Raw genomic sequence first — 122,540 nt, 5'->3', positions numbered from 1 at the left:
ATGATGCTTCCTGCTGAGTTTCGCCCACAACACCCCCCCACCAGATGATGATGACACTATGACTTTGTTGTGTGTTTTTAGCTTCTTTTTTCCCGTACAATTTACATATTTATCACTTTATACATGCATGATTTCATTTCAGTTTTCTGTGTTTTATAGATAATTTATAAATATTGTATATATCACATTTATATCGACAAGAAAAAAATGGAAAATACAGCGGAAAATGGCAAAATTCTTCCAGGTCTTCTTGATTTTAGCGACGGAAAGTATTGTTTAGCGACGGATGTGTCCGTTGCTAAGCGTTCCATCTGTGAGATATAATGCACGTTTAGCGACGGATATATCTGTCGCTAAACAATCCAATTAGCGACGGATATATCTGTCGCTAAACAATCCAATTAACGACAGATATATCTGTCACTACTAGCGACAAATATATCCATCTCAATCTCAAAAGACAAAAATCTGTCGTTATAAAGTCTCCAACTCCGTCTCAGGAGTTGGAGATTTGCGACATATATATGTGTTTGCGGCGGAAGTTCCATCGCTAACTCGGCGACGGACACGACTTGCGTCGCAATGTCTGTTTGCGACCATTTTTATTGCGACAGACTGTGTTCGTCGCTAACACGGATTAGCGACAAAAAATAGGTGATTAGCGTCGCTAAACACCTGTATTCTGGTGGTGATGGTGGTTTCATCGTCGTCGTCTTTCTTTCGATGGTTTTATCTCCATCGTATTTATTCCGATGGTAGGATTTGTACCAAAGCAAACTCATAGGACTCGCCAAAGGCTAACAGGACAAAGACAAGATCAACTCACAGGTGGACCCTAATAATTCGTACCACTGAGGCCGAGTCCTATAAGAACTGCCTATTTAGAACCATGCATATATGGTTCCGCCAAATAAGAGAAGACTGAATCCCACAGTTATTCTTTCATCACCACTATACAAAGAGTTTGAGATATGCTTAAAACACACATTATTACAATTATTCTAAACTCTCTTAATCTCAATATTGACTTAAGAATTAGAGTGCTCATCGGACAACCACCGTCCAATTAGAAATCTAACTTATGTTTTGCCAGTTAATCCCTCGAGAAGTCAGACTCCGTCTACGGAAAAGCTTACAAAAAACTTCCTTTTGAATGAGCTTTCTATGAACTAAAAAATTATTATTGAAGGATAAATTTCGACGGAACTGACTCATAAAACAAACAACCGGTAAGAACGTCAAATAACACAGAGATGATTCCACCACCAGCATCAAGAATAATCAACATGATATCAAGTAATTACCACCACGAGAAAAAATAAAGTAAGGAAGATCCGAATATTAAATACACCACAAAAGCACCAAATATACACTATAAAAGAAACTGAGATTTAAAACATAAATAAAAATATAAACACTACAAATACACAATAAAAAAATTAAAAATAATCAAGCGTGTATTTTTGTTGACTAAATTCTTCACTAAACCATCAGTTAAAGACCCAAATTATGAATCTACATCAAATCTGATACTCTTTCAGTTAGAGTATGTCTCTAGTTCTCTTATGAAACTTTCGTTATTGGGTTAGCCATATACTTTACATGTTTCTAGCGATTCACATGACATCATCAAATGATACAAGTCTTGGATAAGAATTTACAACGCACTAGAACGGCCTTGTTGATGATCTTCTACTCTGACATCATCTAGAGTCCCTCGAACAAATAGAAAAAATACACTGAATTTTTCTTTGGTGATAAATTTAAAAATAAATGAAAAATTATAATTTTATATGCCAATTTTTAAAAAGCGTAAAGATCATAATTTTTTTTTAAAGTAATCCTTTTATAAATCCTTTTAGAAAATCTAAAAAAAATGTAAATTTAGTCCATCATATTATTTGTGGACTGCGTCCATAATATGGATTAAATTTAAGATCTTCTCAAATTAATTGAACATGATCTATATACACCATTCATTATAAATATTAAAAAAATATAAAATTTATCATATTATTTTACACCATTTATCTTATAATATTATAATACATGATCAAAATGATGTAATGTTATGATCAATGGTTAAGCCGAGCAGTTTCAAAAATATTATAATCTTGTTGCATGGGATTTTTAAAATTGGATAGTGTGAGGATAACGTATGATGCGATGATGAATATTTAAATATTTAAATGAATCTGAGACATTATCATTTCATTAAAAAGAGAGTCTTCCAGAAATCAAGAAAGATAAATGGCAAGCGGCGATGATGAAGTTGAGGAGGCGGAGCTAAGTCCAGGTGGTCGGATATTTCACGCGCCGCGTTTCAACTGTTATATTCTCTCTATTATTGGATTAAACACCGCCGTCGATCCGGCGCTTCTCAAGTTTGGACTGCAACAAACGTTGATTAAACACCCTCGCTTCTCTAGTAAACTGGTAATCTTCATTTTTACTTCATTAATTGAATGTTACTAACTTATAGTAACTTATATTAGTCTCATTTTATTTGTTACTTCTTGTGATTTTTGATGTTCTAAATAGAATGTAACTTTTGTATTACTATCATAATTTCTAAATTTTGTTAAACATTAGTGAGTTTGGTTGATATATTAATGTATTAATGAATGATGAATTTGACTGTATATGTTATATTTCTAAGGGAAAAAAATCATCTACGCCCCCTTAGGTTTGCCTCCAAAATCAGTTAAGCTCTCAACGTCTAAAAAGATTCAAATACGTCTCCAACATCTTAAAAAAATGAACAATCAAGCTCTTGATTTTAACACAAAAGACGTTGAGGGCTGTGTTGTCAAAAATTGGAGGTTTTATTGTTAATTTTTTAAAACGTTTAGGGCATATTTGAATTATTATGAACGTTAAACGTTTACTTGATCTTCGTGCCAAATTTTAGAAGTATAAATAATCATTTTCCCTAAATAAAAAATATAATATATAAAAGAATAAGTGACAAATGAAATAAAATAGAATATATTTTTACTATTAATACATTTAATTTTTAATATTAATTTTAATCTACTTAATTTATATAAACATAATATAAATGAATTTACTTTATCCAAAAATAATTAAAGTTTTAGTTAAAGTTTGGTTTTTGATTAATTTTTTTACTAAATTTTTATCAATTTTTGTTTGGAATTATCGAAGTCATTTTTATTTAATTAATTAATATTATACTCCGTTCCATTTTATTTGTCATTTTTTATGATTTTTTAAAAGAGTTTCACTTTTGTATTGTTAATATATATTATATAACATTTCTTCAAAAAGAACATATATTAATGAGTTTGATTGATAGATTAATATGTAAAATTAATGATATATTTGACTACATTATATTTCTAAAATAAAAGTAAAGGGTATAGAAAATGTGTCTATAAAATTTAATATAGTTTTGATGTGTGAAAATAACAAAAATGCTAAATAAAATAAAACGGAAAGAGTATGTTATTACTATTAATTATAATAATACATTCAAATTTCAATATTAATAATTAATGTTAATGAAATTTGATTAATTGAATAACCTATCGAATTAAATGTAATTTTATTTATTTGCTTATTATTTGGTTGAATGTATTTCAATTATAGTTCGATTATATGTTGAATGACCTAACTGATGAACACACCTTTTTTTAATACAAAGAGCATCAATGGGAGGAAAATGAAATGGACACCAACAATAGTGAAGTTACAAGATCATATAATAATTCCAGGACTGGATCCAAATATGGATTCTCCGGATCAATTTGTTGAAGATTATATCTCTCATCTCACTACAATACCTACTATGGATCTTTCAAAACCGTTATGGGAAATTCACATTCTTAATATCAAAACATCAAATGCGCAATCTATTTGTGTTCTCAGAATTCACCACTCAATTGGCGATGCAACATCTCTAATATCACTACTTCTAGCTTCTACTCGAAAAACATCCGATTCGGAATCACTCCCAACAATACCCGTGCTAAAACGGGCAGGCTCTAACGCATCTATAGGGTTCTTTTTAGCTATATTGATGATGTTGAGGACGATTTGGAATACTTTGGTTGATTTGATTTTATTTAGTGCAACAATTTTATTCTTGAAAGATTCAAAGACTCCACTTAAAGGCTCTTCTGGGGTTGATCTTAAGCCTAAAAGGTTGGTGTATCGCATAATTAACTTTGATGACATCAAGGTAGTGAAGACTAAAATGAACATTGTAAGTTGAAATATTTTTGAGTAATTGGTCTTTTTTTTTCTTTTACTTCTAATTTAAATTGCATTTTCAAATAAGAAAACTAATTATTATTCTTGGTATTCATAAAAGAACAATTTTTTTTGAATGTTTATCATAATTGTGTGTTTCTTGATTGTGAATAAATATTAGACGATCAATGATGTAATGCTGGGAGTTATACAAGCTGGTCTCTCTCGATATCTCAATCACGAGTGCGGTGAGTTTTCATGACATCTTTTTGCCTAATGATGAAAACATTCTGATACATTTGACTCTTTTACCAATTATATAATAAAAAAATTAATTTCATCAATTATAACCTGATTTAAAAAATATATAATAATTTTAAATTTATTTTAATTGAATAAATTAAATATGAATTTTTTTTAGTAATATATTTGCTCTTTGGGCGTGATTGATATTTTGTTTTTTGAATATTAGTTGAATATCCGACTCTCAAATGAATTAAATTTTAATTTTAAGTGTTGTAAGATGGAGCATAAAATATTTTGTATCTTTTTAAAATCATTTAGCATATTTATTTATTTATTTTGGATAAAAAAAAAGCAGGTGATAATGACCAAAATGGAGGAAAAGAAAAGCAAAAGAAGATGAATCTCCAAAAAAAGACTAGACTTAGAGCAACTCTTCTAGTGAACCTAAGACCAACTCCGGGAATTCAGGTCAACAAAATGTAGTTTGTCCTAAGATTGTTTATCCCACACAACGGATGTGCCACGTCATTTTTACAACAACAATAATTATTTGCGATAGGAAATTTTTATTTATTGCTTATTTTTTTATCATTAAATATTTGCACATGACTAACGCCTCATTGGTTTGTTGCACGAATGACGTGGCGCAACCGTTGCGTTGTATAATTATTCTTGTCTTAATTAATAACAATGTTTTTCGAACCAAATTGACAAATTTGGTTTAATTCATTTTAGTATTACAAAAAAATACATCCATTTTTTCAATTTGATTCAATTTTGAAAATAAAAAAGTTTTCAGTTAAGTTTTATAACAAACCAAATGAAAAAACTGAACCGACTAGAAAAAATCAAGTGAACCGTCTTATTCCGTTCGATTTGAAAAAGTTTATATACTTCTGTTTTGATTCGGTTTGATTTTTGAAAAAGAAAATAAAATTTTGGTTTCTTCAGTTCGAATCCAATGCATAAATAACATCAATGAATAAAGGGTCAACTTGACTCTTAAATTTATTTTTCAAAATCAAATAAGTACATGTTAGCTTTTTTTTGTATCAACTAGATATTCACATTTGTGTTTCGGATCAAATAAATCACTTTAGTCAATTAGATTTTCAAATGCATCTCGGACATTAAATAATTATACGTTTGCGGTATACAAATTTGAGATTGCTTAACATAAGTTAAGAGAATTTAGGGACCTAATTGGCTGATAAAATTAAAAATGACTTACTTGACCTCAAAACGTAAATTTTATGATCTAATTTATCAAAATAAAGTCAAAATGTACTTATTTGACTTCGAGATATAAGTTTGAGGATCATTGATCGTTTTTTTTCTAACATCAATAGACACATATTTGTAATAATGATGGTGTGTTGATTTATAGAGTTTGGAAAAGTTGATGTCAAAGGAATTAAAGCAGAAAAAATGGGGATGGGGTAATAAGATCGGCTACATTGTCCTACCCTTCAAAATAGCCTTACAAAATGAGCCACTAGACTATGTTCGGCAGGCTAAAGCTACGGTTGATCGAAAGAAAGCTTCACTTGAAGCTCTATGCTCTTTCCGAATCGCCGCACTCGTGTTGAACATATTTGGAGTCAAGGTATGTAAACAGGAAAATGGGACATGGACACGGTAAAAACGGTGTTATTTTCAGATTTTGTATTTTAAAAATAAGGTTTCTATCTGAAATGTCAAGTTTTCGACGTGGAAAACATTGATCGAATAGATTGTCCGTCTACTTAGTTTCTTATAGTAACTTGTCTAAATATGTCGATAAAAAAATTATGTATTTTATGAATTATTTTTCTTAAATTTAAATAATAATGCAGGTAGCTTCAGCTATGGCACACCGATTTATATCAAATACTACAATGGCATTATCAAATGTGGTTGGTCCTATTGAAGAAATAAGCTTTTATGGTCATCCAATTCAATTTCTTGCTACAAGTGTTTATGGCCATCCTCATGTATATACCCTTTTCCACTTTTTTTTTATTAATTTATTTAATATTCTTGCATTTGTTTTTCAATTTAATCAATTGAGCCTATCACAAAAACTTTTTTAAGAATCGTATTAGACCGATTTCTTTGATGATTCAATCAAAAGAAGGTTAAAATCGTAGACTTTTCAGTCGATTTTATTTGGTTTTCGACTGATTTTGATTCGATATGGTCCCGATCGACTTATATTGATTAAACCATAATAATCAATGGGATCGGTCCAATCGGTTGGATAGTAAACCGATGGTCCTAGGGTTCAGGTATCGATTGGGTTTTTAAAAGAAGGGTCACCAGTTAGTATTGTTAAGTTAGCTTGACAATGAATCGGTCCAATCTCCGGCTTGGCCGCGGATTGAATTTTTAAAAGAATAAACATTTATGTTATTGTTTTAATTTTTTTCATTAAAATTGACAGGCATTGACAATTCATTACCAGAGTTATTTCAACAAGATGACAATTGTAGTAACAGTTGATCCAGATGTTATCCCTAACCCTCACAAGCTTTGTGACCATCTTGAGGAGTCTCTAAACATCATTAAGAATGCTGTTCTTGATGAAGGATTTGATGCTGCCTAAGTTCACTTTGTAAGATAAATTATTTAAGAGTTCTTATTCGACCCGCAAGGCTTTTTTTTTTTGTATTGTGGTATAATTAAAAATCTTACCTTTTTAAAGGATATGTGATATACATATATGATTTGGTTATTTAATACTCACTCCGTCCACAAATTTTAGGCTTGTTTCTACTTTAAACATCCTAGATTATAAAATAGTTGAAATATAATAAAATCCAAAATGAAGCTAAAATAACTGTTGTCATCTAGTTGATTTCATCAGACAACTCCAGCAGTTCAATAACAACAACTGAATCAAATAATCACAATAACATCCGTGTTTATTTTAAATAAAAAAAGAGAAATATTAATTTACTTGGCAAAATCTAATTATTCAGTGTGATTCAAGTTATTGTATTTACATGCAGAGAAAGAATTCACATGATCAACGGAAAGAAAACTAGCCTGGCGGACATTTGGTTGAAGGACGAACCCTCCCCACTCAGAATTCCGAATCGTCAGGCTGAAATTCGATATCAATTTAGATCGTCAGAACTCAGAAGCAGTAAGTGACAGAATATTTAGAATCAAGAATAGCTACATGACGATCACAACGAAAACGATAAAATCCTGAGAACTGGATCAAATCTGTGTGACATAAATACTTACGGCTACAATCAGTAAATTACATGGCAAAGCTTAAGTTACAGCAGTTGCATCTGCATGATCATGCAGATCTTAGAGAGAAGGCTAACAAACTGATCTGTCACACCATAACTTAGCCCGTAGAGACAACTTGCGAACTACTTGAAATATTTGACTCTATCTTAGTCGATTCAATCTATTCAAGTCAATTGCCAAATCAAGTTTGAACATCAAGATGCTCGGTTCGACATGTTAGCGATTCTAACCGAGTTTGTATCCTCTACGATAATGCATATTTACAATCCTCTAAAATAATACATATTTACAATAAGACCATGTTTCTTTACTAAAATTTCATGTTTAATTTTTTATACAGATAATTGCGTTGAACCGAGTTACTCTTGATTATCAATTACTTTATTGAGTTTGAACTCCAACTCCTGAAGTAAACCCTGATCGAATTTTACTCAAATTTCGGGCTTAGAATTGAGTTGAGTTTGAACTTGACAGTTTTTCGATTGGATTTGATTAATACCGCTAACTCTAAGACCAAGGGAATATATGATATTTTTAAAAAAAAGTTGTTAGTGTGTTTTAAGATAACAAAGAAGCAAAATAATAATGATGACATTGTGTCATGATTTTTTCCGAATACATTTTCATCAGTTCTGCTATCAGAAAACATTTTAAAGGCAGAGTCGAGCAGAAATGCTCACCTTTATCATTCTGTTCTCTGAGCTGAGCAAGGGCTACCGCAATCTTTGCACCAAGAACAGCATTATTTTTCACCAGTGCAATATCTGAATTCTCATTAAGAAAATTAAATTTCTTAAACAGTTATAGAACCCACCACCCATATAAGCTCACAAAGTATAACTTTAACCACATAAATAAATAAAAGATCTCAATCGTTTCTGCAACATTTAAAAACGCACATTCACTGCCTATTAGATGCCACACAGCCAAATAGAAAACTGATCAAAAATTTGAACTTCCAAATATATGAACAAGTTACGGAATAGGTTAAAGGATACTTGACGCCAGTGAGGCACCTCCCGTTATTTCATTTACTCTGGCAAGCAGGAATGGGGTTTCTGCATTGCCTGTTATATTCCTCTCCCTGAAGATCCAATTGGATATGCAAATTAATTGCGGAAAATGTTGGAAAGAACTCTAATGTTATAAAAAAGACTAGAAAGCAACATAGCACTTAAAATCTATTAAATAAACAAAGTTCTCAACCTGGCTTCCCTAAGTGCATTTTGTATGGCTGACTCAATTAAGTTTCCAGAAGCTGAGTGTTCTTTTGGTATTGGAGCAGTAATCAGAATCCCATTCCCAAGTTTAAGTTTCAAACTGGCATCTGATTTAAACGAAAGAAAACAAACACAACAAAATTAATTTTGAATGCGGAGTGAAAATCAAGCTGAGTTAAACAGAGAATGTCACCTGCCTATCAGCCGAGCACAGTCTTCAGGAGTCTCTACACGACAAGGTGCCTAAATTGTAGTCAAAAAACAAATAGCACAGTTCACTCGCATTGGTCAATGAAGAGCTTTTTTTATCACAAGAAATTGTGTTCTCAACTAAAAAAGGTTTAGACATATGTTCATGCTAGTTTGTATGCTAGAATTTAAATTATGTTTGTTTAATAATTTTGATTTTTTTTCTAGCTATAAGCTTTTGGCACGCAGCATTGTTTTGAGACTTATGATCCGGATTCTGATCCCTCTTCCAAATGCCTTAAGTCATAGAGCTGAAATCTCACATTTTTATAGTTCCTTTGCCTTTGATTATGCTATTTAAACACTTCCGAATAGATGAAACATTAGTCCGAATAACTCAAGCCTATACACCATTAGTACCTTACAGCCACTGGTTTCTGTGAAAAAAGCAGGCAATTCATTTGTCTTGTACGCGGCAACACAAACTCCTTGTGTTTCCTGTACTGACAATATAGGTTTGAGAATTATAAATCAAAATCTGAATAGCTTTGAAGAACAACAGGAGAAGAAAGATATTTCAGTTACCAAGTATTCAAGTGTCCTAGGAATATCTAATATAGATTTCACTCCAGCAGAAACAACAGCCACTGGAGTCCGGCCGAGCTCGGTGAGATCAGAAGATATATCCATTGCTGCAAAAAAAGATGATTAAAATCAACAATCAGCATACATTTGGACTTAAGATTATAGTTATTCTTCTGCGCAGAAAATAAATAAAATAAAGCAATAATCATTAACAGATTTACAACATCATGTATGATAAGAAAATCTAAAATGCTGTTCTCTCATGGCAATTGGCACTGATAACAAATAACAGTTAATACTGTTATTTGTCTTGTATAATTAACGGGTTAGATCGATTTGAAGGATGAAATTAACCTCAATTGAAAAAACAGATTGTTTGTATTCTCCCAAACCCGAGCAAGCTAGGCCAAACTTTAGGATTGAATTCAGCCTTAGCTCACCCCATAACAGATTGTCTGACATATAACAGTTAATGAAACTCCACATGCTATTTGCAAGCTACATTCTCCACTTTCCACCAATTATCTCATGAATAATGCCCCTTAATCTGAAGAGACCGGTAAGAGAGAATATAGAGTGAAACTAAGTAATGATCAACTGACATTTCAATTGCACCATTCTCCCTTGTAAATTATAATTATAATGGTGTACATTGGTGATGTACAGAGGCGTTTGCTTCAGTTAATAGATCATAATGCAGGAGATAAAAGTGGAAAGTGGAAAGCATGGCTTTCAAATAGCAGGTAGCATTTCATCAACTGTTTAAAGTCTGGCAATCTGTTCTGGGGGAGCTAAAGTCACATTCAGTCATAGAGTTTGGCCTAGCTTACTTGGGGGGTCCGGATAATACGGGTTGGTGAGATACCTCCTCCCAACAAATAGCCAAGCTAAAGGCTCAATTCAAATTTAAGAGTTTGGCTTGTCTTATCAAGCTAAGAGTCCCACTGCTTTCTGAATTTCAAAGCAGACACAATATTGTTGACAACTAGGAGAACTTATTCTATAAATTTCTTCTTTTTCGACATATCAAATTCTTTTCTCTGCCTTTTTCTTAGTCTTTTCATTTTCTTTTATCCGCCTTTTTCTTTTCTTGTCTTATTCTACAACGCCTTCACTGCTGGTTGCATGAAAGCAATTCTAAAAGAAGCAAAGTGCACCAGAGAATCTTTTAGAAATAAATACAGATGAAAGAAATACGTACTATGTTCGCCATGTCTATGAACTCCTCCAATTCCTCCAGTTACAAACACAGAGATACCAACCTACACGAGTTTAAGTTTAAAATCTTAGTAAAATTTACATAGTGAACACAAGAATTAAGAAAAGAATTGTTTTACTATAGTTTTAGGATGTTGGATCACTACCATAGAAGCAAAACACATGGTTGCAGAAACTGTAGTTGCCCCATTCCCTCCGGTCGCCACCTAGAATAGCATAAGCATGAACCCAAGAGTCAGATGCAGAAAGATTAACATGAAATTCTAAATTAAAGCACCGACTAAAAGAATTTCACTGGTCAAGAACTGAAGACAAATAATATAAGCGTTGAATTATCATCTAATCATGCATGCCCAATTATACAGTAAACATATCTAAGTTAATTTGCTTACACAGCCATCTCAGCATACAACCTCTGCAATCTTCTCCCAAAAACTATAAAAGCTGAAGGTGAAAGAAGCAAATATGAAATGGTGAAACTATAGAGAGCAGAAGGGTGCAAGCATAGGCCATTTCTAAAAAAACATTGTGTCCATATGTCATGTCAAAACTATTTAACTCCCAAAAATCTGTTTCTGAAAGAGAAAAAAATCCGTGTCCGTTGTAATTCAAATTGATATTCAAATTTGGAATGACGCGAGCTAAGCAATTGTCAGTAGTTTTTATATCTGGAGGCACTTATATTAAAGAAACATCTTGATTTAATTTATCAATCTTTTTTCTTAATGTGTTCAGGATTGAGAAATATATGATATCAATACGTATATAATGTTTTAATGAGTTCATATTATTATATATTAATAACTATTAGGAATACAAACTGAACCTTACATTTTAGTTCAGTTCTCTATTCACTTACTAAAAGTTTTGATTCTCGTTTCCAATCTTGGTTCAACAACTATGACATATATATATATATATATATATATATATATATATATACTATATATAAAAGCACGGATGTGGGGGGGACAGGCAAATTTACTGAATAATCCTTTTCAGTTTACTACTAAATAAAGGTTTTATAGTCATTAACTAATTAGTTATTTAATTAATCACTATTGTAATTAAAGTCCTAATTAGAATAGGTATATAGCTAAATTATCTCCAATTTAATTTTTAGTATGTAAAAAATAATTAAATTGTCTCCAAATTAGTAGGAAATCTTTTACTTTGATTAAACTACAAAATTAAAATATTATATTTGGTCAATATATTATTATTTAAATTTCTATCTTATTATTTTTAAAGATATTATTAATAAAATTAAATTAATTATTTAATCATGGTTATTATAAAACCAACAGAAAAATAAATTTAGCATGTAAAAAAATTTAATAACCGAGTATATTATATTTACTTTTACAAATTTTTTTAACTAATTTAATATTAATATAAATTAAAAATTGATATAATTATAATAAATTTACTAATATGTTCATTGAGTAGTTAAGTTACGAGCCACGTGCATAGCACGTAATGCGAAACTAGTATATATAAATGTGTATATATATGTGTATATATATATATATATATATATATATAGAGAGAGAGAGAGAGAGAGAGAGAGAGAAATAGCAAAGTAAAGTAAAGAGCAGCAATGTAATTCTCAAATACACTCACAACATAAGCAATATCCCTCCGAGCAGTCTTCTGTGCTTTAGTTCCCAGAGTAGCAAGCCTCTCTAGCTCTTCAACACTTAAGCCTAAACATGTAGCAAAATGAGCATTCATATACCAGAATTGGAGATGCATGATAGGAAAATAGATAAAACAACTTGTGATATTCCATAATCATAGGAAAGACAAGGACGAGGGGAATAATTAATGCAAAGCGTCCAAAACAAAACCATGGGTAGTTGACTTTTTTTTCCTTGTTTCTTCTTACAGTACATCGATAGTTCACATTTCTTTATTCATTATTTTTTGTTTTGGATAATATGAATCAGGCACGTAAATTATTAATGACGACATAGAAAAATGCGCTGGCCCAATGACCACAACTCTTGATCAATAAGCATCCTGCTGAAATTTGAGGATGAAGATTTGAAGCTAAGCAATAGCCAGGTCATATATGAATTAACCGATTTTCTCTAGGCCAAACATCAAAAAGTATTCAAATGTTTTAGCATGTTTGCAATTTTAATGAAACCTTTTAATTTTTACTAATTTGTTCCAATTTCAGTCTTTCATTGCAATTATGTTGCAACTACTTGGATTGATTAGAGTAGTGTACAATTGATGATCTGGCTACTATTAGTGATGCATGAGCCATGCACAATTGCAAATTAATTCTCCAACATGGCATCGTTAGTGTTAATCAAATCATCAATTTTGCATATCATTAAATCATTAGAACAATTAAGACAAATTGCAATAAAAGATTTTAATTATAATAAATTAGTCAAAAAAAAAATTTAAAAAAAAAAGTTAAAATTGCAAACACTCTAATTCCTAAATGATGCTAACTTAGACAATCATCTAATTTTTGCACGTTGAACCAGCAAGCAAGCCTTTTCTGTGGATTGTAATTCCTAATGAGCTCAAAGACGTACATACAAAGATGCATCAAGATCAATCTAATTGCAAAGTATAAGCTTAACAATCAAACCTACCTACGCATGGTATGCCATCTAAAATTGCAATAGTAGCAGGAACTGCTCCATTTTTCCGCACAATCGCCTCCACCTCTTTTGCAGTTTCCAAATTTTGGGGATACGGCATCCCTAAACATAAGACCAAAAACATTAACCACAGTACGCAATACCCACACATAAATTGCACAACAAATATCTCCCACTTCTATGACATTGCCCCTATTGACATCACAATAACAGCAAAACTTTCAACAACTATGAGAGTAAAGCATATAAAAGCATGGTGAGCTACTGAAGAAAATGAGTGATTAGCTAAACATGTATAAAATCGCATTAATACTATTGAGAATAATTACTTTTATGCAGATAAATATAAGAAATAATTATTTCGGACGAGTCGTTAAAGGCCCAGTTTAAAACGAGAGGCCTTGGTGGCGGGTACTGCGCAAGCCTCCCCGAGTGGTCGGGCTCAGACGGTTCCCTCTAGAGCAAATTACTCACTTTCAAACGATTTAGTACCTCATGTTCAATTCCGTTAACGATTTGGTAGGCAGATAAAGCAAATGAATTGAAATTGAAATGAAAATTGGTACCATGAGAAATAATAGTGGATTCTAAGGCAACAACAGCATGCCCACATGATAAAGCTTGAGAAACCTCTGCAGATAGCTTCAATAACCCACCAATCTGTAAACAAAACATAAAAGAAAAGAAAACTCATCAATAAAGTTACCATCTTCATTCAAAATTTACAAAAAAATTACAGTGTGAGGATAAGTAAAAAGAAATTGCCTTGGTGATTGAATTGGAAGGATTAATATGGCCATGGAGATTTGACAATCTTGACACAGCTGAGGACGTCATTTTAAGAGACCTGGTTTGAGACTAGTGTAGAATAGTGAGGGTTTAAGCGGGTGTAGCATAGCATAGTAAATAGTTGTTGGCTAAATATGTATTTGTGCACCTGAATTTTAGTATTTCGTCATTTTTACCCTTCAACTCTTATAATTAATATTTACATAACTATATTTATCATTATCTAACAATTACTCTTCCCGTTTTATTTTAAAAGTCTCATTTACCTTTACATACAAATTAAAAAAATATTAATTTATTTTTTATTATTTTGTGCTCGGGATACTGGAATTTTTCTTACGAGTTTTTTCAAGGTGATTTAAAAAAAAGGTAAAAAAAGTTTTTTATAAAAATAAAAAATTTAAAATGAAACGGAGAAAATATTTTTTTTATCAAAAGCTAAATTAATTTTCAACTCCACCTATAACACTGATTGGACCTTCATATTTAAAAATTAGAGAAGATTAGGATAATACTCTATTTTTTAAAGTAATTTGATTTTCTACCTCAATAAGGAAAAGATAGAGAAAATACCTTATCATTCTAATACTTTTATTTTTTTACTTTAAAGCATGTTTATATTATGATTATACCTACTTTTTATTGATTTTTTACTCTAAGTATATATTTTTACTCTAACCATATGACAACTGTCATATTTTTATATTTCTTTCTTTTTTCTTTCTCTCTCCTCTCTCCTCTCTCCTCTCTCCTCTCTCTTCTTCTTCTTCTTCTTCTTCTGTTCTTCGTCAATTTTTTCTTCTTTTTTATTTCTTCTTTTCTTCTCCATTTTTTTCTTTCTTCTCTATCGTTCCTTCATCGCTCCGCCGCCCTTTCTTCATCGCTCCACCGTCGCTCCACCGTCGCTCCACTGTTCTTTCATTTTTTTTATTTTAGCGAACTTTTCTTTAATTCATGGCGATTATTGCGATTTTTTAACATTCAGATATAAATAAATTACTCTTGATTTTTTTTTTTCAATTTTACATCTAAAAATCTGCATGAAAAAACAATATTATGATGAAAAAAACGATTTTCTGCAAAAAAAAAACAGCATCTGATTATCATATGATTATCATAACACTGCATAAAAAATGATATTTTATAAAAAAAAATCTCAGATTATCATATGAGTATCACTGTATTATCATAATGTTATCATAACACTGCATAAAGAAAGATTTTCTACAAAAAAAATTGATTATCATGTTGTTATCACTGTATTATCATCTCGTAATCATAATATAATCATATGATACCGGGATGATAATGTATTATTGTACCTAAATGATAATGTTATGACAACGACATAATAATAAAATTATGATAACAGTATGATAATATGATACCTATAAGAAAAAAATTACATAAAAAATATGATAACGAGATGATAATGTGAAGAAAATAGTATTACAATGAAGTATAATAAGGTCATGTTATCATACTATTATCGTCACCTTATCATCTTATAATCATAATTTTTTTGTAATTGTTTTTTTCATACATGTATAATATTATCATACTGTTATCATACTGTTATCTTCACATTATCATCTCGTTATCATAATTTTTTTGTAATTATTTTTTTCATACAGATATCATATTATCATAATATTATCTTTACATTATCATCTCATTATCATAATTTTTATGTGATTTGTTTACATATAGGTATCATATTATCATACTATTATCATAACTTTATTATTTTATTATCATCTGGTTATCATACTGGTGTCATGAATCTTTTTGTAATTCTATTTTCACGTACGTTATCATCCAGTTATCATAAGCTTACCATAATTCATTATCATCTAATTATCATACTCCAGTGTTATGATAACGACATGATAATCAGAAACTATTTTATCATACATTATCATAGATATTATCATATATGTACCATAAATATTATCATCTCGTTATCATATGATAAAACATTATCATATGACACTATTTCTGTAAAAAAAATTTCATGTAAGTATCATATTATCATACTATATAAGCTTATCATTATATTATCATAAAAATATTATTGTACTATTATCATTATCGTACATTTCTATTATCATAACCTTATCATAATCATATAATGTTATGATAACGATATATTAATACAGTGTTATTCATATGATAATCAGACACTGTTTTTTTAGTAAAAAATCAATTTTCTCTGCAGTGTTATGATACTTACATGATAATGCAGTAATGATACTCATATGATAATTAGAAGCTGTTTTTTTTGCAAAAATCGTTTTTTGTGCAGAAAATCGTTTTTAATACAGATTTTTAGATTTAGAATTGGAAAAATTCAAGAGTAATTTATGTAGATCTGAAAGTTAAAAGAAATCGTATTAATCACCACGAGTTGAGAAAAATCGCTAAAATCAAATATGAAAAACAGCAGAGCGACGGCGGATGATGGCGGAACAACGACGGAGCGATGAATTAACGATGAAGAAGAAGAGAATAAAAATGAAGAAGAAATAAAGATAAAGAAGAAGAAGAAGAAGAAGAAGAAGAAGAAAATGAAGAAAAAAATGGCGGAAAAAAAGAACAGAGAAGAAGAAAGCCAATGGAGAGGAAAGAGAGAAAGAGAAAAAGAGAGAGAAAAAAGGAAAAAAAATGACAGTTGTCACTTACAAATCCCTAATAATATAGTTAGAGTAAAATAATAATAATGAATAGGTATAATTATAATATAAATAGGTGTTAGAGTAAAAAAGTAAATATATTAAAATAGTGAGGTATTTTTTCTATCTTTTTCTTATTGAGGTAGAAAATCATATTATTTTTAAAAAGAGAGTATTTTTCCTAATTTTCTCTAAAAATTATACAAAAATATCCTTTTGTTTTCTAATAAAAAATACAAATTCTGGTAATGGGGAGGGAAATATAAGAGCCACAAAATCAAACCGTTTTTCTCTTTCTTACCGGAGCTTTAATTTCCCCTCCTCCGCTCATGCATTAATGGCTTGCCGGCTCATCTTCTTCACTCCGACACCTCACTGTACCTTTTCAAATGCAAAGTTTACAAAATTCCGACAAAAAAATCCACTTCATTCTCTCTCACTGTCCGAAGTCTCTTCTGGGTATCACTCTTCTTCAACAACAGTATCATCATCATCATGTTCATCTTCTTCATTTGTAGTTCGTGCTGTCAAAAACGAAGTGATTCAGTCACCAAACTCAGACTCTAAAACTGCTTCTCCTTCTTCCTCCAAGCTTGTTCTTGTCATTGGCGGCTCCGGTGGTGTTGGTATTAGCTCTACTAATATAATTGAAAATATTTTATTAAATGAAATTGTTACATTATACATTTGTGTGTCATTTTTAATTTAGTATATTGATGGTCAGGTAGCGCGGACACTTTATTCAATCTAACGTGTTACGTTTTAGAGACGTTTCGGACATGAAACTTTATTTGATGTTAAAATAACATTGTTTCGGTGTCTAAGTGTCCCGTTTTCCCGTGATGGATATGATTGATTATGTATTTCTTTGGAGGGAAAATCTCATGAATTTAATACTGGTTGATCTGTTATTTGTGCATATTGTGGCTTTGTAAGCTAATTTGCTTCCCTCATTGATTCTATGATAGGCTTGATTATTAGTTTTTCTAAGACTGCAGTGTAATAGATGTTGATGTAATTGTTGTAGCCAACTTTCATGTAAGAGTGAGACTGATAGGTTTTCGTTTTTATGATCATTGGGGACGAGGGAGCGCTTGTGGGACAAATTGAACCCGCAACCTTAGCAAAATGTTGCCCGGCGCTTATATCATTTGAGCTATAACTCGTTTGTTATTCGGTTTCTTATATATTAGAATACTAAGTTTCTATATATATGTTCATAGGCTTTACCTTCTTGTTCTTGTAATTCTCTCTCTTTTTTTTGTGCTTAATGGAATATCAGTTTGTGTTTTCCTTTTCAGGGCAGTTGGTAGTGGCATCACTGATTGACCGGAATATCAAGTCGCGCTTGTTACTACGAGATCCTGCCAAAGCAACTGCACTATTTGGTGAACAAGATGAGGAGATGCTGCAGGTTCCCTTTTCTCTGCTCATGCACAATTCACATTATCCTTTCATTCTCTTTTGCAAAAAGAAATGTCATAAACAATTTCTACTTTTTTGAATCGTTTGATTTTCTCGCGATACAAAATGCAATAATTAAGCGCTGTTTAACTTGCTAGGTATTTAAAGGGGATACTCGGAACCCAGAGGATCTTGATCCATCTATTTTTGAGGTTTACGTCTCTTCTTCATTTAGATGTTCCATTTTTTTGACTAAGGATGCATCACATTTTTGTTTATTTTTCCCGTTTATTTACTATGTTCTCTAAAATTCTCCTGCAGGGAGTCACACACGTGATATGTTGCACAGGAACGACAGCCTTTCCTTCAAGACGATGGGATGGAGATAATACACCAGAAAGAACAGGTTAGAATCCTTTTGTTACCTTGTCATTAATGAAACTTAAAATATGGATGTTTGCATTACCTCTATTTATCTGCTGGTAGCTTGGAATAAATTTACCTCCTTACGTGTTAGTGACTCGAGAGTAACAGATTTTATAGGAACCTTCATTCGGTTTAATCTTGAGAAACTGTATAGAAGCAACCAAAATGAAGATCCGAAGTCAAAGAAAGGGACATAGAATTTCATTTAGAATAAGCCCTAAGCTTTGATGGTTACTATGGAGTATGGACCTATGAGCAAATTGGATGGTTATTGTTTGAAAGTTTGATTCATTTAACAGAATACAAAAATTATTCACCTCACATATACTCACACATCCAGCAAAAAGTGTTGCGCACCATGGCATATGCCTTGTTGTTTCTAACATCCTTCTATTGGAAATGAAGAGAATAATAACTGAACTGATCTTAGACAACTTTTATCTGAGCTATTCGGTAATTTAATTACTTCTGCTAGTTTATTGAGGACCTAATTTCGGTTGATATAAGCCTATGTTTTTGATAAAAGAGTGCATTTGCATCTATGCTTGTTTTCTGAATGATGTAGTTGACTACTAATTGATAAACTATGAACTGAGACTTTGTTTTTTGAGTCAAACTTAAACTTTTTGTGGAGAACTTTCTTTATTGTCACTCCAGCTTACTATACCTGACCTTTCACATTATCTTTACCATTAACACTGTCAAACTTCTTTTTAACATGCTGAATATTTAACAGTTGGGGTGCTTTCTTCTCGTGAATTATATAAGGCAGACACGCAGAACAATCAGTACATATATCAACATTGAATTAACTATTTTTCTTTCTCAATAGATTGGGAGGGTGTTAGAAATCTGTTTTCTGCTATGCCTTCGACATTGAAGAGAGCCGTTCTTGTTTCATCAGTTGGTGTAACCAAGTGTAATGAACTGCCTTGGAGGTACTTATTTATCTGCTTGGAATTTTAATCTAGCACTTAATGGAATATACATTTTTTAAAACTCATGCTTATGATGAGTCTATCTGCATTTAAATTCAGAAAAGAAAAAAAGAGAAGAGTTGACAAATTTTGAGTCTTGGTTTATGTTTATGATCTCTCTTCCTAGCTTTTTGACATGCGTTGATACTTGATACCATTGTCTACCAAAGAACATGAGATCTGACAATTTATATAGACTTTTATGAAAGTTCAAGAGATTTGATAGTTGTTATGCCCTTGATTTAGAGACATGAATTGATGCCTTTGTTTGATAGGAAAATTAGTCCTTTGGTGAAATGTTGCAGTTGATGTAAATGAGATGTGCACAGGTTGCAGCAAAATGGTTTTAGAGTCGTTCCTAACAGATTCCAAGTTCCTTTATTAAAAGAAGGCTTCAATGGAGGTTATTTTAATTCTAGGAGAATATATATATTTGGAACTAGGCATATTGACGTTGCGGAACTTTTAATTTACTTAACCTTAAGACTCTTTTCATGCTTTTGGATCTTAAATCTCGTAATCCAAAGTTTATTTTTACGCATTATGGTTCATACCTTTTTCTTGTTTGTTGTTGACATCCAAGTGTTTTCATTGTTTACCTTATCATGAATTTGCTTGAAGTGTTTGAACATACCGTATAAATTGATTATCATCCTGTTGATGTACCTTCCAATTTTTCTTTTGCAGCATCATGAATCTCTTTGGTGTTCTCAAGTATAAAAAGATGGGGGAGGATTTTGTTCGCCAGTCCGGTGTTCCATTTACCATAATTAGGTGTGAATTAGCTTACCTTTCGCTTGATTTTGGGACAAGACAAAGTCAATGTAGTAACTAGTGGAGATATTTCAGTTTTTTAGTATGCATTCTTACCTTGATTAATCTGAATACATCTAGAACATATTTATTTATGTCTCAGACCAGGTAGATTAACCGATGGACCTTACACATCATACGATCTAAATACATTGCTCAAAGCTACCGCTGGACAACGGCGTGCTGTTGTTATTGATCAAGGTATGTCTATTGCAAGGTGAAACTAGTCATCTAATGCATCTTCCGCGATCAATCCGATGTGAAGTACAATATTCTATTTTAATGAGAATCAATAAATAGATTGCAAAAATCTAGAACTAAGAATTTGTGCATTGAGAATTTGCGATGCATGCAGTTACCGTCAAAGAAGCACGGAAACTTCGATAAAGTTGCGTTTCCCGTTTCGGAAACGTTTCGGAAACCGGAAACTCTTGGACAACCGTACGAAACGTTTCGGGCCGTTTCTGTAAATAATAAAAATTAAAATTTGTAAAAAATTTAAAATTATTACCCACAAATAAAAAAATCTAACTAGTTACCCATAAATTTTACATTCGCATTGCCTACAATACAACAAATATACTTATTTGTGTTGAATTGTATTATATTTTTTATATATTTATAAAATTTTAAATATTTAGTACATTAAATTGAATTATTTTGTTAATTATCATAAATATTTTTATAAATATATCCCTAAATTTTTGTTATTTACACGTTTCCCCCACGTTTCGTGTCCTTCATTTTGAAAAACTTCCGTTTCCCCGTGTCCGTTTCGTATCGTTTCCGTTTCCCGTTTCCGTTTCCATGCTACTTAGGTTACCGTGTCTTCTCTGTTAATTGGGTTTGTTTGTGTTTGTCAGGTGATAAACTTGTTGGAGAAGTAAGCAGACTCGTAGTTGCTGAAGCTTGCATACAGGCACTGGACATAGAATTTACTGAAGGTCAAACCTATGAAATCAACTCAGTTGAGGTAACACAATTAAGTTGATAAAAATATTATTTTTTTGTTTAATATAGAAATTGAATTAATTTACCATGTCTTCCATTTCCGCTTTTAGCACTTTAATGCTGAAAACCACTGTTTGAAATTGATGGCCAGTTTTCAGTTTCCAGTCTACGTGTCCCGACATCTACTGTCGAGGAGCTAAAAAGAGCCCAAATCGGGCCTATATATTTAGTAAGACATACATAGTAAAAGCATTCGTGGAAGCTCGAGGACAAACTTAAATTAGAAAACACATAAATACATAATTTAAGCATAAACATTAAACTGTTTTCATTATTCTTTCTGAGCACGTATATGTTCAGCTTTGGAATCAATTCTCGAAGTTTATGATTTGTGGCATTCTTTCATTTTGCTGAACCGATATTCGGAATTTTGCAGGGTGAAGGCCCTGGAAGTGATCCACAGAAGTGGAGAGATCTATTCCAAGGTGCACAAACACAATGATAGTTTCTTTTTACCTTGAACAGACAAATCTTAGCATTTTACTTGTTAAATTTCTGTATAAATTGTGTACAGATATACTTATAAGCTTTGAAACAATGCATACTGTATTCTCTTGTCATAACTTGTTTCAGGATCCTTGTATTATTATTTTTGTAGATAATCAGTCCCTACACTTTTATTTTCGTTAAAATCATGTCCTTTTGTTCAAATGTTAGCGCACGTATTACATGTCGTTGGTAAAAGAACAAAAAACATGTACTTTGTCTATGTACTAGTCCACGTACTTTTATTTCTACCGTAAATTGGGTCCGTGTACTTTAATTTTTATCAACATTATCATCTGAAGCATTATCCACTACAATTCTCTTCCAGAACCAATATTTTTCAAAGACAATATATACACTTCTATTGATACTTGTTTTATTTCAAGCAACTGGAAGAAGATAAAAATAACTCATGAAAAGCTAGCATCATGCCGGCGAACAGCAAGGATATCCCATATCAAAGACGGTGGAGAGATACGAGGAAGCAATGCAGGTTCAAAGCGGTGAAGATCGTGTTGACTCGGACCATCATAGTCTGTCCACCCATTACATTTATCAAACACATAGAAAGATTACTATCATAATTCATAGAAAGATTACTATCATAATTCTAGAACATATAACTGGTCAACCCATTACAAAAATGGACTAGATTTTATGAAATTTATGAAGTAAAGGAGTAAATCAGATTAAACAGGCTGATATTGTATTTTTACATCAATAAGATTAAGTAGACTATGCATCTTACTCGGATCAATTTCAATTGAAGCTTAGCCAATGACTTTTAGCGGTAAAATGCCATTATCTTTTCAAAATATCAATATTACACTTAAAATAACATCTCATCCAAAATTTATAACACGCATAAACCAACAATCATGTACTTGATCAAATTTCATCAGTAATAGTTCAAGGAGAAAAACTATTGAATTCAAAATAGTAATAGACTTTCAGTCTATAGTAAGATAAATTGCATATACGTTATACTATAGTAATTAGCCAAAATAACAAATGGAATAAAGTAATATTCACTATAATTTATATCAGTAAAGTGCATAATCCTGTTACGAATATTAACATCGATAAAAATGAATAACAGGAGCAAGGAATTGTTTAATTACCTATGCAGCAGTTACTAACATATTTCCAGCAATGGAGAGTTCTTAAGAAAGAAATTGAAGATAGAGCTGGGTATCTTGACTTTCCAAGATGACTTGCCCTTCAACAACTGCAGATACTTGAGATTTAAAGACTCTAAAGGGTGCTCGTTCAGTGGAGGTGAAATGTAGGATAGAACCTTGAAACATATATACCATGAACCATCAGCTGATAATTGGTAAAATGTGAATTGAGAAAAATAACAAAAACATTTATAGTTAAAAAACAAATAATCAGAACTCCATAAGTACATAGTAATTCCTTTGGATTTGTTATCTATATGATTACTTATATTAAAATTGGGGACTTAAATTTGTTCGAAAATGTAAATTGAGAATTCAGCATTTACGAAATGAACAACTGCAAGCATTCTTTTAAAACATATAAACAAAAACACTTATTGTTGTCTAAAAGAAGTAATCAGAAAGTGAAAATCTACTTGATGAAGTCTTAATGACGGACCAGAACATGGGAGCTAAAAACGGACGGCCTTAATTGAATAATTTAATAAATAGAGCTACTAGTGGAATTCACTAACATCTCTGATCAATTGATTTAAAAATCGAATGGCAAATAGAGAAGCAACTTCCACAGAGATTATGAAGTACAAAGAAGTATGCAGACTAAGACGACGAACGTATCTTTCTTTTAAAACAATATGCAAAGCACGGTCTTGATTTGAATCAAGAAGAGATAAAACAAGTTATTTTAAAAAATAGACCTTAACAATCATTAGACACAACTACAAATTATATATATATAATTCAATCTATTGTTAAATCGCATAGTAGAAGGCTAGAATTAAGCATTCACCTGAAGGACATTCACGAATAATGTGATGGATTCCGCAGTATGAAATGCCTTAAGCATTTGGAGCACTTCGAGAGCAAGTCTCTGCTTTAGCTCATCCGTGCTATAGAGCAGTTCTAGGTCGCTCGGCAGATGAATTTCAATTTGGTCAGGAGAGCAAAGATTTTTGGTAGAGCAGAAAAAAGGAGGATAACCATCAAACTTGAATTTTCTTAGCTTTGGAGCGACGATAACAAATTCATAATTCCAATCAAAATCAGACTCGAGAGATTCAAATTCAAAGGTTCTCAGATTGAGAGCACAAACACTGAAACTTCCAATGACTTCAAACCATACGTCTTCAAGTTTCAGAGTTTCGAGATTGGGACAACTTGAAAAGAAACTCGCATCAAAATCGTCCAATCTAAACCTAACAAGGTGTAAATTCTTCAAAGAGGGAAACTCCAAGGTTTTAGGCAATGTCAAGCTGAAATAATAGCCATCTAGTTTGAGAGTTATTAATGATGTGCAGCCACAAAAACAATTAGACAACTGAATGGGGAATTTAGGACAATGTACTTCAATTGTAAGGTGTTGAACCTGATGATTAATCGCATAACATATCCAACGTTCAACCTCGCTAGCGTTAACTTGAAAAGATGAAGCGTAGTAAAAACTATGAATGGGCACAGAATTTCGACGGATCAGAAGTTGATTGATAAAATTAACGTTAACCCTAGAATCTCTGTAATTGAAAGTAAGAGAGGGAAGGGAAGTCCAGAGGTACCTCCATCTTTTGGATAAAATACAGGTTTTAACGGCATCAGTTGCGTCGGTAAAAGAGAGGATGTGATGGAGAAGGCAGTCCGGTAACTCACTGATTCTATCTTCTTTCATTTCGCCGGTATCTACTATTTCCGAACACACAAAAACACGACTCCTGTTAACCCTAAACCGTGCCTTAATTTCAACTTTGTTTCTCAAATTTGAGGGGGATTGCATTGAAGTTTTAATTTTTTTTTATTTTAATTATTGAATTTTTTTTTATTATTGAACTTCTATTATTTTTCATTTTGATATTTTTCGGCTAAAAATGCTTAGGTGACAGCAAAATATTTTTCTTCATCTAAACATTTGCCATTTATACGTAATTTAACATAAAAACTCATTTTTAAAATAAAATTATATATGTGTGATAAATTTTTAAATAAAACTATTAAAATTCGGTTGTTACATATCAACTTCCGGCTGCCACCTAAACATTTTTAGATGGAAATATCAAAATGAAAAAAATAAAAATTCAATGATCAAAATGAAAAAAAAAAAATAGTTCTGACTGAAATAAAAAAACATAAAACTTTAGTGATAATCGGGATCAATTACCCCATATTTGAGCCTTTTCTCATTAATGTCTCCAAATTTTATTTTTGACCCGTAAACCTAATGAGTTTTGATTTGCCTACTAAACAAAACTCATTCCGTTTTGTTTTTTATACACTGATAATTTTGATAACGTGAAGTATTACATGACAATTCATCAAAACACCTTAAAAATTTTAAATACTTAAAATGCTGTTAAATCCCCGAAACTAATAACTCCAATCACCCCTACCCCTGTATCATCGCCACCGCACTCCAAGCCGCCTCCATCGCCATCTATCTCCTTGGACGAACATGGTTTAGGTGTGGCTACTGGCTAGAGTTAGGGGTAGTGACAGTTAGATAAATAGTTTGAATTTTATCTTTTAGAGTTTTTTTATAGATATTTTAAGTAGTTTGTATGTTTTAAATATTTTAACGACATGTCAAACGGTGTGGAGTGGGTTTTTACTTTAATTTTAGTTTTAGTTTTTCTAAGCGCCGAGTTAGCATTTGTTAATGACGTTAGTCGAAATTTGGACGGAAGAAGTTTTATTTGACAAAACTTCAGGAGTTAACATACCAAAAATAAATTCCAGGATGTCAGAGATATATAGATCAAATGTTAGGGACGACATGTGAAAGAGTTGATCAACATTTACTCTAATTTTGGAGGGTAATTGATTCTGATCATCACTGAATTTTTCAGTTTTTTCATTTCAGTCACTAAATTATTTTATTTTTTTCGATCATTAAACTTTTATTTTTTTTATTTTAGTATTTTCGGCCAAAAATGATTAGGTGGCAGTCGGAAATTGACATATGGCAACCGGATTTTGCTAGTTTTACTTTGAAAATTTATCACATATATATAATTTCACTTTAAAAATGAGTTTTTAGGTCAAATTATGCATATATGGCAAGTTTTCAGGTAAAAAATTTAATTTCGGCTGCCATTTAAGTATTTTCGGTCGGAAAATATTAAAATAAAAAAAATTGAAAGTTCATTCATCGAAAAGAAAAAATATAGTTTAATAACTGAAATGAAAAAATTAAAAAATTTAATGACCGATCGAGTAAAGACACAAGAATTTGACAAAATTAAAAATCAATCTTGATCAAGAGTGAAGAATGAGTTACACGTAGAAATTTTAATTAATAAATTTGAATAGGCAAATTTAAACGGTATAATGGCATACCAGCAAAGTTGAAATGAAATATTTTTTTTCTCATTAACTAGAGATTCAAATTCCTATGAAACAACTTGTAATTTCTAAAAGAGTTTTATCGTCTTAAGAGATTCTATCCGACTAGTCTAAACATCGGACAATATTTGTGCCTGAAAAGATACAGATCAAATTGTAAAAATAATGAAATAGAGTAGTTTTGCCGATAGTATTATAGAATACTATATGACAATTGTTTTATTTCACTTTCTACGATTAAAAAAAAGATAAGGATTTGAATGTATTTTAGTCAAAAGATCAGGTACTTATTTGTAGTTTAAGCCTCTCAGTCGTTGCTTATTTTAGGACCGCAAGCCGATTAAAAGTAATGTCGGAACTAGGAAGATACGTAAGATGAGCTCATCATATGCTTACACCAAACTCTTATCTTTTACACTTTCTACTGTACTAAATCATTAAACTAACAAAATTTTAGAAAGACACTTAAATCTCTGATGTCAAGACTTTTTTTCAGTTAATGGAGTCATCGTGTTCTTGTTCTTTAAGCTCTTCTTTATCTCTTAAACCTCGCTTACTTACCACCTTAAGCACTACCATTAACGTTAGTTGGAAGATTAAACCTCGTTCATTACAAGTTTCTGCTCATTCTTACCACAAGTTCATCGATTTTGCTGTCCATGAAACCAAACGGTACTCCGTTTTGGTCCCTTCTCCTCTCCAGGTCACTTCATTTTCTTTAATTTCTTACATTTTTTGTGTAATGGGTTTTGTTTTTAATTAGTTTTAGTGACAACAGTAGAATAAATTTGAAATCTTTTTCACTGTTGCAAATTAATCCAGCTAAATTTAGTATATTTATCTTGATGTTTTAATGGTAAACTTTGTTATAGAGAAGTAGATTGAAGCTGGTACTTATTTTTCTTTGTAATTTTTTGTTTAACTTCAGGAATATAAATTAAATGTTTTGGTAATTTGTTGCATAATACATCAGTTGATGCTCAGAGATCTACTGGGTTGGCATAGATGTTGCATTATGATCTGTTTCATTGGATTTAACTTTTAATCACCCATTTGAGACATTTTTATTGTATAATCATTGTTACTTTTTTAAATTTGATGGATTTTTTTGAGAGGAAAATGATTTAAAAGATTAAAATCATGACTAAAATACCGGTTTTCTTTCTTTCGGAAAAAATGTCGAGAAATAATTGCAGTGAATTGCAATCTAAAGAACTTGTGGGGCTTAACTCTTTTTGTAGCAGGAAAAGTATAGTTCCATGACTGCAATGGATGGAGTAACAGAGCTGAAAATGCAGTCATTTCAAGCTCCCAAGATTAGATTCCTACGGAGTTTAAGCATCGAAAATGAAGCAATGCAGGTATGATATTGCAGATTTTAGTTTTTTTTTGTTTGAAAGCATAATAAGTAAAGAAAAAAAACAATAATAATTTCATATATTTGTTTCAGTACTTATAGATTGCAAAAGTATATATCGAATGTGCTGGTTGGACATTTAAAGAGGATGATGTTGATTTAATGCTATTGATATGTATCTGTTATTGAGATTGTCAAACTATAGCTTTTTTAATGTATTTGAAACACCTCCATACGCGAATGTCTTTGAGTTTGAAGCGTCAACAAGTACAAGTACAAGTTCACGTTATCGATTCCTGAAGCTTCTTTTTGCTTTTGCTAAGAATTGTTATTCTTCTAAATTTTATGTAGGTTTTGGATTTTACTGTCTTTGCCAGACCAGAATTTGATGTACCCATTTTCTGTGCAAACTTTTTTACTGCTGGCAGCATGAACATCATTGTGCTGTAAGTTTTCCTCACATTTTATCTGATTTGGAATTTGTTTTACTTTATTATTTTGGAGGGTTTTTGTTGAATTTTTATTTGCGCTTTCATCGCTACCTAGTTTTAAAAGTCTACATCAAACAATCTTCATACCTAAAAGCTGAGATAGGGGTGTAATCGAGTCGAATTGAAACACGGTCAAGTTCGTGTTTTCTCGACTCTAAAATTTGAAGCACCAAATTTGACAAAAACTCTGATCAAGCTTTTCAAGTCAATTCTGAATTGCTCGCGAGTTGACCCGACTCCATTACACTTCCAAGCGGTATTCAGCTGCGAATTCCCCAGGATTCCGAACTAAACTTGATAATATGTAGGGACCTCAACCCCTTGTACAATTGCATTGCAAGGAGTGATTACAAGGAAAAGTATTATAAAAGCTTATTGCCAATTGGTCTCAAGCAAGCAGAAGTAAGTAAAATAGCCTTGCTCAATTCATCAAATAGATATTGTATTTTGTTCCGTTTCGAATCCATCTAAATATTAATGATATGGTGACTGAACACAGATTTCGTGCAGCTTTTTCCTTGGGGAGGGAAGCTCACTAGCGAGTCCTTACAATTTTTCTCCCCGATAGTATTATGGACCAAGTTCACTTCAAGCCAGAGTAGACATGATGATTTATATTCTGCATTCATCGACTATTACAAGGTGCAAAATGAACAGATTTTGCTGATGCTTTATATTTTATTTGACATCACATGATTATTAGCTCAATATCTGTTCTAAACGGGAACCGAGAGTCGCATGCTTTTGCATTTGGCTGTTCATATTCAAATAAACAGCTGTAGTTACTCTATATTCAAACGCAAAATCAATTAGTTGTTTTTCTCTTTTAGGCATGGCTTGAGCTTATTGAACAAGCTGCAGAAGAGACGGATGCATCTCAAATTATATGCAACCGTGAAGCACAACATAAATATCTTGCATGGAGAGCAGAGAAGGTGATTGCCTAATTTCTTCCCCCGAATTTATTACGCAAACCAAATTCTTCTGACACTCTACGTTCACATGCATATGGCAACATTATTGACTTAGTTTAAAATATGCAATAGATAGGATGGAAGAGTGAATGTCATATTTTTATCATTTTATGTTTGTAATTAGCACTCTTATTTACTGACTTATATGCTTGCAAAAGAACGTAATTGTGTCTCTGGTATCCATTATTTTCGGTGTTCATTCTCATAGTTTTGTTGCTAGTTTCATGATCACTTGCATATGACACGAGACCAACAGAGATAGTCGAATGATATGATAGGCTGACGACAGCATTAAAATTTGAAATATTTTATTAATGCAATTTTTTTAAATAATTACTTATAATTTTGATTAGATTTCTACATGTAAATATGGCTTGGAAACTTCAGAAGTTAGGAAATAGCATTGGTTTAGATAGAACTTGGTAAGTTATTACTATTAAGCTTAACAGAGTCACTGCCAAAAAAAACGATCCAGTTTATCTTATCATAATCGATTAAGTAACATAATTGATTCACATAACAGTCTCTTCTATTTTGAAATTAAAATGTATCCGAGTTTTCCTAACTAAATTGACTCGTCATCATAATATGGAAAGCAGGATCCAGGCCATGGAGTTTTGAAAAGGTTGATCGGTGAAAGTCTAGCAAAGGTATCCTTCTTAATCCCGTCTAGCCAATTATGAGAGCAGTTGATATGTGTTGCATGGAAATTTTTCGAATCGTACATTTTGGTGTTTCATTTCCATTTCTTAAAATCCTTGAGACTCTAAAACTCTATAGGGTTATTTACATTTAAAATTTCACGAACTATACGTATTTTGCAATTTAATCACATTTTGTAAAAGTTAGTAAATATATACACCAACTACCGTTTTTTGGCAAATTGATACACCAGTTGAATATTTGGTGAAAATTAATGATGTGGAAACCCGGAGTTGACCACATAATTCACACATCAAAACAGTGCGTTTTGAAAATCAGGCTTCCACATAATTCAAGAAACTAACGTCTCCGTACTTCATTTCTATTTTGTAAACGCTTTTGAAACTCTAAAACTCTATATTTATAATATTCTTGGAGAAAAGTATCATTTTGCCGTTTTCTGTTTCATTATCTTTCTTGTTTCAACATTTTCATTTCTATGTTGCATAGTAGTTGATTACTTTTTTCATTAAAAGATTATAATCTATATAAACCATATAGGATGTGGTGAAGAACTTCCTCTTCAATGGATTGAATGAACTAGGGAGCAAAGGATTCTTGGATTACTTTCCAGAATACCGCTGCGAGAATGGAAATGTAAATGAGAACCGCAGTATCATTGGGAAGTCGTATGAGAATCGTCCGTGGAATGCAAACGGAGAATTCGTCGGTAACAGTATCGAAATTTAGTTCAATTTTCTAACTTTAAGTTGTCAACTTTTCTTTTTCTTCATTCCACTTTCACTAGTTCCATTCCGAAGCTAGAAAAGTTTGCATTATATCTGTAGCCTTGGAATTATTGTGTATCAAGTATGTTGTGTGTTCAATAATAACCTCATCTATCTAGTTAGATCTACTTCTAGATCTTTTTTTTTTTTGAGTTTTATGTAATAGATCGTTTTGGATGGCACCTTAGCTAGCCGAAATGCCCTATTTTACTGTAATTATCTAATCTTATGTCGTGACTAGATTTGACTGTTGTAGTCGAATTGATCAATAATAATATGCCTAATCACTGTAGCCCGAGTTAGTTGTAGCTACAATTCCAACTATCAACTATCAGAGACTGGTAGCTACACAACATTGAATAGCTACAAAACAATGAACATATTTATCTTTTGAACATATATATCAATATCAACTCGTAACCTTTCAATCCGTAATAACTTGGTAAAATCAAAAACATAAAAATGAGTTCAAGAGAGTACGAAGAGTTATTACCAAGACTTGATTCACAAGTAAGCATACATAAATTATCATCAAATACGATCGAAGAGTTATTAGAAGATCATCGACGAGTTCTGCCGATTCGATGGTGGACTCGTTTGGTTGCTTGGGAATCAAGGCTTCTTTGGTTGCTATCTGGTGCTTCCATTGTTGTGTCTGTTTTGAATTTCATGCTTAGTTTTGTGACTCAAATGTTTGTTGGTCATTTGAGTCCTATTGAGCTTGCTGGTGCTTCTATAGCTAATGTTGGCATTCAAGGTCTTGCTTATGGTATTATGGTATGTTCTTTTATCTTTTTTTTTTTTTTGCTTTTTTTAATAATTTGATATTTTATTAATTTTATTTTATTGATACATTTCTTGGTTCCACATGTATAAACAAACAGCTAGGCATGGCTAGTGCTGTCCAAACAGTTTGTGGTCAAGCCTATGGAGCCAAACAATACTCAGCAATGGGAGTAATCTGCCAAAGAGCCATTGTACTACACTTAGCTGCAGCCATACTCCTCACATTCCTCTACTGGTTCTCCGGTCCGGTACTTCTCGTAATCGGACAGTCGGAGACCATTTCCGCTCAGGGCCAAGTTTTCGCCCGTGGTTTGATCCCTCAAATTTATGCATTTGCCATAAGTTGCCCTATGCAGAGGTTCCTCCAAGCACAGAATATTGTTAATCCATTGGCATATATGTCTGTTGGAGTAATGTTGCTTCACATTCTTTTATCATGGGTGGTTGTTTATGTTTTGGATTATGGGCTTTTTGGTGCGGCCCTGACTTTGAGCTTCTCTTGGTGGATGCTTGTGGTGGCTAATGGGCTTTACATTGTTTTGAGCCCATCTTGTAAGGAGACTTGGACTGGGTTGTCGTTGGGTGCTTTTAGAGGAATTTGGCCTTACTTTAGGCTCACCGTTGCTTCGGCTGTCATGCTCTGGTATGAATATGAACACTTTTTTTTTTTTGGAAATCCAATATGAACACTTTTCTTTTGTCAATTAGGTCTAATTGATAATTTGGTTCAATTTGTCAGTATAAAAGTTTTGATATTTGATATTTGATTTGGTTCGGTTATAGTCATACAAAACTTAGTTAATTTTTTGTGTAAATTAAATTGCCCGGTTCAATTTGGAAAAAAATAACTATATAAATTTGTTTCGGTTCCATTTTGAAAAGAGATAAAAAAAAAATGGTTCAATTTGATTTTAAACCGAATGTACATTTCCCGACCCCCTACATCCAAACGGTGTAGTATTTTAAAATGTATTATGTAAGCTATACAATTTTATTAGTTCATTATCTGCAATTATCATAACGGTTATTTATCATCTGAACAAATGAATATGACGGTGTTGAGACACGTATTCGAAATTTTTATAGTTTTATCTATATCTATATCTATATCTATACTATATATAAAAGCACGGATGGGGGGGGACAGGCAAATTTACCGAATAATCTTTTCTAATTTATTATAAAATAAAGGTTTTATGGTAATTGAATAATTATTTATTTAATTTATTACTAAAGGTATATTATAATTAGAGTCCTAATTTGATAGTATTATTAGAGTCCTCATCAAAATTGAATTAATTTTCCATATAATAGCTAACTATTTATGATTTACATTGTATTAATATTCTCGAGCATTGCGATTGTTGTAGATATGTTGAGGAACTAGGACTCTAACTATTAGAGAAATTTGATCAATCGTTGAATAAATAATTCTCCATCTCTTCAATCAATTTGAAATATTTGTAAGCCGATCAAGATCATTATAATTGTGATTATTTTTTTATTTATTTCACTAGCAAGCAAACTAATTCAAAAATAAGATTTTAAAATAAAAGAAGTGGGGTTAAAATAAAATAATATATAATACTAATATAAGAAAATACAAATAGAGTAATTTTTATCCATACAAAACAAAAATATCATATATAGCGACTTTTTAATTTTTATAAATATACATCAACGAGTCAAATATTAGAGTAGATAAAATATTTTTAATTAACTACCATTTTAATTATTATTTAATAAAAATATTTATAAAATATTTATTAATTAAATATAGTTATAATTCCTTTAATTTATAACAATATAATTATCATTATTTGACGAGTCACACTACGAGCCACGTGTGAAACACGTAAAGCAAAACTAGTAGAATAAAAATACCAATAATGCCACTTCTTGATTGGTAGTAATATTTCATAGTTTATGAATAATTTTGAAGCTACTAAATTTGATTTCTAATGTAGCTTGGAGATATGGTACAGCCAAGGAATGGTACTCATCTCAGGCCTACTCCCTAACCCAACAATCTCATTAGATTCCATTTCCATTTGGTATGTCATTTTAGACTCTATTTGCTTGAATTAATTTCAAAAATACTAATGTCACTTCAATTCCTCCAGCATGAATTACTTCAACATGGACATGAATTTTATGTTGGGCATAGCTGCAGCTACTAGGTTGGTGAGATAGCCGCTAAATATGATAAATTTCATTGACGATCCCTTAACTTTCGTCTCTCCGACCATAATTTTATAAACTTTAATTCATAACTATTTCTAAAGATTTTGATTTTGTGTATTGTCCATGACGTCACTTTAATTTCATTTTTTTCCTCAAAATCTAATGACATGACGGTCAGTTGGAGTTAATTGAATCAGGAAAATAACATCACATGGAAAAAAGATTATAAATCCAAGTAGGTGTTTTAAAAACCAGACGGGACCGGCCGGTCGAACCGGGCTACAGGTTCAAAATACGCAAAAACCAAAAATCTGATTGAACCGGTTTGGATCGGACAAATCGGTTATTGAACCGGTTGGACCACTGAAAATCGGATGAAGAGAACTAGCGGCGGAATAAAAACCTAAAATTCATCGCTAATTTTAATTTTTTTAACTTTTCCCAACATTTATTGAACCGATGACTTCACCAGTTCGGTTTTTAAAACAATAATCCAAATATCATTCCAATTGGCAGTCGACAGAAACGGAACTAGAGTGACGTTATGGACAATACAAAATAAAAGTTGGAGAATAATATGGTTACGAATTAAAATTTTGGAACTATAGTTGGAAATAGACAAAAGTTAAGGGATTACCAATGGAAATTAACCCAATCAAATGTAATAAACTTTGATTAGAGTGATTTAATAATAAAATTATTTGATGTAATTGCAGTGTTAGAGTAAGTAATGAGTTAGGGGCAGGTCATCCAAAGGTGGCTAAATTTTCAGTATTTGTAGTGAATGGAACCACCATTCTTATCAGCATTACCTTCAGTGCCATTGTGCTCATCTTCCGAGTCGGGTTGACTCGGCTCTTTACGACTGACTCAGTGGTTATAGAAGCAGTTTCTAATTTGACTCCTCTGCTTGCCATCTCCATTTTCCTCAATGGTGTCCAACCTATTCTCTCAGGTAAGAAATTAAACTACCAAAAGTTCACTTTACCCCCTTAAACTTGGCGCGTAAAAGGTAAAATAAGGTTAAAATTGTAGTTTTTGATAATAAAAAAACACCCTCAAAATGGGTGCGTCGGCTTGTTTTATCCCTCAGCTCTAATTTGTACATCATGCTTCCATTGTAAATCGCTTTCCATAGTTTTCTGTCATTTTAGCTAAGGCATAATACCGATTTTGATAGTATTTTTGTTTAGAGCCGCGAATTTAACCTTATTCGATATTTAATATCAAGTTTGAAGGCAATATTAACTTCTGTCATATGATCTACGGTTATGGATCAAATTGTATTAGATTTTATCAAACTAACAAAATTTTACTCATTCAAAAGTTAATGTACTTTATTTTTTTTATTTTTTTGGTCTTTATCATATTTTTTCATGAACTGTAATTTTATAATAAAAAAAATACCTTTCATTACTAAATCTCTATTTATATCAAATTATATAGATATAGCAATCCATCTATTTAATACGAACTTTTATTTAATTCTATTGAGCAGTTTTTGTCTACTATTTAGAAGTAGATGGGTCGACATGTGACATTCATATCCAATGACGGATGAAAGGGGTGGCATGGGATAGTCATTAGCCCCCTCCAACTTTTTAAAAATGTTAAAAATTGGTATTTAAAGTTTTTAACTTTTATGATTTGGCTCTTTCTAGTTTTAAAATTATCATTTCATATAATTCATGTTGTAATTTGTATTTGTGTATAAACGATGATATATATTGTGTTTTTGAAGGGCAGGTGTGGCTATTGGCAGTGGATGGCAAGCAATTGTAGCATATGTTAATGTGATTACATATTATATTATTGGTCTTCCCATCGGATGTGTTCTTGCCTTCAAAACCAATTTAGGAGTTGCAGTAAGTGGCCATGGTCGGTTCAGTTTGAAATCGACCAAAACCGACAAATCGGTATTTGTAATTTTTTTAAATCGAACTGAGAAGTTCAGTTTGACTTGTCTCGGTTCGGTCGAAAGCCAAAAAAATTATATTTTTATCTTAAAATTAATACACATATTAAATAATTGTTGTCTAATAAATTTTCATATGTGTATACTATCACTTTTTTAAAAAAATTGTTTACTTTTGCAATCGATTTTTAAAATATCCAAACCGAACCGAAAGCCAAACAACAAACTTTTACATAATTACAACTTTATTCAATAAATAACTGAACTATAATTATAATTTCAGTATGTTTTGGTCCGGTTTTTTAACACCCCTAGCAATAAGCTTATTTTAGTTTTTTGTTGGTTCGATTTGATTTTTGGACATGGAAATTATCAGTTAAATTTAGTGTAAAACAAACAGAGTTCAATTCAATTAGAAAAAATTCGTACTCTATTCGATTTTATAGAAAAATAAAATTTCAATTTGATTCGGTTTGAACCGCATACAAATGAAAGCATTCAATTTAACATTTTGGTTGTAATCTCAGGGCATATGGTGGGGAATTATCATTGGAGTAGTTTTCCAGACTGGAGCTTTAATTATTATTACCGCAAGAACCAATTGGGATGCTGAGGTAAAAAAAAATTACTCCTCAATCATAATTTTCAAACATATATTTAATCGATACATTTGATGGTTCGTTCTTTAAAATGTTGATATTGAATTAAAAAAATAAATGTTATTTATGATTTTTTACATAAAAACTTAGCGTGTTTGGTTTCAATACGAATTTTCAGTTTTAAATATTTAAAACATGGATTATTACTCTTACCATTTGATATACCGCTTATTTTATTCGATAAAACTAAGTTGTGATATATATTACATATTCCGACGGCCATATCAATTTGATTTATTGAGAAAATTGCTTGATATTCTGAAATAATAAAAAATTAATTTTAAAATTATAAAATTTAAAAGTACAAAAAAAAAAATCATTCAAGTTATTCATAATGAACAAATGAACCTTTTTTGTTTTTTTTTTGCCAGTTAAATCGTCAACATTTTTAAACATTGAAAAAAAAATCCTTTTAATTTTTAAAAAGAGCAATGAAATCCTTTTGGTTTATTTTGTTGACACTTAATCTCTCATACTTTTAGTTTTTTTCCCATCTTTTTAAATGTGACAAATTATTTTTTATAAATTCATCCATGTAGCCATTGTTTATGGTTGATTCTAAAATAATTTTTTTCAGAAACCAAATTAATATAATATCATAAAAAATTAATTTCATATATATAATAAACTTGTTAATTTCTTCATTGTCCATAACTCTCCATATGCCTCCTCCTATGAACACGAATGATTTTGCAGGTAGAAAAAACTGCTCAACGTTTGAAGGAGTCTGCAAGAGAGACATTGAACTTGGTAGGGAACAATGCCTAGAGTGTATTTTGTAATAACATTCTTTAAGAGATTTGTTGTAATTTTGTAATATTTATATTTGATTTACTTTAAACTAATTTTCACCTTTTATTTTATAAATAGTTATTGATAGTATTTTAAAATAAATTTAAGAATAGGATTTAGACACTTTACATATAAAATATTAAAAAAAGACTTATTGACCAAAAAATCACTCAACTTTTAGCCCCTTTTTAATGTTACTCTGACGTTGCAATTTTGTCAATTGCATTCAAATCCACATCTTTAAGTTTCAATTGCACTCTCATTACTTAAATTAATCTTTTTTTATTCGGCAAAAAGTCAAATAGATATTTCATATTTTAATATTTATTCTAAATAGCACCTTTTGTTTTATATAAAACAAAAATATATTATTTTCCAAAAATTCAAAAAATAAATATAATAAATAATAATATAAATTAGTACTATTCATCTTTTCATTTTAATTTCAAATTAACCGTTCATTTCGGGACGAACCCGAATTATCTCCCCATAAAAGACGAACCATATTTGGTTTCAACCCAAATTTGGATCGTCGTCCTGAAGAAGATGAAACAAGTATTCCCTCGCGGGGAGGACGAAGTAGTTTGTCTTAACAAATTAAAATAGATTTTTTTTATTTCCTCTCTAGTTAGATATGAAATGTTCAAGAAAACAACAACAACTAAAAATAGAAAAACCAGCTCTATCAATAAATGAAGTATAGTACTTCTTTGAATAGCATAACTAGAAAGCTTCTCTGCCACTTGATTTCCTTCCATGTTCGCATAGTCATATTTACAAAAATTTATTGCATAATTTTATTTACAAATAGTTTAGTTAGTGCCAAAGGTAAAAATAAGATAGACTATTCGTGAGTTTTTTTAGAATCGACTCAAAAAAAAATTAAAACTCATTAAAAATTGAGCCAAGTTCAAATTTGAGCTTTCCAAGTTTAATTTTGAATATTAATTGAAGAAGTTCACAAGTATCATTGGCCTAAACGAATATTTTATACATATGAAATAACAATTTATTTCGTTAAAATATTAAATCTTGATATGAACAGAAAATTTCCTGTTTAGCAGCTAGAAATCCCTACAACTATAATTGTTATGCTATAACATTAATTCCATACAATTTTTCATGAATCTGAATAAATTAATAAGTTAATACTGATTAAATAACCAGTTCAATTTTTATATTTAATATTTATTAATAAATAGTCCAATTTATATATTTTCATGTTATATCACTTGCGTAGAGCTTAATGAAAAAACTACGGAAGATGTTCTATTAATCAACATACGTAAATCTATACGAAGAGTGATCTCGCCGAGTTAGGATGGGTACCCGACCCCTTTCGCCCCTACCTCCACACTTAGATATAAGTGGGGAATTTGTAGATTATTGTTAGTAAATATTTCGATCATTAGCATTTTTTCCGGTTTGAACACAATCAAAAAAAGCTCACACCTCACACTCCAACCTTTTTAGATTTTTCATTTTATATCCCAATTGCCGTTTTACGCGCTACTTTCCATAAAATTGATGTTGTTTTGACTGTTTAAATGACCAAAACAATATTGTATAAGACAATCATACTATATATTGTACATAATGAAATGTTGAGATATCTGGTGTCACGTTTTTTAGACTGTTCGTAAAATTGCAAAAAATAAAAATATTTTATGACAATAATCCAATTAGCATTTTTAATAACGTGTTACAATGTAATTGACTCGGTTCACAGATGACACGATATATTAAATCTATTTTTTTCTTACCAACTATTATAATCAGGACTGTTCATCGGGTCATTATGTTGATTTGGTTTAAAATAGAATGAAAATGACAAACTAAAATATGTTAAATTTTCAAATTAAACTGAACCAAATTATAAACTGAGATTATATCAAACCAAACCAAAACATTATTTTTAAATATATAACTTTTATTTTTTTAATTGAAAAATAAATTTGAGCTGGAAATACTGTCCAATAACTTTTCATATATATATTTATTAACATTTATATCTAATGTACTCAATTTTTAACTTACATGTTAACTACAATTTAAAATAGGATTACACATATATAAATGTACATATTTATGTTAACTTTTTTTAAAAGTAAACTTTATTATTTTACTCTATTTTTTAACTATTTCAATTATTAAAAATGTCCAAACCGAACTACAAAATAAAATCAAACCAAACCAAACCACAGTAATTAAATAACCGAAACCACAATTTTTACACACCTCTGTTACAGCAAACAGGGTTAACTGAACCCCTCAATGCCGAAGCCCAAAAAACTCGTCACACGCTCGCCGTCCGATTAACTCAGCCCCGTAAAGACCTCGCCACGTGCGCTCAAACTATTGGGTAACCTGTATATATTTTATTAACTTTTCGATAAATAGTTTTTAAATATAGAAAAATAAAAAAGAAGAAAAATATAAATTAAACACTTAAATCTCTAATCTTAAAAAATATTTTGGTTAGATAAAAATTAAACTCTGTTTTTATTTCTTTTTTCCTCTCTCTCTCTCTCTAAATCTTTTTATCGAACGATTAATTCTAAAATCGCCTCGTCATCTTCCCTCTAAATCGTGACGGCGGTAACATCAAAATCACCGTTCGGCGTATCTCACTCACCACCGATTCATTACCTCGATTCTGAATTTTTGTTGAATATACAACGCAGAACATCTTAAAACGGCATCGTTTGTGTTTTTTGTTGTTGTTTTATAAGATACACAAATTTATCAGCCGGCGATTAACTTAATCGGCGATTTGAGAGGTGCGCACGATTATTAACCTGCGCACTTTTGGTTTTGATAAGACTTTTGACCTAAATTAGCCGATACTGTCACTTTTTATTCTCACCGTTAATTTAAGGTTAGCTATCAGTCATCTGATTTCAATTTAAGCATGGATTTTATTGCTTTATTGTGTTCTGTATCGAATTTGAATGTTAGGTTCTTGTATTTGTGCTTTAGGGTTTTTGAATTGGAGTTTTGTAGAGCTAACGTGTTCGTCAGCAAGTAGCGGTAATGGATCTATTTTTTTGCTTTATTTTGCTCTGTTGCTGTTGTTTTGATTATTTTTGATGATATTTAGAGCATTGGAATTGAATTTGCGCGCGAATTCAGTGGACAGTGTGCGAATTATGGTGTACTGTTATGCTTATTTCATTTCTAGCTTCTTTTGAAGTTTTGTAGTTACTTGTGTATGCTTTTGTTCACTCTTTTGATTGACGGGGTTTGAATTGAAATGCTTTGTATGTCAGTGTGATGCTCTCTGGGCATCGAATTTGATATTTAGTTTCTTCCGTTTCAAGTTATGATCGCATTTGTTTTTGACGTTAATTTTATTCCTCAATTCTTGAAGTTTAGTTAATGTGTTATAGGATGCTGCTGTTCTGATGTTAAATGCTTTGCTTATTGATAAATTTCATTACTTGTGAGTTTTAAAATTTCCTGTTGCAGTCTGGCTACTGTCTGAGCTGTTTACGGACTTTCTTTTTACTGTGTATATTTGCATTTTTTTTGTCTGAAAATGTGGTTCATCTGATGCCTGTGTTTGTTTTATAGGGCTATTAGAGAGAATTGTTGGGAGACTGAAAGAACGCATATTTAGTATTAGGAGGAGCAGAAGTTTTATTTTTTGCAGAACTCCATGTGAGAGGATGGCCTTTTTTAGGAATTATTCAATCCAAACTGTTTCTCAGAGTGTTTTAGAAGAAAAAGATCAGGGGCCGGAAGTTGGTAGAATGGTTGAGAATGAAGATATAGAACTGACAGCAAGTGAAAGAGTGTTTGACATGAATGTTGATGCACGATATGAAAGTGAAGGAGAGGATGTTGGTAGAATGCAAGATGGTGCAGCTCCTGATAATGCAGTTAGCGTAAGCACTTCAAACTTGCAGCCTTCTGGAAGGAAAAATGCTGCAGGAAAATGGGGTGCCAGTTTCTGGAAGGACTGCCAACCTCTGGGTGCTCAAGGGGCATCTGATTCTGCGCATGATTCGAGATCAGACTACAAAAATGCAGAGGGATTAGAAGATGATGAATCGGATGGAAGGGATAATATATTAGAATCAGAAGATGAAGAAGGACAAAAAGATCATGGTCAGGGTCAAAAAGGCCAGTCAGATGTCCCTGCTGATGAAATGTTGTCCGATGAATACTATGAGCAGGATGGGGAAGACCAAAGCGACTCAATGCATCATAGAGGATTCGAACATTCTGCTGGATTGAATTCTAGGGGCCACTCGAAACCTGCACGTGATAGCAACAATATCTCTAGGAGTTCAAGAGCTTCACACAACCTTGAAGATTATGACGACGGCAATAATGGCAATGGAGATGTTAATTATGAGGAAGAGGATGAGGAAGATGGTAACTTCTTTACTGCTGCTGTGCTCATCTATGAGCTCATCATTATTCTCTTCTACACCAGATATGAGATTTGCACATATTATGTAGTTACTATAGTTTCTATTTACTCTTTAAGGATGGGCCTTAGTTCTTCATCTTATTTCTTGCAGAAGATGATCCTGATGATGCAGATTTTGATCCTGATTATGGTGTTGGAAGTGCCCAAGCAGTGCATAAGGTTATTATGATTGCATTTTCTCATATTTCACTGTTCTCATTTATCAGTTTTTTTCTTTTGCATTTTTAACCCTGCTAACTAATTAACCAGACATTATGATTTGCGTCATGATTTATTCTGCTTCGAACTCCCTTTGTGCTTTTGTCAGTTTGATATAGCGCCCTTTGCCGCCTTAGTGTAATTTTTAGCTGTATGTGTTATGTTGCATGAGAAGTGATGCAAACATGATATGCAACAGTTTATGGGGTTGTAATGCAGGATTTCCAATTCTTTTACTTGTAAGGCTCTGCAATTATTCGGTATGAAGAATCTTTGGAGATTGTTTTCTGAAGTTTGTTACAACAAGAGTTGGATAGTGCAATATTGAAATAGCTTACCATTCTCTGATACAACTTCATGAGTACATCATAAATTTTTTAATCTATTTTTAGTGCGCTCGATTTTGTCCAATTTTTTCAAGTTGGATATTGAGAATATGCAATGCTCAGTAATGTTATAAAACATAATGGAACATTTAGTTTTACTATTATTGTAGTTGTGGTGGAAGATGTTCCTTGACGTCTTGAATCCGGAGAGTTTTTGGTGCAGCACTTGGAATTTGGTGTGAGAACTATCTAATGCAGTCTGTGATCGGAAGAAATGGGTTGATTGTCAATAGTGGGCTGAGATAGCTACACAATACAATGCAGGCTTTTTCTATATATTTTCCAAGCCTGTCCAAGTGCATTAGCAAGGGTGACGAGTGAGAGGGTCATTACATATTTGGTCAGCCACTTCTGTTTTGCTGTTGAATTTTTTTATGGCCATTTGCTCTTGGACCCAACTTGTTTTCTAATTCTGGGCTGTGGAGTTTCCTGGAATTATGATATCCATCGATGTTTTGTATAAGTAGTTATGTTTCATGGGTGTAGAACCTGAACCAGATTTACTCGGTAGTGTTATGTTGGGTGAAAAAAAATCCAGTAAGGAGACACTAGAGAAGGTTTGAAAATTGATGCAAGTGCCAGAAAAAATTCTGGAGTAGTAAATGAGGCCAAACTATCCAAGTTCTGGCATGACACTGAGGCAAAATTATACTGTTCTGTTGATCCGAAATATTGTTCAGTGCTTCATCAAAATGATGGCAGTGTTGGAAAGTTGTTGCAGGGAACTTGAAAGCCTTAGCCGGAAATATTTTGAAAACTAGAGGGGCACTATATCTGTGTCGATGATGGTTTGGATGGAGAGTGCACCTAAATGTGTTATATTTTGAGATTGGTAGTCAAAACTGTTGTGCTCTTTTTTCTTGCCAGTTAACCCTAATATAATTTTACGGAGATTTTCTTGCCTTAAATATTACACTTAACTCTGTCTTAGTTTTTAGTTGTATGGATTTGAAGATGTGTCAGGAAAAAAAACAGTTTCATTATCTACTTGAACTTGGGATAAATATATGTATTGTGTTGCCAATGCTATTGGCATCCTGATGGAGTTGATGTTTGCTTATATTAGGATAAAGACTGGGATGGTGAAGATTCAAAAGAAGAAGATGATGTTGATGAGGATATAGATACATCAGATGAAGATGACTCTTTCTACACGAATAAGCCCAAGAGTAGGCTACAAGGTAAAGGTGGACGGATTGCAAAATCTAATAAAGAAAGAAAGGCATTACCCGCTGCTTATCGACAAAAAAGAGGAAAACCAGTATTTGAGGAGGATGAATACTCAGCAGATGACACTGGCGGTGACAGTGATGAGGATTTTAAAAGCATGACAAGGCGGGGAGCACATATCCGCAAATCTATTGCTCGATCAACTATGTCAACAAATATCAATGGAAGAGATAACGAGGTTCGCACTTCTAGTAGGTCAGTTCGAAAGGTATCATATGTTGAAAGTGAAGAAAGTGAAGACAATGATGAAGAAAAAAAGAGAACGTCTCATAAGGTGCAGTCTATGTTCTATAGCATGATTATGTTTTGTTTTTTTAATGATTAATTTTTTGACATGATGTGAGTCAGACATTTGCTCGACTAATGAGATATTCTTATTGTAAGGTTTCATCTAGTAGGCCATACCAGAGTTTTTTTTTTTTTTATTATGGTTTGCAACCACATTTCTTCTGCTTTTAAGTCTTAGCTTTACATTCGCTCCTTTCTACGCACTTTTGTAAAAAAAAATTAATTTCTGTTTTTAGAAATCTCTAGGAAATTGAATTATGACTATAATTTGATTGAGGACTTCTAGAATGAATGTATATTGTTGAATGAGTGGAATTAATAAACCAAGGTCATTGATGATTTTTTGAGTAAATAGATTCACCCCCTCATATTTGGCATACGTCTTCATGGGGCTTAAATTTGCAGACTACAAAGAGTTTTATCCTTAATTTTTCTCTTGCATTATTTCTCAAGGGTGTCTTATGAAATATGAACTACATTATTAGGGAGAAGTTGAAGAGGAAGATGGTGATTCTATTGAAAGAGTGCTGTGGCATCAGCCAAAAGGCATGGCAGAAGAGGCACTTACGAACAACCGATCAACTGAGCCTGTTCTGTTAAGCCACCTGTATGATTCTGAACCAGATTGGCATGAAATGGAGTTCTTAATCAAATGGAAAGGCCAGTCACATTTGCACTGTCTGTGGAAGCCTCTTATAGAACTACAAAATGTATGTATGGAATTCTCTTTCTTATAGTTCTACAAGGTGTTTGCCTACTTTTCCATGTTGCGTTTTGCTCATAAATTGCATATTATTGTTTCTTGCACCTACGGTTTTGAATTTCTAGTTGTGTGTGTTTTCAGCTGAGCGGTTTTAAGAAGGTATTGAACTATATGAAAAAAGTAAATGAAGATGTGAAGTATCGAAGAATGCTTACACGTGAAGAGGTAATGCTTTGTGCTGTTATCAGTTGAGAATTTCTGAGGTTTTTGTTTCTTTATTGATGATGAGATGTATTTCTAACATGAATTGATGGAAACATTGAGAAAGCCAGAAAGGTCTGACAATTATAATGGGGATAGAAATGAACAAACTTGCACATGCACATGCAAAGAATAGACGAGAAACCAAAATGATGAAAGGAAAACAATTTGGCAATATACTTAAATCCTTGGACCCATATGTGTATTTATTACTGCAAATTTAGCCAAAAAGATAAAACTTATGTTTTTTTTCCTTATGCTTTGTTATATACCTCAACATGAAGCTGCAACTAAAGTATAAAATTTAATTGCTGAGCATGATGTGCATGTGAATTTGATTAATCATCATATGTCTGTTGGTTTTGGGATTTGTTTATCCTAAATGGTCTCACACTGAGTGAGTGATGCGTATTTTCCAAAGATAGCTACTTCTGGCATGTCAGCTACCATGTGGGCTTCCATTGTGATATTGGATATCAGTTTTGCAAATTAAAGCTCAAATATGTAATATATAGAATCATCAGTTTTGTGTTCTGAGACATTTTTTCCTTTCTCTGTTAGATTGAGGTCAATGATGTCAGTAAGGAAATGGATTTGGATCTAATCAAGCAAAATAGCCAGGTTTGTTCATGCATATTTCCTTACTCTGGATTCTGAGCGGGATTCTTTGATTTCTTAAACTTTCTTGTCGTTATATTACTGTTTATTGTGGTTTGTAGGTGGAGAGAATCATTACTGATCGAATAACTAACGATAACTCTGGCAACGTTGTTCCAGAGTATTTAGTCAAGTGGCAAGGATTATCTTATGCTGAAGCAACTTGGTATTCCTCTACTATACTTATTTCTAAGATTTAAGCTGTAACTATTGAAAATAATTTTTTTTCTTTTTGGTATTTTCCAGAATAAGTAACTCTTTTTCTTTGTTGTCAAGGCTAGATTATGTTACCGACTGTTAAGATTCTTATGGAAATATGCACTACTTCTAGAGTTTCCTTGTGGTTATAATTACTGTTTCTGGTGCAGGGAAAAGGATTTAGATATAGACTTTGCACAAGATGTAATTGACGAATTTAAGGTATTTTATTAAATTTGATGCGGTCTTCTATTGGCAATTTAGCTGTCATGTATGAGACCATGCTTTATGTAATTGTCATCATGCGGCAGGCACGTGAGGCTGCAATTGCTGTACAAGGGAAGATGGTTGATGTCCAGCGTAAGAAAAGCAAAGGTTTGTACCACTGTATTTGATATTTTTTGCTGTGTTTCTTCATGTTTAGAACTTTGTTATGAACAAAGCATAAGGTGAGAGTAGCATTATAAAATATGCAGATAATTTTTTTTTTATATAGAAGTATGATCTATTATACTTCGTTGTACGTAGGATGATCTATTATACTTCATTGTACTATTACTCCTGTATAAATGAATGCTAGTACGTTTTCATGGCGTAACATATTTTTTGGATATATTCATTAGCAGTACTTGAAAGGGATCTATTAAAAACAATCAAAAATTACGGGGGTGGCATTTTGACTTCCACTTTCCTTTTTGTTTTTTCTTCACTTAAGTCTCTTTTACTTTTTGGAAATAGCATGAAACTGTAAAACAGACACTCTAGTCAATCATCTAGTCAATCATCGTCACCACCATGATAAAGATATTGGTGGAGAGACATGTAGCATAAAGCCCAGTCCCCAAGTTTTTTGGGAAGTTAACCTCTTCTTGAGGACACAAACTCAAGAATTTTAGAAACTATCAATTCAAAAAGCTACTTATAAAATCAATCATATATGTAAGCTTCTAATACGTCCTTAACAAAGTCGCTTTCTCTTATGAATTTTCATATGGCTTTCAGAAATATTCCTTGAATACAATTTTAACTTCTCTAAAGTGTAAAAGAAGGTTTCATGGATGCTATATAAGGTATAGAAAGGATTAAAAGGAGGTTTATCTTTAGAGACAGTTCAATTTACAGAAATCTGTGTAGAAGAAAAGAAGCTAACTGATTCAGTTGTAGAATATATTTCGTTTGCTTTAAATTAAGTCTAAAAATCATTAGCATCAAACCGAGGTTTCATGGATGCTGTCTATAATTAAGGTATTGAAGGCTGTTAAGTTTTATACAGGATAGAGAAAAGAGAAGTGACCCTAAACAACTTGAGCAAACACTAAGGAACGATTTAACTAAAATTGTAACTATTTCATATTAAAAAGCAACGCGTTGTGTTCCTCTACTTTTGTTTAATTGTATTTCAAATGTTACGTAACTTGTTGTCTTTACATTTATTATGTTCAGCGAGTTTGAGGAAGCTTGACGAACAGCCTGAGTGGCTGAGAGGAGGAAAGCTTCGTGATTATCAGCTCGAGGGTTTAAATTTTCTTGTTAACAGGTATGTGTATTGTTTTACTGAGAGAAAAGCAGAGGTTTTTCCACATGCTTGTTTTATTACAATAGATACACTTTTTTTAATTGACAGTTGGAGAAATGATACAAATGTCATTTTAGCTGATGAGATGGGTCTTGGAAAAACAGTTCAGTCAGTTTCTATGCTCGGATTCTTACAGGTTAGCCTTTTCTGGTACTTTTCCTTTAACAGTCTTTAAAAAAATTGTTCATTGAAGATATGTTTTTGTTGTTGTTTATCCTGCAGAATGCACAGCAAATCCCAGGGCCTTATCTTGTTGTCGTACCATTATCCACTTTGTCTAACTGGGCTAAAGAATTTAGAAAGTGGCTTCCTGATATGAATATTATTGTATATGTTGGCACCCGTGCTAGCCGAGAGGTAAATGCTACTTATTTACATATGTTAAACATGACTCACACCCATTTATTTCCAGTCTCATCTGTTCTTAATTAATGGTTGCTAAATTGATATTCTATCCTGAATTGACATTTTGTTTCAAAATTAAGTTACAAAAATCAGATATGATGCGTGAAACTCTTAACAATAGTCCTTAAAACCTAAAGTTATTTTGGCTTATATCATTAGACAACGGGTGACATTTACACAATATAGTTAATTAGCTTTGGTTAAGTGTCTCTTTCTTCTGCTCGATCCTTTCTTCCTTCTCAAAGGTTTTTGTTGGCTTCATTCAGTGTTAAAAATTATTATTGGGGAAAGAGTTCTCAAGTCATCCTCAATCACCTTAGTGAAGCAAGTGTGGCTTTAATGAGTTTTCATTAAAATAGATTAATATATGGCTTTGCTTTGCCTGCTTGATCTAATTTCTTGCCCTGGTGTCTGCAATATGGATTTAAATCGCGGTAAAGGCTGAAGCGACTGCCGCCATTTCTAACGGAAACGTATCAGTTACGACTGTAGCCGTTACCAAGGCACAGATTTTCAATTCTTTCTGTAAAGATGTAGAATTAATAGATTTGAAAGAGTTAAATGAAATTTACTATACAAATCTAATATATATCTACTAAAATAAATATATAATAAATATATGCTTAATTCATCATTTTATAGTGTATAGAATATGTATTATCGTGTTCGTAATAAAATAAAATATACTTATAATAGATATACAAGACACTAATATAATTGGAATATCATATTATATTCATACTACAAACAAATGAAAAGTAAAACATGAATAATAGAATTTTTTTTTGGTGCAACAACACTGTTATTTAAAGTTAACGGCTTCAATAACGGTCGTAACGGCTTTTATTTATACAAAACTAATTATAACCCTTAGATAACGGGAAAAACGGTAACAGCAAGTTGAAAATCCTTTAATAATGGCTTTTACATAATGAACGGCCTTAATTTAAAACCATTGTCTGCAAATCCATCCATAAGTACGATTATTGAAGACACTCGAGTTTGAAGGCAAAAATAAAAGATGAGCCCACAATGTTGTCTGCACTCTCCTCTTTGTCAATTTACAATAAGATCTTCTATCACATAGGGAAAGAAGTGTAGCTTTGAGAAGGTATTATGGATGGTAGAAGAGCGATTGATGGCAGCGCTGTGTTTCCTTGGTCTGGCTCCTGTCCTTGAAGTTTGCCTAGCTCCATATGTATGGCTGGTGCTTGCTCTGAAATTGTCCCCTTCACCTAGTATGATATTTAGAATAGGGATCCCTTTTGTCCTCTTTCCTGAGATAAATTTGGTCCGCCCCACTATTTAACTCTACTGCGGAGAACCTCATTTAAGCAATTTGATTAAATATCAACACGGAGAAAGGTTAAAAAGAACAAAATTTGCAGATAGAAAGGGATTTTGGGGTTCACTCTTATGCTATTTTAGGTGTCACGATTTGAAACCCAATTTCTACTAGACTTTTGTATCTATTGTTCTCTGTCTCTCCTCAAATGCATGTAACCATAACCTTGTAAACTAAAGTCTTTTTTTAACAAGGTTTTTAAATTATTAGGTTTTACCTGGTGCAGTTTGAGATAGCAACTTCTTTGAACTATGTTTTTCGCCAGTTGCAGTTTTTCAGATATATTGACCTGTTATGCTCAAATTATTTGTGGAATCTCAGGTTTGCCAGCAATATGAATTTTATAATGACAAGAAAGTTGGTCGGCCTATAAAATTCAATGCACTATTGACTACATATGAGGTTGTTCTGAAGGATAAAGCAGTTCTGTCCAAGATCAAGTGGAATTATCTAATGGTTGATGAGGCTCATAGGTTGAAAAATAGTGAGGCACAGTTGTATACGGCTCTCTTGGTAATGCTAGCTATTCAAATACTTCAGTTTATTTTTCTTACATATTTTTCGTATTCTTATCATTTAATTTGGGAATTCTTTTTCCTATAGGAATTTAGCACCAAGAACAAGTTGTTAATTACTGGAACTCCATTGCAGAACAGTGTGGAAGAATTATGGTATTGATTTATTTTCTTAGTCATGTGTGGTTATAGTTGCTTTTGCAAACTTTAGGGTCTATTGTTGGTGTCCAAGTGTATTTTGAGTTTCAGAGTGTTCCCCAGTTTTTCCATGAATTTTGAGATTCTGCATTTTCTAAAAGTTACCAGTTTTAGCATCAACGTTTGAGCATTACCATGCAGCAGTATTTTAAAACATATAGAGTAAATGTTGGTTTATTGCAGGAGAATGCATATTTAGATATTAGTATTGCTAATTAGATATATCATATAGTGATATACCATTAGAGTGAATTGTTATACAGTCCGTCTCTCATGTAAATGGAAGAGTCTTTGCATGTGCTACTTTTATTTTCTTGCAACAGTTGCTCAATTTGTAAAATAATCATGTTATTTCACCTAGTTTTATGTATTTTCTTTGTTGACCTTTCAAATCATTTTTGTTGATAATCTATTTGAGAAAATATAAAACAATTGCTGCTTCATTGCAACAAATCGCAAATTTGATAGTAACTACATTGCTTAGATAGTCAATAACAAAAGGTAAGATTTTTTGCAGTCTATCTCTCTTGTAAATTCAAGACCACGGTCTTTGCATCAGTTCTTTTCTTTGCTTGTAATAGTTGGTCAGTCAAAATCATAAGGGTAGTATGGTATTGCTATCTTTAGATTGTTGACCAATATGCATGTGCCACACACTTACATACCCAGTTTAGTATAATTTTTTTTGACTTCTAAAACCTTTTCGATCCAGCTGCTCTTTTGTTGCAACATGTGTGCATCTTTTTTGAGCTTATATGGTTTTCTCCTTTAACAACGTTTGTCAGGGCTCTGCTTCACTTCCTAGATTCTGATAAGTTCAAGAGCAAAGATGATTTTGTGCAGAACTACAAGAACCTTAGCTCATTCAATGAAATGGAGGTCAGATTTGGAGATGCTTTCATTGCAGAATTTTTTTCTTTTTCCAAATATTCAACGTTTTCAACATATTTGCAAAGGATGATTTCTTTTTCTTTTTTTGTTTGTTTCTAGCTTGCTAATCTGCACATGGAATTAAGGCCTCACATTCTCAGAAGAGTTATTAAGGATGTAGAGAAATCCTTGCCTCCGAAGATTGAACGTATTTTGAGGGTTGAGATGTCCCCACTTCAAAAACAGTCTGTATTATTTTCAATTTCCTGATGAGCGTTGTGTGCTTGTTGCCTTTCTTGTACATTGATGTTTTACACAATTCGCTCCTGGTTGCTTTGGTATAGGTACTATAAATGGATTTTGGAACGCAACTTTCACGACCTTAACAAAGGTGTTCGTGGGAACCAGGTTAGTAGTTGTTTTGACTGTTATTCAGATAATATGTAGGTCCGGAATTATGATGCAGCTTTCTCTTTACATTTTTTTTAATATATATTTACGATTATTAAATTTTGAATTAATACTGATCATAGGTTTTTCAAGTTTCTGTATTCTATTTTGCTATCTCTTTTTTTTTGGGTAATTAGTCATGTGGTTATTAAATCTGATTTTTTCTGCTTCGTCACCATTTGGCTACAGCTATGGAATTTTTTATGGAGTGGAAAAACCAAAGCAGCACTTCCCTTAATTCTTAGGCTAGGCAGCAAAAGTATGATGTCATAAACCAGGGGAATGTACATAAAGTCAATAAGTGCATGCATTTATTCTTGGGCACTTAAATCCTTGGGAGTTTTTGTATGCTTTGCCTTATTATTGCTGGCATGTTGGAATTTTAAACATATATGTAATTGTGCCTTTTCATTTGCAGGTTTCACTTTTGAATATAGTGGTAGAATTGAAGAAGTGTTGCAATCATCCATTTCTATTTGAAAGTGCTGATCATGGTTATGGAGGGGATTCTGGTATCAATGATAGCAGCAAGTTGGAAAGAATTATCTTGAGCAGTGGAAAGCTGGTTATACTTGACAAGTTACTTGTTAGGTTGCATGAGACAAAGCACCGCGTTCTGATCTTTTCCCAGGTTTGTTTCGTAAGCACTTGTGTATGTGTAATCAATATATATATCCCTGCTATAATTTATTCTGGGCATTTTTTTTTGTGTGCCAGACTTTTTTTTTTGCATAAGAGTAATGTTAATCATAATAAAGAGAGTAGCCATGTGTGGGTTTTTATTCTAAAACCCAACTGAATTAGACCGTACTGTGAAGGAAATCACAGCGGTTTGGTTAGATTCCCTTATCCGTTTGTATCTTGATGGTAAAACCCATTCCCGAGACCCTGAATTTTTCTAGTGTCTGTCAAAAAGCTTCCTACACTTTTAATGGTTCTACACTTTTTGACATGCATGGCCAATTTATAATTCGGCCAAATCGGTGAAGTTGATGTGGAAGCAAACAAAATAGTTAGGTGCTTGATAACCGAACATGCTCATTATCTTTTATAAGGCATCCCTGTTTACATTCTTTGGAGAATCTGGCTGTGTTTAACTATCCCAGTGCATCTTTTATATTTATGCATCTCAACACGTATGTGGTTTTGAGTTTCCAAACCTATCATAGGGGGTTAGTAAATGAAGTAGCCGGGTCTGTCGGCTTTATATTTGTAACTTTTTAGTGTAAATCATTACTATTGTTTTTATATTATTTTTGTGTTAACATAAATGATATTTTAATTACTTTATTTATAAATGAATGTATTAAATTATGTAATAATAAGTCTCTAAACATATTCAAAATTAGTTTACTAATAACAGTAAAACTTTTCTGCAATGTACTGTTATTAATGGCTGCAGATGGTTAGAATGTTGGATATACTATCAAAATACATGTCCTTTAGGGGTTTCCAATTTCAAAGGCTGGATGGTAGTACAAAGGCTGAGTTGCGTCAGCAGGCAATGGAACATTTTAATGCACCTGGTAGTGATGATTTCTGCTTTCTTCTTTCAACGCGAGCTGGGGGCCTCGGTATCAATCTTGCCACAGCTGATACGGTTATTATATTTGATTCAGACTGGAATCCCCAAAATGACTTACAGGTTTTTAAGATGAAAAGCTTGCCTCCTTCTTACTTAACTCTTATATTCATGTGGTCTTTACATGCTCTTATTTGTATTGCTTATAATAAAATTCTTTATTTTCTGAGACAATTTCTTAACTAATGTATCAGGCTATGAGTAGAGCTCATAGGATTGGGCAACAAGATGTCGTTAACATATATAGGTTTGTCACTAGCAAAAGCGTTGAGGAAGATATCCTGGAGCGAGCTAAGAAAAAGATGGTAGCTTGTTTAACCTTATCTTTAACTTTCAAATGATGTTCCCCAGTTTTTTCATCCTAAAATACATTTCATCTGTAATTTATATTCTATACCCATAATTTGTGCGGTCTGTATGTACATATATCTTGTATATGCTTTGATGCTATTGGTATCTTTAGACATCTTTGATGCTAGTTTTTATAAAAGTTATTTAAGCATTTTCTCTGTTTTGCATGTTCCCTACAGGTTCTTGACCATTTGGTGATCCAAAAGCTAAATGCGGAGGGTAGACTTGAGAAGAAAGAAACAAAAAAAGGAAGTTACTTTGACAAAGTAAGGCTTTTAGCTATTTTGTTTTAAACTTGGTATCAGGCAACTAATATATTGTTTTGGCTTTCAGCTGTTTTGTTGCCTTGTTTTCTTGTTTTGGCATAATGTTCTATCAATCATTCTATAAACTTTGTGCTGCTGCATTACTTTCTTTGAGACCGATTACTAATACAACTTTTTACATTTTATAATTTCAGAATGAACTTTCTGCAATTCTAAGGTTTGGTGCGGAGGAGCTATTTAAAGAGGACAAAAATGAAGAAGAAAGCAAGAAGCGACTATTAAGCATGGATATTGATGAAATTCTTGAAAGAGCAGAGAAAGTAGAAGAGAAGGAAGCCGTAGGAGAGGAAGGGCATGAATTGTTGAGCGCTTTTAAGGTAATCATTATTTGTGGAGTGCATGGTTTAATCATGTTGCTCATTTTCTTTGTATTCTTTTGGTTATGTTCTTATTCTCTGTTAATGGTTCATAATACTTAGTTATTTGGTAAAACATAGGTTGCCAATTTTGGTAGTGCAGAAGATGACGGGAGTTTTTGGAGTCGTTGGATAAAACCAGAAGCTATTGGCCAAGCTGAAGTATGAACTTGTTCTGTTATGTTGTTCTTTTGAATTCATTATTTCATTTTGGTTTATTTCTTTAAAATATAAATTAGTATTTAAATATTTGTTGTTTGTGGGTTAGGAAGCATTGGTTCCTCGTTCTGCTAGAAACAACAAGAGTTATGCTGAGGCTGACCAATTTGATAGAAGTAACAAAAGGAAAAAGAAAAGTTCGGAGCCTATGGAGCCACAGGAGCGAGTTCTGAAACGTCGCAAAGCAGATTATTCAACTCCTTCAGTCCCAATGATTGAAGGCGCATCTGCCCAAGTGAGAGATTGGTCTCAAGGGAATCTCTCTAAAAGAGATGCTACACGTTTTTCTCGGGCGGTATTGTTCTTTTGTGAAGCTTTTACATTTCAAAAGTAGAGTAAAGAATTTTCTTCTCCTTTTCTGTTCTTTCATCGACTTTTACACTAATTTCACCGTCGTCAACTTCATTTTTCTGCAATAAGATCACTGAATTCATATAATAAATTGATGAATGTTCACTTGATTCCTTGAAATATCTGCCAGAAAGCTCATATAGGATTTAACTTTAGATTGATCTTTACCAAGTAAAAAAGTAGGTTTCTTTAATTTACCCTTGGGCTGCACATTGTTAGTGTTAAAATTAGATTTACTTGCATGTTTTGTCGCATTCCTGTTTTATTGTCATGTTTACATTTTTCTATTGCTCAACTTTTAAACGTGAACACGATTGAACTATTAATTTTAGCCATCTGTGTTTGGAAATAGTATCTAAAGCAGTTCTATCAGTAGTTTTGGAGTATTTCATTTCTTCTCTAGTTATAGATGGTGGCAATAACTTTTTTGTTCCACGTAAGACTGAAAATGGGAAATGCTTGAAGCCATTTTGTGATTTTTGGAATCTTAAACTAAAAAATTTTATGTAAATGTTTTAGTTTTTTCTCTGTTCTGTGAAGCCACTGTATCACTTGATCTTCACTTTGTTGCCGTTTTGAATAGTCTTTGATGAGCTGTCAAATATTGGAGTAGCTTACTTCTGTTTAGAGGCGTTTTAGAATTTAATTACTCTCTTATATCTTGAATTTACTTGATTCTTTTTGTACTATTTTATTGGAACAGGTAATGAAATTTGGAAATGCAATCCAAATAGATCTAATTGTTGCAGAGGTTGGTGGATCAGTGGAAGCGGCTCCACCTGATGCACAGATTGAGCTTTTTGATGCTTTAGTAGACGGCTGCAAAGAAGCAGTGGATATAGAAACTTTGGATCCAAAGGTATTATGGCCATACATTGTTTTGGCTGGTATTTTTGCTTTTACTTTAGACCACTTACAGCTCTTAGTAATTTGAAAGATTTACCAAGCTTTTCTTAACAATTGTGAATGGTGATTATTTATAGGGTCCGTTGTTAGACTTTTTTGGTGTCCCTGTGAAGGCAAAGGATCTACTAAACCGCGTCGAAGAACTTCAGCTGTTAGGGAAGAGAATTAACCGTTATGAAAACCCAATTGCACAATTTCGAGTATTGACCTATCTTAAACCTGCTAACTGGTCCAAGGGCTGTGGTTGGAATCAGAGTATGTTATTCCTTTTGGTAGTATCAGTTTTATCTCTTGTCAGTGATTATAACATGGATTTTTCTTGAGAAAAATGCTGTAGCTAAGTTTTGTTTTTTTCCAACTTACATGTTGATCAGTTAAATGAATTTTTTTGGCTAACTTAAATTGTGGATACTTTAAATGTTGATCAGTTGATGATGCAAGACTGCTTTTGGGAATACATTATTATGGATTTGGGAGTTGGGAAAAGATACGATTAGATGAAAGGCTCGGCCTTTCTAAAAAGATTGCTCCAGTGGAGCTACAGCACCATGAGACTTTTCTACCACGTGCACCTAATTTGAGGGACCGCGCTAATGCACTTCTGGAAATGGTAAGCAATAACTGGCTAAGTAAATTGTTCTTAGTATGGTGTAAATTTATCCAGCGTATAATTTGATTGAAATTTTGAATATTTCGTCTGTTTGACTTTAATGAAAAAATAGTGGACCTAATTGATTTTGCCACACAAATTTTGTAGGTCAGAATGGCCCATCTCTCGATTTTATTATATAGCTTGCATAATTATTCTTAATATTCAATCTGTTCAGGAACTTGCTGCTGGCGGTGGGAAGATTGCAAATGCTAAAGTGGGTCGTAAGAACTCCAAGAAGCAGAAGGAAAATGCTCTCAATATCTCATTAGCTCGCAGTAGGGTCAAGAAAGGAAAAGCTGGTTCTACTTTGCTCACAGTTCAAATGGGCAAGAATCGACCACAGAAACCTCAGAAAGCTGAACAGCTGGTGAAAGAAGAGGGTGAAATGTCGGACAATGAAGAGTTGTGCGAGCAGTTTAAGGAAGTGAAGTGGAGGGAATGGTGTGAAGAAGTCATGGTTGATGAGACTAAAACCCTCAGACGTCTTCAGAAGCTGCAGACTACCAGTGCCGACCTGCCAAAAGACAAGGTATTCAAACGTTTGCTGTGGTTTCATATTGTCTTCTCTGTGTGCATGTTTGCTCTCCCTAGAATTCAATAGTGAACCTTTCCTATCAGGTGCTTTCGAAAATCCGGAATTATTTGCAGCTTATTGGGCGGAGGATAGACCAAATTGTCTTTGAATATGAAGAAGAGATTTACAGACGAGATAGTATGTGCCATTTTCTTATATATAATTTCATTTGTTGTTTCATTTCATTTTAATTGACTTACCTCTTGCATTTTCACCTTTGTTTCTCTGACACACATTTGACTTTTAAATTAAATGTTTATCTTTCAGGGACTACCGTGCGATTATGGAATTATGTCTCAACCTTTTCGAATTTATCTGGAGAAAGACTTCGTCAGATTTATTCCAAACTTAAGCAGGAGCATGAGGAGGCAGGTGTTGGTCCTTCTTCCCACATTAATGGCTCTTTATCTGGTGGCGATTCCAGTTGTTTTCCTCTTTCACAGCATGTTCAAAGAGGGTATCAAAATGCAAATGCCTTTCAGTTATCTGAACCAATTCAGAAAGGTCATGATAATGTGAAATTTGAAGCATGGAAGCGTCGGAGACGAGCTGAAGCTGATATGCAATCCCAAGTTCAGCCTCCCTTGCAAAGACCAATTGGTAATGGTGTTCTTGCAACTGATCCTAGCTCATTAGGCATTCTTGGGGCCGCACCATCTGATAATAGGCAATTTCTTCGGACGCGTAAATCTGGTTTTCCTCCAAAACAAAATTTCCAATCAGGTATAAAGTAGTAGTATTTAATGAAGGAGATCAGCTGATTTAAACTGATTCTGGCGGCGTTCCCCTAGTCACCTGATTGAGTCAGCCATTCGAGACTATTGTATTCTTTTTCAACAACAAAATAAAAGCTTTTGGATTCCTCTCTATGGCCGATCAGAAGCTTTTCCGTTAGGTGGGGGAGTTCATCAGTTCACATCTCCATGCAAAAAGCGGCTTGAGGAGAAGGCCAAACTCAATTAACATGAGCAAGATGCATGTATCTTGCAACAATTTTTTGTCTGTTAGGAAGCTAGTCCAGTAATTTGTTTACGTATATAGCGAAGAATTAAGAATAGAAACATTAGCAGTCTAATCCAATTTCAAGTATACATACATGAGCCGAACATAGTTACATGTATTACGCGATGTGAAATGTGTACATTATCAGTTTTGCATAGTATGAATATTTCTTCTTCCTTACGAGATTTATAGTTGTAATATCTTCCCTAATTTTTTATTATGTGCTTATGCGCTTGTTTTAGATAGGATTATGCTTCCTTATTACATTGTATTGCTAGTGCCTAGTAACAGGTGATCTACTCACCGTTGATGTTGACAGTGGTTCTTCCCAGCTGAACTGTTTTTTGAAGGAGCTTGAAGCTGCTAATTGTCGTGCAGACATGTAAATGGTAAGCTCCCTCTTTTTTTTGCTTTTTTATTTTTTGAATTGAGATCATGTTTTGTTGAAATACTTTGGAAATTATTAACTCCTGTGCTTTTTTGACAGTCCACTGCCTAGTGCTACGGAGGGGAGGGGAGAGTTATCAATTGAGCAAAGGGTACTTACAGTCCCTGAGTTTGTGCGGCAGGAGCAATTAACTCATATTTACTATTTAGTCATCTTAATCATTTAACGATAATATTTTCTATTTTTAAGTCAATTAACCCCAAATTGGATTATTGTAGTCTCTGAATTTGTTTTTTATAATTCGGAAGTGAATTGATATAAAAATAGAAAGTATTATACTTAATTGATTAAAATGACCAAGTGTGAGTTAATTGTTTATGATGCACAAGTTTAAGAACCGCGATACCCTTTGTTCTTTACTAATTTATGCACTTGACTGGTAAATACCTAACTTTCCTTGATATCTTATATGCTTTCTGCTCTCTGTTACTTGGCTTCAATATTTTGTTTTTGGGTGCATGTTTGATCCTTCCTTTGACACCCTTTTATATGGTTTTTCATTGTAATGAGTTCCATTAGATGAAACATAACTTATGTTGATGCTGTCTAAAATCAATGCTACAAATCAGTATTTTAAGAATTGAACCGGACCGGTGGGTTCAACTGGTCGATTGAAAACTAGAGTCAGTCCAGTTCGATTCTTCATTAAAAACTGAACTACAAAAAGTGGAAATCATTGAATTGTGAAATTGTAGAATGTGTTTGTCTTTTGTTATATTAGTTTGAGTGGTATATTTGTTTAGTTTTTCAATCATTTGCTAGTAAAATTTTATCTGCATGTTTAGCTTTAAACATAAACCTATTTTAATTGATTAACATGTGGTTGAGCCGATGTGGTTGAGCAGAGTGCAATGTGAACCGGTGGTCAAACCAGTTCGGCCGCCGGTTAGGTACTTAAAATTCAAGTGAATGATATTTCTGTTTAGACTTGAGTAGTGTCCATTCATTTAATTATAATTATCTTGCTTTGGCTTAATTTTAATTTTTAGTGATTTTGTCATCAATGATTTGTTTTATTTTACGGGATATTGTTGAAGATTTATGTATGAGAAATTTCCAAAATTTTGTGGTTATCAATTTATATGGGAAGTATATATTTAAAGCAAAACAACATTATCTCATCTTAGGCAACTGCCAAACAGTAGAAAATGAAAGGGAGAAAAGAGAATATAGAAAACTTAATAGTAATAAACAATCCAAAATCTTAAGGTAGCCTCATATTATGAGATAAAAGATTTGCAAAAGGTACTTATAAACCCTTGTGGTCAAGAGTTCGATAATATTTAAGTCCCTATGGTAAGTTGAGGCTCATTTAAGCCCTTATGTTCTGAAAATTGGTACAAACGAGCTCTATCGTTAATACTCAACACTATTCATAACGTCCGTCTGTGTAGTGTGATCAATGCGGATATGGGAATAGCTCCCATTCTCTTTAATTTTTGCGGAGAAAAAAACATTAACTCTTTTAGTGTTTTTTTTTTGACACTTAAACCTCATGTTTTTAGTTATTTATGTGATTTTTTTTTCATATTTGCACTATATAGAGATATTAAGGGTATAAGTGGAAAGAAAAACTTAAAAAGCTTATATACATTTTTTATATAGTTTGAAGGGCTTTTTTTTCGCACTTTCTGTTTTTTTTTTTTTACGTTTAGGAGGATAATTAATTGACATGTTATTGTAGGAACTTATTAAATAAATAGGCATTTCACAGTATCAAAAATAGGTCAATTCGTGCACTTTTAGAGTTCATGTGTTTATTTTAGAGTACAAGGGTTTAATTGAGCTTCTATTCATTATAGGAGTTTAAATAGTCATAACCGTAAATTACAGGGGCTTATCAGTACTTTTGTTTTGTCTAAAAGAAAAGATCAGAAAATATGAACATGAAAAAAATGACGTGTGGTGTTAATTCTCTCAAAATAGGTTGTGGCTGGCATCCTTTTATCGCATTATCTTAAACATTGCTTTCTCAACCTCTCATACAAAACCACTTCCAAGATCTCTGTTGGTTAGGACAAATTACGTTTTAGTTTTTTTATTTTATTTTCTTATTGCCCCATTATTTTGTCATATTTCCATTGTTGCCTCTTTCTCTTCAAATTGTTACTTTTTGGCTTGCCATTGAGGAACTTCATTTTTTTCACTTATGCCCTTGCAAGTTGCCATATAAAATTTAGCAACATAAACTGTATCACACTTTTGGGAAACCAATCATGAATGTAGGCATATCCTATTCTCCGACATAAATGAGGTGGTTAATTAAACAAGTTTTAACTGTGTTAAAAAGTTAAGATTTTTGATCTTTTTAAAATTTGCAAATATTACTTAAATTATGTCAAACTTTCACTTTAATACCATTTTAAGCTTTTTTGTTTTTGCCTAAAACAATGAAAGACAATTTGAAATTGAAGTTTGCTGCTGTTTCTGTTTTTTTTTTTGGATTAAGGATAAAATTTTGTTATTTTAAACAATGAATTTTGCTAACCAAGGAAGTCGGTATTAAAATTTAACTGAAAAATTGAACCAATTAAATTGATTGAAAAAAGAAGAAGATGAAATCAGGTAATAAAATCGAGATAGATTTGTAAATTTTAAAAGTTTTAAATAGATGTATAAAATATAAAAAAGATTTGACTTTTCGATGCTGTTATACCAACAAACAAACTTTCTCGGTGTTAGTGATAGTATTCATTTGTACCGTTTCTAAGGACACTAGAGCTTGAATAAAGTTTCATTTATCATAGAAATTTAAATATTTTATTTTGTTATTTAAAAAATCCTATAAAATTGCAAAATATATAAATTCATAAAGCAAAGGGAGAAAGATGCAAATACAAAAATACTAATAACGAAAAAGCAAAATATAATAGAGCAAATCCGAGGGAGACTAGAGATATTGCCAAGTCAGTCATTCTTAGCCGTAAGATTCCCATTGGCTTACTCTTATCTGCCACGTAGGTAACATGTAGGATCCCACGTAGGAAAATGATTGGCTCTGCCGCCTTCGTATATATTAAAACAAACTCTCTCTTTGGCATTTTACAACAATACGTAAACCATTTCCCTTGTGTTTATTATATTAACACACAATTTTTTTAAAGAAGCCACTCAGTCACTCCTCTGCTTTGGAAACTTCACTCTTTTCATAAGGTAATCGAATCAATCCTGCAATATTTATTTATATTTTCATGTCATTCAACTGAGTTTTTGAGCAAAATTTAAATTCAAATATTTATCTTTTTGATAGACTATATAATTTTTATTAGTGTGTATAGTATTTAGTATGTGTTTCATTTAGGTTGGCAGCATAGAGTTTTAAATTTACTTATTATTTGGTTTGATATAATAGTGAGAGGATGAGAATAAAAATAAATTAACCTTTTTGTGTAGAAAAAATTAAAATTTTAAAAATATATTTAATTTTTTTACAAGATATTAATGTTGAACTTTCATAAAAATATAAAATATATGCTTTATTTTCCTGCAGTTACTTTATTTTTAGGCTACTTTATTTATTTTATTATTGGATGCAAGTGTCTATAATTATATGAATTATAATTCATCCAATCCAATGGTGATAAGTAGATAAGATGTCATTTATTATGTTAAAAAATAGAGTAATTTTAGAAAAGTATTAATTGATTTATTTATTAAAATATGTTCCGGATTATATAAATATACATGTTTCAGTTTATATTATTTTAATTAAATACATCTGATTAAAGTTTCATTTGATTCTAATATAAATGAAAAGTTCATTTAAAGAGGTGGAAAAGGGCAACTAGTGATTCCTATATCTATTTTTAATTACTTTATAAAATAAATATAAAACAAAAGATTATTTATTTTGAGTGAACCAAACGTCTGGTCGTCTTGTTGGTCCTATATCTATATGTTGTGAACTGGCGCTTTAGCCTAATAGAAAAGACCAAATTATCCTAATTTGTAGCTTACCATAATTTTATACACTAAAATGTAAAATAGTAAAAACTCAAAGTAAAAAAACAACAAAAAAAAGATTCTGTTAAACATGATTTTACCTATTTATATAAGAGATATGGTTAAGTATAAATATTAGAGGATCTTGTCAAGTGAAACAATAATATATTTTTCTGTTTTAAATTCTGCTAATGGATGAATCATTTATATGAAATGATGAAAAAATAATCATATTTTCTTCTTTTTGTTATTGATGAGTTTTAAGAAAATCAGTTTGTGGATATGAAATGCTTTCTTTTTAGGAATTCAAAGTCTTAAGTGTAAGTTTAATTCTGAAACTGTTATGTTTTTATTAGAGATTTATATTGACCAGCCTTGAATATTTTTATTGAACCTTTGATTTATGAACATCAAATGGAGTGAGATTGAGTTTCATTTTCATATCTTTTGTCGAATTTTGAAGAAAAAAATGCATATTAATTAACAAGAACTAAATATTTTTGTTGAATTTTATATCGATGAGAAATTTTAATTATATATATGTACACTATGTTGCACGGAAACATAAACGCTAAAACCATAAAAGGTGAAAGGGGAGGCGGCGTAACAATTTTTTTAAGTAATTTTGGAAACAACATAGTACTCTATAAGTTTCCGTGTAGTATAGTATTTATATAAGCTCAAGTTTGTTGAAGTTACACTGATATCATTAAACATTTTCTAGTGAAGGTGTTTCGACGCAGAGAAGCGTCAGGAATTCATAGAGAATAAGTTTTCTGGTCAAACTTTTTGAGAGGGGAAGATGGATTACATGTATGGACCAGGAAGGAACCATTTGTTTGTTCCAGGGCCGGTTAGTATTCCGGAACCAGTTATCCGAGCAATGAATCGAAACAATGAGGATTACCGTTCTCCAGCTATTCCAGCTCTGACAAAAACTCTTCTTGAGGATGTCAAACAGATTTTCAAGACCACTACAGGAACTCCTTTTCTTTTCCCAACCACAGGTATTGATTTTACTCGATCTCCGTTTAGTCAATTTTCGTGTTTCCGAAGCTTTGATGAGGCATTTTGGAGGCTGAATTAATACCAAAAGTGGCATGAGCTTTCAATAAATCATCTAGGTTAGCTAAATTGATACTCAAGCTCTCTTTAAGGTTGTGAGGTTTGAGTTCCAGCCTGATCAAATCCAATTTATTGAAAAAAATGACTCGTAAAATTGAAGGATTCGTCATTCTGCGTTGGTTTGTGTTTGCCAATATTGCAGCTTCTCTGTTTTGTTTTTCTTTTCCGAAATATCGGAACTTTCATCAAGTGATATTATTAGTTAGGACTTAGGAATGCATTCATGACCTGAAAGGCTGAAATAGAACGGGATGTTTCAGAAAAAACATACACGACATTGTTCGTGGATCGTCTAGAATAGTATGACTAAACTCTTATTAACTTTGTTTAGGTACCGGTGCTTGGGAGAGTGCGCTTACCAACACATTATCTCCTGGAGATCGAACTATTTCATTCCAGATTGGACAATTCAGTTTGCTTTGGATTGACCAGCAGCAGCGTCTCGGATTTAATGTTGATGTGGTTGAAAGCGAGTGGGGTCACGGTGCCAATCTTGACATTCTTGCATCAAAACTTGCAGCAGACACTGCACACACTATTAAGGCAGTTTGCATTGTCCATAACGAGACAGCAACTGGAGTTACCAACAACTTGGCCAAAGTGAGAAAGATACTTGGTAAGCATATGCTCTAGATTAAATCTTTTAATTGATGTTCCTTCCTAACTGAAATCGAGAAACAGATTGCCTATATTTTGAAGCTATGCTGCACGGAAACATTTCGAGACCTACGTTTTGGCATTCCATTTTCATTTCTGAAAATGCTTCTAAAATCACAAAACTCTATATTTATGATATATTTTTGTAAAAAAAATACCGTTTCATCGTTTTCATTTGAACATTTCTTGTTTTGGCTAGTCTGTTTCCGTGCTACATAGTTTTGAAGTAGTAACTATGTATTGTTTCAATGCTAACTAGTTCAAATATTCCTATTTGAAATTGCCTATATTTTGAAGCTCTATTGTACAGAAACTTTTCGAACCCTATATTTTGGTGTTTAATTTTTATTTCCGAAAAATCTCTTGAAACTCCTAAACTTTATATATTTGTATCTTGTTCTTATAAAAATATATAGGTTCGTCGTTTCTGTTTCAGCATTTCTTATGAGGGCGTGTCTGTTTCGTGTGCTACATGAAAATATATACATTCTGATCCTGATGTTTGTGTGAATTCTCAGATGACTACAGGCATCCCGCTCTTTTTCTGGTCGATGGAGTGTCTTCCATATGCGCGCTTGATTTCCGTATGGATGAATGGGGAGTAGATGTGGCTTTGACCGGATCTCAGAAGGCTCTTTCTCTTCCAACTGGAATGGGAATTGTGTGTGCAAGCCCCAAAGCTCTTGAAGCATCAAAAACTGCAAAATCAGTGAGAGTGTTCTTTGACTGGAAGGACTACTTGAAATTCTACAAACTCGGAACCTTTTGGCCTTATACTCCTTCCATTCAATTGCTTTATGGACTTAGAGCAGCTCTTGATCTCATTTTCGAGGAAGGACTCGACAATGTGATCGAACGACATGCTCGTCTTGGCCGAGCAACTCGGTAAGTTGTTTAACCTTGAGGCATCATTTGATACAAGTTTGTTGTAAGGGTTGAACCAAAACGTTTTAAAAAAATTCAAACTCGAAACTAACTGAATTTATAAGAATTTAAAAACTTCTAAACTTCTAACCGAATTGGTTCAGTATTTTCTTTTCCGTTACTAGAACCAATAATAAACTGATATTTAACTTTCAAATCAAATCGAACAGAAATTTCCTATAATATAAAACCGAACTGAATTTTTCAATTTGGTCATTATTCGATTTGGTTCGATTTTTACAGAGTCCTAGTTTGTTGATTGTGTTGGGTGATGAAAATGTAGGCTTGCTGTGGAGGCATGGGGGTTGAAGAACTGTACTCAAAGTGAGGAATGGTTCAGTGACACAGTGACTGCAGTTCTGGTTCCTCCACATATTGACAGTGCCGAAATTGTAAGGAGGGGATGGAAACGATACAACCTGAGCTTAGGTTTGGGTCTTAACAAAGTTGCTGGCAAGGTTTTCAGAATAGGCCATCTTGGCAACGTAAATGAGGTACTCTTCATCACCCATATCGTATATCGGACAACTTTTTTAATCCCGAAAAACGTTAAAAATGACCTCGAAACACAAGTTTGAGGGCCGGGTTGACCCTTTGCTTATATTTGTGTATTTTTTGATCAGCTGCAATTGTTGGGTTGTCTGGCCGGAGTGGAGATGATACTGAAGGACGTAGGGTACCCGGTGAAGCTCGGAAGCGGAGTAGCAGCAGCCTGTGCTTATCTGCAGAACAGCACCCCTCTAATTCCTTCCAGGATTTGATTTTATATTCTTATAGTTAATTTCTTGTTATCCACGTAAGACAAATTCTTGTAAAATATGCATACTTTTTTCTTCTTGTGCTCGTACTCTTTCTGAGGTTCATATCATCTTCTATGTAAATCTTTGCTTCTTAATTAGTTATCTTATGTTCTTCAAATAATCCTCAATTACATTTTAGGATTAATTGTTAACCTACTTGAAATCGATCTAACTAATTTAACAAAAACAAGAAAATGTTACATATCAATGATTATCGAATAATTACTTAAAGAGGGTTGAGTTATTTTTTTAAAATGCGACCAATATGACATGTTGTTTGGTCTAAAAAGCTAATGAGAAAAATAAAATAATATGTTGTTCGATCTAAAAAATATGTTGATTAGTCTAAAAATAAAAATAAAGTCAAACTATAACATCAGTTGGTCTAAAAAAATGCTATATGCCTATGATGTCTTAAGCCACCGTTCCGACTAATTTAGAGTGTGTCTCGTGGAACTCATTAAGACGACAAAATTCTTTCGTACGATTTTTTAAAGTTGCTTCATATCCAGGGTTCTAACTCGATAAACTCACATGAGATTCTTAAAAAGTAGAGTGAATAACTTCAAAAAACAATCTCAATTTTGAAAAAAAAGAGAGGTACAAGAGTGTTATTTTTGTAAAATTCAGGAGGCAAAATTAATTTTCCTATCACATTATTTAACACGACAATTTGCTCTGTTCCATAAGGAAAGAAACAAGCAAATAAAATTAGCCTAATCACTCAAAAAAAATATTTAGCTCCTTAACAATTGCACCCTGATGTAGGAATTTTTTCAATCTTACCCCAATTTTCCTTTTTGTGTTTCAATTTTACTCCAAATATTAAATTGACCTCTTTTCATTTAGAAAAAAATTTAAAATAATTTTTCATTTTTAGCATATATTTTAATTAGACCCTAATGTTATTATTAATATTAAAATTTAAGGGGTATTTTGAACTTTTTTTTAAATAAAAAGAGATCAATTTAATGCTTGGAGTACAATTGAAACATAAAAACCTAAATCAGGATAAAATTGAAAAGAGTTTTGAGTGATAAAGCCAATAAAGTTTGGTTTCTTCTATGTTATTGGTAATTTGGTACTACATTGAACATTCTATTAAAAAGCATAAAAATATCAATTTTCTGTAAAATTGAGGGGGTGAAAAGTTAATTTTCTTCTCACAGTTTAGGGTTAATAGGAGTCGTCGGAAAATGGTAGAAACCGGCGAAATGAAAGAAGATAGAATCATTGTTGGAAATATGTTAGTAACTGCTGCATAGGTAGTTAAAGAATTCCTTGTTCCTGTTATTCATTTTTATCAATGTTAATATTTGTAACAGGATTACACACTTTTCTGATATAGATTGTTCTAATCCATTTGTTATTTTGTCTAATTACTACTCCCTTCGTCCATTTTTAATCGTCGTTTTAGGCTAGATTGCTAAAATTTTGCTATAATTAAAAAAGTGCTTCTTTTATCTAAAATTACAAACATAAAAACTATATAACCCTATTTATAAACTAGCACTATTGAAAATTTAATTTTAAAAGTAGAGTCACTATTGGATGATTTAAATTTTGAAAATCGAACTACCATTTAATGAAGTGATTTAATAAGAAGGTTAAATTTGGAATAGTATTGTAAAAGTCACATAAAAATCTTAAAGTGACAGACAAAAATATTTGTGTAAAGCTACAACTAAAAATGGACTGAGGGAGTATAACGTATATGCAACTTATCTTACTATAGTATAGATGAAAATTGATGAATTGCATGATTGTGAGGGAAGTGGAGCCGTTTACATTTGGTTATAAATTTGAATGAGATGATATTTGAAGTGTAATATTGGAAAATTTGCAAAAAGAATGCAAGATCTGGAACTCGGGCATAATGTCTGCTTAATCTTATAAATGTAAAAATACAGTATTATTCTGCTGAATCTGATTTACTCCTTTACTTTATAAATTTCATAAAATATAGTACATTTTGCTCCTTTGACCAGTTATATGTTCTAGAATTATGATAGTAATGTCTCTATGCATTAAAACAATCAAGGATTGCTATCATTTTGAGAGTCAGTATTTGTCTTTGTTTTCTCAACTTCTGATCTATGCTTTCATTTTTAGTCACATGTTATTGTCCATGAACGGAATTTTCATCAACGATCCTTTGATTCCTTTACATACATTGCGATTGCGGTAAATAATTTTGTTAACTGTATGTATTATGTTTGCAATATGTTCATATTGTCTCCCAAGTCGGAGAACGTTAGCAGCCATAGATGCCTATATCTCGACTTTACTTCCGCAAGAGCTTTTGTTCTTTTCGGAATGCACAACAAGCAACTAGAAGTTACAACAAGCAGCCTCTGTGGTCCTCCCTTTGTTTGAATTGTTAATAGTTGCTCAACCGAGTTCTTGTGTATAAGTTTTAGGCCAAATGACTAAAAAAGGTCAAACCTTTCATGAAAATTTCACAAAAATTCAAAACTTTCAATTTTATCCAATTTGTCCTGAAACGCAAGATTTCGTTTTATAAAATATTTGAACTTTTGTGAAACTTGCATAGAAACTTTCATGAAATATTTGGTCATTTGGTATAAGTTTTATCTACTATACTTAAAAAAAAATGTTAGACCTCATCTCACCTTGTGTTTCTCCAAATTTAAGTGTAAATCCATCACCTTATCAAAGCTTATGTTTCTCATCCTTTTCTTGTAGCTAAACTGACAAGCTTTTCCTTGCAACATGTTAGATCGTTGAGAATTTGGATTATATAAAATTTTACATAATTTAATGTATTGATTATAGTTTTTTGTTCTTTTAAAAAAAATCAATTTTAACTGGTTCTGTAAACAAAGAAGAATTTGAATGAAATAGGCTGTAATTTTTTTCTATAATCATTAATCTCTTATTTAAAAGAATGAACAAAGGACCCTTAAAGTTGTGTCTCGGATTCAAATAAGTCATTTATAATTTTTTTAGTCATTTTACACTCACAAACTTGTATTTCGGGGTTCAGTTAGTCGAATTCTTTTATCTAAAGAGTTTATCTATAATTAAGAGTTCAAAATTTATATCATGTACATTTCAAATAAGTAATAATTATTTTTTTATAAAAAACAAAGTAGTTATTTTGGCTCTCCAACCTCACTCCCCGCTCTATATAACATTAATACTATTTTGATTATCAAGATATATTTAATATTTTTCTCATTCATGAATATGGAGAAAAAAAATAGAAAAATTAAATGAAAATTCATGAATATAGGAAATATTAACCAAATTACGTAAAAATAAAATTCACGAGTAGACCCCATAATATAATCAGCCTTGGTGGAGGCAATATGAATTGCAATAGGTCGGATAACAGTAACGGCAACAACTTTGCCGCCGCTCCTCCAGTGAATTTCTTTAGTTACTATCATGGTTCATTTAAATCGACGATGCATGCTAATTATAAAAGCTAATGAACTGAGTCAAAAAAAAAATGTTTACTCTAAGCTGTTTTTAAAAAATAATTTTTTTGACGAAAAAGTTTTATAGAGTAGTATTTGTTGAAAAATTTTGAAAAAATATTTTTGTGTGACTAATCCGTGTGTTGCTCATTTGAAGAAAAAGTTTTATATAGTAGTATTTGTGTTGGAGAAATATTTTGAAAAAATTTGAAAAAATATTTTTGTGTGACTAACCTAACATTGCGTGTGTGTGTGTTTGAGCAACCAAACCAACACCATTAATTTTTTGTGTCAAACCTAACATATATTAGTTAGGCTGCTCAGACAAAAACACAAATATATTAAGTTTGACACTAAAAATTGATGGTGTTGGTTTGGTTGCTTACATACACACACAATGTTAGGTTAGTCACACAAAAATATTTTTTCAAAATATTTTTCTAATTGTAATACTTTGTACTTTTGGTAAAAATATAATTTAAATTATTATATCATATTTGGCTAATAATAAATTAATTTTTAAAAATGGTTTGGAAAATGAACTTTTGGCATAAAGTTGCTTGTTATTTATATATATATATATTGGCTAATAATCACCCATGGCACCTCAACTTTAAGGGTACGGGCGCTAAACCCCCTGAAGTTTAAAAACGGACGCTAAACCCCCTGATCTTTGTGGCGGCGCTCACTAAACCCCTTTTGGACGAAATATGACCAAAATACCCCTGGCGCCGTTTTTCCTGGTCAACTGACTTTTTTTTAAAAAAAAATAAAATAAATAGTGCTGCCACGTCAGCTGCCACGTCACCAAACTACCCTAAAAAATTAAAACACCTAAAATACCCCTAAAACACTCAACCCAATCAAATCAACCCAAGAACATCCAACCAAACCACTTTCACCCGAACCACCACCCCACCGCTCTCCGGCCACCACGTTCGACCACCGCCATGGACGAAACATTTTCCGGCCGGTCTGTTCTTCGTGGAAGAACAGATCCCAGGCCTGTTCTTCCACGAAGAACAGACCTTGGATCTGTTCTTCGTGGAAGAACAGATCCGTCGTTCTTCCACGATGACCGGAAAATTTTCCGGTGGTGGTCGGGTGGCGGGTGGGGTGGTGGTTGGGTCGGTTTTTGGGTTGATAGATTGGTTTATATTAAATTGGGTTGGTTTGATTTTTTTTAAATTAAATTAGGGGTATTTTGGGTTTTTCAAATTTTTAAGATATATTTCTGACGTGTCAGATGATATGACAGTGTCAGAATTTTTTTTAAAAATGTCAGTTGACTGAAAAAACGGCGCCAGGGGTATTTTGGTCATATTTCGTCCAAAAGGGGTTTTGTGAGCGCCGCCTCAAAGTTCAGGGGGTTTAGCGCCCGTTTTTAAACTTCAGAGGGTTTAGCGCCCGTACCCCTAAAGTTGAGGGGCCATGGGTGATTATTAGCCATATATATTAGTTAAGTTGCTCACACAAAAACACAAATATATTAGGTTTGACACAAAAAATTGATGGTGTTGGTTTGGTTGCTCACACACACACCATGTTAGGTTAGTCACAAAAAAAAATATTTTTCAATATTTTTCAACAATATTTCTCCAACACAAATTGTAATACCCTGTACTTTTAACGAAGATATAATATAAATTATATATTATATTTGGTCGATAGTAAGATAATTTCCGAAAATGGTTCAGGAAATGGACTTTTGGCATAAAATTACCTGTCATTGAAAAATATTAATAGGAAATTAATTTTTAAATAATTAAAGCAAATATGACGAGAATTTAAAGAAAAATTTTCATTAAGTGAAAATAAGAAAAATTCTCAAACAGTGATGATTTGAAGAAGAAAAAGAAGGAAGAAGAAGAAGAGGAATGGAGAGAGCTGAATATGGAACGATGCGTTTTAAGAAAACCGTACAAAAGAAAGAAATTGCTCCGTGTATGGTAGTTTAGGGATTTAAAAGTATGCATTGTATATTAGTTAAAAAAAGTGAAATCTTGGTTATTTGCAAAAAAAGCCCTTTGCTTAATTCTATCTTCTATTATGAACCATGGACATCTGCAAAGGTCATCACCATTTTTTCCTCACTATTTTTCAGTTTTGTGAATTTTCACCAAATTCACTCCAATAGTCATCACCAAATTCTTTACCGAAAAAGTTACTTTTTTACTTTTTAATATTATATTCATTTTCAATTCTTAACATTTTATACACTTTTTAGCAATTATATCCACAAACTTATTTATGCTCATATTTATCTGAATTCTACATATAGTATTATTGATATTTCAAAAAAATAAATTGCTATTAATTTTTTTAATTATAAAATCTTATAAAATTTAATTTATATTAAAATTATTTAAAATAAACATTACATTAATTTATTTAAATTAGCACAATAAAAAAACTAAAATAAACATTACCTTAATTTATTTAAATTAACACAACATAAAAATTAAAATTAACGAAAATATAAATCAATCCTCATAATGACTATGGTTCATCCACAAATGCTTTATTAAAGCATTGCGAAGTTCAAGATGAGCATTTTTATGTTATTATTTTATAAAATTCTTCATGTTATTGTTCCATAAAAATATAAATTATTTATGTTATTGTTTCGTAAGATTTTTATGTTATTGTTTCATAAAATTATTCATGTAATATTTTTATATTATTGTCTCGTTAAATTATTTAATAAGTAAGTAATTAAATACAACTACAAATTATATGTATTAAAGTGTATATTAACCATATTATTTTATTTAAAAAGTGAAATGGTGAAAGAAAAATTCCTTACCATTCTTTATGAAAGAGAGTGTGAGGGAGTCACCAACTCCCTTGGAGATGGGGGAGTCATTAATTCTCATTTTGATGACTCCCCTTGGAGATGGTTTAAGTTGTCATGAATTGAACCAATCAACTTTTGTGTTTTCTATTTAAACATAATTGATAAAAAAAATATAAAATTATTAAACCACATTTTCATAATTTTTTATTCAAGATTCTATTATCAATTTCGTCATAATTTTGGAGATTAATTAATTTTATATATTTAAAATATGCAGCTAAATTCGTTCATTTTTTGCTTACCCGGCCAAGATGGATGTTATACTTATACACACTGCAGAGTCAACTGCTAAGCCAGCTAACTCTCCTATCTGCCAAAAATAAAATAAAAATCAACAATAAATATGTGTCACGACCCGATTTCTCGAGCCGCGACCAGCGCTAGGGAATGGGAGTGGTAGCTCCGAAACCCGTAGCAAGCCTAAAAACCTGTGTAAATTTTTCGCAAATCAAATCATTTTTTTTCATATATCAAAATACATGTGGCCCCATTTTACAAAAATATCAGAGTTAAAATGCGCTAGTCAAATACATAGACAAAAACATCTAAACTACTGTGGACTGCTAGAATGAAAACCTTCTTTCACTTCTTATGCAAATGACTTCCGAGAATTAAAACTTCAGAAACTTGACTTTCCAAATAATATCATGCTATCCCTGAAAAATGGGAGGAGCAACGGGGTCAGTATAAAACTGAGTGAGTTCACCAAATTACACGCAATATCACATAAAGGGTTAAAATCGTTGAAAATCCATTTTATATATCAAAAATAATCTGTTGACATCATATTGCGTATCTTCTTTACTTTCCTTCATAACTCTTTGTTTATTTCATAAACTTATAGTTTATAAGTATTTGTCGTTCTTGATTTCTTATTATGATATTGATATTTTTTTCTTTCTCATTTTGTGGCATTAGTTTTCGACCGAATCTTAAATCCAAGTTTATATTATCATGATTTTAAGTCGAACTAAATCATTGGCAAGTCTCTTGTGACTTGATCCTTATGGTTGGGTCCCGAGATAGTTCAACCGAGTTACCCATAACCATATGGTACAGTCCCGAGATAATTCAACCGAGTTACTTGTACCATTTCTCAATCCCAAACGATCGATAGGAGTCCCGAGATAATTCAACCGAGTTACTCCTTAGACACGGGTCCCGAGATAGTTCAACCGAGTTACCTTCGTGTCTGCATTCGGACTCTGCACCCTGCAGGTCTTTTGAACTTAACTGTCGATTCATATAATTTATATTGACATTTAATAGGAGTGTTTGTTCACATTGTGTCTCGATCTTGTTTCGTATTGATTCTCGATGTATCGCACTTACTTTTTATTTCGTTTGAGTTCCGAGGATTATCATCGAGAATGGATGAGATACAGGTCCCGGGATAATTCTACCGAGTTCAACCTTATATCTCAGTTCTTATTATTGGGTGTACCATAGTACAATTCTCATTTTACGTTTACTAGTTGATTTTGTATTTTTCGTTATGTTATATTGATCCTTTATGGACCATGGCATGCACATTACATCTACAAGCATACATCTATAACACACGCACGTATGGGTATTTATTATGTTTGATAGTACATATCAGAATGTACTATATTTCCTTATTCATATTTGATTTGATTCATGTCATTTTACTTTACCCATCCCCGGTGCCTTAACATTTATGTTATTATCAAAATAACACATTACGATAAAACATCATTTTCAAAGCATACATACGTATACATTTTAAAACCAAACATTTCAAATATATAAATATTCATATAGCTTTTCGTATTAAAATACGTAGCTTTATGAATATTAGCGAGTAACTTAAAGTGTACTCACCACTTGCTATCCAAATTCTTCAAATAATTATGACGATATCTCGATCCGTTTTCCTCGAGCCTTATCAATAGTCGCTTCTTCGAGTCTACGCAAATTCGATAACGCTACGAATTAATAACAAATCTAATTACGATTACGCATCTAAAATTGGTTCGATCAACCTACTTCGGTCATTAGAAAAGCTTATCTAAAATAGTCCGACCCCTAAACGAAATCGACATTCTTAAAGTTTCGAACGTCTCCTACGACTTTCGTTGAGGTCTCAGACCATGAAACGCACCCGAAGGTGTCGAAAACAAGCTTGGAAGTTAATACATCAAGCTGTCCAGAATAACAGTTCAGACTGCACACAAAAATGTTCTGCCACAAATGACCATTTTAGAGTCCGATTCAGAAAAAGCGTAAACTTAGAAAATTATAGTTAACATCCTAAAGTTTCCGTATCAACAAACGGAACTTGATTTGGAGTTATAAAAATCGAGCTATGGTTCACACAAGATGGCTGTTCTGCAAGAACAGATTCTACAAAACGTCCAACTAGTTTCCGTTGAACTAATACCTATTAACACTACTAAACGAAAGCCAATCCGGGGAATGGGAGGGGCTGGAAAGAACCTACCCGGAGCCTAGGATACACAACACACAAAACACAACCCTCAAACTCACCATCATCATACAACAATCCAATCAAAACCAAGTTCTACAATTCAATCATTACTACCAATCCTTACAAAACCCTATTCAATTCTCATCAAATTTTTGTCAACAACAACTCATAAATTTCAGAATATAAACCCTTACCTTAATGATGTCTTCTTGGCCGAACCTTAGCCATCAAAAACCTTCATGAATTCTCTTAATCCAAGCTCATACACAAGATATAACAACCAAACACAACAATCACCATTACAACTAACAAAACCGAAATATTAAACCTGAAAACCTAACTTTAATTTGAGTTTATTACCTCAAATTGAAGCCATAGATCTGTAGATAATCCTTTCCTCGTTCCGTGGCCGCAAGAATCGCTAAATTTCGTTGAGAAACGAAGAAGTTATGAAGATTTGAAGTTGGGAGGATTTGGGAGAAAAGGGGTTACGGATTTCATCTTCTTCTTGCTGTAAATTATGTTTGAAATGAATGAATATTCATTCATTAATGATGATAATAAGTGGTTAAAATGTCTCTCTTAGTCCTTGAAGTTGCCATCTCCTCAAACTTTATTTTCTAACTTTTCTTTCGTCCAATTTAGTCCACTAATCCTTTAATCATTCGATTCTCGATGAATTCCGTATTATTTATTTTCCAAATAAATAATATTAGTATCATATCTTATAATATCACTTTCCAATAATTTATTTTGGCAATTTTGGCCAAAAACGCTCAAATTTCCATTTTGAGCTAACTTGCACTTTTTCTCATTTTTTCATCCAATTTTCATATTAATGACTATCGATAACCACTTTATCGATATTATTTTATTATCTTGAGAAAATAGAGTAAAACACAACTTCCTCCGGAAGTTTGTGGTTAAAAGTCCACTTTAGTCCTTAAAGTGGCTAATTTGCACTTTAACCCTTATTCTTAACTAATCGTCAAACTATCTTCTAAAACGATTTCGTATACTTACGAAACTTGACGATCATTTATTAATAATATTTCACGGACCTTGGCGTGAATATTATTAACTCTGGCTTTCCAACTTATTTTATTTTATTCTCTTTTTATCTTGATTAAATCTCATTGCTCATCTAATAATTTTCAGTTAAAATTATTATTTTACGATAATTCCAATAGACCCGATTCGGTCTAAGTCCTTATTATCCAGTCTTAATCTGATAGTCTCATTCTTAATTCTTACGATTATGCCTCGTGGCATTACACGTAATACCTCAAAAATTTAGGTTATTACAATATGAAAGAAATAAAACATGAAAGAATTAATTTTGGATGATGTTGTAATACCCTGTGTTTTTCCGGCTTGTTCCGATGATTTTTTTGATGTGTTTTGGTTTGGATTTTGGTGGTTGATTCCTTGAAAGTATTGTTTGTTTTGTATAACCTTTGGTGTGTTGTTTTGATTAGGTTCTGAGCTTTATCGAATAAGTGTTTATGTGTTTTCCAGATGTGACATGCTTTAGTAAAATGTCCATATCTCCCTAATGCACCGTTGGATCGGGCTCATTTTTTGATATGATGTTCCTAAGAGAATTTTCTAAAATTTGGTTGGTCGGATCGGTTTTTTGATGTGTCGCGGGCGTGATAGGCCTATCACGGGCGTGATGCGGGCGCTGCTGATTTAAAATTTCCTATTTAAATCCCCCTTATTCGACCCAAAATTATTTCCTTCGACTCTAAGAACCCTAGGGCGGCTGGAACATCATACTAACTCAATTCCCCACCCATTCCCTTCAATTTTGATCATTAGTAAGTGTTCTTATCATAGTTTTCATGGTTTAATTCATTGGTTTATGATTTTTGTGATTCTAAGTCTATATCTCCTTGGGTATCATCAATTGTAGGCTGTTCTTGACCAATTATTTATGGGTTTTGTTGTTCTTTGGTTAATCATAAGGTATGTGCTTCTATTCCCTTATTTTTGCGTAAAGACTGCTAGGTTTTTGATTCGAATCAATTGCATTGGGTGTTGTGGCTTGTATATTCTGTTTTGCTATGGTTTTAAATCTGAATATTCATGTTATGTGATGAGTTTGGCTTATTGTTGATTGTTTATACATAGGGTGTTTGGAATTATGATTTGATTCAAAGGCTATGTGAATTGGCATGTTATGGTGTGATTTATATCTTGTTTTTAAGATGTTTAGGTGGCTGGAAATATAATACTTATGGCTGTTTTGGCATGTTAGAATCAAGGCTTGGGTTATTCAATTGTTTGGCAATTTAGGTGTTGATTTTCGGGTTTGATTTGCATAGAAATAAATTAGTTGGTTTGGTTTGGTGTTGAAGTGTTTAGTGGCTGTCCATGCATGTTTAAGATTGTTTTTGGTGGATTAAACATATTGATATTGTTTAAGTTTGATTGACAATTGATTCATGATATTATTTACAAGTTATGCTATGTTTGCCATGATGAAGTGACGTCTTGATGCACTAATTTCATATCTGAAAATGAGAGTTGGACTGTATATTAAATCATGTTTAAATTCATTTAAGGTGATTTATTTAAGTTGTATATACTTCGGGTGAAATTGCCAAATGTTGGCAATTTGTTTGTCATGCTATTACTATTGGACTATTATTGATTTTACAAGTCTTATTTGAATTCTTGTTTCAAAATACTTTGATTTAACGAAAGGATTTTGATTTTAACTTTGGATTATACTTTGGCAATAGTTGGGTCGGGTTAGACTTGTGTTGCCCGACATGTTGTGTTGAGCTTATTATGTGGTTTATGGCTAACACACTACTCTGAAAAATTCAATGGATTTTAATGATATATCTAAGCTATATGGCTTATTGTTTCTTATGGTTATATGGCATTGTTAAGTTATGGGTTAAGTTCTTATTTGCAAATGATTTTGGTTTTGTTGAAGGATTTTGGTTTACTTTGCTTTACTTTAGTTTATACATTGGTATACGTTGGGGTCGGGTTAGACTTGTGTCGCCCGACATGTTGTGTTAATTTATACTGCAGTAAGGCTAACACATTACTCTGGAAAAATCTTGAATTTGAAAAGAAACCATTTAAGTTATGAACTCCGGATTTGTTTTAAAGATAAGAACTCATCTCAGCTTAACTTGTCTTATTTGTTGATGTGGATTATATGGATTCTTTGGTTTGGTTGGCACGTGGATGTTTACCTTACTTTGGCTTATACCTTGGTTGTGTTTAAATGTTAGTCCTATGTGGTGTCTAGTATTCTTAGAGTTAGGGGTTGTTCGAGTTTTAACTTATATATTGTTTTAGACCCGTCGACTGCTCGTGTTTCGGAGTTTACGCAGAGTTAGCTGTTTGCCAAGATTTCAAGTGGTAAGCAAGCAGTGAGTTTGTAGTGCTATTTATCGCTTTATTAAGTACCGCAATTTATTTTAGTATTATAAATGCTTTTGAACTGTTTTAAGCGATTATGGATCTGGATTGAAACGAGCTACTCGATAGGCTTGTATCGAGACTGTGTGCACCGGTAAGTACTCTGGGATCGGAAGACTAATGTCTTGCTTACGCTGGTATATATATGACGAGGATATATTCCCGTCCACTCTGGGTTTATCAGTATGTTATGTCATACTTACGCTGAGATTATTTCAATACTGTTTTCCATAATCATACTATATTAGTATAAACTGTTTTGATTTAAGGGTTTTAAACTTAATAAATGTAAATAATATTGCGAACTCATCTCAGTATATCTGACCCCGTTGTTTTCCCAAATTTTCCAGGTTTATGATTTGAAAGCTGGTACACTCCGTTTCTTTTGATTATTTGGAGGTTTTTATGTTATTTAACTAGTTACTGTTTTTGAACTCTTAGACTGCAGTAGAACTAGTTAGTATATGTTATATTTGATATTACACTTTGGGATTATCGATTTGATCGATTATTTATTATTGTGATGTTTACTCTGGATTACATTATTGTTATATATAAGGCATGATGTCTAGCATCTCAGATATTTAAGCTATTTATATTAGAACTGTAATATAAATTGCTAGACCTAGGTTGAAGTCTCGGTTGCCCCCGAGCAGTTTTCTGCAGGTTTAAATGTTTAATTGTTTTCCGCAAGACTTGCTACAGGTTTTGCTATGACCATACCCATACTCTAGCGCCGGTCACGATTTATGAAATTGGGCCGTGACAGATGTCATATTACAGCTTTAGTATCAGTTACAATTTCCATTACAAGAGCTTGAAATTTTGATCCCCAAGGTGAACTGATGAAGTGGTTCCTATATGTTTTATAGGATGAAGTAGCACTTTTAATGTAAATAATGCAGATATTGCTCCCGTTAGCTGTGCTGCTGCATAAAATGGCACTTGCAATAGTGTTCATAAAATTAAACCCATTTAATTAAAAGAAAAATATTATAAAATTAAAAATGGCTAAACCATTAAATATTAATCATGATTAAAGAAACAAAAAGTTAGAGAAACAATCTAAATATATATTTTAAAAAAAGTAACGGATGAATATTAGCGAGTGGTTTGATTAGTATTATCATTTTATATAAGAGTTATGGAGGGCTCAGGTTCAATCTATAAATTATCACTATCATTTATTTAAATGAGAGTTTATTATCTTTATGACGAGTACAAATGCCAAAATCTAGTCCAGTTTTATTCATATTAGAACAAGATTGGTTTCATCAAGGGATCGTAGATCAGAGAAATTTTTAGGTAGATTCGGTCCACCACGGCATCAATGGACTAAACCTATCACATTATGACACGTCATTAAAATAATGACACTATCTTAATATTACTATTCAAAAGTGTAAATAAGTAATAAACAAAATTACGATAGTGCCATTATTTTAATGACGTGTCATAATGTAATAGGTTAGTTCACGAATGACGTGGTAGACTGAATTTACATAAAAATCTCTCATAAATCAATCAAGTATGGCAGGAGGCGGACTCGTTCTTAACCGACATTCTGATTTGGTCTCCAATAAATTATATAAAAAAGAAAATTATGTATGTGTATTTATGAATTTTTAAATTGGCCACATCCATGTTGAGGTTCCTACACTTGACGAATTTTTTACTTATGGTCTTTGTACAAAAAAATTAGGGGTGTGCACGGATCTTGGATATCTCCAAAACCGAACCGAAAACCGGACCGAAAATATCCAGGACCGAAAAATATCCGTTGACCATTGACTTTTCCCGAACCGTATCGAAAATTTTATTGGTACGGTTCTGGATCTTTTATAAATAACCATACCGAGAACCGAACCAAACCGTACCGAACCGAAGTACCGAACTTATACCCGAAGAACCGAAATTATATATATAATTAATTTGATTAATATATTCGTATCAACTTTGAATTACTAAACATTAAAATTGTTTTATAAAATTAAATAATATAAATTAAAAATATTAGTCTATATATATATATAAATTATCAATTTACATAAAAATAAAATTATTTATATTTTTCGATGAAAATTATATGAATTTGTTAAATATTTAATAATTATTAGAAGTATTTGTTAAAAATTGATATGAACAAATTATATTATTCTCTATCATTAACAAAATTACATAGTTTTAACAAAATTAATATAGTTTTAGACTTAGTAAATACGAAATAAAAAAATTAACTTTTAATTAAGCTAATACAGTTATAGTAAAAGTATATTTCTAAAATCACATTAGTCAATCTTAAATATGAATGAAATATAAATATAGTTGACATGAAAACAAATGATTTGATCTAATTTGCAAGTTTTCCACTTTTACCTTAATTAATAATTAAAATCATTTATCATGATTTGTTATTAAGTATTAAATAATTTACATAAGTATTAAATTTTTTAGTTGATTTTATTAATTTTAGTATGAATTTATTAAAAAACAAAAGAAATGAATTAAAAGATAAGAAAATTTTAAACTATAATACATATAATTTTTAAAAACAGATTATAAAATAAATTTATAATTGAATTGGCTGATTCTATCTAGTTTTGGTTCACCAATTCTAACCGGTTCAGTCAGTTTAATACTGTCCAATTCGGTTGGACCGAATTTCCGATTCTCTCGGCTTAAAAAAACGGACATACGACCGGTTATCAATCAAACCGGACGATTTGATCCGGTTTTTAAAACACCGGTTAGGCTCCTCTTTCATTTCTATCTAATTCTTATCATCTCAATTTCATGTATATTCATTCATCAATCACTCTATATGTATGTCCTTTTATAAATATAATTCTTTTAAAAATCAGTTGAGAAAATAAAGCCATTTAATGTTGAATGGTATCCATTTTAGTTCCATATAAAACTCGGCCAATAACTTTTAATAAAACTTTAGATGACAATAATATCAATTTTTATTTTTTTTTAAGAATAATTTATGAATTTTAAATATATAAGATAGAGCTTTTAAAAAACAGAGGAAAAAATATAAAGAAAATTTTAACGTATTAATATATGATATGCATTTCATTTTGATACGCATTTCATGATATGCAATTTATTTTAAGGCTTAATACATTATTTAACTCCTAAACTTTACCACTTTATTTCATGTGACCTCTAAACTTTTTTTTATTCCATTGAACCTCTTAACTATTGTTTTTATTTTATTTAACCCCTAAACTTTACCACTTTATTCCATGCGACCTATAAACTAATTTTTTGTTCCATTGAACCTCTTAACTATTTTTTTATTCTATTTAACCCCTCAAACTAAACTAATTTTAACCTCTCAACTAAGTGTTTTTTCCAATGAACATTTAATTTTTTTTTTACTCATTTAACCTCTCACACAATGTATTAATTTTAGAAAAGATTTGAATATTTTTCTTACATTTAAAATAAAGAGCGATGTATTTTATATATTATTTAAAAATTCATTTAAGGATTAATTACTTTAAAAATCATGAATTTTAGCGTGTTTTACAATTTAAACACAAACTTAAAAGATTCGTAATTGATTTGAAAAGTTTGAAATTGTAAAAAATTAAAAGTTGGTATCTTAAAATTTCAAAAAATTAAAAATTTGAGTTAAAGTTACGAAACACACTAAAATTTGTATTTTTTTAATCAATTAAACATTCATTTAATATTATCAAAGTATAATAAATTTATGTATTTTATAAATATCGTTAACCAAAAGAAACAAACTCCTTTTGTCATTGTTGAAATGTAAAAAAAAACACTTGCATGTTCAAGAAGTAATACCATTTAATTATTTGATAAACTTTAAATATTTTTTATTTATTTCTACCCTTTTATTTCTAATTTATACTGTCATCAACAATTTATGAAAATATTATTAAAAAAATACGTTTTTTACAAAAATCATATGTCATTGTATATAAATTAATTTATATGCTTTTAAGCATTTTTTTAGACATAATATGGTTGAAAATTAAATAGTTGTATTTTTAAGGAGGTTAAAGGGGTAAAAATTAAAAGTTTAAATGTGCAATAGGTAAAAAGAATAATTAAGGGGTTAAATAGAACAAATAGTATAGTTTGAGGGTTAAATAGAACAAAAAATAGTTAAAAGGTGTAATGGAACACGAAATTAGTTCAGAGGTCACAAGGAACAAAATGGTAAAGTTTAGAGGTTAAATAGAAAAAAAAATAGTTAAGAGCTCCAATGAAATAAAATATTAGTTTAAAGATCGTATGGAATAAAATGATAAAGTTTAGGGGTTAAATAATGTATTAAGCTAAATGTTTTTAGGCTTAATGTCTTAAAAAATCCCGACCTTTCATTCTCTTTTCAATCCTACCCTAACGTTACAAATTTGTCAATTTTATCCTATTTTGCATTTTTTCATTTCAATTGTACCCTAAAGCATAAAATTGACCTTTTTTTTCTTTGACAAAAATTTCTCTAAATTGACCCTTTTTGCATTAGATTAACTTTTTATATTAAATTGACTATTTTTAAAAAAAATTATTAAACTTTTGTCAAATAAATAAAGGTCAATTTTATGTTTCAGGGTACAATTGATATGAAAAAATGCAAACTGGAGTAAAATTGACAATTTTTTAACGTCGGGATAGGATTAAAAAGGGAATAAAAGGTCGGGATATTTTTAAGACATTAAGCCTTGTTTTTAATGTGAAGTGATGGATACCGAATCCTACTGTAAGTATAATGGAGCCGAGTTGCAGGAGATCCACTCTCAGGCGACACCGGACTCCCCCTGAAGACGGAAAGATATGAAGGAGATACCGAATCTCTAAGATTCGGCAATACACTAATAAAGACCGAATCCCACATGATCCGCCAAGAGCGCGTCAGGTCCGGGATTCGGATAAACGACTAAATATGGAAACCTTGTCCTATTTGGACACAAACACTACATATGGAAGGATAAGCTCTACTTTAGGAAGATAAGACTATTTAGGAAGACGTTCCTAAATAGGACTCTTATCAGATTAAGGTAGATCTCGACAAATCAGGAGAATCCTTAAGATACGGCCGAATCCCTACAAAGTAGGATTCACCTACCTAATATAACTCTACTAGGTATATTCGACTACTATAAAAGGAGCACGAGGTATGCCTAGAATCACAATGACATTCATATACTAAAAACGCTGCTCAAAGCTCTAAACTGACTTTAGCATCGGAGAGTTAATCGGACAACCACCGTCCGGTTAGCTTCTACCCTGTTTTGCAGGTTCGCTCACCGGTTCAGAAGGCAGACTCCATCAATTGGCGCCGTCTGTGGGAAAAGCTTAACTAAACTTCAAAAGAAGGAGCTTTTCTGAACTCAAAAACAAATCTCATTGAAGAAGATGACTTCTGAAAGAGTAAACCTGAAGGACAAGCAACCAATGGACCCAAAAAGCACTCCGGAGATAATCAACGTGGCGGAAGACGGGCTTCTCAACTCCGGGGAAAAAAGCAACACCGGAGGGCTCTCTTTCTCAACACCCCAGTACCAAACTAATCCAATAAGAGGAAGCATCCCAATTGCTTTCAACCTAAGCACTGAAGAACAAGCACCGAATGCAGCGGCACAAGATCCACACAGCGAAATGCTGAAAAAGATACTAGAATCTGTACAGGCAAATCTTGACAGATTGGCCAATGAGGCCAAAAGAACAAACGACAGGCACGAAGAAACTATGAAAATGCTTAGGGAAAACTTCAGCCCTACAGCTCCCAGAAGAAGAGAAAGAACAGAAAAAGCAAACCCAGGCCGACGAGAGACAAGGGCAGAAAACAACAAAAGCAAAGAACCTCGGACCAGAGGAAACGAAGAAAGGAACGAAGCAAGAAACCAGCGAGAAAAGGAAACCAGCGACGAGGAAAGTCCTGACAGAGAAAAATCTAACGAGGAATCACCGGAGGCACCCAGAAATGAGCACAACCAGGAGGACGCCCGAAGCGGTCTGAATACGAAAAGAGACGAACGAAGGGAGAAGGAAAAAGAAGACGCCCCACCAAGGAGTAAGCGACAAGAAAGGGATGCAGGGAAAGAACAAAATAAGAAAAAACACCAAGAAGGAGAGGGCGAATCGTCAGAGACACCCCAAAAAAGCAAAGCCACATATGTGGTGGAAGAAGATTTAGAAGAGAAGATCGCCAAAGCGCTCAAGAAACTAAAATCTGAAGAATTAGACATAGAGGACCTCAGGTTGAAAGGATCACCCCTCTCGCCCGAGATCATGGAGGAAACCATCCCGTACAGCATGAAGCTGCCGACCTTGCCAGTTTTCAATGGGGAAGGAGACCCCCGAGACCATACCTCTAGGTTCACAGCGACCATGGGGCTACTCAGCGTATCAGACGCCATCCTCTGCAGGGTTTTCCCTACCACGCTCACGGGCACAGCCCAGAGATGGTATAACAAATTAAAACCAGGCTCGATCAAAAGCTTCGCTTCGCTTTCAACAGAATTCCTCAACAGATACCTCACAAACATCCCAGCTAAAACCACTACCAGTATCCTAAGAGCCTGTATCCAAGAAGAAGGAGAAACCCTGCGAAGCTACATCGAACGATTCAACAAGCAAGCTATGAAGATAGACAACCTGAACGTCGACATGGCGACAGAAGCATTGCGAGACGGGACGCGATTCGGAAAGCTGGTGGACAAGCTGCTAGTCAATAAACCCACAACTTTCTCGAACTTAATGGGCATAGCTCAGAAATACTTCGAGTTAGACGAAGGGCGAAGGGCGATTCGCGGAAAGGAAGCAAAAGGAAAAGAATCAAAAGAGAGATCCAGAGAAAAAACCAAGTCCAAACCTGATGACAGGAGAGGAAGACCCGAAGAAAGCAGACGATTCGCCCCCCAGACAAGATATGAATCGAGATACGATCCCAGAGATGATGAGAATAACTTCACTCCATTAAACACCAGCCGAACTAATGTCCTCATGTGGATCAAAGAAAACATCAAAAACGTGGTATGGCCACCCAAAATGAAAGCAGAAGCAAGAGACACCAGAAAGTACTGCAAATTTCACGACGATTACGGACACGAAACGGATAGCTGCAGAGACTTAAAGGTCGAGATCGAAAGAATGATCGACACAGGCGAACTGAGGAAATTTGTGGCCCGAAAAGAGAAGAGCAATGACAAGGGAGAAAAAAGAAACAGAGAAGACAAGCCAAAAGAAAAGGAAGACGAGCGCCCATCCAAAATTCTGGGAACCATACACATGATTAATGGTGGAGGGCATAGTAGCTCCACGATCAGGAGGAAGCAGAGGAAGGAAGTAATGAACATACGAGAAACTCACATGCCGCCAGTGATCTTCGATGTAGAAGACTATGAACACGTCAAAGCACCTCACAACGATGCTTTGGTAGTGACTACTATCATTGAAAATTGGAACATGGAGCGGATCCTTATCGACGAAGGAAGTGCAGTAAACCTCATGACGAATGCAGCATACAAAATGTTGGGAGGAACAGCGTCAAGGTTACGCCGAGTCCCAATTCCGCTATCAGGACTCGGTGGACCCTCCATCACCCCGCTGGGAGCAGTCACCTTGGAAGTAATAATCGGCCCAGAAAGAGGAATGAACAAAAAAATCATGTCACTATTTAACATAGTGGACATGGAATTGACATATAATGCCATCCTAGGAAGACCTTTCCTCCATGACTCGGCAGCGGTAACCAGCATCAGAGCACTGGCAATGAAGGTACCGACAGAGAAGGGAGTAGTGACGCTGAGAGGAGACCAAGGAATAGCCAAGAAGTGCTATGATGAGTCAGTGGTGGATCTCCAAGAAAACAAGACCGAAAAGAAGGAAGAATAGGAATGAAAAACGACCCATCATCGGTAACGACTCTCCGTCTTACCAGATGGCGTCAAATCTATCTTTAATGCTTTGTATGCCATCTTTTTATCAAAAAAAAATTCAATTTCGCTACCATCTGATTAGCCAGACGAACCAATAAAGAAATAAAAATCAAGAACAGCCACGAATGATTAAATCAAAGACGAAAGAAGAAAAAATAAATTAAAGATCAAACTCAAGAAAAGCTAAGAGCCAAGAAAATGAGTTTAAATTAACTCAAAGCAAAATAGCCGAACCAGGCAGATCGCCACGAAAGGCTAAAAATGAGTTTAGATTAACTCAGAAAAGGCGAATCGCCAAAAAAGAGTTTAGATTAACTCGAAACAAAAACAAAAATAAAAAGAGTTTAGATTAACTCTACAAAAAACAACGCCAAGAACAGGGTTTAGAATAACCCTCGAGGCAAGACAAGTACATAAAGATAAAGCAAAAGCACATTTCGAAGAAAAACGAAGAAAATATATTCATAAATTGCGAATTACAAAAAGCAAAATTAATACATCAGCAAATACAATCAAAAGAAAACTACTAAACACGGTCTTTAGAAATCTTGACGAGGAGATCACGGGCGATGGCCTGGGGATCCAACCCGTTGACCCCAGAAAGATCAATATTGGGATTCTGCTCCAGAAGCTTCTTCCCAATCGCAAGGCGATACTCGCTTATCAGGGCAGAGTAAAAAGCCTTCGTATCTAGCAGACGGATGTGAAGACCTTCAACCTCCGATCTAAGACTATCCCTCTCCCCACCAACAAGGGAATTGATCCGAATGAGCTCCTCGATCTCTTGAGTCAAGTCATCGGTCTTTTTCTCAATCACTTTCACTTGGCGATCATTAATCGCATCCTGCGCCTTGAGCTGCGCCAGAAGGGAATCATGCTCTTCCAAAGAGGCCTTCAATTTCGCCCTTTCAGACTCGGAAGTCGCCAAAAGAGCAGACAGACGCTCGACCTCCTCCTCGGCACACTGTCGGCGGTCGTTCAATACCAGAACAGATTGAAGGGCCTACACACCAGAAATAAACAAATAAGAAAGCAACTGAATACAAAAAACATATTATACTCAAGAAAGAAAGCACTTACAGAGAAACCATGAAAACAAGCCAGATCGGAAAGCTCCTGACCCGGCCTACCACAGAACCACGTGACATCATCAGGAATCGCCAAAGTCCGGATATACTCCGCTAGCACTCTCGGATTCAGCAAACTGGCAGGATCCTGACCTTCGACCCATTGAACCAAGTCTGGAGCAGAAGAAGAGCTTCCAGGAAAACTCTCCCTCGTAGGAGAATCATCGACAACTCGACGTCTTTTTCTAGACGGAGAATCCGGGTCTCGACCTAGAGAAATCTCCCCCGAATCAGCAACAACAGGCCCCTCTAAGGCCACACCCCCAACTCCCCCCGAAACGATAAATGATGCTAGAGGGGGAAGTAGTGACGGAATCGCCTCGTCGCCGACTGGAACAGCCAAGTCATCACCATCATCATCATTTATAACAATAACCTCAGGCAACGCTACCTCGGCGGAAGCTAGGGGGATATCAACAGGAGCTCCATCCACGACAATGTCGCCAGGAATAACGTTGGCGACAGAAACGTCAGGACCACCCATCGGAACGTCCAAATCTACTTGAAATCCGGAAAGGAAATCGTCAGAAGAAGAAGACATCCTACAAAAGAAACATTAAAAAGAACTTAAGCAAATTAATATACCTTGAACAAAAGAGTAGCAAAGATCCGCCAAGCCTCGAGGAGGATCCTCCAAAGGAAACCATCGACTCCGAAGATGACTATTAACCAAGACATCTAAAATGGGACGAGACACAATACTACAAGAAGATATGTCAAAAGCAAGTTTTGACTCGGATAAACTTAAAGAAGAAGAACAGCTCCGAACTGGATGAGAAGAAAAACCATCCGAAAAATGAAGAAAAGCAAATTTATGATAGACAATAAAGAAACGCCTTCGCCAGCGACTGGTTAGGCAAGGAAGATAAATACGAGATCGCCCTTCTCTACCAAGGGCGAAAACGAAGCAGCCATCACACTTCCTAAAATCTACAAAATGATATAACACTTTGAGAGAAGGGGCACAGCCCCGGAGCCTACATGCCTCCGAAAAGGCGAGCACTACTCTAATCGTACCAGGGTAAAGTTGCCCTAGAGCAACCTTTAAATCCCTACACACTTCTACTAAAAATGGATCCAAAGGAAACCTAAGACCAGCAACAAATTGCTCTTCAAAAAGAACCGCCCTACAAGAAGATCCGGGAGAATCAGACGCAGCCATATCGGCACCGGGTAATATTACCCTATAATCAAAAGGAAAACTATACTTAAAATAGATATCTAAGACTTCATCCCTACGAAGCTTCGATCGGGTAAAAGCCATAGCAGCGCAAGCATCTTCTACTCGACTAAGAGGCATCCTAGAACAGGAAATCACAAACATAAACACAAAATAAGGATCAAACAAAAAATATATTGAAGAACACGTTAAAGAACACATCAAAGAACAACAAGTACAGAAGAAATTTCCAGAATATAAAGCGTGGAGAATATACAAAGAAGAAAGCCATATTAACATCCAAACGACGAAAGAAAACATACCTGAAAAATCTGGAGAAAACAAGTCACGAAGAATCAAATAATCAAACGAAGAACGAAAAGGAAATAGCTACAAGAAATGAGAGTAAATTCGAAAAGCAAAGTAAGAGGGAAAAGAAGAAATGCGAAGAGATTAAATACAAAACGCTTTTGAATCATTAACCGTTTAAATCATTAAAAGCCGACACGTGGCAACACAGAATCTTACTAAAGAGGAAACGTCACCCACAAACATATGAAACGACTCGCCCGGAATACAAAGCGACTCGCCCGTATAAGAGAACTCAGCTCCAAAAGAGCTAAAATCCACTAAGGCATAAATGCCAAACTACTTCAGCTCACTTGCGGGGGGGCTAATGATGGATACCGAATCCTACTGTAAGTATAATGGAGCCGAGTTGCAGGAGATCCACTCTCAGGCGACACCGGACTCCCCCTGAAGACGGAAAGATATGAAGGAGATACCGAATCTCTAAGATTCGGCAATACACTAATAAAGACCGAATCCCACATGATCCGCCAAGAGCGCGTCAGGTCCGGGATTCGGATAAACGACTAAATATGGAAACCTTGTCCTATTTGGACACAAACACTACATATGGAAGGATAAGCTCTACTTTAGGAAGATAAGACTATTTAGGAAGACGTTCCTAAATAGGACTCTTATCAGATTAAGGTAGATCTCGACAAATCAGGAGAATCCTTAAGATACGGCCGAATCCCTACAAAGTAGGATTCACCTACCTAATATAACTCTACTAGGTATATTCGACTACTATAAAAGGAGCACGAGGTATGCCTAGAATCACAATGACATTCATATACTAAAAACGCTGCTCAAAGCTCTAAACTGACTTTAGCATCGGAGAGTTAATCGGACAACCACCGTCCGGTTAGCTTCTACCCTGTTTTGCAGGTTCGCTCACCGGTTCAGAAGGCAGACTCCATCATGAAGTAACAACTAACAACTAACAACCACTGTTCTCCTAAAAAAAACCACTATTAATTTTATCTCCGACAGTCGATTATAGCAATATTTTCACTTTCCCTCCTTTTCCGTAATTGAATTTGTTCCATTTTTAGGGTTTTGTTTCACTCCTACTCTCTCAATCCATGGAGGGGAAAACGGTTTCCTCTGAGTTGAAACTCAGTGAGTTAAGCAGACAAAACATACGCCAATCAATCAATCAACTCCATGATCGCGCTTCTTCAGTTCTGGTTCTCACTCTTCAATGGAAAGAAATCGAAGATCATTTCAATTCTATTCAACGCGGCATTGAACAACGTGCTATGGAGCTTAACTCAGTGCAAGAATCAGCTGAACAAAGATTAAAGGAAATAAAAAGTAGAGAGGACGAGTTAGAGGTAGTTAAAGAATCGGTGAGTTGGAGGATCAGGGAGGCTGAGGAGAGGGAAAAAGAATTCAAGTTTATTCAAAAGAAAGAGATTCAAGATAGAAAAGTAGAGATGGAATGGATTGAGAAATCAAGAAATCAGCTTGACGCCGTTAGAGCTTCCCTTCAGAAGAAATCGACAGAGCTTAAAGATGAAGCGAAGAAAATTGAATTAAAAACAAAAGAGAAAGAATTGGAATTGAAGGAAAGAATTAAAGGAATCGAGTGCAATGGGTGCGGATGTTAGCTTCCGTGTGACTATGGACGGAGAGGCATTGCAACTATTATTGAATGATTACTGTAATGATCGCGATTCGATTAGGCAAGAATTGCTGATTTCTTTGGGTTTCTCACCGAATCCTGCAAAGCTTGTTTTGGATGCAGTAAAAGGGTTTTATCAGGGAGGATTAGAGTTTGGTGAAGGAATTGTTAGAAGCTCTTGCGTTTTCTTGTTAGAGATATTGTTGCAAATAAGACCTGAAATTTCGCCTGAGGTGAGAAATGAAGCAATGCAGCTTTCCTTGGATTGGATGAAGCAAATGAGGAAAGATTCAGAACATTCTACAGAGGTTTTGGGGTGTTTGCTGCTTTTGGGTTCTTACAGATTGGCTTCTGCTTTTGATGCTGATGAACTCTTTAGGTGTTTGAAGATTGTTTCACATCATAGCCAGGCATCCCAATTATTGCGTGCCCTGGGTTTGGTGGATAAACTATCTGGCTTTATTCAAAATCTAGTAAAACAGAACAAGCACATTGAGGCCATTCGATTCATCTACGACTTTCAGCTACTTAATGAGTTCCCACTCGAACCTTTATTGGAAGATAATATAAGCAGTTGCAGGAACGCTATTACTAACAACAATGTAATAGCTGAGTGGGAATAAGCGCCCCGGGAGCAAAAGATGATCAAGATTCCTTTGTTAGCTCAATAAATTTAAGATTTAAAGTCTAGTTGTTGTTTGATTTGGGTCTTATTTCTTGCTTGTTAGAATAAATTTGTTAATTGCTGTCTTACCCGGCCAAGATGGATGTTATATACACAGCAGAGCCAACTACTAAGCCAGCTAACTCTCCTATCTGCCAAAAATTATATAAAAATCAACATTAAATATAAAAGAAATGAATGATGAAAGAAATAATTTTGGATGGATGTCATATTACAGCTTTAGTATCAGTTGCCATAACTGAAGTGACGAACATCATAGAAAATGTAACCACAATTTCCATTACAAGAGCTTAAAATTCTGATCCTGAAGGTGAAGTGGTTCCAATATGTTTTATAGGATGCAGTAGCACTTTTAATGTAAACGATCTAGATATTGCTCCCGTTAGCTGTGCTGCTGCATAAAATGGCACCTGCAATAGAGCTCACAAACTTAAACTCATTTAATTAAACAGAAAATATAATATAATTTTAAATGAAATTATAAATAAAGAAAAGAAAATTTAGAGAAACAATCTAAATATATATTTTAAGAAAATTACGGATGATTATTAGAGAGTGGTTTGATTGTTATTGTCATTTTGTAAGAGCTATGGGGGCTCGGGTTTGAATATGTACATCATCACAACAATTTTTTTAAATGAGTTTATTATCTTTTTTTTTAGAATATGAGTTTATTATCTTTATGACTAGTACAAACCCCAAAATTTAGTCCAATTTCATTCATATGAGGACAAGATTGGTTTAAAAATCCAATAAAGGGATCATAAAGATGGTGCCTCTCTCCGCACGGGTTTGGTCTAGTGGTCTAAATCTCAGCCATCTGGACGCCAAAGGTCGCGGGTTCGAACCCCGGCTACGCCCTTTCTTAATATGGAGTGGTTGAGGTTGGATTGCTGTCCATTATAGCCCCGAATTACGAGGTATGTGGGCTTGCGGGCGGTCCACATCCCGGGGTTTGACAATGATATTGAGTTTCGACTCAGTAGAGTGAGTCCTCGTCACTAAAAAAAAAAGATGGTGCCTCGCCGGATGACGAGTTAGTTCATAGTGATCGCGTTGATTATCAAACTGAAAACACGGAGCCTGAGATGGATGTGGTAAATTCGGGGGCAGAGCCCTCTCCCTAGGAAAAGTCTGCAAAAGAATTGAAATATATAAAGACGAAATCAAGAACGATGGAAGGATTAATAAAATATTCTCAAGTAAACATCAAGAAACTTAACTTGCATATTTAAATATACCTTCAACAGGAATTCTGACGTCCATCCTTTTTTAAAAATTTGATAATAGTTAGTATCAGTAGTTCTTTTGTTACTGTAAATATTTCCATAACTGACAAATAGATTGCTCTGGCCAAAAACATTGCAATTGGAGTTGGCTGGTAGCTATATATTCAATTCGGAATATAATTAGAATTCTAGGTTATTTATTGTGATGGTTTAAATTATAATATTGTTTGAAGAACTAACACTGTTCTAACCACATGTAGCACAACAGGTGCAGTGAAAATCATAATGAAATGAGAAATTCTATTCATCTTGGATCATGGGTGTACTAAGAAGCTATCTAGAAGACCATCACGGCCTGCACCATAACTGTGGTCGAAACTATAGTGGCCACCACCAATAGCACCATGACCTACACTACTATCACCGAGGAACGTATAAATAGGGGTGTACAAAATTTACATAACCAACCATGTGAAACCAACCCAAACCACTATATTCATTTTAATCATAAACCATTGGGTTATTGAATTTTTATACCCAACTAAAAGAGTTTTTTGGTTTATTTGAGTTATATATTATTTAAAGTGGATATGCATTTGTTGATTGATTCACCAAGTTTTTCCAAAAATAAATTTTTAATTATTTTTTTAAAATTATTTTTTATCAAAATATATTTTATCAAAATATATTTTTTCACGATAAAAATTTTTTAAATTTTTTTTTAATTTTTTTCCTGAAAATATATTTTTTTCTAGATCTTTTTTTAAATAAAAAAATCAGATTTTTAGATGATAAAAAGCAAAGAAAAGTAAATTAAATAACCCATATAACCTATGTTGGTTTTGAATAACTAAACTAACATAACCCAAATTATTTGGGTTATAACTCAAGATAATATTAGAAATTCAGTTTGGGTTGTATAAGCTAATAACCCAATCAAACTGAATTTGAACAGTCCTACGTATATATTATGATGGTCTAAAGAACATCATGGGTGATAAATCACCACCTAGCTCCGTGCTCCAAACTACCTAAAACATAAAGAACAAAGGAACACTGATGGGAGTCATCAGATTCTGCTACGACGGTCTAATCAGATATTTTGTAGTGAAAAAGAAAAAAAAAGAAAGAAGATGATAAATTGTGAAGAAAAAGAAGTACCTTTAGGGATTACACATATAAGGTGGCTTTTATAGCTTCACCTGTGCAAATCTGGCTAAATTGTTCTTCTTCTTCTTTTGTTCCCTACTTTTTTATTATGTTGATGTGTCCTATTTTGCAAACTGCTAGGTGCATTTTGCGCGGAGGAACATTCTCCTCGTGTGTCAGAGAATCTTCTGTGAGTTTTAAAAGTTTGTTAGACTCACTCACTGCTCAACATATACCTCTTTTGTCTTTATTCGAATGAGCGAGGGGCCTCTTATAGACCGATATATGGACATTTTGATACCTGAGCTATCTTTCATAGCCCGATATCACGGCGTCTGCTCATGTCGGATCCTGAAATTTAGCCTCCTTCATAAGTCGACCCATAACTATCTCTAATATATGATCCGGTGACCTTATGACCATTTATCTCGGTCCTGGCATCCTATCTCGGGCTATTGAGCACGGGGTAATCCCTTATCTTATTCCTCGACTAAGTCGTTCATTCTTTTGTCGGACTTAGCAATAGTCTCTTTGATTAAGGTTGCTTCGCCCTTAATAGACGTTACCACTGCGTTATCACTAGTCCCTCTCTAGTATATCAATTTAATATAAACTAATTTAAAATCGGTATAAACTCTTATCATGTCCCAAGCGACAGCACTCCGCCATCTTTGATCAAGGAAAAGTGTTTCCTTTGCAAGTAAAGTAGGTGTTTCATAAATCCCAAGTAGTGCACAGCCACAACTCTCCAAATTCCAACTCATTTGTTGCCCAAAAACATCATTGGGATGGATCTGTTCATATAAAAAAAACAAAGCATTTGAAAATGTCTTTGATGTCCAACCAACTATAGCATGAGTTGAATCTGGATCTAAGTATCTCAAGATGCACTATCAAATTATAAATGTTGGCAAGCTGGGATCAATATTAGCCAAAGCTATGATCTCATCTAGTTTTTGGATATCACGCAAATCAACTGGTAGTAGCCTGTAGTGGTCACTATGAATTTCTCCTTTCTCTTGCGAAATTGATGCTGAAACACCAAGTTTGCCTCTCAATTGACTGGATTCAATAATTGCTGCCTTTTTACTAGTTATCCTTGAAATCCAGCTCCACGTATAGAAATGGCGCCCTCATCCCGTAAGTGAAAGTAAGTTGTATCCAACCCAGCTCCAATCGACAATATCTGCTTTTTTATATGGCCTTCATCTTCACCACTCATTTTACAAATAAGAAACTAATTCCTATTACCTTTAATATCTTAATAACATATACTTAATCTGTATCCTTTAAGTATCTTAAGGTCCAAATAAATTGAAAAATCTGACAAATACACTAAAACCCAATAACCCTCAAGCAAAATTTACCACAATAAAATCAACATATTCAAAAACTGAAAAGGATCCAATACCAAATGCAGGTTTCACTCGACAGAAAGTAGAAAACACCTACAAGAAATCAAAAAGCAACAAGAGGTCCTTTCTAGAGGCATCTGAGGTAGAATTAGCATATTTAAACGGCCGGACCTTCATCAGACCGTCGCCGGACTCCGTCGATCGCCGCCCGACCTCCATTGATCTACTGCCGAACGAAATGATGGAGATCTAAGACAATTTTAATAAGACATTACTAATTGCAAATAAATTATTATCTAATCAGTTGATCCAAACTTCAAATTATATAAAGACTTTGAATATCACATTCCTCTAAAAGTTCATACACAGTATTTTAGAAGTCAATATAATATCATATTAAAATATAAATGAGCAAAATAAGAAATATCATATATTTATTATTGAAACTTACCAATTTTTCTTTCGCATGAAAAATAGTTTAAAACTTTATATTCCAGAATATCTATATAAAATGTAAAATACAAAAAAATTAAAGAGGAAGAAGGAAAAAAAATCATGACAAAATAACAAAAATCATTATAGATATAAAGACAGAAAATAAGGCTGAATTTTATAAAATATAAAAAAACATTATAAATATTTAATATTTTAAAATAGTTAATTATTATAATAAATTTTCAATTTATTTACTTTTATTAGTTTGCAGATTACGAATTTATTTTGACATTTTTAGTATTAAAATATTTTCAATAATATTTATTTATATCCATTCCGCGCAAATGCATGGGTGTACGACTAGTATTATATAATTGAGAGAACCAACGGAGGCCTCTCATTCATCCTCACCAAATAGAGCATTCCTATTAGTTCCCACCTTTTGTAAAACACTTATATTTATTTAATTTTATAAATTACTTTTAATTTAGATTTACTTCCCAACCAATGTCAAACTCTCTGCCTTATTTTAGATTACCATACCAACATCAAAACTAACGGAGGCCTCTCATTCATTCTCATCAAATAGAGCATTTCTGTTAATTCCCACCTTTTATAAAACACTTATATTTATTTAATTTTATAAATTACTAAATTTTACTTCCCAACCAATGTCAAACTCTCTGTCTTATTTTAGATTACCATACTAACATCGAAACTCAACCTCATTCCATCTTCAAAGACTCAACCTCATTTTAATGTACGTATGTGCTTATTTATTTTTTAATCGTAGTCAGTGACGGACACACCCTTGGGCCAAGAGGGACACTCGACCCCCCTGGCATTTCGGTTTTCCTTTACTACTATATATTAGTAATATTTTATATAGAGATTATTTCACTAATACTTTACAGCTATGAGACTTATTATACCCCTAAAATTTACTATAGGCTGTATATGGTGATATACAAATATAAAAGGCCTAATCACTCAAAAACCCCTCACCTTTAAACTTTTTTTCAATTCTACCCCGACGTTGAAAATTTGTCAATTTTACCCACTTTTGAATTTTCCGTTTTCAATTGTACCCCAATATTTTAATTTTTGTTAATTTTTTTACTTAAATGATGAAATCATTCAATTAATTAAGTCTAAACATGAAATTAAATTCTTTTTTATTCAAAAAATTACAAATAAGTCTTTTATTTTTAAAAACTAACTAAAAACCATAATCAAATTAACACTAATTTAAATTCTTAATTAATTTAACTAAATTTAAATAAATTTTAAAAATATACAATTAATATATGCGAGACATGTAGAATGTTTTAAACAAATTTCCAAACGCAAAAGACGTTAATTTAATTTTTCAGGGTACAATTGAAACACAAAAATGCAAAATAGAGTAAAATTGACAAATTTGCAACGTCAGGGTATGATTGAAAAGGGGCTAAAAGATCGGGGGTTTTTAAAACATTAGGCCAATATAAAATGAGACCTAGATGTATATATTGAAGCTACAATTTAAAATAAAAAACCAATACTTTACATATTCTTATGCTATCTTTAATACATTAAACTATATATTTTTATATTGAGTTAAAATATTATTAAGAACAATAATATATTATTAAATAAATATAAGTAATTTCAATAGTTATTTTAAAAAAATCAAAGTATTAAAATAAAATTTATTTACTTTTAAAATTTAATTTGATTGAACTGGTCAATTAATTCCAACTTTTAAAACATTCTTTTTGACTGTATTTTATGAATCAAATTGACCAGTCCAATTTGATCTAATACTAGACCACTACATTAAACAACTATTTGTAAGTATCAAGTTAGATCTACCAATTTAACTGGTTCGACAAAATTAAGATCATTTTGGATTAATCCTTTTAGAAAATTAGATATACAGTCTATCATACTTGAACAAAAAATATAAAATCATTAAAATGATTAAAATAAAGAAATCACAAGATTGTTTGGTTACTTACATTATAAATTATGTATAAAATAGCTATGCGGTAATTTTAGAAAATAAAAATTATTATTTTTGTATCGCTTTTCCTTAAAAAAATCACTTTGTTAATTTGGACCCCCTGAAAAGAAATTCTGCGTCCGTCACTGATCGTAGTGATGTTTAGCCATTAGAGATTTGTTTATGCTAAGATTATTTGTATATTGCTTTGTTATTAGGAAAAGTGCTTTGTCTTCACAAATGATTTGTTCTTTTTTTTTTTATCTTTCAGTTTTCGTATTTTTGTGTTTTGCATATAACAGATTGAAGTTTGGGTGAGAACGAACAATTTTTTGGTGAAACAATTTGGAAGAGGATTAGCCAGCCTTCAATTTAGCAATAGAATTAATATGAGACAGAGAAAAAGAAAAAAAATTGAAACAAACCTTATATATACAACAGGTAATTTTAATCAATATTGCTTTGTTCATATAAATAGCATGATTTATGAAATAATTGTTTGCTTCATACAGTGACATAAACGGTATATATATTTTACTGCTCATATTAGGATTGATTAGCTAGATGAAAGATTAACATTTACTACTCATGCTATATTCATTTTTCTGATTTTTCTCTTCTTATCAAGATATCGAACAAAGGATGGGAATAAAAACTGTTTTTCGGATTTTCTTTTTTATTTTTAGGTCAAAACTTGAATTTTTTTGATACACGGAACTTTGATTATATAAATATATAGATTTTTTAATTTTATTGTATTTCAAGCGAGATTACACGTAATTTTTTTATTAATTAAACATATAAATTAGTATGAAAGATGTCAAATAATTTTTTAAGCTAGCAGTTTCTCAAATAATATTTTAAGTCTTTATAATATATGAGCTAAAGTAATGGACGTGTTTCACCAATGCAATCAGAAAAGTATTTTCGATATTGAGTTTGCATGATATGTACTTAATTTTTTCAGTTACTAAAGAATTATACTAACACACATGTTAATAAGGTTAGGTATAAATAAGTTTTTAGAATGCTATAATTTTTTCAGTTACTAAGGAATTATACTAACACACAGATTAATAAGGTTAGGTATAAATAAGTTATTAGAATGCTATAAATAAGGTATAAACACATTTCATTATAATAAAAAATTGCATAGAAAACATTAAGGAAAGAAAAAAAAAACTATATTCTAACGTGAAAATATATAAAATAATAAAATGTAAAAAAACTAAAATTAATTTCTATTAATTTGTAAATTATAAGTTTTTTAATATTTTGTGTATTGCTTCTTAAAATTAAAGTAAGAAGTAATTTGATTCGCGCAAATGCACGGGATTACGACTAGTAGTTTAATAAATCAGAGCTGCAGAGGTATGTATAGATATATTTTATGGATAAGAACCGCAATTTTTAAATTCATATACTGAACATCAACCTGAAAAAACAAGTTGGTTTTTGGACTGTGAAATGGAATGTTTGAGGGAAGATTAGGATAATACTCTATTTTTTAAAATAATTTGATTTCCTACCTCAATAAGGAAAAGATATAGAAAATACCTCACAATTTTAATGCTTTTATTTTTTTTACTCTAAAGCATGTTTATATTGTAATTATACCTACTTTCTATTAATTTTTTACTCTAAATACCTTATATGACAGTTGTCATGTTGTTACATTTCTCTTTTTTTTTCTCTCTCCTATCGCCGTTGGTGTTCTTTCCGATCTCTACGCATTTCACCGCTCCACCGGAAATTTCCTCTGCCCCTACCGTACTCCAGCACTCCGCTCTCCTCTCTCTCTTCTTCTTCTTCTTCTTCTTCTTCTTCTTTTTCTTCTTCTGTGTTTTTTTTTCCGTCAATTTTCTTCTTCTTCTTTATTTGTTCTCCATTTTTCTTTGTTCGCCGTACCTTCATCGCTTCGCCGCCGTTTCTTCATTGCTCCACCGTCACTGCATTATTCAATCATATTTTATTTTTTCTTTGATTCATGGTGATTATTGCGATTTTTTAACATTCAGATATAATTAAATTGCTCTTGAATTTTTTTTCAATTTTAGATCTAAAAATCTGCATGAAAAACGATATTATGATGAAAAAACGATTTTCTGCACAAAAAACGATTTTCTGCAAAAAAAACAGCATCTGATTATCATATGATTATCATAACACTGCAGAAAAAAAGATTTTTTATAAAAAAAACAGTCTCTGATTATCATATGAGTATCACTGTATTATCCTGTTGTTATCATAACACTGCATTAAGAATGATTTTCTACTAAAAAAATATTGATTATCATGTTATTATCACCGTATTATCATCTCGTTATCATAATATAATCATATGATACCGAGATGATAATGTATTATTGTGAAGAAAATAGTATGATAATGAAGTATAATAAGGTCATATTATCATACTATTATCTTCACCTTATCATCTTATTATCATAATTTTTTTGTAATTGTTTTTTTCATACATGTATCATATTATCATACTATTATCTTCACATTATCATCTCGTTATCATAATTTTTTGTAATTTTTTTTTCGTACATGTATCATATTATCATACTATTATCTTTACATTATCATCTCATTATCATAATTTTTCATTAATTTTTTTACATATGTGTATCATATTATCATACTATTATCATGACTTTATTCTTTTATTATCATCTGGTTATCATACCGATGTCATGAATCTTTTTGTTATTCTATTTTCACATACGTTATCATCTAGTTATCATAACCTTATCATAATTCATTATCATCTAATTATCATACTCCAGTGTTATGATAACGACATGATAATCAAACACTATTTTATCATACATTACCATAGATGTTATCATATATGTACCATAAATATTATCATCTCGTTATCATATGATAAAACATTATCATATGACACTATTTCTATAATTTCTTTTCCATGTAAGTATCATATGATAATTTTATGATAACAATATATGATAATATTATGATAACAATATGATAATCAAACATTATTTTCTGCAGAATTTTTTTTCCTGCAATGTTATGATAATTACATGATAATATAGTGATACTCATATGATAATCAGAGGATGTTTTTCCATATAAAAATTATCTTTTCTGCAGTGCTATGATAATGTGATGATAGTGCAGTGATACTCATATGATAATCAGATGCTGTTTTGTTTGCAGAACATCGTTTTTTGTGCAGAAAATCGTTTTTTCATCATAAAATCCTTTTCATGCAGATTTTTAGATTAGAAATTGAAAAAATCAAAGAGTAATTTATTTAGATCTGAAAGCTAACATAAATCGTATTAATCACCACGAATTAAGAAAAAAATTATAAAATCAAATATGAAACGAACGGAGAGCGAGAGTAGATTGACGGCGGAGCGGCGGATTGACGGCGGAGCGGCGAAAAAAAAGAGAATAAAAATGGAAAAAAAAAGAAGAAGAAGAAGAAGAAGAAAAATGGTGGGAAAAAACAAACAGAGAAGAAGGAGAAGAAGACGAAGAAGAAAGAAAGAGAGAAAAAAAAAGAAAAAAGTGACAGTTATCACTTACAGTAAAGAAAAATGGTTAAGTAAAATAATAATAAAAGTTAGGCATAATTATAATATAAACATGTGATAGAGTAAAAAAAATAAAAACAATAAAAAGGTGAGGTATTTTCTTTATCTTTTCTTTATTGAGGTAGGAAATCAAATTATTTTTAAAAATAGAGTATTTATCCCAATTTTCTCAATGTTTGAGAATGTGTTTACTTCTTGAGAAAATTAGGAAAAATACTCTATTTTTAAAAATAATAGGATTTCCTACCTCAAAAAGGAAAATATAGAGAAAATACCTCACCCTTTTACTATAATTATTTTTTTACTCTAAGACATATTTATATTATAATTATAACTACTTTTTATTATTATTTTACTCTAATCATATTTTTTTTATTCTAATCATATACTATCTGTCACTTTTTTTTCCCTTTCTCTTTCCTTTCTCTTTCTTCTTCTTTCTCTTCTCTGATTTCTTTTTTTCTCGCCATTTTTCTTCTTCTTCTTCTTCTTTTTCTTCTTCTTTATTCTTCTTTTCTTCTCCATTTTCATTCTTTTTTTCGTCATCGTTCCTTCATCAATCCGTTGTCGCTCCGCCATCGTTTCGTCGTCGCTCCGCCGTTCTTTCAGTTTTGATTTTAGCGATTTTTTTTCTTAATTCGTGGTGATAAATACAATTCATTTTAACTTTCAGATCTAAATAAATTAATCTTGATTTTTTTCAATTTTAGATCTAAAAAGCTGCATGAAAAACGATTTTATGATGAAAAAAACGATTTTCTGCAAACAAAACAGCATCTGATTATCATATGAGTATCACTGCATTATCATCATATTATCATAACACTGCAGAAAAAATTATTTTTTTTATAAAAAAACAGCCTCTGATTATCATATGAGTATCACTGTATTATCATGTAGTTATCATAACATTGCGGGGGAAAAAATTCTGCATAAAATAATGTTTGATTATAAAATCGTTATCATAATATTATTATATTTCGTTATCATAACATTATCATATGATACCGAGATGATGATATTTATGGTATCAAGATGATAATGTTATGATAATATCTATGATTATGTTATGATAAAACAATATTTGATTATCATGTCAGTATCAGTATATTATCATGTTGTTATCATAACACTGCAGTAAGATAACTAGATGATAATAAAATATGATAATGTTATGATAATATCTATGATTATGTTATGATAAAACAGTATCTGATTATCATCTCAGTATCAGTATATTATCATGTTGTTATCATAACACTGCAGTAAGATACCTAGATGATAATGAAATATGATAAGATTATGATAATTGGATGATAACGTGCGCAAAAAAATAATTACAGAAGGATTTATGATAATCAGATGATAACGGAGTAAAATCATAAATATTTTTAAACTCAGAGTAAAAACATAAATCTGAAAAAAACGTGAGGTATTTTCTGCAACTTTTCTGTGTTGAGGTAAAATGTGCAAATATTTTCATTTTTGGAGTAAATACCTAAACTTCCCTTACTTCTTTGAAGAAGCATAATTGGATTTGGGTACCACACCTAATGGACCAGAACGTCCATTGATACCATATGCTCGGTCCAAGTTTTGCTTTTAAGAGACAGCCCATAACCTTAAATTGTCGTGTAGCCATGTCCATAGCCCGGTTTCGAACCGAAGCAGTTAAAATCAAAACCGGATTAAAACTGGCCGAAAACCGAGTGCAAGGGGGTTTTAAGCCGGTTCTATACTTTTTAGAATCGGGATTAAATTATCATTTTTACAAAATCAATGAATTAAATTATAATTATTATAAATAATTTTAAACTTGCAAAATAGTTTTGGGTCAAAGTTGATTAATTGGACCAATTTAAAAAAAATTAGAGGTTTATGAACCGCCATATAATAATTACAAAATTAATTTAACACAATTTGAGGTTAAAATCAGATTATACAGAAAGATTTCATTGTTTATTGATGTTCTTAAGCACGATTGGTCCAGATTTAAAATCAATTGGATCAAACTAAAGATAATAAACATAAATTAAATTTGAGGGATATTTAATTTGAATGAAAGTGTTGGAGAATGTGTGTATTTATTTGAATGTTGTAATGGACCAGAACATGCAATGATTCGATATGCTCGAAGCCAATTGTGATTTTAAGGATAAGCCCACAACCTTAATTACATTATTGTTTTAGAATTTAGATTAGGCAATGCATTTTCACATGGCTCAACCTGAAGATGTTTGTCTACTTCGGACATACAGGCAGTATAAGAATAAGATCTTCAGTCTGAATTCAAGAAATAAAGGTACCTTAACAATGTGGGTCAAATCACTTACTCTATGTAGGTTCTCCATATAAAAATTACAGGGTAGCTCAGGAAATGGTATAAAGTTTGAGGTGAAGCAAGTGTGACCTACTTATGGACCGAGTCAATTGTAGTTTATCGTTTTCAGGGTTAATGTCATAAAATTTAATAATTTTATACGTTTTTTTAAATTTAATCACGTCTTTTAAAAAGTGTCATATTTAAACATCAAATTTTATTTTTTTCAAACTAGTTTGCTCTGCACGTGGTTTATAATTTAGTATTTATCATAATTTATATTTGAGATAGTTGAATGTTTTTTTTTTACATTTATCATCATTTATATTTGATACTATTTAATATAAAATTAAAAAAAATTAAAAATTAAATTAATAATATAAATAAACTAATACATATGACCATACACAGACGTTAAAACATAAAATGTATTAGTTGCATAAGATTTTTGAGATTTATTTTTTGCAACTTCCAAAATTTAACATAGGTATGAACCTATTTGATATTATTTATTTAAAATTATACGCTTAATTTATTTACTTATATTTTAGGTGTGATATGAATGGTTAATTAATATTGTATTTGTAATATGATCTGCTAATATATTATTTATAATAATAAATATAAAAAATATAAATATAAATTTTATATGGTAAATCATATATATTATATGAAGATATAAATATTTAAAATTTATTACCTAATAATTCATTATTTATACGTGATTTTAAAAATTTTATATTTGAAATTTTCACACGTGATTTTATCTTTTTTAAATTTATCATAATTCATATTTGAAGAAAATTAAATTAATAATATAAATAAACTAATGCGTTTAAGAAAATTTGATAAATTGCAATATTATATGTTTGATTAGGATTAAGAAAGTTAAAAAGGTATGTAGATAATTTTTATTTCCATGAAAGTGTTAACGGGTGATTAGGATTAGATAAGATTTCTAATAAGGAAAGTCTATTAGTTATGCAGAGGGTATTTTTGTCCATGAATGAAAGTGTTCCCCCCGCTAATACACTTTTATATATGTTATAGATACATACTCGGTGCTGAGGTAACACCCGTTCATTGGTGTAATTTGTTGAGGTGGAAGTCATTTTTCGGCTGCCACCTTAGCAAATGCAACTTTATGTATGGATTTGAGAGAAATGAAAATTGTTGTCCAAATATGTCACTTTTTAAAAGACGTGATTAAACTGAGAAAACGTGTAAAATTAGTAAATTTTCATGACATTAATCCTTTGAGGAAATTATACTCAACACCTTTAAACCCCTAAATATTCTCACTTCAACGGTGATCAAAAAAATCTTGCAAAAATAGTTTTCCGTCTCTCTTTTTTACGACAGAAGATAAATTGATTGCCAATTTACGATTTCTAATTACAAATTATAATCTCTGCACTTTCTCCTTTAACTTCATCATCAACAATCATTTTTCCAGCTAAATCTCCGCTAAATGCTCCAGTTTCCAGCCCGCAGTCAATTTACAAAGGTTTGACAACTTCGATTCTTGTTTTCTTGGAGTTTTTCGTGATTTTGATTAGTTAGATCTGTTCATGCAAATCCGGCAACTTTTTCCTTTTTCTGTCCCCGTGGGTTTATTTTGGTAGTTGATTTTTTTTTGGCTGTTTGTTGAGAGCGGGTAAAAGGAGAGATCGATAATTGGGTATTATCAGCAGTAGAATTTTCATATTCTGTATGATACAAAGAAGTCTAGACTGGGGTATGCTCCAATGAATTGTGCAGATGTTTGACTGTAATGTTGCTGTGAAGAATGGTCTCCAAGTTTTGGTTTTCCTTTGAAATGAGAAGAGTACAGAAACTTAGATTCATTACACTTAGCTTAAGTTAGTTATAAAATCATGAACATGATTGTAATCTGCCTTACAGAAAATGTAACAATACAAATATATGCAATTTTTCTTTTCATGGCAATTTAAATATCAATTTTCCTTTTAGAACTTGCAATTCATGTATAATTAGCTGTAAATTTATTAATTTGGAGATTACATTTAGAGGGTTGTTGAGTTGGGTTAATTCGTCAAAATTAACAATTTCAGAAAGTTTATCTATAATTATTTGACCAAATAAACACAACTCCTTATGATTAATTTCAAACTGTGCAAAAAAATACAGATTAATATCGGCTATTCAGTTTGTAATAACAATTTTTAAATCAAAATAAATGATTTTATACAATTATTAGATTTGAAATAAATAGTTTTCTGTTGAAGATAACCGATAGTAAACTGTCAATAGACTGGTACATCAATGAAGTATGAACAATTAGTAAATTGTTTTTCAAGTAAAGTGATAGTCAACCGTTGGTAAACTTATATATAATATACCGATATAAACTATAAGTTTAATATTTTATAATTTTTAAAAAATAAACAATAGTAAATTACTTTTTAGTAAACTGATAGTAAATCGTTGGTAAATTCATATTTAGTAAACCGATATAAACCATAAGTTTAATAATTTACAATTTTTTAAAAAATAAACAATAATAGTAAATTGCTTTTTAAGTAAATTGATAGTCAACTGTTGGTAAACTTATATTTAGTAAACCGATATAAACCATACGTTAAATAATTTATAATTTTTAAAAAATAAACAATAGTAAATTGTGTTTAAGTAAACTGATAGTCAACCGTTGGTAAACTTATATTTAGTAAACCGATATAAACTATAAATTTAATATTTTATAATTTTAAAAAATAAACAATAGTAAATTGTTTTTAAGTTGGTAAACTTATATTTAATAAACCGATATAAGCTAAAAGTGTAGTATTTTATAATTTTTCAAAAATAAACTAGTAAATTGTTTTTAAGTAAACTGATAGGCAACCGTTTGCAAACTTATATTTAGTAAATCGATATAAACCATAAAATTAATATTTTATAATTTTTTCAAAAATAAACAATAGTATTTTTTTTAAGTAAACTGATAGTCAACCGTTGGTAAACTTATATTTAGTAAACCGATATAAACCATAAGTTTAATATTTTATAATTTTTTTTAAAAATAAACAATAGTAAATTGTTTCTAAGTAAACTGATAGTCAACCGTTGGTAAATTTATATTTAGTAAACCGATATAAATTATAAGTTTAATATTTTAAAATCTTAAAAAAAATAAAAAATAGTAAATTGTTTTTTTAAGTAAACCGATAATAAACTGTTGGTAAATTTATATTTAGTAAACTGACTGATATAAATCGTAAGTTTAATATTTTATAATTTTAAAAAATAAACAACAATAATTTTTAAGTAAATTGATAGTAATCGTTGGTAAATTTATATTTAGTAAACCGATATAAACCATTAGTTTAAATCAAATTGCGTAAGAATACTTTTACTTTGTTAATAAAATTATAAGTGTTTACTAACAGGTTATCCAATAGAAAGTAATAGATATCCCAAGATTTACCAATAATAACACTTTATATCATTATACTATAACAATATGTGTACTATTAAAATACCCAATGTTTTCAAAAAAGTTTACTAATAGATTTACTTAATATTTATTTGTAATAACCTAAATTTTTGAGGTGTTACGTGTAGTGCCACGAGGCATAACCTTAAAGATTAAGAACGAGAATATCGGATTAGGGTTGGATAATAAGGACTTAGACCGAAGCGGGTCTATTGGAATTATCGTAGAATAATAATTTAAATGGAAAATTATTATGTGATAAATTGGATTTAATCGAGACAAAAAAAAGGGAGGAATAAAACAAAATAAGTTGGAAAGCCAGAGCTAATAATATTCACGCCAAGGTTCGTGAAATATTATTAATAAATGATCGTCAAAGTTTCGTAAGTATACGAAATCGTTTTAGAAGAAAGTTTGACGATTAGTTAAGGATCAGGGTTAAAGTTGCACATTAGCCACTTTAAGGACTAAAGTGGACTTTTAACCACAAACTTCCGGAGAAAGTTGTATTTTACTCTATTTTCTCAAGATAAGAAAATAATATCGATAAAGTGGTTATCGATGGTCATTAAAATGAAGTATCGGACGAAAAAGTGAGAAAAGGTGCAAGTTAGCTCAAAATGGAAATTTGAGCAATTTTGGCCAAAATTGCCAAAATAAATTATCGGAATATAAAATATGAGATAGGGAAATAATATTATTTATTTGGATATAAATAATACAAAGTTATCGAGTTGGAATGATTAAGCGATTGACGAATTAAATTGGACGAAAGAAAAGTTACGAATTAAACAATGAGGAGGTGGCAATTTTAAGGGCTAAAGTTGATATTAGCCAATTACTTCCTAAGGAAGATCTTGACTTCCAACACTTATCAATTTCTCAAGCTTATTCATATCATCATTCATTAAAATAAAATAAAAAAGACAGAGAGAAAGATGGAGAAGAGAGAAAGATGAAGGTTTGGAGCGGTTTTGGTAGAATCGAGCTACGGAGCTCGTTTCTCGATCAAATTCGATGATTTTGGTGGCTATGGATTCGGGATTCAATCATCTACTCAGGGTAAGCATCAATTCACGTTTTTATTGGTTAAATTTTGCACGAAATTGATAAGTATAGGGCTGTTTATTTCGGCAAAAAGTGAGAATTTGTGATTGATGTGTTTTGATGATTTTGGATGATAATAAGCTATGAATTGTATGTTTTCATGGTTAAGTGGTGATTAATTAAGGCTGAGATATTAGAGAAAGGTCATGGCCGAAAATTTTGAATTTGAAAGATTAAAATTGGATGAGAAATGGATGAGTAATTGAGGATGATTGTCGGTAATTAAGTGATAAATGGTGTGTTTAATGATCCTTAAGGATTATAGTTTTAGATTAAGTGTTTAATGGTTAAATTATAGATAAACTAAGGCTGTTATATTGTGAATATTGTGGCTGGAAATTTTGAAATGTTGAATGATGAACGATTGATAACAAATGGCTTAGGTTCTATGGTTTAAGAGTGAATGTTGATTCAATGATGAAATTGGATTGTGAGTTTCATGAATAGATTGTGGCTGATTTAAAGTTGAAATAATTGATGGAAATATGATGAATGCTGATTAGGGTTCCTGGAGATAAGAGTGTTTGAAATGGGCCATAATTAAATTACGAGATAAGTGTCCGCAAACAAGTAGGACGTTTGCAAAAAATGTCTTGCAAAACAGCGATATTGCAAAGGCAATATCTCGGGCTGTATAGGTCCAAATCAAGTTCCGTTTGTTGATACGGAAACTTTAGGATCTTAACTATAATTGTCTAAGTTTGAGTTTTTGTTGAATCGGACTCTAGGATGTTCATTTCGGACAGAACATTTTGTTGTGCAGTCTGCCCTGCACTTGTAAACAGCTCCAAGGAAATAACTTATGAACTTGTTTTCGACACCTTCGGGTGCGTTTCATGGTCGGAGACCTAAACGAAAGTTGTAGGTGACGTTCTAAACTTTAATAATGTCAATTTCGTTTAGGGGTCGGACTATTTTAAGTAAGCGGTTTCGATAGCCGAAGTTGGCTAGAAACATAATTTTTGGTTAAGTTAATAATAGTTAGAATGTTATTAATTCTTGCTATTATTATATTTTCGTAGATCGGACGAGCGACTATCGAAAAGGTTTGAGGCAAACGGATCGAGATATCGTCATAATTATTTGAAGAATTTGGATAGCAAGTGGTGAGTACACTTTAAATTACTCGTTAATATTCATAAAGCTACGTATTTTAATACGAAAAGCTATATGAATATTTATATATTTGAGATGTTTACTTTTAAAATGTATACGTATGTATGCTTTGAAAATGATGCTTTATCGTAATGTGTTATTTTGATAATAACATAAATGTTAAGGCACCGGGGATGGGTAAAGTAAAATGACATAAATCGAACCAAATACAAATAAGAAAAATATAGTACATGCCTATATGTACTATTATTCATATATTTATAAAGATACATTGTACGTTCCTACACGTACTTTTAATTATAATGAATACCCATACGTGCGTGTGTTATAGATGTATGCTTGTAGATTGTAATGTGCATGTCATGGTCCATAAAGGATCAAGAAAACCCAACATAAATCATCGAAATGATAAATACATGAGATAAGAAAAAGTGAACTCTGACATATTCAATAATAAGAACTGAGATACAAGGTGGAACTCGGTAGAATTAGCTCGGGACCTGTATCTCATCCATTCTCGATGATAATCCTCGGAACTCATACGTAATAAAAAGTAAGTACGATACATCGAGAATCAATACGAAACAAGATCGAGACACAATGTGAACAAACACTCCTATTAAATGTCAATAGAAATTATATGAATCGACAGTTAAGTTCAAAAGACCTGCAGGGTGCAGAGTCCGAATGCAGACACGAAGGTAACTCGGTTGAACTATCTCGGGACCCGTGTCTAAGGAGTAACTCGGTTGAATTATCTCGGGACTCCTATCGATCGTTTGGGATTGAGAAATGGTACAAGTAACTCGGTTGAATTATCTCGGGACTGTACCATATGGTTATGGGTAACTCGGTTGAACTATCTCGGGACCCAACCATAAGGATCAAGTCACAAGAGACTTGCCAATGATTTAATTCGATTTGGAATCATGATGATATAACCTAAGATTTAAGATCCGATCGAAAACTATTACAACAAAACGAGAAAGAAAAATATCAATACCATAATAAGAAATCAAAGATGTCAGATACGTATAAACTATAAGTTTATGAAATAAACAAAGAGTTATGAAGGAAAGTAAATAGAGAATGCAATATGATTTCAAAAGAGTATTTTCTATATATAAAATGGGTTTTCAAATGTTTTAACCCTTTATGTGATATTGCGTGTAATTTGGTGAACTCACTCAGTTTTATACTGACCCCGTTGCCCCTCCCATTTTTCAGGGATGGTATGATATGATTTGAAGAGTTAAGCTTCCGAAGTTTTAATTCTCGGAAGTCATTTGTATAAGAAGAAAAAGAAGGTTTTCATTCTAGCAGTCCGCAGTAGTCTAGATATTTTAACTAGAATTTTGTATAACGCGTTTTTAACTCTGATATTATTTTTAAATGGGGTCACATGTATTTTAATATATGAAATATGTTTTGATTTGCGAAAAATTTACACAGGTTTTTAGGCTTGCTACGGGATTTGGAGCTACCACTCCCATTTCCTAGCGCCGGTCGCGGCTCATAAATTTGGGTCGTGACATTACTGATAATAAAATAATTTAAATCGAGATACTATGGCTTTGCGTTTGTTAATAGGTTACTAAAGATTTACTAAATGATTACCAAATACTTGGAGATTTACCAAATTGTTATTCATGAACTTGTTTTACGGTTTGCAAACAAAATTAAATTGGACATTAAATATTGAACAACTTGCAAATTAATGAGCTCATGTATAACAAATAATAGAAGTTTGAAATAAAAAAGGCTTAACCCATCTAAAGGCCCCTGTACTTTACACTTTTTTTTTCGTAGGTCCTTATACTTCATTTTTTTATTATCTGATCCTTCTACTTACCTATTTTCGATTTTCATGTCCTTTTTGAGTTTTTTCCAGTCCCTCTACTTACAAATATTTTTTCCTCCAGTCCTTATACTTACAATCTTTTTTTCCTCCAATCACGCAAAATGACTGGAAAAAACTCAAAAAGGACCTGAAAAATAAAAATAGGTAAGTAGAGTGATCAGATAATACAAAAATGAAGTATAAGGACCTACGGAAAAAAAAGTGTAAAGTACAGTGGCCTCTAGATGGGTTTGGCCAATAAAAAAAGATAATGTTTCTTCGGCTTAATCTTTTATTTTTGTATTATTATAACATCTCTTTTAGGCATTTTATCGAACACATTTCTCGCCAACTTTATGTCACTCATTTTACTACACATCAACAAGTGCAGTCCCAACACAAACGTCACAATTTAGAAATTACAAAGGCAAATAGAAATACACTTATGAATCTTTGAAATAATCTGTTGTGAGGGTTAAAATATACAATAGTTATGTATACAATTCTTTAAAATTCAGTAGAACAAACCACAATAATGTCAAGTTTTGGATTGTAACGGTCATACATGATGATACAAGCATATAATCTAACCTAGTTTAAGAAACACTCACCACTCGATTAATAGATGGCGCAAGTCATCAAAATTGCCAGTAGAATTCAAAATTCATATACTTCTCCAAATTTCTCAAGACCCCAAGTACCCAAATCATCACGTTTGTCTTCAGTATTAATTAGATAAAAAAACTAATAATAAAAATGTGTCTTCGATTTCTCTGGTTTTGAAGCAATTGAAAAGGAAAAAAGACGTTCTTTGAGTATCCGCTTCAGTCGCCACCAAGGAGAAGCCGTCAACAGCACCGAAAATTGTTTTGCAACCCATTCAAAAAATATTGTGAGTGATGACTACTCTGAAGAAAATCTTACAAAACTTGTTTATCTTCAACTGGTTCGGTAATGGCGGACAAAGAAATTCACTGAAGAAGAAAGTTATACAGATTGTTATAAATTTGAACAAATTGTATTTATGCAAATTAGAAAAAGTCAAATCGTATATTTTAATTGATTTTGGTCAATGGGTGCTGTTGATATTACTTTACCTATTTAAGTGTATTTGTCTAAAAAACTCTAATTTGATTTGTTCGTTTTCATAGATATTAGTACATAAAATTAATTTATTTCTCTTTTCTTTTCTCAAAACTTAATTCCATGTTTTAATTATTTTTCATATTCATGAACTTTTAATTTAATTTCTCTTTTTTTATAGGATAAAGATTTACCTCTTGATTTATGGATAACTCCTTAAATTTAAGGGGAAAAACGTATTCTGACGACAATCTGCTTATGTAATAACGACGATTGTTATTAAAGGTTAGCGGCATGAGAAAAAAATTGTTATTGAGTTACAATGACACGAAAATAAAATGAAGCTTTGGATACAAGAAAAAGATTGCATTGAATTTCCAGCAACTATTTGAAGGGTTGGGATTAGGAGGCTGTATTCACAAGCAAAAAATTTAAGGCTAAATCCATCTAGAAGCCCCCCTACTACGTACTTTTTAATTATTGTCACAGACGGATCTACCCATATGCGGTTTATTATTGTCGCATTTTAGATGGCACCACCATTTTTATGACTGGAGTTCGAGGCTTAAATGGTACCAGAGGCCTTACTGATCGTCAATAGTAAACCAGGAGAAGAAACCGTTCGCGATGCATCCCATTCAGGCCGGTACCTTTGTCTGGGTCTCTCTTTAAATCTTTGATATATGTATGATGCCTATGAATTATGAAGGCTTTTTAATAGCTTCTAGATATATTTTTGAGAAAAATACGGAATAATTAACAACACTCTGATTGTTTACTGAAATGCCAACTTATGGATATTTATTACGGTTAGTCCAACCTTATTTTTTAAGAGCTTTATTTTTTTCTTTTACCAAGCTATGAATTAGATAAATATGATGAAATTTACAAATTGATGAAAGTTATATTAACAAAATCTAACCATATGAACTTTTAAGATGCAAATCAAAGGGAAAATCAAAAATACACGTGAAACTATAGATTACAAGCAAAAAATAATCGAAAGATAACTAGCACTTTTCAAGAGAGCGGGTATCCATGAACTCGTCCGATTTCGCCTTTGAACTCGCTTGCTCCCTACCTTCATCCGCATCTTCAACAAGTCACAACAAAGATAGAACAAACAAACACCATACCCACATTAAAACTTCTTGGATCATCAAAGTTTGATTATAAAGCTCTAACAAACACTAAAAAACTTTGAAATGATCCAAAAAAATCCGACATTCAACAAGAAAAACCATCATTAAAAAATTAATTCAACCAAAATAAGCTCTAAAGGGAGGGATTTATTGAATAAAGGAGGTAGAAAAGTAAAGAAATAAAAAAAAAAACATAAGTAGAGGAGATGGTTTTCCAACCAAGAGGCCGGAAAACCACCTTCTCAAACCCAAGGTTTTGATGAGGTTTTTAAAGAAAAGGAGGAGATAGTTTTTCAGAGAGAAAAAAATTTAATCTTTGATTTTTAAGAGCTTAATCTGAACTAAGTAGCATGACATTCTTTTGCAAGCAAGACGGGACTTTACTATGTACAACGCCTTTTAAGTTTAAGCATCAGTTTTGAATCCAAATAGATTCGAGTTTCAGTTCCTGATTTAGAGTCTCAGGTTTGTTCGTTTTCGTATTTATTTTTCTTTTCTTTTTTCAAATCCAAGCTCTTTACTGTTCGTTGGTTATGATCTTTGTTATATGCAGAAACTTTCAAATGATAAAGACGTAATGGTTGAAGCTTTTCAATTACAAACTGTTGTATAGATTGGACAGAGGTTCAATTTCCACCCTGAACTTGACATTGGTAAGACCTATGATAAAACTGTGAGAATCATGATCCTATAAAGATTAAAGCTAACATACATCAAAACGAACAGAACTTTTGCATCATCAACAGTAGTTCAACTAGCTAGCATTCATGCTGGATGGTGCTCTTTTTCTTCTCCTGTTCTTCGGCTTTACAGCGTCTTTCAAAGTCTTTTCTCCGCTTATTTGAGCCACAGTTTCGGAGTTATCAGCAACTGAAGGAGCCAGTTTTGTATCGTCAGGTGTTTTTTCTTCCTCAGCTTGAGTGCCCTTTTGCTCACTTACCTTTTGTTTGCTCGGGGCTGAAACTCCTGCATGTTTCCGATGTAAAACAAGTCAGTTTGTTTCTTCCAAAATATAGACAGGGATCATGTTGGATAATGCCTAACTTGGCATTTGGTTATAAAATAAACAACTACTATAACAGAGAGTAAAGAACATATGTTGTATTTATAAAGAAAATTGCAGAAAGCTACATACCGCATGAGGCTAGAGAAGCTTTCAGCAAATCCAAATCAGCACCCTTTGGGTGAGGATCCCTGTGAGGAAAAACTATTGCAGTAAGGATAAATAATGACATGAACTAAGGCTTTTTAACTATACTAAATGCCCCGCAATGATAATAGCAGGCTAGCAGATTTCAGGGCCCCGGCCTGGATTCTACAATGCTCAGCAAGCAATTTACCAAATGCATTTCTTAGTGCATAATGAGCAAGTTTGCGACATCCAATGGGAGATATCAGTTTTTTTTCCTCTTCAAAAGAATTCGAGAATAAATCAATTACTCTACCATGTTCTATGATAGAATGGCCGGTGATTAGAGACCCGACCGAGCCAACCGGTTCAACCGGAAACCAGCCAGCTGTCCGGTCCCACTAATCCGAAAAACTGGATTGGACCAGAAGAACTGGACTGAACCAGTTGACCTACGGTTGGGCCATGAACCATAACAAGCAAGGTCCAAGTTTGTTTTTCAATTTTTTACTCTACCGGTTCAACCAGGAACCAGTCATCAGTCATCACACCAGTTCAATACAAGAAACCTGGTTCTGTGCTGAGATGATATTACTCTTCTACAGGGGAGGATTATGTTAATCAATGAAGAAGGCAATGGGAGAAAAAAGAAACGCAATGAAAATCTTAAGTATGGCTCTAATTTACAAATGCAGTCTCTATTTTTTTAGTAGGATTATTAGCAATTTAAAACAAAAAATTTACAAGATTTTGGAGAAGGGCTAGAAACCATACCATCGAGAGGATTGTCCAAGGAAATTTCCAGCATTTCCTTCTCTGTAACTAGTTACACTTTGTTCTGATGACCTGAGTCCACCATCATTGCCATTACTTTGACTGACGCTGCTTTCTTCCGATGCCAGCTTCAATCTCTCCACCTGGTTTCCAGCCAACTCGCTACTTACTTTCCGGATAAAAGGTTTAGTGTCAAGCTCCATTTCGTTACCAACAGGTATCCTTACATCAACAGCAACAGAAGTAGAATGGCGCTTGATCTTCCGTTGGGCTCTCTCTGTGTTAGATGCTTCAACCTACATAAAAGTCACAGCATAGAGATTGAATATAAAGCAAAAGAGAAAGGGGAAAAAGGAAATTCCAAGGACTTGCGTAAACAAGAAACTCACTGCATCTTTTATCTTCTTAGTTATAGACTCAGCATTCCTAGATGCAAGTCGTAAGCAATGCATTATACGACTTTGCATCACACCCTCACCTCCGGCTTTCTGAATTGCACAGATATCACCATTTGCATTCACTGTAATAGTCATTCGTCCCTTCATTACAGCCTCTTCATTGTGGGTCGGATCTACTACCTACATTGGACTTATTTAATGCAATCAAGGAGCAAAGTAATAACTTGATCTCTATACAAAATGCATTAAGAAAAAAAAAACATAAAAGAACTTATAAAATTGAAAGTTACCCACCATGATGTGCTCACTGCTGAAAAATGCAAACGTTACTGCTATAGGGAGATGGTGTACTATCAAAGGAAGAGGTTCTTTTACCTGCAAAAATTGGAGCAACGGTAACAATATGAACACCAAATTATATCTTAGAGCTAGGAAGGAATTTAAAACAGCAGAATATAGCAGCCATTGCACACTTGAAGGATTTATCAACTTAGAAAAATAATAAAACACTTCCACCTTCTTCTAAATATAGTGGTTCTTTCAATATTGAGACAAAGTCTAGGTGTCCTGTTAGTACTCATTACCTCACCGAAAGCACAGGGGAAAGAGAATTAAAATGATTGATCCTGGCTGAAAGGCCAAGGGCATCAGTCCAGTAACCTGAAAAATGGCTAAGCTCAAAATGCTGTCTAATGAATCCTTTGGTTCCTTTTCTCAGAGTAGAAAATAGATATAAAGAAAGAAAATAGCTGAGCTTACATCTATGAACTGTTCCCGCCCACTTTTCTAAAGACCACAATATAAACCTTATATTGCACTCCCAGTAAATGAATTGGAAAGAAGTGCAAAATTATTTTTTAGAACAAGTTTTTTTACAACCGCTATCATATTGAGGAATACCTGTCAGTTGTGAGGTGATATGCAAGACAAGACAAGACAAGTAACCTCAACCAATATAAAGTTGGATGATGCAGGTCTTTAACACGGTACATTACATACCAAGGCCAAACATCATTAAGACAGTTGTGGTTTTTTATGCATCTAGTAAAGCACTGTGGAAAGTTCTTAATAAGAAGGGAAAAAAACAGTGTAAATAATTCAGTCAAAGAGAGCCTATAATGTATTTACAAAAGAATTAAAAATAAAGAACCACAATTATGCTTCCCAAGGTTCATACTTTATACTCATTATTCAAGTAATGACATCTGCAATACATAATTTGAGCAAACCTCAGGTGGATGCACTGTCACTTGTTGACCATCCTCTCCTCCTAATGTGCATTCTGGTCTTCGAAATGTCAAGAGAGCAGCTAAAGCAGCAACATTGGCCGCATCAACTAGATTTCTATTTCCACAAAAAGAATAGGTCAAAGAATGGTAATACTGCTAGCATTAGATGAAAAGAAAATCAAAAAGAAACTACAAGGAACATAACCATAATAAGAAAAGGAAAAGAAAAGAAAAGAAAAGAAAAGGTAGGAATGCAAGTTATGGCTTACCCGCCATTATCTAAGATGTGAAGATCAATTCGAATGGCCCAAACTAACTTTCCAGCAAGAACGCAAAGTGATTCCGTATCGACTGCCCTACTTTCCCTGCAAGTCAATTTAAATTCTAAAATAAATTTACTTTTTTTACGGAAGTCTATAATTTGATAATTAATTTTGATAGGGAGCATTTGTCTGTAATTCTTCTGAAATGAATTGTATACATTAATAATATAAGACACCATCAAGTGACAATTGAAAGAAGAATTTACCTAAGACCGCGATCTATTATACGACCCAACTCGACAGCAGATTCTCCTGGACGGCCTGACTCAAATGAAGGATCGGCCATTGGAGAAAACTCTGTAAAAATTGAAAGTGACCCTTCATTTGGTCGATCTTTATAAGGATGAACTAGTTGACCTGTCACAAAACCCATCACATGAGTCTGACCTAGCTGCACCTCAGATGATCCATCTTCTCTGAAAATTTGCAGTACAACAATAGTTTCATAAAAACAAACAAATAACAAATAAGAAAATAAAAGTCAAGAAGAAACATCTCGAAACAAACACATAAAGCCCCGTTCAAGCAATTTAATAGTGATTAAATAGTCGCAATTATAATACAATACAAGCTTATCCAACAAACTCATAGAAAAATGACAAGCATAAATCCCCCGTTACAACAATTCAACAGTAATAAAAAGGTTGCAATTTCAATACAATACAAGCTTATCCAACAAACTCATGTAACCCAATACATTGATCACCATCAAAACAGCACCATGAATTCTCATATGAAGCCAGCTAAAACGCTAAAGCTCCCCTTACTACAGCGTGACTAACGCAAACCAACAGGCATAATGCACTACATAAGGCACCTCTCGACAATTTTTTTATTTGGTGACGAGAACTCACTCCACTGAGCCGAAACTCAATATCATTGTCAAACCCCATCTATAACGGCTAGCAGCCCAACCCCAACCACTCTCTTTATAAGGAAGGGCGTAGCCGGGGGGCTACTAGACCAAACCCGTGCGGGCACCTCTCGATAATTATAACTATAAAATAACGAAAAACTCAAAATTACTACCACATAATTGAGTAAATTATCTTCACTAGACAATTCCCAGTTATAGTTAACCAAGCCCCTAAATCAAACTAAAACTATAATTTCTCACAAATTACTCAATACACACAGAATTAAAAACTTGCCTGCCAAACTTTATGGTTAATTTACGATACTCGTGCGAATTACGACCGTCGATTCTCAAGTCGGATTCCAAAGCTGTCTCAATAAATTTCTTCTCATTCACACTCATTCGCCACGTACTGCCCATTCTCCCTTCCATTTCTTCCTTCCTTTACAAAATTAGGGTTTCAGAGAGAGTTGAAATTACCTGTAGTTTGCTTAATGATGCAGCCGGAGAAGAAGGGTTTTAGAAAGTGAGGGTTTTTCTGTTTGATAGAGCTATACCCAACTGACTCTGCTCACTGTTTGCAGAGGTAGAGGCGAAATTTTAAAATGGGTTTCTTTTTGGGTTTGATTCAAATGAGTGGGCCGGGTTTGGTTTAGAATGCAACTTGAGTTTTTTTTTGGGAAAAAATGAAAATTACTTGATTATAGAAAAATAATACCAAAAATACGCGTGTCCCTTAGTTTTTGGGGTCAATACTTGACTTCATTACTAAACTTCTTTAGCACTTGATTAGTAATTATATTCTCACCCAACACTTATTCTTCATAAACACAAAATCACAAACTACATATCCAAAATCACAAGCTATGAAATAAAATGTAAGATAAACCACTCTTGTTCTTCTTCGATTCTTTAATTTATCAGATCTATAAATTGATGGAAACGAAGTTTAAATCGGATTTGAGATTTACTGTAATCTAATTAATTTCAGCAAAGATGAAATCAATTTGATCGTTCAGGCGGCAACGGCACGGAGGAGCAGATCGGAGAAGATGGTTCAGGCGACAACAACTTGGAGGAGCAGATCGGAGAAGAAGGTTCAGGCGGCACCAATTCGGAGGAGCATACCAAAAGCACAAAAGTGTATTAGATCTAATTATTGTAATATTACTGTTGTTGTTGTTTTTCACGCTGCTGTTGCTGCTGTTTTTTTATGTTGCTGTTGCTGCTGTTTTCTGTTTGTTCTTATTACAGTTGTTGTTTTATACAACTACTGTTGTTTTTTTAGTATACTTTCTGTATATTTGTTGTATACATTTACTATACCCTCATATAAGTTTAGTATATATGTTAACACAATTTTAAAATTAAAATAATAAAGTGTATACAAATTAAATAATTTTAATATTATATTGATAATATTATTTGTATGTTTCTTAGTTTGTTATATGTAATGATTATTTATTTTTAATGATTACAATGGTTTGGTATATCTATTGAACATTTTATGTATACTGTACATTTATTATATGTAATTATTTGTTATATGTACTGATTCGTTATACGTACTGACTTTTTTTTAAATAATTATAATATTTACGCTAATCAAATTATGTATACTTTATATACATTATACTGTCTTTTTTTATACTTCAGAAATGCCAACACCTGTTATTATCAGTATTTGACATTACTTTTATATATTTTAAAATAATAAATACACGAAGAATACACAAGGTTTATATATTATTTTAAAATAAAAAAGTATGTATAAATTATACATAAAGTATACACGAAGAATACATAAGGTGTATTTGTTATTTTATAATAAAAAAAATACGTACAAAATATATATAAAATATACATGAATAATACACAAGGTGTATTTATTATTTTAAAATTACAAAATACACACAAAATATACACGAAGAATACACAAGATGTATTTATTATTTTAAAATAAAAAAAGTATGTACAAAATATACATAAAGCATATATGAAGAATACACAAGGTGTATCTATTATTTTAAAATATAAAAAAAAGTACGTACAAAATATATATAAAATATACACGAATAATAGACAAGGTGTATTTATTATTTTAAAATTACAAAATATACACGATTAACATAGTATATTTATTATTTTAAAATTAAAAAATATACACAAAATATACACGAAGAATATACAAGGTGTATTTATTATTTTAAAATAAAAAAATATGTACAAAATAAACATAAAGTGTACACAAAGAATACACAAGGTGTATTTATTATTTCAAAATAAAAAAGTATGTATAAAATATACATAAAGTGTACACGAAGAATACACAAACCATAAATAAATATGTGATTTCAATGTTGGTGTTATTCCTAATTGTTTCATCTCTTCGAATACAGCTTGTACATCTTAATATATATATATATATATATATATATATATATATATTGTATACTTTATTAAAAGTATAAAAGAGTACACATTACATATTAAAAAAGTGCCTGAAACAATTTTTTAAAAATTGTATTGGATTGATGGCATATATTAATAAATAATATAAATTAATAAATTAAATTAAATATAAAATATGTATATATTTGGCATATAAAAAAATGTACACATTGTATATTAAAAAAATGTATCAAATTTAATTATTTATATCTCATTATATATTAAAATTATTTGTATTGAATAGCTGAAATATAAATAAAATATAATAAAAGATCAGTCTCTATTTTATTACACTATTTGTATACTTTTAGTATAATTTTAATATACCGTCGTAGAATTTTAGTAGAATTTTTTGAACAACAAAAGCAAATTATTTTAATCATCATCTTCCAAGCAGTTACTTAATAGTGTGATGCATGTTGACAACCACCCAAAAATTGCAGAGAAATTTAATTGGTGAGACTATTTTTCCAATCCACAATCAATTAAAGTAAAGAATTTACTCATAGAATTAGTTGACAGATCCGGCAAAGACATCTCTCTTAAGAGCAATAAAAATTCTTGAGATTGGAATGTTTCCCGCAACCAATAATAATAATAAAAGAAAAAAGTGTACAATATCCCAAATTCGACTGATTAGCCCGAGATACAAATTTTACAGGTAAAGCAACATTCTTCCATTTTTGCTGCTAGTGAAAAACATGCCAATGACAATAATCTAATTGCTCACAATTTCTCATCCAATCAATAATTCAAAAACCACCCATTAATCATCAAGTAATCAAATTCCCAAATCAAAAAACACCCAGTACAATTAATCAAATACCCAAATCAAATGACCAAAGGCTCTTGAAGTTCTCCGTACCATCACCGGTGAGCAGATAAGGAAACTTTTGACTGTTTTGTAATTTTTATGGTTAAAAAAATCATTGCGGCTACTAAAAACGGTTCACCGGTCAAAGAACGGAATGAAAATTAGGCCGATGATGGTGGTGGAGATGGTTGACTGTGGAAAGTGACAGCGGTGGAGGTGGAAGATACAAAATGGAAGTATTTTAAGGATAATTTTAATGATAAAAATGGTTGTCAAAAGTTACGTGCTTATGCAAAAGAAAATAGCTAATCACGTGCTTATACAAGACATAAACTTTAGATGCAAATAATTAGGCTGATCACATATTTTTGTAATTAATTTATAAAAACAAGTGCTCAGCCTAATTTCCTCTTTTTTTTTTTTGAGAAAAATTGACAATTGCACAACTTAAACCTAAATAATCACATAATTACGCTTAAAATTTTCCATTTTGATAATTAGCCTTCTCTTCTTTTTTCTTGTAAAACTAACTTTCAAATATTAGATAAATACAATTTGAGCTGATTAAGGTAACAGTCAGCTCATTATCTAAGATTCTCCTAAAATTGCTCTCAAATTTTAATTGAACGAAAATCTTACCTACTTTGCAAAAAATTTGAATCCATAAAATCAAAGATGTTCGGTTCTTCAAAAAAGAGAGATTACACAGAGAATTTAATCAAAAAAAAAAGAGAAAACAGAATTGATCAAATGATTTCAGCTATTTGGAGATCATATTCAAATCACGAAGAAGGAAGTTAATCTGATCTAATAAACTGAAATCAGGTAAGTTTATAATTGATATTGAAATTTATAATATAGCAAAAGTTGTGATCGGCGATGAAATTGTATTGAATTATGTAAAATTGAACAATGAAATTCAAATATGTTTTTAGAATTATTAACATTCTTTTTATTGATGAACACTGTCAAATATTGAAGTTAACCAATAATATACTGAAGGTACTGATTAGAAATAGGTTATGATTGATACTAGTTTGTTTAATGTGGGTATGAATTGTATAATAAACGTGTGCATATATTTTTGAAATTATAATATTGTTTTTATTGATGATCACTGTCAAATTGTGAGGTTAACCAATGGTATATTTTAGGTAATGAGTAGAAATAGGTTATGATGGAGTCTAGTTTGAGTAATATGGGTATGAGATGTATAATAGACGTTTGCAAATGTTTTTTATGTAGGAATGACGACATTGAAAGTTAACTAGTAGTATACTAACTATTGTCTAACTATATACTTGACAGGTTATACCATCAGTAACCTTAATATATAGTGTAGAAGATGGTGGTGACACTATGACAATTAAACGAAAAGAGAAGGATTGCACTTGTGGAAGGTTTCAAATCGATGAAATCTCGTGCTCACACGCCATTGCAGTTTTCACCAAGTTTCATTTAGATCCATATCTATATTGTTCTCAATTTTTCACTAAAGAAAATTTTATGAAAGTTTATGAGACAGTTGTTTATCTCGTGCCTAGTAAAAGTGAATGGGATGTGCCTATTGAAGTTGAAAGTATTGAAGTTCGACCTCATATCGTTAAGATACCAGCGGGGCGGCCAAAAAAACAAAAAATAAAAGGATATTTGAGGGAAATGAAAAAAACAAATGCAGCTGATGTAGACAAAGGGGACACAACAAGAAGACTTGTCAGGATATACCGAAGTAGAAATATATTTGTTAGAAGCATTATTACATTTTTTAGATTACAGTGGGTCATTACTTGGTATATACTTAGTTGTATTTTTATGATTTTTACATTTGTTCTTATGCAAAATGTTTTGACACTAAAAGAAAAATAAAAAGACAAATTTAGTAATAAATGAATGAAGTTTGTATTATAGAAGATAATCAATGTAAGATGCGTATTTGACAAGTTTTTTTTTCATAAGAACGTATAATTTGTTATCCAATTCGTAAACAAAGGTTAACCAAAAAAAGACAAAGTATGTTTTGATGTAATTATATGTTGTTGGTCTACCAATATAAAACCAAATATATGCCTAATAGTATAACACCATGTCCAGAAAGTAATAAGATTAAAACACCATATCCAGAAAGCAATATGATTAATATGCCAACTAGTATCCAAATGTAAGCCAACTGGCACCCATAATGTATAGCATGAATTAATCTTCCAACTATTACCCAAATGTAATATTGCTAATAAATCACTAACATAATAAAAACTGATATCATAAAATTCAAAGTACACATTATGCTAAGACATGTTGAGGAATTTTCTTCGGTCTCCCAGACTTCATTTTCGGTTTTAGTTCAACCTCCTCGTCGTTGTCCAAGTTCTTTTCAAGCTTCATCCGTCCATATTGATATAAGAGGCAACTAAGACGTTCACGATGTAATATTGCTAATAAAGTACTAACATCATGCCCACCATTTTAAAAATGCTCCAAAAATTGGTAGAGCAGATTCATAATCATCTGTAGGTCTCTCCATAGCGTCATCGGCCCCGTCATCAGATTATTGGATAATATACTTTGG

At 32.2% G+C, this 122,540-nt stretch overlaps 10 protein-coding genes, 4 long non-coding RNA genes and 1 pseudogene across 26 annotated transcripts; 9 read left to right on the top strand and 6 right to left on the bottom strand.

The window, feature by feature from the left end:
• Window positions 1–2,215: 2,215 nt before the first annotated feature.
• On the top strand, window positions 2,216–7,100 carry LOC126686435 (wax ester synthase/diacylglycerol acyltransferase 5-like). 2 transcript variants are annotated; one of them, XM_050380480.2, is made up of 7 exons: window positions 2,216–2,436; window positions 3,665–4,225; window positions 4,394–4,460; window positions 4,814–4,926; window positions 5,846–6,064; window positions 6,294–6,431; window positions 6,881–7,100. In XM_050380480.2, exons 1-7 carry the CDS (start codon window positions 2,251–2,253, stop codon window positions 7,040–7,042), a joined length of 1,446 nt encoding a protein of 481 aa, XP_050236437.1. In that variant the 5' UTR covers window positions 2,216–2,250; the 3' UTR covers window positions 7,043–7,100. The 2 variants fall into 2 exon arrangements, with proteins under 2 accessions (XP_050236437.1, XP_050236438.1); XM_050380481.2 differs by lacking the exon at window positions 5,846–6,064.
• A 216-nt stretch (window positions 7,101–7,316) lies between these two features.
• LOC126654116 (pseudouridine-5'-phosphate glycosidase) lies at window positions 7,317–14,415 on the bottom strand. Its single transcript, XM_050348183.2, has 13 exons — window positions 14,303–14,415; window positions 14,104–14,197; window positions 13,529–13,639; window positions 12,537–12,619; window positions 11,060–11,119; window positions 10,897–10,957; window positions 9,696–9,802; window positions 9,531–9,608; window positions 9,119–9,164; window positions 8,908–9,028; window positions 8,700–8,785; window positions 8,382–8,465; window positions 7,317–7,543 (listed from the first exon to the last, which is right to left on the bottom strand). The coding sequence occupies exons 1-13, from the start codon at window positions 14,372–14,374 to the stop codon at window positions 7,539–7,541; spliced, it is 1,008 nt and encodes a 335-aa protein (XP_050204140.1). The 5' UTR covers window positions 14,375–14,415; the 3' UTR covers window positions 7,317–7,538.
• A 2,832-nt stretch (window positions 14,416–17,247) lies between these two features.
• LOC126686736 (sanguinarine reductase) lies at window positions 17,248–22,231 on the top strand. Its single transcript, XM_050380960.2, has 9 exons — window positions 17,248–17,624; window positions 18,300–18,412; window positions 18,561–18,614; window positions 18,724–18,808; window positions 19,661–19,766; window positions 20,493–20,579; window positions 20,722–20,819; window positions 21,482–21,591; window positions 22,006–22,231. The coding sequence occupies exons 1-9, from the start codon at window positions 17,336–17,338 to the stop codon at window positions 22,069–22,071; spliced, it is 1,008 nt and encodes a 335-aa protein (XP_050236917.1). The 5' UTR covers window positions 17,248–17,335; the 3' UTR covers window positions 22,072–22,231.
• A 153-nt stretch (window positions 22,232–22,384) lies between these two features.
• Window positions 22,385–25,055, bottom strand: LOC126686735 (F-box/LRR-repeat protein 25-like). Of its 3 annotated transcripts, XM_050380959.2 has the most exons (5): window positions 24,850–25,055; window positions 24,663–24,738; window positions 24,087–24,549; window positions 23,237–23,412; window positions 22,385–22,650 (listed from the first exon to the last, which is right to left on the bottom strand). In XM_050380959.2, exons 1-4 carry the CDS (start codon window positions 24,884–24,886, stop codon window positions 23,251–23,253), a joined length of 738 nt encoding a protein of 245 aa, XP_050236916.1. In that variant the 5' UTR covers window positions 24,887–25,055; the 3' UTR covers window positions 22,385–22,650; window positions 23,237–23,250. The 3 variants fall into 3 exon arrangements, with proteins under 3 accessions (XP_050236916.1, XP_050236913.1, XP_050236914.1); XM_050380956.2 differs by having other exon boundaries at window positions 24,087–25,055; XM_050380957.1 differs by lacking the exon at window positions 23,237–23,412 and having other exon boundaries at window positions 24,087–25,055.
• Window positions 25,056–26,992: 1,937 nt separating this feature from the next.
• On the top strand, window positions 26,993–31,006 carry LOC126686737 (phytochromobilin:ferredoxin oxidoreductase, chloroplastic). 2 transcript variants are annotated; one of them, XM_050380962.2, is made up of 8 exons: window positions 26,993–27,329; window positions 27,871–27,987; window positions 28,335–28,429; window positions 28,783–28,876; window positions 28,985–29,116; window positions 29,305–29,409; window positions 30,048–30,098; window positions 30,652–31,006. In XM_050380962.2, the coding sequence occupies exons 1-8, from the start codon at window positions 27,126–27,128 to the stop codon at window positions 30,838–30,840; spliced, it is 987 nt and encodes a 328-aa protein (XP_050236919.1). In that variant the 5' UTR covers window positions 26,993–27,125; the 3' UTR covers window positions 30,841–31,006. The 2 variants fall into 2 exon arrangements, with proteins under 2 accessions (XP_050236919.1, XP_050236918.1); XM_050380961.2 differs by having other exon boundaries at window positions 27,868–27,987.
• A 148-nt stretch (window positions 31,007–31,154) lies between these two features.
• Window positions 31,155–37,289, top strand: LOC126686733 (protein DETOXIFICATION 41). Of its 4 annotated transcripts, XM_050380953.2 has the most exons (8): window positions 31,155–31,655; window positions 31,763–32,307; window positions 33,632–33,718; window positions 33,788–33,844; window positions 34,565–34,803; window positions 35,595–35,713; window positions 36,291–36,377; window positions 37,119–37,289. In XM_050380953.2, exons 1-8 carry the CDS (start codon window positions 31,341–31,343, stop codon window positions 37,188–37,190), a joined length of 1,521 nt encoding a protein of 506 aa, XP_050236910.1. In that variant the 5' UTR covers window positions 31,155–31,340; the 3' UTR covers window positions 37,191–37,289. The 4 variants fall into 4 exon arrangements, with proteins under 4 accessions (XP_050236910.1, XP_050236909.1, XP_050236912.1 ...); XM_050380952.2 differs by lacking the exons at window positions 36,291–36,377; window positions 37,119–37,289 and having other exon boundaries at window positions 35,595–36,284; XM_050380955.2 differs by lacking the exons at window positions 36,291–36,377; window positions 37,119–37,289 and having other exon boundaries at window positions 35,590–35,725.
• Window positions 37,290–39,688: 2,399 nt separating this feature from the next.
• On the top strand, window positions 39,689–57,431 carry LOC126653729 (protein CHROMATIN REMODELING 5). Of its 5 annotated transcripts, none has more exons than XM_050347661.1 (32): window positions 39,689–39,994; window positions 40,194–40,244; window positions 40,788–41,594; window positions 41,744–41,811; window positions 43,303–43,740; window positions 44,240–44,464; window positions 44,599–44,682; window positions 45,280–45,339; window positions 45,438–45,541; window positions 45,744–45,795; window positions 45,885–45,948; window positions 47,017–47,110; window positions 47,198–47,285; window positions 47,372–47,506; window positions 49,221–49,412; window positions 49,503–49,570; window positions 50,398–50,491; window positions 50,603–50,727; window positions 50,827–50,890; window positions 51,351–51,563; window positions 52,335–52,577; window positions 52,709–52,819; window positions 53,045–53,131; window positions 53,326–53,508; window positions 53,629–53,709; window positions 53,816–54,061; window positions 54,821–54,976; window positions 55,101–55,278; window positions 55,452–55,633; window positions 55,851–56,204; window positions 56,294–56,387; window positions 56,517–57,431. In XM_050347661.1, the coding sequence occupies exons 3-32, from the start codon at window positions 40,883–40,885 to the stop codon at window positions 56,981–56,983; spliced, it is 5,262 nt and encodes a 1,753-aa protein (XP_050203618.1). In that variant the 5' UTR covers window positions 39,689–39,994; window positions 40,194–40,244; window positions 40,788–40,882; the 3' UTR covers window positions 56,984–57,431. The 5 variants fall into 5 exon arrangements, with proteins under 5 accessions (XP_050203618.1, XP_050203614.1, XP_050203617.1 ...); XM_050347657.1 differs by having other exon boundaries at window positions 39,689–40,092; XM_050347660.1 differs by having other exon boundaries at window positions 39,689–40,092; window positions 40,173–40,244.
• Window positions 57,432–60,734: 3,303 nt separating this feature from the next.
• LOC126686822 (serine--glyoxylate aminotransferase) lies at window positions 60,735–65,242 on the top strand. Of its 2 annotated transcripts, none has more exons than XM_050381075.2 (6): window positions 60,735–60,852; window positions 62,366–62,648; window positions 63,098–63,382; window positions 63,942–64,308; window positions 64,631–64,841; window positions 64,971–65,242. In XM_050381075.2, the coding sequence occupies exons 2-6, from the start codon at window positions 62,444–62,446 to the stop codon at window positions 65,106–65,108; spliced, it is 1,206 nt and encodes a 401-aa protein (XP_050237032.1). In that variant the 5' UTR covers window positions 60,735–60,852; window positions 62,366–62,443; the 3' UTR covers window positions 65,109–65,242. The 2 variants fall into 2 exon arrangements, with proteins under 2 accessions (XP_050237032.1, XP_050237033.1); XM_050381076.1 differs by having other exon boundaries at window positions 60,736–60,852; window positions 62,371–62,648.
• A 6,579-nt stretch (window positions 65,243–71,821) lies between these two features.
• On the bottom strand, window positions 71,822–74,609 carry LOC126653971 (uncharacterized). The gene is made up of 3 exons (XR_007632380.2): window positions 74,094–74,609; window positions 73,293–73,377; window positions 71,822–72,103 (listed from the first exon to the last, which is right to left on the bottom strand). It is a non-coding gene; the product is annotated as an uncharacterized LOC126653971 (long non-coding RNA).
• A 612-nt stretch (window positions 74,610–75,221) lies between these two features.
• On the top strand, window positions 75,222–77,861 carry LOC126653972 (uncharacterized). The gene is made up of 3 exons (XR_007632381.2): window positions 75,222–75,719; window positions 75,815–75,867; window positions 77,221–77,861. It is a non-coding gene; the product is annotated as an uncharacterized LOC126653972 (long non-coding RNA).
• A 7,839-nt stretch (window positions 77,862–85,700) lies between these two features.
• LOC126653973 (uncharacterized) lies at window positions 85,701–86,435 on the bottom strand. Its single transcript, XR_007632382.2, has 2 exons — window positions 86,346–86,435; window positions 85,701–86,268 (listed from the first exon to the last, which is right to left on the bottom strand). It is a non-coding gene; the product is annotated as an uncharacterized LOC126653973 (long non-coding RNA).
• A 2,549-nt stretch (window positions 86,436–88,984) lies between these two features.
• Window positions 88,985–90,279, top strand: LOC126687462 (FRIGIDA-like protein 5). The gene is made up of 2 exons (XM_050382024.1): window positions 88,985–89,377; window positions 89,484–90,279. The coding sequence occupies exons 1-2, from the start codon at window positions 88,985–88,987 to the stop codon at window positions 90,147–90,149; spliced, it is 1,059 nt and encodes a 352-aa protein (XP_050237981.1). The 3' UTR covers window positions 90,150–90,279.
• Window positions 90,280–90,501: 222 nt separating this feature from the next.
• LOC126687461 (leucine carboxyl methyltransferase 1 homolog) lies at window positions 90,502–94,278 on the bottom strand (annotated as a pseudogene).
• A 12,359-nt stretch (window positions 94,279–106,637) lies between these two features.
• Window positions 106,638–109,467, top strand: LOC126687320 (uncharacterized). The gene is made up of 3 exons (XR_007644103.2): window positions 106,638–106,774; window positions 107,842–107,925; window positions 109,163–109,467. It is a non-coding gene; the product is annotated as an uncharacterized LOC126687320 (long non-coding RNA).
• A 3,097-nt stretch (window positions 109,468–112,564) lies between these two features.
• Window positions 112,565–117,292, bottom strand: LOC126687319 (exosome complex component RRP45A-like). The gene is made up of 9 exons (XM_050381852.1): window positions 117,005–117,292; window positions 116,060–116,269; window positions 115,800–115,895; window positions 115,531–115,645; window positions 114,596–114,676; window positions 114,293–114,481; window positions 113,904–114,199; window positions 113,136–113,194; window positions 112,565–112,966 (listed from the first exon to the last, which is right to left on the bottom strand). Exons 1-9 carry the CDS (start codon window positions 117,139–117,141, stop codon window positions 112,755–112,757), a joined length of 1,395 nt encoding a protein of 464 aa, XP_050237809.1. The 5' UTR covers window positions 117,142–117,292; the 3' UTR covers window positions 112,565–112,754.
• Window positions 117,293–122,540: the final 5,248 nt, after the last annotated feature.

The sequence above is a fragment of the Mercurialis annua genome, linkage group LG6, assembly GCF_937616625.2.
Source record: "Mercurialis annua linkage group LG6, ddMerAnnu1.2, whole genome shotgun sequence".
Classification (NCBI taxonomy): Eukaryota; Viridiplantae; Streptophyta; class Magnoliopsida; order Malpighiales; family Euphorbiaceae; genus Mercurialis; species Mercurialis annua.
The sequence above is the reverse complement of the archived record's forward strand: the minus strand, read 5'-3'. Positions and strand labels throughout refer to the sequence as shown.

What these genes read in the sequence shown, in the direction of transcription:
- LOC126686822 (XM_050381075.2), top strand. Translation starts at nt 62,444, where the DNA reads ATGGATTACATGTATGGACCAGGAAGGAACCATTTGTTTGTTCCAGGG. An exon ending in TTTTCTTTTCCCAACCACAG is followed by an intron (nt 62,649 to 63,097) that starts GTATTGATTTTA and finishes AACTTTGTTTAG; the next exon opens with GTACCGGTGCTTGGGAGAGT. An exon ending in CAAAGTGAGAAAGATACTTG is followed by an intron (nt 63,383 to 63,941) that starts GTAAGCATATGC and finishes GTGAATTCTCAG; the next exon opens with ATGACTACAGGCATCCCGCT.
- LOC126686735 (XM_050380956.2), bottom strand. Translation starts at nt 24,959, where the DNA reads ATGAAAGAAGATAGAATCAGTGAGTTACCGGACTGCCTTCTCCATCAC. An exon ending in TATTCGTGAATGTCCTTCAG is followed by an intron (nt 23,413 to 24,086) that starts GTGAATGCTTAA and finishes ATATGTTTCAAG; the next exon opens with GTTCTATCCTACATTTCACC.
- LOC126653729 (XM_050347659.1), top strand. Translation starts at nt 40,883, where the DNA reads ATGGCCTTTTTTAGGAATTATTCAATCCAAACTGTTTCTCAGAGTGTT. An exon ending in GAATGCTTACACGTGAAGAG is followed by an intron (nt 44,683 to 45,279) that starts GTAATGCTTTGT and finishes TTTCTCTGTTAG; the next exon opens with ATTGAGGTCAATGATGTCAG. An exon ending in GCTCATTCAATGAAATGGAG is followed by an intron (nt 50,492 to 50,602) that starts GTCAGATTTGGA and finishes GTTTGTTTCTAG; the next exon opens with CTTGCTAATCTGCACATGGA.
- LOC126686435 (XM_050380480.2), top strand. Translation starts at nt 2,251, where the DNA reads ATGGCAAGCGGCGATGATGAAGTTGAGGAGGCGGAGCTAAGTCCAGGT. An exon ending in GACCAACTCCGGGAATTCAG is followed by an intron (nt 4,927 to 5,845) that starts GTCAACAAAATG and finishes GTTGATTTATAG; the next exon opens with AGTTTGGAAAAGTTGATGTC. An exon ending in GTGTTTATGGCCATCCTCAT is followed by an intron (nt 6,432 to 6,880) that starts GTATATACCCTT and finishes TAAAATTGACAG; the next exon opens with GCATTGACAATTCATTACCA.
- LOC126686733 (XM_050380952.2), top strand. Translation starts at nt 31,341, where the DNA reads ATGAGTTCAAGAGAGTACGAAGAGTTATTACCAAGACTTGATTCACAA. An exon ending in GGCATAGCTGCAGCTACTAG is followed by an intron (nt 33,845 to 34,564) that starts GTTGGTGAGATA and finishes ATGTAATTGCAG; the next exon opens with TGTTAGAGTAAGTAATGAGT. An exon ending in TGTCCAACCTATTCTCTCAG is followed by an intron (nt 34,804 to 35,594) that starts GTAAGAAATTAA and finishes TTTGAAGGGCAG; the next exon opens with GTGTGGCTATTGGCAGTGGA.
- LOC126654116 (XM_050348183.2), bottom strand. Translation starts at nt 14,374, where the DNA reads ATGACGTCCTCAGCTGTGTCAAGATTGTCAAATCTCCATGGCCATATT. An exon ending in TCATAGACATGGCGAACATA is followed by an intron (nt 9,803 to 10,896) that starts GTACGTATTTCT and finishes CTTTTTTTGCAG; the next exon opens with CAATGGATATATCTTCTGAT. An exon ending in CTAGGACACTTGAATACTTG is followed by an intron (nt 9,609 to 9,695) that starts GTAACTGAAATA and finishes TTGTCAGTACAG; the next exon opens with GAAACACAAGGAGTTTGTGT.
- LOC126686736 (XM_050380960.2), top strand. Translation starts at nt 17,336, where the DNA reads ATGGCTTGCCGGCTCATCTTCTTCACTCCGACACCTCACTGTACCTTT. An exon ending in AAGATGAGGAGATGCTGCAG is followed by an intron (nt 18,413 to 18,560) that starts GTTCCCTTTTCT and finishes TTAACTTGCTAG; the next exon opens with GTATTTAAAGGGGATACTCG. An exon ending in TAATACACCAGAAAGAACAG is followed by an intron (nt 18,809 to 19,660) that starts GTTAGAATCCTT and finishes CTTTCTCAATAG; the next exon opens with ATTGGGAGGGTGTTAGAAAT.
- LOC126687319 (XM_050381852.1), bottom strand. Translation starts at nt 117,141, where the DNA reads ATGGAAGGGAGAATGGGCAGTACGTGGCGAATGAGTGTGAATGAGAAG. An exon ending in CACATCTTAGATAATGGCGG is followed by an intron (nt 115,646 to 115,799) that starts GTAAGCCATAAC and finishes TTGTGGAAATAG; the next exon opens with AAATCTAGTTGATGCGGCCA. An exon ending in CTTGGACAATCCTCTCGATG is followed by an intron (nt 113,195 to 113,903) that starts GTATGGTTTCTA and finishes TTTTCCTCACAG; the next exon opens with GGATCCTCACCCAAAGGGTG.
- LOC126686737 (XM_050380961.2), top strand. Translation starts at nt 27,126, where the DNA reads ATGGAGTCATCGTGTTCTTGTTCTTTAAGCTCTTCTTTATCTCTTAAA. An exon ending in TGGTCCCTTCTCCTCTCCAG is followed by an intron (nt 27,330 to 27,867) that starts GTCACTTCATTT and finishes CTCTTTTTGTAG; the next exon opens with CAGGAAAAGTATAGTTCCAT. An exon ending in TCGGTGAAAGTCTAGCAAAG is followed by an intron (nt 30,099 to 30,651) that starts GTATCCTTCTTA and finishes TAAACCATATAG; the next exon opens with GATGTGGTGAAGAACTTCCT.
- LOC126687462 (XM_050382024.1), top strand. Translation starts at nt 88,985, where the DNA reads ATGGAGGGGAAAACGGTTTCCTCTGAGTTGAAACTCAGTGAGTTAAGC. An exon ending in CAAGAAATCAGCTTGACGCC is followed by an intron (nt 89,378 to 89,483) that starts GTTAGAGCTTCC and finishes AAAGAATTAAAG; the next exon opens with GAATCGAGTGCAATGGGTGC.